We start from the raw sequence: 142845 nt of genomic DNA, 5'->3' as shown, positions 1-142845 counted from the left end.
AGAGCATGAAAGCTGTGATGCAGCAGTTTGAGAAAAATTGCTGCTGATATAAAATATTTTCTTTATGGTTTTACAAAATATATAAAAGAGCAGAAATAAAAGAAATAAGTGTAAAGAGTGCAGCAAAATGCATGTTTTAGTGTGAGTTGGTTCATCTGATCTGGTTGTGTAAAAGTCACTGCATGACACTGAGTTTTACTTTTGTGTTACTGACACTCATCTCTGACTCAGAGAAACGATTTCTCCCCTGTGATGTTCACACAGTGGTGAGTTACAAGTGTGTGGAATTTTTCACGTTTTATAGAATAAAATTTTCTCTTACTTTCTTTTTTCTGTTATTTACTAAAAAACCTTTCAAAGAAAAAATGAATTCTCCACACGTGTTTGAAGGCTGCATGCAAATATCATGTGATCTAAAAGTCAAATATCTGCTGATGGAGCAAAACAAGGCCAGATGTTGAGCAGCTGTATTGCTGCATGACATCAGCCCACAGCAGCAGAGACCGTGGAGCCAACATGTGAGAAACAAAGCAACACGCTGAACATCTGAACCACAGCAGGAAGTGTGACTCTTTGTAGACCTGTGGACAGGAAACACACAGCAGGTCCTGATCAGTAACAGGGTCCAAATACAAACATTTGTTTATCAGCATCTGTAAATATGAGCACACAGAGAGCTCAGCTGGACACACACTTCAGTTCTCCATCAAACACAACACACCTACACACTGTTTCCACCAGCTGCAGCACAGTCCAGTCTTTACAGTCAGGGAGGGCTTTTAATTTGAAAGGCACCACACAGGAAGTTTCAGAGGAACAGAAGAAGAACCAAAGGATGGTCTGTGATGTTAAGGTTAGGGTGATCAGCATCAGCTGGAAATATGAAACATATCAAACATGTGAGGAAGAAGCAGCAGCAGCTCACACGTTTACCACAACCACACACAGTCCTCTGAGAGCAGCGTGGCCTCCATCTTTGAAACACACAAACTCAAACGCAAAAACTTACTGATTGATTATTGATTGATTGATTTTCAGAGATAAGTAATCGAAGTTTATTTATTAAGCTCTTTTCACAGCGGTCACAAAGCGCTTCACACAAAAGGCTCAAATAAACATGAACATTAGGTGAAAAATAAAGATTCAATAAGACAGTAAAATAAACAGGTAGTTTTAAAATAAATAAATAATAATTCAATAAAATGTTTCTCATTAGAAAGCCTGTAAAACAGAAACATTTGAACAGCTTTTTTAAAGAATCCACAGAGTCGACTAAACGTAGTTGTGGAGGCAGACTGATCCACAGCCTTGGTGCCACAGACTGAAAGGCTCTGTCACACTTAGTCTTTAGTCGTGTACAGGGAACAACTAACACATCATGAGTCAGTGAACGGAGACAACGAGCAGCATATATTTTGTAAGAAGCTGAGATAAATAATCTAGGACGTGATCATTTACTGTTCTGTGTGTTAAAACAAGAATTTTGAAACAAATCCTGAAATTTATTGGGAGCCAATATAAAGAAGATTAAATAGCAGTAATGTGAGCTTGCTTGTTAAAACATGTTAGTAGTCTGGCTGCAGCATTTTGTATTGCTTGGAGGCGAGAACGACATGATTTGTCCAGGCTGGTAAACAGGACATTACAATAATCTAAACACGATGACACAAATGTATGAACAGTTTTTTCCAGTCAGCCGAGGAGACCATATGTCACAGTTTAGAAATGTTCCTTAAATGAAAGAAACAGGAACGAGACAGAGATTTTATATGTGAGTTGAAGCCCAGAGAAGAATCAAATATTCCACCAAGATTTTGAATGTTGGACTTAACAGTTGAACAAAAAGAAGCAAGAACCAATTTTATATTTGTAGTTCAGGAGGAGCTATGATCAAGGTCTCAGTCTTGTTGGTGTTTAAGACAAAGTATTTGCCACAGAGTCAATCAGTGCCCTGATTTAAGCAGTGCACTAGGGTGGATAGACTATTGAGCTGATGAGGCTTAAAAGACACATACAGCTGAACGTCATTGGCATAGAAATGATAAGAAATGTTATTAAAAGACTGAATAATGCCATCGAAAGGAAGCATGCAAAAAGAAAATAAAAATGGACCCAAACTAAACCTTCTTGAACCCTGCAGGTTAGGGAGGCAATGTTAGAGGTGAACTTGTTTCTATTAACAGAGTCCTATGAAATAAGTAAAAGCCTTTAAAACACAGAGCCAGCTACACCAGCCAAAACCTGAAGTCTGTTAAGTAGGATTTTATGGTCAATATTACAGGAAATGATTACAGAAAAAAATCCCTGCATTAGAAACCATTAAAAGATCATTACAGACCTTCAAGAGAGCAGTCTCAATGGATGCTGCTTTTAAAGCCAGAGTGAAAAGGGTCACAAATCTGTCATTTGCATAGTAAAGACCTGAACTCATTTTCTAACATTGTTTCTAATAATTTTCTAACAAATGGCAATTTTGAAACAGGCTGATAATCACCAGCAGAGCTGGCATCAAGATTCCAGTGTTTCAACAGAGGAGTGAACTCAGCATGTTTAAAATAGGATGGAGCACAACCTGCCTCAGTGAAATGTTAATGATAGACAGCAATAAAGGAGCAACGCTGGTGAGAATCCCAGACAGGACAGAAGGAGATAATATATCTAAGGAGCATTATGAGGGTTTCATTTTACCCATTACTGTAAATGGATACTTATAGAGCGCTTTTCTACTCTCCCAGAGAACTCAGAGCACTCAATACAACATGTCACATACACACAAGTTGGGGTTAAAATCTTACCCATGCAGACTAGAGGGAGCAAGGGATCAAACGAGCAACCTTCCAATCAGTTGTTTTGGGAAGGTTACTTTTAAAATGTATTCCACTACAGATTACAGAATACATGCCCCGAAATGTATTTTGTAACATATTCCATTACGTTACTCAATGAGAGTAACGTATTCTGAATACTTTGGATTACTTAATAAATTATCGTGTTTTTTACAACTACATGAATGTACTTTTGCTGTGTGATTTATTACTATTACTGAAGGTTACTCGCCATACCAATACCAACTAGATATTTAAATCGTAATATAAAATGAGTAACAGTAGGGTGGACATTAGGTAAGGCTGCACTTTTTGCAGCAATCTCGTATAGAAAACTATTCTGCGTGTATATAAAACAGGTCCGCGGCTCCGAACCATAGTAAAAGGACCTCTGGCTAATACGTCGGGTTCCGTATTCGACTCATAGCCGAAAACTAGCTTTATTTTGTTGTCTGGGTCAACTTTCCTAGCGAGAGACAGAGAGAGGCGTTGAAAAGCTGAACTTTTTGTTTCAGAGGAAAACACGAACACAATCGAGTCTTAATAGCTTACTTACAACTGGGCTTGTCAGGCACTCCTTTTGGCTGCAGTGGTTATTATTATATTTACATGCTTCCATCTCCTGTTTCTGCTCCGTGACAGCTCGTACTTTTCCAGTATAGTTTTTCTCCCTCCACGCGCTCACAGACACATAACGGGTATGGCAGTCCATTCTACCTGCAGCACGGACTACACTGCCCATGAGGCTACATTCTTTAGGGCGATGCCTGTAACACTCTGCCTGTTGCCTTCATATTAAATACGTTTTAAAAACTATTTGTTCACGTCATTATGAGACGCGAGATTGAGACACAGGTATTAGAGCCTCTTAATGCGTGTTTTGATTGGGTTTCAACCGGTGTGGAATTACCAAAAATAGAGCATAACCTAACATATGAAACAGGAAAAGACCTCCGTGTAATCCATTTATTTCAACAAAGTAACTGTATTCTAAATACCACCTTTTTAAACGGTAACTGTAACAGAATACAGTTACTCATATTTTGTATTTTAAATATGTAATGGCGGTACATGTATTCCGTTACTCCCCAACACTGCCAATTAGTAGATGATCTGCTCTACCTCTCTTGGGTCTGTGTTTCCACAAGCCCAGCTAGTTTAGAGACTTATTCATCATGAAGAAAACAAGACATAACAGAACATCTTCAACCGTTTTTTCACTCGTTAATGAGGGAAGTTAGAACAACATTAGAAATATCATCATTGTTCATTGAGAAAGATACAAGAGAGATACAAAATCTTGAACATGTTATACAAAATGGAAAGTTTATTTCATTTCAAGAAGTTGTATCCAGATATGGAATCATCAACAAACACATTCATTTCTTAAAAATCAGCAACTGATATGAGACATACTGGAAAATTTTAATCCCAATCAATTGAATCTCGAAATACCTACTATACCTAAAGATGTGTAAATATCTGTGCCCTCAAATGGCTATTAAAATGCATAAGCTTTCATTTAAAATTGATTCATCAATATTCGTCTCAACTGTAAAGTGGGAGCAAGATCTTTCCATTAATCCAGATTAAAACGTCTGTATGTGCTCAATACCTTCAAAATGAGTGAAAGCCCAAACTTACAGGACAAAGGCTGTCCCAAATGGGCATTACACACTCAAACATATGCACCCATTGCAAAGACAACTCTGCTGAGAACTATATGCAAGCTATATGGTCCTGCACGCCTTTCTAGATGTTCTGGCAGAGGATGTGTGAAGACCTGTCCACGTGGTTTAGTTGCAGTATCCCAACCTCACCCAAAGTGTGCATCTTAGGTGACATCAGTAACTACACAAGTAAATACATCACATATACTCCTTACTTTCTTATGCATCACTAAGAAAACTGTTAAATCAAAAAACAGTTTGTGTATCAATCAATACTGACATGTAGGAGCCGCTACAACGAGTCTTCAATGTTCAAGAGTGCCCGCCCTATGGAAGACATCCTGCATCGTCCCGGTCCCCAAAAGGAACCGGCCCAATGAGCTGAATAACTTCCGACCGGTGGCACTGACGTCACATCTTATGAAGACTCTAGAGCGGCTCTTCCTCAACCTCCTCCGACCACAGGTACAACATGCCCAGGACCCACTACAGTTCGCATACAAGGCGGATGTCGGAGTGGAGGATGCCATCCTGTATCTCCTACATAGAGCCCACTCACACCTGGATGGGGGAAAAGGCACGGTCAGGATCCTGTTTCTTGACTTTTCCAGTGCCTTTAATACCATCCGGCCCTGTATGCTTCAGGAAAAACTGAACAGGATGGAGGTGGACCCCCTGACTACCTCACCGACAGGCCACAGTACGTCAGGCTGAAGGACATCACGTCTGACACTGTGGTCAGCAGCACAGGAGCCCCACAGAGAACTGTGCTGTCCCCTCTTCTCTTCACCCTGTACACCTCTGACTTCTGCTACAACTCTGAATTATGCCACATTCAGAAGTTTGCAGACAACACGGCCATCATGGGGTGTATCTGGGATGATCAGGAAGAGGAGTACAGAAGTCTGGTGAGGAACTTTGTCGCATGGAGTCACACAAACCACCTGCAACTCAACACCTCAAAGACTAAGGAACTGGTTGTGGACTTCGGGAGGTCCAGAGAAGGTCCACTGCCGGTTCAGATAGAGGGGGAGGAGGTGGAGGTGGTCAACAAGTACAAGTACCTCGGGCTGTGGGTGGACAACAAACTGGACTGGTCATGCAACACAAAGCACCTGTATAAAAAAGCACAAAGCCGACTGTACTTCCTCAGGAGGCTGAGGTCTTTTAACATCTGCAGAAAGCTCCTGAGGATGTTTTACCAGTCAGTGGTTGCTGGAGTACTTTTCTATGCTGTAGTGTGCTGGGGGAGCAGCACAGCAAAGAAGGACTCATCCAGGCTGGAAAAACTGATCAGGAAGGCTGGCTCTGTGGTTGGCATGAAGCTGGACACTCTGGTGACAGTGGCAGAGAAAAGGACACTAAAAAAACTGCTGGACATTATGGACAATGCTGGGCATCCTCTGCACATGGCCATAAACAACCAGAAGAGTCTGTTCAGTGACAGGTTGCTTCTCCCAAAGACAAGAACCAACAGACTTAAAAACTCCTTTGTCCCACACGCCATCAAACTGTTTAAATTCTCTCTGGAGGGGAGAGGGAGGGGAAACAGGAGGACAAAGGAGGGGGGAACAACTAAGCTGTAGTGCCTCTTCACTTCACTGTGCAATTACCTTTTGTGCAATACTTTTTGTTAATAGTCAACGGTGCAATAGACTTCAATATTTGAAATGTGCAATTCACTTGTATTTTTTTTTTTTTTAATTCCTATTTATTCTATTTATCCCCTTTGTATATTTTATTTATATATGCCTCTGTATTTATATATGTGTATATATATATAATATTCTGTAACTCTGTAACTTCTGTCGGTGCTGTGCTTTTTGGAAACCGAATTTCCCAGAGGAACCCACCCGAGGGATTAATAAAGTTTTATCTTATCTTATCTTATCTTATCTTATCTTATCTTATCTTATCTTATCTTATTTCTAGATCACATCAGTCTGTAGATAGTGTTTTCCTCCTCAAAAGACGAACTGCATTTATTAGTTTCTCTCTGGTCCCCACTGATTCATCCCATTATTTAATTCAATTCAATTCAATTCAATTCAATTTTATTTATATAGCGCCAAATCACAACAAAAGTCGCCTCAAGGCGCTTAATAGATACAGAGAAAAACCCAACAATCATATGACCCCCTATGAGCAAGCACTTTGGCGACAGTGGGAAGGAAAAACTCCCTTTTAACAGGAAGAAACCTCCGGCAGAACCAGGCTCAGGGAGGGGCGGCCATCTGCTGCGACCGGTTGGGGTGAGAGAAGGAAGACAGGATAAAGACATGCTGTGGAAGAGAGACAGAGGTTAATAACAGATATGATTCAATGCAGAGAGGTCTATTAATACATAGTGAGTGAGAAAGGTGACTGGAAAGGAAAAACTCAATGCATCATGGGAATCCCCCGGCAGCCTACGTCTATTGCAGCATAACTAAGGGAGGATTCAGGGTCACCTGATCCAGCCCTAACTATATGCTTTAGCAAAAAGGAAAGTTTTAAGCCTAATCTTAAAAGTAGAGATAGTGTCTGTCTCCCGAATCCAAACTGGAAGCTGGTTCCACAGAAGAGGGGCCTGAAAACTGAAGGCTCTCCCTCCCATTCTACTTTTAAATACTCTAGGAACAACAAGTAGGGGTGGTCTCATTTGCCTGGGTTCCTTAATAGTGAATGAAGGCATTCTCTGAAACTTAGAGGTCTGGCGGCTTCCTGGGCCCTAAAGAGCTGTGGTTGTAGTTTTGGAGTGTCTGGGTTTCTACCTCAGTTCGTGGTGGTGGGGGACTGGGGTGGGTGCTGCCTAGCGATCTTGGTGTGTGGGGCCTGGAGTGCTTGTGGTCGTGGGTCCTTTTCTCCTTTTCTTTTCTCTAGTTGGGTGGCTGACCTCTTCTAGGTAGGTTTGGGTGTGGGGCATCGGGCCCTGGCGCCCTGGTCGCCTGTTCTCTAGCTTGGTATCTTTTTGTGCTCGGTTAGTCTGCACCCCTTTTGGCTGCCTCACTGTGTAGGGTGGTTGGGCCATGCTAGGATTTCAGGCCTGTACCTTGGGGACTTATGGGTGCCTGCAGGCCCATTGTGTGGGATGGGATGGGGTGTCCATGTGAGGGAGTAACCAGTGCTGAGTGCAGCTTGTCCCAGACCCAGACTAGTGTGTCTTGTTCCTTTCTGGTGTTGTGACACAGTCACAGCCCCAAGACGCGGGACTCATCTACACACTATAGTCTACTCTCTGTGGTGGGAGGAGTTATTTCCTGGCTCTCCATATTTAGCTGTTTTTTTGTAAAAAGAAACAGTTAACAAACAATGTTAGCCTTTTCTGCAGCTATAGGGCATATATGGTATCAATCTTTGATGGACGCAGTGCTTAAACAATGGAAAAAACACTAACTTTGTCCAAAAATGTCTCATGTTTAGCTGTTTTCCACTTTTTCTTTGGTCATTTTAGCCTTTTGGACCAGGGTGAAGGGAGTATCTGCCATCAAACAAGAAGACAGCCGCATGTAACTACGACGGTGTTTGCTAGTTCACCTTACATGCATTAATTTAATAACGTGGTTAGCCTACTCAACATAAATTACACACAAAGAACATTAAGCTACTCGCCCAGAGAAGAACGGCTGCTGCTGCATCATCATCCATCATCATTTCTGCTACACTGGCAGGGCTAGGGGCCAGGACTCTCCTCTTCGGGTTCTTGGGAGATGTTGCTAACTCTGGGTCCAATAACAGGCACCACACCCGCAGTAGATGTGCTCGGTGTGAGGTCTCGCAGCAAGCTATCAAATACCGTGCATTTCTCGGCTTTAAAAAAAAAAGCACTATACATCGCCAGGTTCGTCATCAGATTCAAGGTGTTACCTCCTTTGCACAGTATCACCTTAAAGCACTTGTTGCAGGCTGCTGAGTTTGCATCTTTTGCTGTGAAGTACAGCCAGACTTTTGACTGCTTCGCCTTGGGCATTTTTATTTGTTGGTTCCAGGGCCGGTGGTTGGACATTGTGGTGTGGTAGTTCACCAGCTCCCTTGGTGGCCAGGGGTGGCTTTGAGCTCTTCCATGTCAGGAGGTAACTGTCTTGTGTACTGGGCAGTTCTTTGGCACATGGAGCACTGGGACCCTGGTCTCGGCTCTCACCTATAGTGGGATCTGCTGCTCATCGACTGGCCCTCTGGGGCTGTCACCCTTTGGCCATAGGTGCCCATCTAGGGCCTCTTCCCTTTTTCCTTCTTGCCCTGCCATAGACAGGATCATACGCTATACAACATATATTGTAATAACCAAAATAGCATGCATAGACGATATACTGTTATCGCTACGTGTTGGATACACTGTGTATGTTAACGCAGGTCAACAGCAAGCCAAACTCAATTTTCATGAGCCAGGAAACTGAGCGTCTTGCTCCTTTATTACAGTCTTCTCGACGGCTTACAATCTTTTACAACAGTGGCTTGAATAGCTCGATGAAAGTGCTGAGTGAAACTAAAAAATAAACCAGAAAATAAAATATCCTTTAGCTCTTTAACATTGTGAAATAAATGCACAAAAGAAATAGTTAGTAATAGAAAACATGTATCAAAGTTAGTCTTAGCTGCTAAGTAATGATAAACAGTAGTTTTAACAATCCTCTGATATGCAAATTAGATTGCTAGCATCATTGCTATGGTAATAGACCATGCTCTAAGCAAAATCCGCTTCTGGGATAAGGCTAATTCCTGGTACAAACACATTCACACAACGATCTCTAAATCAGCTGTTATAAACATATAAAACAAACCAGAACATGTAATAAACTTACAGCCATTGCTTTCGATGATGTATATAAAGATTCAGGCCACAGGAGATGAAGTTTAAACACAGATAGGCAGGTTTTCTGTACAATGCTTTTTTCCCAACTGACTGCAGCTTCTGCTTTCCACAATGCATTGCGAACACAGATTACTCCTTCAAAATAAGATACATAAAAACTAATGCTGACTGCATAGAATATATTTTTAACTAAATGATTCTCTTTTTTAACATAAATTACCACAGTTGAAATGTGACATTTTTATCACTAAATTATTATGAACCATTTTTAATCTTTTACTTGGGACAGAGCAGACGAAATAAACAGTTAAACCTTAAACAAGGGGAGCCCATAGAGAATATACAGAGCTGATTTGGAAAAGCAAAATGTGTTTGGCACAACAGTGCATTCATATCATAATTCTGATTGCAAAGGCTGCCAGACAGAACTGGATTTTAAAAAGGAAAAAAAAGGAAAAACAGAAATATCATCATCCTCTACTCATCTGCTCCACTGACACTGACACCTTCAACGGCAACACTTTCACTTCATCATCAGTGCTAATGAATGGGAACATCCTGTGAGTGAAAGTGTGTGTGAAGGTGTATATGTGTGTGTTAGGTTGGTGCACCATCTTGCTGGAAAAACTCAGGGAACGTGCCAGCTTCAGTGCATAAAGAGGGAAACACATCATCATGTAGCAATTTCAAATATCCAGTGGCCTTGAGGTTTCCATTGATGAAGAATGGACCCACTATCGTTGTACCCCATATACCACACCAAACCATCACTTTTGTTGTTCCAACAGTCTTGGAGGGATCCATCCAATGTGGGTTAGTGTCAGACCAATAGCGGTGGCTTTGTTTGTTAACTTCACCATTCACATAAAAGTTTGCCTCATCACTGAACAAAATCTTCTGCGTGAACCGAGGGTCCTGTTCCAATTTTTGTTTTGCCCATTCTGCAAATTCTGTGCGCCAATCTGGGTCATCCTCGTTGAGATGCTGCAGTAGCTGGAGTTTGTAAGGGTGCCATTTGTGAGTAGCTAATATCCGCCGAAGGGATGTTCAACTAATGCCACTCTCCAGTGACATGCGGCGAGTGCTACGCTGTGGGCTCTTGCTGAATGAAGCTAGGACAGTCACTGATGTTTCTTCATTAGGGACAGTTTTCTTGCATCCACATTTTGGCAAATCCAACACTGAACCAGTTTCACGAAACTTAGCAAGCAGTTTGCTAACTGTAGCATGGGAGATGGATGGTCTCGTAGGGTGTCTTGCATTGAAATCTGCTGCAATGACCCGGTTACTGCGTTCACCAGATATCAACACAATTTCGATCCGCTCCTCACGTGTTAACCTCTTCAACGTGTCAATGGCTGTGAACAAAGACAAACTTGTAAATAACTCGTGAAAGAATAAAGTTACGTTGAAACCAAGCACACCATTGTTTTTCTTGTGACATTACCAATAAGTTTGATGTGTCACATGGCCCTCTTCCTATTGAAAAAACAAAAGTTGTATCCAAGATGGCCGACTTCTAAATGGCCACCACAGTCACCACCCATCTTGAGGAGTTTGCCTCCTCACATATACTAATGTGCCACAAACAGGACTTTAAAATCACCAACCATTTCCATTTTATTACGGTGTATCCATATAAATGGCCCACCCTGTACATTTGCAGAATAACTAAAACCTGCCCACAGACTAACAATAGACTGTAACCTCAGCTTTGTGAACATTAATATTCAAATTGTAACAGCCATCAATCAAAAAATATTGATCAGTGGTCTTTGATCAAGACTTTTGGGGTTTTACTTACCTGGGTGATTGAACATGCATTAAGAAAAGTTATGAAAATAATTTGTTAAATATGTTTTTTACAGTAACAAAAACCTTTTCTACTCAGATGTTAGTTGTTGTAATAGTTTTATTAAAACATTTTGCCACATTGCCTTTTTCATAACTTGGCCTACTCTTTTTAGTTTTGTCAATATTAGCAATAGTGAGAGGTGTTATTGTTGTGTTCGAATATATTTGATATAGGTCATCCAATTAATGCAAATTTCATGTTTTTAGCTGTTATAATCTGATGAGCAATATTTTATTTTATTTTTTTGTTGTTTCATTTTTCAATTTTTCCCCTAAGAGAGTTCCAGCTTTATGTGGTCAGTTGTGTGCCTCAGTGACCCTAAGAGCTAGACGAGCAGAAGCTTAGCCTTCAGGTGAAACACTCAAGTTGTTCAGGTCAGGGTTGAGGCCTGACAGTGCAATCCAATTACATGACAAAAACAGTTATCCAGAGAGTTATTTCAGAGATAAAACCTTTAAATCAATCAAATTTGACTGGAGCACAATGGGGGTGGGGTGTGGGGTGTGTGTGTGTGTGTGTGGGGGGGGGGGGGGGGGGGGGGGGGGGGGGGGACAAACATACGAACTCACTGCAGGGCACGCACACTGTGCTGTGAACTGTAGGGATGCTGGTTCTGCAGACCTGTTCAGAGATTCTGGCAGAGGACATGTGAGTCCAGTAACAGGGACAGATTCATCATATGTAGAACTAAATCATTCATTAATGTTACGACTTCTTTAAGCAGCCTTGGGCCTTAAAAGACACGTTGATGATTTGGAGGAAGTAATTATTGAAGTCAACTCAGAAAGATGAATCAGAGATAAAGAGTCTAAATAAATATCAGTAGTATTAAAAGTAGCTGTACATAACTGCTCCTGACCCTGAATCCTCCTTTAGTTATGCCTCAATAGGCGCAGGCTGGTGGGGGATTCCCATGATGCACTGAGCGCTATTCACCCACTATATGTTTATGAATCTCTATGCATTTAATCATTAGTTATTATTCATCTCTGGCTGTCTTCTACAGTGTGTGTTTATACTGATCGAGGATGGCCGCCTCACCCCGAGCCTGGTTCTGCTCGATGTTTCTTCCTGTTAAAAGGGAGTTTTTCCTTCCCACTGTTGCAAAAGCACTTCTTCATAACAGCTCATCTGATTATTAAGGTCTTTCTCTGTTTTATTTTAGGGTCTTTGCCTTACAATGTAAAGTGCCACGAGGTGACTGTTGTTGTGAGGTTTCAATAGTCTGAACGTTATGATTCTGTCAGAATGAGATTCCTGAACAAATGTAACAATATTAAATATATAATGTTGCAAGCCTGTAAATGAATGTCAACACTGCTCCCCCTGCTGAATACACAAGACAACCCTAGCTGTGTCCCAAAACATCGGCTGCATCCTTCGGAGGACCCGGCCTTTGCGGTCTACGTGGGCCGGGTCCTTCAAAGACCGAGAAGGCCGGAAGTGCGAGGCTGTGAAATGGGACGGTCTAGCCTTCAGATTTGCGTCACCGCTGTGTCGGTGGAGTTTAATAAACTCGGCCGTCTGCTCCTTGCTATCTAAAATATAACAGGACACTGGCGTAAATTCTCAACCGTCTCACACTTCTGTTTAATCAGTTTTCTGTTTAACGTTTATTCAGCTGTGTGAAAATCCCGGAGGAACCCACCTGATAGATTAATAAAGTTTTATTTAATCTAATAATCTAATAACTGTGATCTCAGCCAAACCGATTTACTCCGGAACAAATAAAACACCGAAAAAAGGAAAACAATTACATTTTTAAGTTATCCGAGTTACTTATATATCATGTTTAACCTGAGTAGCGAAAGAGCGGGGGTCTGAAAACGATGAAGCCGGGAGTCCGCTGCTCTCGCCGGCTGGAGTGACCATTGAATCCCCCGGCTTGCTAAAATAAAAAATATGTTAAAAGTTTATTTTGTGGCCCAGAAAAATTAATAAGAGTAATTTTAAAACTTAGCAGCAGCCGCCATTGTTGGAAACTGACATTTGGCTGGGCCGCGCTATGAATTCTGGGATATGGTGGGCCACGAAGGACACACCCGACCCATCCTTCAAATTCGGGGAAATGAAGGACGCATTTGTCGGCCACATTTGAAGGAGTCGACGAATTGGGACAGCCTTCGTCGCCTGGCTGTGACGTAATCGGCCTTCAAATGCGGCCTCCGGAGGATGCAGCCGACGTTTTGGGACACAGCTATTACCACTGGTTTTTCTTAGCGTCATCATTAGTCATTCTTGCATCTTCCATGTCATAGACGGGGACATCATTACGGTGGCCCATCAGCCGGTAATCGGTGAGGACTCCTTCACAGTGATTTTGCTGTATCTGTACAAGTTGATTAATTTATGTTTCTTGCTGAAATAAATCAACTAAGCACAAAAAGTACTTTGTCTCACTCCAAATAATGCTGAAACTTGGTTTTGTGGAATAACAGGTTGAAGTTGCTAGATCTAACTGCTGTATCAGGGTCCATGCTCACAGATTCTGCTAGTCAGGAGCCGATCAGGCACCTGATTGTCAGCACCTGGTCTTCTGGAAGGTAAAAATTATGACACAATAGCAGAATAAGCTGTTTGTCGTGAAAAACTGAAAAAAGACAGAACGCTCTCTTATGCTGCTTTTGTTTGTTACTGATTATTTCAAAAAAAATGCAATGAATGAAATAATTAAATTTCAAATTTAACCTGCATTAATAAACAACAGTACTGTCATCTCAAAGAACAATGATCAGAACAGATCAGAACAATGATCTCGAAGAAAAGGAGCACACTGAATTTTAACCATCATTAAATGTAACATCAGGGTTTCTCTGATACAGTTAGAAGAATAATGTAATGAACTGAATAAAGAATGCTGAGAGTTTTTAATACTCTGGACAGAAAATGCTAATTTGAATATTGGTCATCTTTTCACTCGGGTGTTGCAGTGATTTGACTCCTGGTCAGTGTGAGCTCTACCACCAACACACTGCTATGACTCTGTCCCACATTTTCTAAATATAACACTTTTAGGCAACATAAATTATCACGTGTCTCATTAACAAAATCTTTTCCCACAGATTCTGCAGCCTTCACATAACCGTGTCACCTGTGTGTATTCATGTGAACTTTCAAGCCTGATTTGTAAGGGAATCTTTTCCCACAAGTGCTGCAGCTATATGGCTTCTCACCTGTGTGACGCCTCATGTGACGATTCATGTGTATCCATTGACTAAATTGTTTCCCACAGGTGCTACAAGGATAAGGTTTCTCACTTGTGTGAACTCTGACATGTTTGTTCAGTTAAAGGTTTTACCACAGGTGCTACAGGAATATGACTTCTCACCTGTGTGAACTCTTGTGTGAGCGGTCAATTGTGAGTTGGAAGCGAACACTTTCCCACAGGTGCTACACAAATATGGCTTCTCACCTGTGTGAACTCTCACATGAGCATTCAGCAGGGATCTAAGGAGAAACGTTTTACCACAGGTGCTACAAGAATACGGTTTCTCACCTGTGTGACGTCTCACGTGTGCAATCAGGCGTGATTTAAACTGAAAACTTTTCCCACAGATGTCACCTTGTTCAGTCTTTTTTCTTGCCCCACTTTGACCCTGACTCTCTGACAGACCAGGATTTTCGACTTTATTACTGTCACTTTTCTTTTTGCGACGTCTCCTCTTCTTCACCTGTGCATTTTCAGGTGACCCTGAGTCCACATACTGACTTTCTTCCTGATCTCGGCTCTCTGCTTCAGCAGAGCTGTGAGAGATTTGCTCACTGTTTGGTTCTGCTTCACTGTGGTCACTTTCCTCATAAGCAGGAGTCACCATGAAGGTATCAGCCTCCTGCTTCACTCCCAGCTGCTCTCCCTTCTGACTGCTGCAGAGATCCTCCTGTTCCTCATTAATCTGTGGAGGGTCTGAGTCCTCCTGGTCTACACTGGAGCTCCTCACCTCGTTATAGTTTTCCTGGTTTGTGAGTGGCTCCTCCTTCTCCACCTCTTCCTCACAGACATTTAGTTGGAAATCATTAAAAATTATTTGATGTTTTAGTCTCTTTGATTATTCTTAATCTGATTCCACAAAAGCATAAAGAAAAAAAAAGACTGAAAGTCTAAACTCTCTGGAATAGCTGCTTCAAATTCTTCTTTTTATATGTGACAGGTGAGACCTGGCCTTTGTCGGTGGTTTTCCCCTTTTAGGCAACAGAACATGTCCCACTTGAGTTTCTGTAGTTTGGCAGAGGCTTAAAGTAATTTTTACTCTTGTAGAAGGAAAACACTGTTTTATTTCTGCGGAGAAATGTGTAGTGGACTCCGCCACCACTTGCCGATACTTATTAGGGTGTGACCCTAACTTGTGAACAGGGATATTCCTGCTGTGGTAAACTGTTCAGTGTAAGTGATGTCCTGTTTTCATTTACAGATTGCCAAGCTGCTGCTTTGCTTTGCCTGGATGGATTTTTGGCTGCAGGCCGAGGTCCCGAAACACCAGTGTTTGTTTTAATTTGTTTTAGACTGGTTTAACTCGACCGCGAAGAGCTGAAGATTATTGTGACAGCTGTGGCTGTCGATGTTGTTTTGTTTATTTGTTTGTTGTTTTTCTTCATTGTATCAGTAGGCACCAATGTGTGTACTGATTGTAGTTTAGAGTGGTTTACTTTTATTTTTTTTTAAATATCATTGCAGACAGCGAAGGCGCTGCACGGAAACTCATCTTTTTCTTGCCGCTTTTGCATGCACCGTGGTGGTGAGCTTGGGTGGAGACGGCAATGATGAATTTCCTTTTTATAGTGTTTTTCCCAGTTGGGGGAACTGACTATCCTCCCTCAGGTCACATATTTTACTTATGTTTAGCAACATATGAGGAAATCGAGGCTTTTATTTATTTTCAGGGTTTTACTCCTGCTAAACAATAATCTCACAGATGAAGCAGAACTCAAACTGCACTGATTGTTTCAGTACGACTGTGAAAGACAGCCAAACACACCTGACTGCAGTCTTTAGCTGATGCCCAGTGTCTGATATTTTATACAAATTAGACTCCGAAATAAAATTAATCACCAAGGCAACAGCTTTCTGCTCCCAGCTAACATCAGAGAAATCCCGGAGACGCTGACGAGCTTTCATGTTTTCATCAACAGAGAGGAACCTGAGCTCAGCACACATGTCCGTACCTGAGCCGTGTGAGTGTGTGTCGGGTCTCCGGCTGATATCCAGCAGTCTGCGCTGACGCTCGATCTCCTCCTCATACTGGACGATGGTTTTCTGAACCTCGCAGAAGATTTGTTGACAAACAGCAGCCAGCCTCTCCTCTATGAACTCTCTCAGAGACTCAGCTGAACACATGGCTGCTGCGGGTCGATACAAGCGACAGCGACGCTGTGTTATTGGTGTTTGATGGACAGGAACAGGAGCGATACTTTACTTTGTGTGTGAGTTCGGTCTGCTTCATAGGACGGCAGCCACATCTGTGCACGCGCAACTCTTCTCCCGCCGTCGCTGTCACTACCCGATCCGTACCGGAAACCCGATCAGTACCCCGCATGCGCAAATCTTACGTCACTTCCTCTCTTTGCCAACATTGCGACATTCAATATATTTGAACGATACGGTTAGCGCCCAGTTAGGTCCTAGCATTTCTCAACAGCTCTGCCTCCTTTTCGACTACCGGGACATTTAAACAATGGATAGTCCGTATACAAACAAATTCATGCTTTTCTCCTCGACAGAGAGCGTTCCCCGATTGAACAACAGCGCCGTAAAATAAGAAGAATGGCGCCTAATTACAGAGTTAATAATACAGACTTTGTAATATGTCACGTGAAGATTCATCAGCCAGATGAAGTGTTTACTGACAACTGACAGTGATAGCGGACATCATCATCACTGTCGCGCTGACCTAGTAGGTGTGGCTGTTACTCCTCTCTTCCTCCTCTTGCCCACTACCTGCTCTGTGCTGCTGCTTGCGCATGGCTGCTGATTAGACCTTGTGTGCAATCTATAACTAAGCGTGGCCTGGTGCGCGCCGCTCCGCCAGGTGAGCTGAATTAGAGCAATCAAGGGCTGGCATGCCTAGTAGACCTTAAAATGCATGCAGCAGTCATTTGACCTGGGTGCGACATATTGAGAGGACAGCAAACAAAGCACAATCCACGTTCCACTGTGAGGAAGACTTTGAGCTAGACGGGCTATCGGTAAGCTCTTGGACTCATATTTGCTGTTTATATGTTCAGGAACTGTGGAAGCTCAATTGTGGAAATGTATTTATGCTTTGGGAAATAGTTACTGCATTTAAGTTTAAAAAATTATATTGATATTAAAATGAATGTTTAAGTTTGAATAAATTGTTTATGTAGATAGTATTTCCCACATATTTATGTTAATTAATACTAAAAATAGTTACCCCAAATCCTTGGTAAATCTTAAAACTAGTGTAAATATGTTTGGTTTAATTTAAGGAAAATAATTCTTTGTAAAAGAAAATCCTTGGTTAAAGTCTCTAAATTACTTTAAAATGTATACTTTAAAAATGTAATTGTTTATAAAAAGTGAAAAATGCAAGGTAGACACACTTTGTGTATTCAAGAACCAGTTTATTTCATCTTCGTTGTTTGAAATTACTCAGCTCTGTGATTTAAAAACCAATGAATGTAAAACTGACTTAAACTGGGTTAAATGATAGTTTAGACAAAAGTATTTAGCTTTAGCTACGTTAAATGGCTTTACTGAAGTGTATATATTTTTGTTATTTAACTTCTATTCTGTATAATGCATTTAATTTATCTGAATGATTAATGAAATGTTCTCTATTTTTTTGTGTTGAAAGGTTTTTCACCTATCTATATCTATCCATCTACTTACCAGCTATCAAACTAGCTGGTCAAAATAAAGTGAGTGAAATTCAAAGTCTGGTCTTTTTCAAGTGTGGGCACCTCACAGACGGAGAACACTTGACAATCACTATTCCAATCAATCCTCTCCACACAGACAAGCATAAACGCACTCGACTATCACTAAATCAAATTTAACACGCATTTGAAATGACGCTAATTCAGTTTACAATAGGGTTCATTCGCTCGGTCAGCAGGTGGCAGTATCCTCGTACACTGGGGAGTACACTGCCATTAAACGAACAGAAGAAGAAAACCCCTGCACATGCGCGGTACGGATCGGGAAGTCCTGATCCGCAACTATCTTTTTATTTTTCGTTTTTGTCTACATTATATTAAATGTTTCATTATCGGAAACATTTTAAGAGATGCTTGTTATTCTTAACAGATACTCTGACCTGTAACTATCGTAAAACGCTTCGACCGGAAGTAGACACCTTTCGCGCATGCGGGGTACCGATCGGGTTTCCGGTACGGATCAGGTGGTGACAGTTGCTACTCTGCTGAGGTTTGCTGTAAGCGGTCACATGGGGCGCTCATATCCTACGGATCTCCGCATGGGACATTAAGGCAAAAGAAATGAAGGCGTGTTTTGTGGGATTCCGCAAACGTTTTAAATTATTTCCAGTTTTGTTATGTTATTTCACAGGGAACAGAACCGGTTCTTTTCTAAACTTAAAACCTGGTGTTAGGTTAATTGGTCACTCTAAATTGCCCATAGTTGTGAATGGTTGTTCATCTTTGTTTTAAACCACCGGTGTCGAACTCTACGCCTCGAGGGCCAGTGTCCTGCAGGTTTTACATGTGTCCTTGATACAACACAGCTGATTTAAAGGTAAATAACCGCCTCAAGATGTCTTGAAGTTCTCCAGAAGCCTGGTAATGAACTAATCATTTGATTCAGGTGTGTTGACACACTGTGTTATCTAAAACCTGCAGGACACTGGCCCCCAAGGCCTGGAGTTTGACACCCCGTGTTAAACCAATGACAGGATGGCGCCCTTTCCAGCGTGTACCATGCATCTCACCCCATGGTAGCTGGGATACACTCCAGCCACACCTTCTTTACCTAACACAAAGAGAAAGATCACATGTGTCCTCATTAGGAGAGGGATTTGTTGGTGTGTAGGGCTGTAGCCTCAGGTTTTTATTATGAGACAGCGTGTTTCAGATCATTTTACAGAGTAACATCAAAGTAACTTAACAAGTAGTATAAGTTGGCTAATTACACCCAGGTCTTTCTCCTGGGTGTAAATAAGTAAGTCATGTCTGAGCAGGGATACTGAGATTGGAACTTTTACTACCGTTTGTGAAAAGTGATCTATTAAACAAAACTCTACTATAAAGCATAAGCGCAACACTCATGAATATTCTCATAACTAACATAACTTAAGGCCCTTTACATTTGAATACCTGTGATTTTGACATGGACCTCAAACTTACACAGACGGATACAAAACTAAAGAAACACAAACTTCAGTGTCAAACTAGCTTTACTTTCATCGATCTGTAGCAATTTCACCTGATTTATCACTCAGTGTCAAAACACACAAATGACTCATTCATTTATTAACAGAAAAGTACAATCAAATTACCTACACCACAAATTAAGTTCAAATGAATAAAATTAAATTATTTTCATGGGTTCACTCTAGCTAAGCTAATGAAACAAACAAAGATCTCAATATTGGCAAAATATAAATTTGTTGAAGTCAAATTATATTATTAAATAAGAAATTAATCTCAAAAAGGCAATAAATAATGGTTCGACCATTCTGTTTACTTACTATTTTAATATATCTTTCTCATTTTGTATTACTTTTTCTATACCTGTCTACATGGATTTATCGTTTTCAACCCAAATAGCTGTGTATTATTTGTAACACACAAAAACATGAATGAAACCACAGAACACATTAAAACCCTTTCAAATATATCATGAAGAAAGCTGAAAGCTACAAAAACAAAATCCTGTTTTCCTTCTCACACCCCAACTGGTCGCAGCAGATGGCCCCTCCCCGAGCCTGGTTCTACCGGAGGTTTCTTCCTGTTAAAAGGGAGTTTTTCCTTCCCACTGTCGCCAAAGTGCTTCCTCATAGGGGGTCATATGATTGTTGGGTTTTTTTTCTCTGAATTTATTATTGTAGGGTCTACCTTACAATATAAAGCACGTTGAGGTGACTTGTTGTGTTTTGGTGCTATATAAGTAAAATTGAATTGAACTGAATTCATGGCTGTTACAGTTTTCAAACAGTATAAGTAGAAACAGGACATAAACAGTACAATGTTTTGTTGTCCCCCCTGACCTCCTCAAGCAGATCTCTGAGTCTCCTCACTTTCTTCTCCATCATTTGTGTAAGTCAGCAGAGGTTGCTGTCAGATGAAACAGAACTATGGATCCTAATAAACTGCACACAGACAAAGTCTGTGCAGTGACGTCCACAGAAGAACAGAGTCTAAAGTGTTGAAAGAGACGCTGCAAAACAAAACAAGACACTAGAGCCTATCAGGAAAACTAGTGAGTGGACCTCTGATTAAAGAATTTCTACCAAACTACAACTGCAGCTGAACAAATGAGCTGTTGGTGGAACTTTACACTCTGAAATATTGAAAGATTTAAAGGATGAGACAGCTCAGCACAGCATGTTATTAACTTCACACATGAAGTGGTTCAGTCCAGTCAGTTTTCAGTTTTGCAGCCACCGTCCACATCCTGCTTCTTTGATTGGTCGTCACGGTAACTCTGGACTTTCCTCCAACGAATCCTGAAGTCTGTCAGTCCTTCTGACAGCATGAGGCCTGACAGCTGGACAAAATGTGCAGATGATGAAAAACATGAAGCATAGTTTGAACTTGTGTGAAGTTTGTGTTGGTGACTGAACTGCTGACCTGCTGTGAAACCTGCTGCTGGATCTCTGTGCTGTGCATGTCTGCCTCTGACTGAAGCTTCATTTTCACCACTGTTTGCTTTGTCACTGCTAAAAATGAACCACATATAAAAACACAAACATTAGTGTTTTACATGATGACAGGATCTTACAGTGTTTGCATTCTGGACCTCACCTGTGAAACAGAAAAAAGAGAATCTGCTGCCACAGTTGCCATCATTCAATTTCCCTGACATTAAATGCAAATCTCCACAGTATTCAACTGAACCGTAGTTATTAGGCTCAGAAGACATCCAGTTAGTGAATGTGGAGGTGGTGTTGTCAGACCAGAAGGCCCAGGGATCCCTGTAGAGGCCAATCCACACATACTGAACCCCTGATCCATTCAAAGTGAGTGTGATGTTGGATTTCTCCTCTTTGCTTCTTATACTGGTCAGGTCTGTGTGGTATGTCCTGCAGTACGACTGAGCCGCTGACCAGGAGCGACTCTCCATCACTAAGATGTAACTTGTACTGCTGGCTGTAAAAGATTCAACAAAGGATTCATTTTGAGACACACATTATGAATCTCATAAAATTGTAGGACAACTAGGCCAACAAATCTTTTTTCCTACCATTGTAACACAGGAAAGGGTAAGAAGCTCCACAAGGTCTATCATTCATCTGTGTTTGTCCCTGAAGAGCCACACAGTATTCCTTTGCATTTACACAGTCTGGTTGGCCGTTAGCCCAGATCAAAAATTCATGTGTACTGCCAACATAAAAAAGTTTTCCCTCCATGGACCACTTCCAGCTGTTACGATCATCATAGAGTCCTATCCAAGCCCAAGCATTAATTCTTGGTGAAATTGAGAAAAGCAGTTGGTTGATGTCACTGTTGTAGATGGTGACCAAGTCAGTGAAGTGTTCTCTGCAGTAACTCTGAGCTTCAGTCCAGGTCTTCAGCTGGTTCACAAAGTGGTATTCTCTGGAGTGGGGAGGAAGAGTGGAAAGTCCTCCTGAAAATTTTTTTTATGTTTTATTGTGGAAAATGGAAAATGTTAGAAGAATCATTGGAAAAAGACTTAAAAATTTAACCCCTTTAAATAGTTATACTGCTTGCAACCTAACCAGAGGCAAGAAATAACAATGTATAAATGCTTTATTTAGTACTTCCGTAGATTTTTTTCAAGTATTTTACTTTTACTTATTACATTTTTAATAGATTTCTGTCCTTTCATTTGTATGATATTTGGTTTATTACATTTCTTGGTTCAAACCATTTGGGGAAGTTTGTATTTGACATCACTGCGTGGCTTCAAACACCAAAGTTCTTTGAGTCTAAATGGAGAAAACAATAACACATAAAAAAAGGTCCTGCTGGTGAATGAGCTACATTTTTTTTTTATTCTTTTTCTTTTCTTTGTAGTCAAATTGCAATAACTATGTGTAGCGCAACCATGTACGACTAATATAGTACAACTAATAATATTAATAATAATGTTACATCATTTTTATAACATAACCTAAATGGAATGAGTACAACAGAGTAACTTTTTCTGTTTAGCAAAACTCAATATTTTTTGTTTACTTTTGTAATCTTTTTTCAATTACACAAAAGCCAAAGATCTGGACATTACAAACTCAAAAAACATGTCAGACAAAATGTAAAAATTTTAACGCAACTGATTACCCAGTTGCACAGAGTGTTGCAAAATTTAAAAGCTTAAGTACAGTTCATCAGTGTCATCTGGGTCAGTGACCCAGTCTTTTTGGATTTGTTGTATTATTATTATTAATCTGTGACTTCATGGTTTTTGATTACTACTTTTTTGATTTCTGTTTTATCGCTCTAGTCCTTGTTTGTTCTGTTAATTCTAGTTCCTAGATTTTGTTCTGGTGCCCCCATGTTTAGTGTAGGTTTAGTTCTGTCCTCGTTTTTGTGTTGTTCCCCAGTCAGTAGTGTCTCATGTTGCTCCTGTACCTGTACTCAGTGTTTCCTCTGTTCAGTGTCTAGTGTGGGTCTCTGTCAGTCGTGTACTTCCTGTTTTATTTTGACATTTCTGCTCTATGCTCAGCCTCTGTTCCCCATCTCATCTCTAATTAATGCCAGCTGTGTTTCCCTTCTGTCTCCCATTTCCTGATTACTAAGTCATGTATTTTAGTCCTCTGTCATCCCCTGCTTGTTGTTGTGTCATCCCTCATGCTGTGTGCTTCCCTGTGTGCCTCTCCATGAGTTTAGTTCATATTATCTCAGTATCATTTTTGTATTGTTTTTCCTTTGAGGCAGCAATAAAGCTGCTTTTGAGTTTACGCTTTCGCCTCCGTGAAGTCTGCTTCTGGGTCCAATCTTTTCTTATTGTTCCAATACCTGCTTGGTTAACATTCACATCTAAAACAATAACAATGAGAAACTTGATGTAGTCCAGTTATTGCAACAAAAGTGAAACTAAACAGCAAAAAATTAAACAGGACACTGTGCTCCGATACACTAATCCAGACTCTTGAGTCTCTAACTTGGTGAACAGATACTACTGATGAGGAGGTGTGTGAAGTATTAGTTGTAACCAATGACAAGCCACTTGTTCACAGTCACTCATGGATCAATCCCATGACCCTCAATTGGCGAGCATATCTGAACCGAGCAGGACATAGTGTGCACCATTTCTAGAATTCTGTGACACAGAAATGGAAGTTCAGCATCGTGGAAGAGGGGTGAGGATGCAGGGGGGACAAAACAGGGAAAGAGGGAGAAGACGCCAAATACATTAGGCAGATTCCTAATAAAATTAGGGCAACATTTGTTGACCATGTTGTCAATCACATCCTCACAATGGATGAGGCTGGTCAGAGGGTGCAACCAAATGTTGGAAGAACCACTGTGAATTCAATCATTCAAACATTTCATAGGGAGAACAGGTATGTATAGTATGGGACAGTAATCCAACATCTCATAATATCTCATGTTTAGTGTGCATTACTGTAAGTTTACTGTAATCTGCACCACAAAGGATCGAACAGCAGCCTTGCAGAGGTGGAAGAGGGCCCCTTTTTACCCCGCAGCAAGAGGAAGCCATTTGTGCAATGGTGATTGCAAACAATGCAATAAAGTTGAAAGAAATCCAAAGAGGATAGAGGATAATGGTGTATTTGGCAATGCTGCATCTGTGTCAATTGCAACAATGGACAGAGTTCTCAAGAAAAAAGAAATGTGCATGAAACAATTGTACAAAGTGCCATTTGAACGGAAAAGTTAAAGAGTGAAGGAGATCGGTCACCAGTATGTACAGGTAAAACATGTCTTCTATGTATACTCTAATGTTCAGCACTGTAAACTTTTTTACTTTGTGTAGTTTTATGCCTAGCAATAGACTAGCAATTCTGTACATATATTCACAGAACATACAAAATGCATTATGTTACACAGGAAAAGTTGTTACATTTCTCTCTCTCTCTCTCTCTCTCTCTCTCTCTCTCTCTCTCTCTCTCTCTAAAATGTGTAAAAGTAGCTGGAAGCCAGGGAACCACTGCACACATTCATATATGTTGATGAGGTGGGTTTCAACCTGGCCAAAGGCAGAAGTCGTGGAAAAAATCACATTGGACGAAGAGCAACCACTGATGTCCCAGACCGGTGTGGTGGGAATGTTACAATGTATGCAGCCATCTCAGACAATGGCATCCTCACCAAAGTTCCCCTTTTTGGTCCATACAATACACAGCATCTCCTGACTTTTTTAGACACTCTTTACAGGGACATAGTCCCTGAGAATGAGAGGGGTGGAGGCCAACTCAACAAGTACGTTGTTGTGTGGGATAATGTCCACTTTCACCAGCCACATCTGGTCAGACATTGGTTTGCAGTGCATGACATAATGCTGGTTTAACATCTCCCTCCCTGCTCCCCGTTTCTTAATCCAATAGAGGAGTTTTTCTCTGCCTGGAGGTGGAAGGTTTATGACTGACATTCACATTCATAAATGGCCCTGCTAGCAGCCATGGATGCAGCATGAGACGACATCACAGAGTCATGCAGAGGGTGGATTCGCCACTCCAGGAGATACTTTCCTCGTTGTATTGCAAGGGATGATATCTGTTTTGATGTAGATGAAATTATGTGGCCAGACAAACAGGAACGTCTGGATGTGCCAGAATGATTTGCGTATATTCAGTTACAATATGTACTGTTATATTGTTCACATTTGTGCACAGCTCTACCAAAAGGGTGTTTCTTATGATTATTCTAAATAAGTGACTGTAGAGTATTTTTCTTTTGCACAATGTTGTAGAATTACAAACAGCCTACACAGTAAAAATGTGAAACATACGTATTCACTGTCTTAAACTCACTTACTCCACTAACTACAGGAATGTCTAACTGTACTGTGGATTTTACTGTAATTAGCTGTACAAAAAGTTTACATTTCTGTCTTGAGCATTTTCAGGTGATGACCTTTTTGCATTGGAAAACACTGAGAGAATACTGTGAACTGTCATAATGAAAACATGACAAAGCCATTTGACTATCTTTTTCATAAAGATGTCAAAACTTATCATTTTGATGACACTGGCAGTTTCGTTGACATGAATACTTGCTTTTGAGGAATGGATTAAAGATTTTGAGCAAGTGACCTGTTTTTACAGGTTATCCACTGGGTTTTGCAGTTTGCACCAATTGTTTTGAGAAATACACTAACTGCTGTGCAAATGTTAATAGTTATGTGAGAAAAGCACCAAACCAACTGAGAAAAACTGTAATCAAGACCAGAGATGGGCAGTACCGCGTTACGATTGCTTTTTTCGAGTAACGAGTAAAGTAAGGGATTACTATTGCAAAAACGTAATTAGATTACTGTTACTTTCCCGTAAGCACGCTGCGTTACTGCGTTACTAAAACCGTGATTTTCTTGTGAGAGTGTCTCATGACAATGACAACAGCTATGTGTAGATCAACAATGGATAATATATCGAGTGCGGGAGAGAGTATGAGCGTGCAGCGTTTAAAGCGTGGAAGTACTGACCTTACTTTGAGTTTGATTCCATAAAAAGCAGTGTTGGGTAAGTTACTTAAATTAGTAACTTAGTTACATTACTAGTTACTTCTATCAAAAGTAACTCAGTTACTTCAAGTTACTCATTACTTTCAAAGTAACTAGTTACTAGGGAAAGTAACTTTGTTTTTACTCAGAATTCTCTTGTTAATGTGTTGCTTCCATAACTTTACCAGTCTTCTAGCTTGCTTACTTGCCACAAGTGCACTGTGCCACCTACCAATAACAAGAAAAAAATAATGTGCATATTTCCACGAGAGAAATCCCACGCCTGGACCGTTGTTGACCACTGCCATGATTCTAGCCTACGTCACAGCGTCATGTGCACTTTTTACATCCAACACAAAAACTGCAGTCTTGGTGCTTTCGATTGTACTCAGAACTCGGAAATTCTGCCTTCCAAATAGGAAGATGTAGGTAACACCAGACTGCAGATGAGCTGCATACAGGGCTGGACTGGGACAGAAAATCGGCCCAGGCATTTTGACTACAGACCGGCCCATCATTAAAAGAAAAATCATCAAGCCTTTGAATGAAAACAAACACTGTTGGGACAGTGATGTACACTGTTCTGATGGTATATATGTATCAATCTATCAATCGTTTGTTATAAGATTCAGATAATTATTTTTTAAAAGCTAGACATTTTAAATGAGAATAAGAAAGAAAAGTATTTCCTTGTGCCCCCCTTTCCCTGTTAATGCCCTACACTGTAAAAAAAAAAACATCTTAAAAAAACGGTAATATTCAGGCAGCTGGGGCGCCAAAATACTACCGTAAAATAACAGAAAATAACTTCCTCATAAAAATACAGTTATTTCCAGTAATGACAATACAGTTTGTTGCGCTAATTTTACATGGGATCTTGCCTTTTCATGTGATTTTAAACATTAAATTAGGAACATGTTAATATGATTAAACAATGAAATTATCTATAAATAGGAAAAAAAACCCAAATCCTAAAAAAACGGTAATATTCAGGCAGCTGGGGCGCCAAAATACTACCGTAAAATAACAGAAAATAGCTTTCTCATGAAAATACGGTTATTTTCAGTAATGAAAATAGAGTTTGTTGTGCTAATTTCACATGGGATTCTGCCTTTTACAATTGCTTTTAGACATTAAATTAGGAACATTTTAACGTGATCAAACAATGAAATTACCTATAAAAAAAGGTCAATGAATATGGCAATATGAATCATAATACGTAAATGTACAGAAATATACAGTTAACAGTTGGTTTAAATAATAATGGATTGCATGCCCTGGGACAGACTGACAGAGGCAAGGCTGCCATATCGCACCATCGGCCCCTCTGGCCATCACCAGCAGGCGAAGAGTCTTGACCACGGACACAATACCGAGAGTGTCCGAGCGGGGGCTCGAACCGGCAACCTTCTGGTTGGTGTTATTTGTTATTTGTCTCTCAGAAACAGTTCATAACTTCCCTTCAACTCATTCATGTCACCTAAAAGGTAAACCTGTTTCTCCATCACCTGTTCAGCTCTGATGATTCAGTAAGGACATCTCCTGGTTTCATCTTCATGTTTCCCTCTCACCAGATAACCAAACCGATGTCATGACCAGCAGCTTTACAGCTGTGGCTCCAGCAAACATCAGCTGATACTAGAAATTAATATTAAATAAATTCTAACAACAGCTGATCAAGCTTATACGTGCTGCTGTTGTTTAACGTGACCTCCGCTGGTTTCCTCTTTCTGGCGCAAAGAGGGCGATAAACAAACAAGAGAGAAAAGCCGATCAGCTGATCATTGATCAGTTTACATGATTGAAGTAGAAACAGGAGAGGGAGGGGAGAGAATGAGAGAAGAAGAGGCAGCTGTGCAGCAAACACAGAAAAACTCCAGCTTTGTGTCTTTTTCATTGTAGCTGAAGTACTGGACAAACTGCGTTCCTTTTCACCTCAATACAAAACGCGTGATATTTTCTCTGACTACGAGACGATTCTGTTTTTTACGGGACGGTTGGCAACTCTAATAATTAACCTTATGAACAAAATAAAGTTCAACATCATTAACATCATAGCACCCACCCAGCTGTATAGAAACTCCATCATGCTAGCTAGTACGCAGTAGGAAAAAGTCAGAATAACGAAAATAAACTTCACCTAAACTTAGTTTATATCTGACCAAGATAGACTGCAGGTAATAACTTCTTCCCTGAAGTTCAGTTCACACTCGGACCGGCGGCTGCCTCGGCTCTCTCTTCCTTCTGCCTCCCCTTTCTCTCATCCCCCTGCTGGCCTCCACCACTTGCTAATGTTACTGAATCTGTGGAAGCTCCGCAATAGCACCACACGAAGTAACGAGTAACGACCCTATCTAAATCCCAGTAACGACTAACGCGTTCCTGATTTTGGCATAATAACTAGTTACCGTGCTCGTTACCACAATAATAACATAGTTACATAGTTACTTAATAACGTGTTAGTCCCAACACTTATAAAAAGTGACAAAAACATTAGCGTCCGCTGTTCACTGCGTGGGAAGAAAACTTCTTTTTACAGTGAAAAAAACCCCGTAACTTCCGAGCAAGCACTGAGCGCGCTACCACGTAATGTGAAATTCACAGAGAAACTCGCAGATTCTTCAACTGAACGCCTGCACCAGGGCACACCTCCGCCTACGCCACTCCTACTATACAAGTGAAAATAGAGCAAAAGGACCGCTAGTCTTTGATTTTATTTATTTTCTGCTATGTTTCACTTGCGTTTATTTGAAAGACTGAGTGTAAACACAAAAAATATTTTATTTTATGTGCTGGAATGTGCAGAAAATAGGTTTAAATGTTAAACAAAGTTCTTCCAGTCAGTGAATGTTGCATATAATTTAATTTTTGCTTGATGCATAAAGTTAAAAGATTAAAACTAATAAAACAAGTTTTAAAAAGAGACTTTTTCATTTGATTACATTTTGTATGATGGATTATGCAGAAAAAGTAGAATTGGGCTGAAGGATGTTTTGCTTTATCACCTATTCAGGGTGTAAATCATGTTTTTAAAAAGTAACTAAGTAATTAATTACTTTTGAAAATAAGTAATCGGTAAAGTAACGATGATTACTTTTTGGGGGAAGTAATCAGTAATTAGTTACTGATTACTTTTTTCAAGTAACTTGACCAACACTGATCATGTTTAGATGGAAGCTAGCGAGCCAACGCCCTGCTAACTTATAACTCTGTTAAATGTCATAAATTCTGTTTTCATGGATGCCTGGATGTTAAACTTAATTGTTACACCTGGTAGAGCAGCAACGCTGATAATTTTATTACAGATGAAAAAATTTAGACAGTTTTTCAACTTTCAGTGATGCTGCAGTGATCGTTTGACTTAGGAACCCGCAGCAGAGTTTGGGCCCAGATACGGCTAATGACGTCAGAACCCCCCATCCCCCATCCCCCCACAATTGGCATGAACTCAGCAGTCAGCAGCTAACACATGGGGAAGGGTCTGAGTCAAGGACATGTGAAAGAACCTGGTCAAGACTTTTTTTTTGTTCTTTTTTGTTTTTTTAAGGGGAATGAATCACTAAAGGGATTTCCAAGGGGTTGTATGTTGAATGTATCCTGCTCGGTTCAGTTCTGTTTTTTTGTTTTTTTTCTCCCATTTCAGGTAGTTTTTTGTCTTCAACAACTTTTGCCTCTGTTCAGTCTCCACTACTCTCCTCTTTTCCATCTGACAACCCTGGTTTTTCATTTTGGTCCTGTTCCTGTATTATATCAATAACTACTTTTATAAGTTCAATATGTCTGTGAAGGTTCTCAGTCATCCAGGTCATCGTAGTCTAAGTAGCTTGGAAAGAAAAGCGTCTGGAGTTCTTTAAGTAGCTTGAAGACGTCTCACCTCTCATCCGAGAAGCTTCTTCAGTTCTAGGGTCAAGTGGTGGAGAGTCCCAGATTTAAACCCCGTGGGAGTGTCCCCCCAAAGACGGACAAAAGGACCCCCTGACGATCATTAACCTAATCACATGAGCCAAGGCATGAAAACGGGTGTGGGAAGCGCATCTGTAACCGGAAGGTCGGCGGTTCGATCCCCGGGATCTGTGTTGGTCGTTGTGTCCTTTGGCAAGACACTTTACCCTACTGGTGTTGGCCAGAGGAGCCGATGGCGCGATATGGCAGCCTCGCTTCTGTCAGTCTGCCCCAGGGCAGCTGTGGCTACAACTTGCCTCCACCAGTGTGTGAATGTGAGAATGAATGAATAGTGGCATTGCAAAGTGCTTTGGGTGCCTTGAAAAGCGCTATATAAATCCAGTCCATTATTATTATTATGTGATTTCCTTAGGTCCACCATTTGACCCTAGAACTGAAGAAGCTTCTCGGATGAGAGGTGAAACATCTTCAAGCAACTTAAAGAAGTTCAAGTTCATTCCAAGCTCCTTAGACTACGATGACCTGGATGACTGAGAACCTTCATATTGAACTTATAAAAGTAGTTAGTTGAGTCTTTTTAACCCTTTAAAGCCGGTCGGAGTGGGCACGCTCCGTTTTACGGAACTATTTTTAAATCCCGGTAGCACTGCAACCACGTAAGCTAGCGCAATAATTTTTTTTGCATATGAAACCGGAGGAGTTGTACTTACATCTTATGCCATCAGCTTGTCCTAGGTCACGGTTTCCTTCCACATATAGCTTTGCAAAAACTGCATAAAAAGCACTTGAAGCAACAAAAACATAATATTCCAGAAGCACACTTTGCCGATCCGATCAGCTGTTTGTAACACTTCCTACATCCATCAGCGCGAACTATCGCATGTCCGCCATGTCCTGCCTGAAACCGGAAGTGACATCATTTTGCGGAAATGTAGTTTTTTACCATCAGAGCCTTATGAGCCTATACTGTTTTTTTTTAAGTTATGTTTGACTTCATGACTTTCTGTGTCGTTTCTGGGATGCTTAGAACTCAAATTGCACTGCTGGAAATAGTTTATTTTGATGCATATGCTGCTTTTTTGCAAATTTGCATTATAATATTTATTTTTGTTTTTCCTGCAGTATATAAAAATTGGTGTATTTCAAAAATAAAACTATGAAGACACTTAAAATAAATTTCCTGTGGTGGGAAACTATTTTGTGCAACTTTTTTGTATTTACAGTTTTGAGGGATAAGCCTCTTAAATTTCTCTAATTAGAAATATATGTTAACAAAACAAAAAGATTTTCAATTTTTTTGTAGTTTATTGCACTTTTTTGCAATTTATGTAATTACTATGCACTTAATGCATACATATTATTAAAATTTGGGCTATAATGGTTGCATTGATGTATATCAACTTGAAATGCTCCCAAAAATGGCACTACAGCATGTAAAAATATAATATAAGCTCTGGCGGACTTGGTTCTATGGTAGGTCTTAAAGGGTTAAAGATTGCAGTTGATGCATGCTTCATTTTAAGGCTCCAGTAAATTCATTATTTTTTTTCATAAATTGTTTTTAAAATCATTATGTAAGGTTTCAAAACAGAAGTAAAAACAACAACAACAAAAACTATTTGTTAAACTTTGTGCATAATGTTAATGCAAGAACCTGTGAGAAAATGATAAAAGGACATTTTACTCTTTTATTACTACTCTATTAAGTCTTTTATGTTTGTGGTCCAATTGACCCCAGGAATCAAAACCTTTCAAAGATGACAACCATACAATAGAAATAAATAAGTCAAACACATCATTAAGTTGATCAGAAACTAAGTCAAATAAAAGAAAATGTTAGATGAACTTAAACAATTTAATTTAGCAGCACTGTTTTTTTTAATTAAGTTTATATACCTAACTTATTTAGTACCAGTACCAATGTATGTACCTTCATTCTCTGAAGCATATCAGCCAGTTCTTTCCCTTTACAGTCATTGTCCCTATATTTAAAATCCTTACTCTTACACACCATACTGCCTTTACCTCTCTCTATTTACACATATTTCCCTGTCCTCCTCCTTTGTCTAAGCCCAGCAGTTTGTAATGGCGCTGTTATTAGCAAGTGTTAACTCAGGGCACATCCAGTATGGAAATTCAATACTTATCCACATTTGATTTGGCAGTGATTTGACGTCAGGTGTCAATAATGATGCAACTCTCACCATTTTATCTGGGCTTGGGACAAACTATAGGTTTACGCTGGCTTGTTGTTAATAACAGTAATAATAAGAATGAGGAGGAAAAGAAGTGAAGAGAAAAACTATTTATTCCCAAAGCTGTAGAATTGCCACGAATCAACAGCCAAAGCTTAAAAATCTATTTGGTTCAATAGATATCATTATAAACAACAACAAAAAGTCATTCAATGAATCAAAATCCAAGTATTAACAAAGGAAGATAATTTTACATTAATGCAGGTGTTGTGGTAGGAGGAGATAAAGATTTTCTGACTGTTCTTGTGGTTGATGTGTTAATAAAAAAAAACTGTACATGTAATCTGATTACCCAAATGACATCAGTCTGTCTCTGTGTGTTTATAGGCTACATTTCAAATGTTTAAGATATTAATATTACTGACCTGAGAGCAGCAGGATGAGCAGTAAACAGGTTTCTTCCATTCTTCTGTATAATAGATAGTCATCATGATTATTATTGTACTGTAATTATTATTGATAGTGTTTATTATTTTCTTGTCTCCAGTCTAATAATTTGCTAAGTATATAGTTTATATGCATATCCAAAATAATTCTATTCAATACTTTTTAAATATTCCAATACTATCATGTCTTAAGAATGGTTTCAATTATCATTTCTAAATTTTAGAATAATCTTTAGAATATAAACATATACAAGAATTTACATTTAGCATTAATGATTAATGATTCCTGACAGCTTATCTTCTCCTCTGTTGACTGAAGCTGACTTTTAAGAAGGTCTTTGTTTGTTCTTTTCATATATTTTACTGTCAAATGAGGAAACCAGAAGGGAGTGACCTCTCTGTAGAAACACACTTTTATCTAAACTATTATTGTATGTTCTGAGGTCTGACCAGTTTATTGATTATCCCCTTAGCTTCTCTAATTGGAGATCTTACGAAAAATTGTTAAACATGAAAATGTTTCAATTTAATGCTTCAAACTGAATACTGTACATGTAAATGTTTGATATCTTCAAGTGGGCCTATCTGAAATTTTTAGAAAGGTAACACGTGGACATGAAGGTATGTTCTATAAAACCTTTGAGGCAACAAGTTTTCTGAGTCTATACAGTCATCAAATGTTTTTGCAGTGGCACCAAAGTGTTAAACTTTTATTTAACATGTTTCAAGGCATTTTATAATGCTCATGTTTCAAAGACTTTTATTGACAATAAAACAACTACATGCAGCTGGAAGTGCTGTCACTCCCACAACTAAATATTGTGGTATTTTCGGCCATGTGACCATACCTGTGCTTTTTTAAAACCAGGAATTCTGTAAATGACGTGCCTCAGTGATTAAAGAAACACACGCAAGGTTACACTAAAATGATTCTGCTTCACCAACATGCAAACGATTAGGAAAATCAGCTGTTAAATATGAAAAAAAGCAAATAAGCTCAGACGTGGTTCTCGGAACAGACATAGTTGTTAGGAGGAACAAGTGAAGAAGGATTATGGAGTCTGTGTCTCCATGATTCAGTTTGTTAGTGAACCTAAGGGATGGGAATTCTTAGGCCTCTAAATCCTAACCAGTCGCTGGCTTTAGACAGGAAACAACATCTGTAAAACCTGAAAAACTGAAAGCAGCAACTCTGTGCTTTTCAGTAAGATTTGGGTTATTTCAGAAATCCAAGGCACAGTGTCACAGGAGAAGATGAAAGTCAGACAGAGAGTCAGTGAGTGTGATGCAGCTCTACAGAAAAGTGATATTTTACTGGACATTTGGGCTGTTTTAACCATATTTTTGTTGATTTGTATTTGCTGTGCTGTTTTCTGTGTTTGTCGCTGAGATTTGGATGTGGCGCCCTGCCTGGCATTACCGTAATGACCCTAATAGCAGTGAAGTCTCTCAAAATGAGAGCACGGTTACTTCCTAAGCAAAAACCTGTTTGCCTGTGAACACAGTTCCTAAATCCTAACAGACAAGACAGGATTGGAGAAATTTAAAAAAAAATTTCCAGCGCTAAGAATAAAATGACATCAGCCTGTCCTGTACAGATGTGTTCATGTGTTCTGATTTAACAGCACATTTCTCCACATGCAGGACAAAGAAATTCCTGCCTCAGTAACAAAAAAGTGAACCATATACTTATTTTGATTTTGAATTTTTCATCTTTAAACTATGAAAGGGGAAATGTACTGACATCATTGATAGTCACCTGCTAGTCTCGTTCTGTCCTATCATTAATTTTATGGAAACATGCAAGTGAGAAAAGTCGCAGAACATTTGAAGCTGTTGCTTTGTTTCCTGTTTTGGTGCATTAATGGCCTGATCATGTTGAGTACTCGGGTAAGAGCTACAGAGAATGGAGTTGATAATCCACAGGAGGACAGGAATGCAGGGAAGAATTTTTCAGTCATTTTTCCAGGAGATTCACCTGGAAACAGACGAGAAGGCCGAGCTACTAACAGAGCAGGATGCAAGGAAATGGAGTAAGAAACAGGGAGCTTGATCATGATCACGAAGGTGAAAAGAATCAGAGGCACGAGCTGGTGACTGGAATAAGAAATGGTTGTTAGGATTGAACCAGGAAAATTCGCCCCAAAGGGGGAGCATCAAGGGAAAGATGGTCCACCTTATTACTTATTAGTACTACATGGGTAAGATTAAAGCTTTAATAATCGAAGCAACTCAACATGACTGCTCTTGTAAACTGGCACCATATAAATGTATTTAATTCATTTACTGGTTTGATAGTTTCTAGAGCCTCAGTTATAGACATGTGGGGGCCATACCATTTCTTTACGCTGAAGATAGTTCTTAATGACTTTGGCTTTGGGTTTTGGGTTGTTGTCCTGCTGCTGAATAAATTTGGTGCCAATAAACAATCATTTATATATTTATATTCTTTCTTTACAACAATTTTTTTAAAACCTGCCTAAAATGTTTAATAATAATAATAATAATAATGGATTGGATTTATATAGCGCTTTTCAAGGCACCCAAAGCGCTTTACAATGCCACTATTCCAAAACTTCCATACCCAAAACTTCCCTCGTTAGCGAGTTGGTTGATCTGTTATGTCTTGTGTTCTTCATGAGGAATAAGTCTCTAAACTAGCGGGGTATGTGGAAACACCGACCCAACATTGCCCTTCGCACAGGGCTTTTGGGCAGCAGCTTAGAATGTGCTCCAAGGTTCCTTCTTTCTGGCAGAGAAGGCAACCTGGTGTCTCCACCTTCCCCCATGTGAAGAGGTTAGATGGACTTGGTAGCACGTTGTATACGACCTGGATCAAGAATTGTGTCTGACAGGGTTCAGCTTTCCACAGCTCACTTCATGTGACCTTGTGCCCTATAGCTTGCTCCTATCTTGACCAAGCACCCTTCTGCCGCAATTGCAACATTTGACTTGTTCGCTTCTCCTCAACTCCTGCTCACACCTCCTCAAGGATCAGCAACCGCTGCTCTTTCCTCTGTGCCTTGTCATAGTTAGGTGTTCTACTGCTACCTAAGCCTGCTCTTCCCTGAGCCACTGTGACCACCAGCAGCTTTTGCTCTAGCCTTTGACACTGCGATGTCTACAGTCTACAGATGTCTACAGCCTCAGCAACTCTCCTCTTCCGCCCAGTCCTGACCTCGATTCCAGCCAGAGCAACCCTGAGGGGTCACTGGACTCCCGATATTGTAGCAGCTCCCTGAATCGACTCACCATGAACTCCTCACTTAGGCTGCTGAAGGAGAGCTTCAGCTTGATGTTATGACCATACAGAGTGATGCTGGTCAGGCTTCGTGGCAGTCCCAACCACCTGCGCAGAATCCTGCTGATCCTCATCCCAAAGCATTCCACTGTTCAGATAGGGAGTTCATAGACTAAGAGGGGCCACAGAATCCAAGGGAGCTTGTTTTGCTACGGTGGGGGATTAGTTGGCAGCGGGACAGCGCCCTACCTCCCACGGCGAGACCATAGTGCTGGTGTGACACAGAAAAGCGGCGGACAGAGTTAGGAGCTCTGCCCATTCAGGGTAAACTTTAAAACCGTTTCTTTTAGTGATACAGTTTTATTACCGTTCTATTCCCTTGGCTGCTCCACTGCCCCGTCCGTTTTTTGGAGGATTTGCCTCCTGGTGAACCACCTTACATAACGCCAATTCAGTGCTTGTTCTACCAGCTTGTGGGGTATAGATCAATAGGGATTTTTCAGGTCGAGCCAAAGTACTGCCAGGTCCCCTTTGTTCTCCCTGGCTTCTCCATAATATGCTGTGTGAGTCTGTATGCTCCAGACACCCTGATACCGCCAAGATCCCTCCTTTCTGGACTGAATTATTGATATTGGAGTTCTTCAGAAGGTAGTCTGTCAGTGGCCTAGCGACGATGCTAAAGAAGATCTTCCCTTCAACACTCAACAGCAGGATGGTTCGGAACTGTTCGATGTCTTGGGATCCTTTGGGATCCTCACACCCTCTGCTTGTCTCCACTAGTTTGCTACCTTGCCCACAGAATTTTTCAGATTCTGGTAAGTAGCCTTGGACAGTTCTTATAAACTTTTTAATGTACTCCATATACTACACCACTGTTTTGATTTTGTTATTTTTCGATACCTGCTTGGTTAACATTTATATTCAAACCAATAACTATCATACTAACTATCTTGCAGTACAGTTATTACAACAAAAAAGGAAGTAAAATAAAAAACAAATTAAACAGGACACTATGCTCTGATACACTCATCCAGACCCTTCAGTCTCTAAGCTGGTGAACAGGATACATTTCACTGTACGCTAAATGAATACAGTAGTGATATGTCATGAGCAAAAGCCGATGCTTTATAGTGAATCAGAAGAGTCGACTCCCATCGAGTGAGAGCCGGTTCCTCACTTTTTTTTAACAAGGTTTGTTGTGTTGCCACAGTATTTACCTGTTTAATCAAATTGGATATTGATATTTTCATATGGGAATTGATACTGCTGGTAATGGCAGTATCAATATTTCAGGATCGCTCTGCACATCACTACCCCTCAGTCAATGAGTGAGACGTTAGACAGCGGTGAGGAAGAGTATCACAAAAACACATAAATATGACTGATACCCGTAAATGAAGCAGCATCTGGCTGCAGTTTAAAGAAGAAGCAGATACTCACTAAAAGGATAAACCGAATCGGCCCATCCAAGCGGAGGCATTTGATTTTCATCAATGTCAACCTCCCGATCTCGGCTTCTCTTGGCACTCCCCTTCATATTAGCTCCAGTTATCTCTAGCCTAAATTTTGTTTTCATTTTCAAAGTTGTCTTGTTTTTCTCGTAAAAGAGAAATAAACTCTGTATATAGTTCACTGTCATTCGTGTTAAGTCTGCTTCTCGGTCCTGTATCTGTGAGAACATCGTTTCATGACACTCAGTGTGTTTATAGGCTATGTTAAGATATTAATATTACTGACCTGAGAGCAGCAGGATGAGCAGTAAACAGGTTTCTTCCATTCTTTGCTTCTGTATAAGAAATATAGTGATCATGATTATTATTGTACCATCATTATTATCAAAGATGTTTATCATGTAAAGTTTCTAATCTCCAGTCTAATAAGTTGATTAGTATATAGTTTATATGCATATCCAAAATAATTATATCCAATACTTTCTGAATATTTCAAATCTATTGTGTCTTTAAATAATGGTTTAAATCATCATTTATAAGTTTTAGAATAATGTTTAGAATATAAACATGTACAAGAATATAAGTTTAGAGTTAATGATGCATAACTTACCTGACAGTTTATCTTTTCATCTGCTAACTGAAGCCGACTTTGTTTGTCTCTGTCTTTGCTTCTTTTCATATATTTTACTGTCAAATGAGGAAACCAGAAGGGAGTGACTTCTCTGTAGAAACACACCTTTATCTAAACTATTATTGTATGTTCTGAGCTTTGATCAAAGGCATAACCAGTTTACTGATTATCACCTTAGCTTCTCTAATTGGAGATCTTACAAAAAAAAACTGCTAAACATGAAAATGTTTCACTTTAATGCTCCAAACTGAATGCTGTATATGTAAATGTTTGATAACTTCAAGTTGGCCAATCTGTAATTTTCAAAAATGTAAAAAGTGAACTTGCATATATGTCTGTGAAGGTTCTCAGTCATCCAGGTCATCGTACTTGAAGACGTTTCACCTCTCATCCGAGAAGCTTCTTCAGTTTAGTTCACAGATTTAAACACCCTGGGAGTATCCCCCCAAGGGGACCTGAACTGGAAAAGGACAAAATCATTGACTGCCTTACATATCACCGCCTTTACCCAGGGGATGCCATACCCTGCATTTACGGACTTCCTAAGATCCACAAAGAAGGTGTCCCACTCAGACCAATTGTCAGTAGCATAAACTCAGCTACTTACAACATTTCAAAACACCTTCCTACCATCCTAGCACCACTCATGGGGAACACCCCACATCACATCAAGAACTCCACCGACTTCACCGACAAGGTCCAGAAACTTACCCTAGACCCAGATGAAACCATGGTGTCCTTTGATGTAGTCTCTCTCTTCACCTGCATACCCACCACGGAGGCAGTGGAGACTGTCAGAAAACGACTACAAGAAGACAGCTCCTTGGAAGACAGAACCAACTTTACCGCTGATCAGATTTGCACACCGTTAGACCTCTGCCTCACCACTACATATTGCAAACACAACGAGGGCTTCTACAGACAAAAACATGTCTGCGCCATGGGCTCCACCGTGTCACCTATTGTAGCCAACCTTTACATGGAGGAAGTGGAAAGAAAGGCTCTGGGATGCGGGGCCTCCCTGCTACTGCAGATAAGGAGGTGGTCCTCTTGCCTCCACCCCAGAGAGAAGGGTTACATCTCCTGGGTCTAGGTGCAGCTTGCGCCTCTGGGGGCGGGGGTACCTGGACCTGGGATATAGAGTATGTTTGGGGAGTGCGACTGTCTGTGCAGTGTCTATTTGTGTCTGTCTACACGTTGGGTGAGTGCCGAGTATTTGGTTGTGTATATGGGGGTGGGAATGCACGTTTGTGTCCGCGTGCGCCTGTTCGTCTGTGTCTATATGTCAGGTTGGGTCTTAGACTCAACCTCTCTGGGAACATCTCAGGCCCTCCAAAGTACGGAGGCCTATCTCCCCTCACCACACTCCCTGCCGGTGGCTGATGCCTTCAGACGTTGGTGTGTTGGTGGTCCTTGTCGTCTGGGGCTGGGCGCTCATGTATGTACCGGCTCACTCTTGGTGGCCGATTGGCGGGGCCTGGCGCCTGTGGCCCAGCTGGGCTCCTTCCGGGGGGTGGGGTGCCCTCAGGCCTCTGGGCCTGAAGCTCGGTCCTCTCTGGCACAGCTGGCTGCCGGCAGAGCCCGCGGGCACGCCACTGCAACCCCCTCTGGCCTCTGCTCCGTAGCTGCGGGGTGACCTCTCGTTTGGGGCTCTACTCAGCTCTTCCCAGGAGGGTGGCACGGTTCCCCCCCTTTTGGTGGTCCTCCTCGGGTCCTTGTACTCTGGGGCCTCTGGATATCTGGGGCCTGGATCTCCTCCATACCTGCTTCATACCCTGGTGGACGGGGCTATGGCTCCCCACACTCCCTAGCAGATCGTTACATGGAGAAACCTTTGGAATACAAGCATGCTGATCCACACAGGTATGCACACAGGTGTACACACGGGTGTTCACAGACGCGGACTACACCTTTCTTGGCTGCTGCCTCAAAGCACATTGTGCGCTGTCTATCTTGCGTGCTGCACAATATCGTTTAATATTTAGTATCTACTGTTATCTACTGCTAGCTAGTTTATTGTGATGGTGCTGTATTTATTATGTTGCTCTTTTTTTTGTTTGCTTTCTCTTCTGTTTTTTTTTCTCCATACAGGTGATCCAGGTGTTTTGTTTGTTTTTCTTTCTTTCTTCCCCCCCTTCTCACTGTCTCTTCTCCCCTCTGGTTTTCTTTCTCTCCCTCTCTTTCTTTCATTCTTTCTCCCTGTCCTATCCCCCAGTCATGTCTGTCCCATTTGTAGCAACCGAAAATAAAATAAATTCATAATTATAATGAAGGTCAATCAAATGGACCAATATGGCAAGGCCATGATGATCCACTTGGTAAAATAAATCCGCTTGGCATCTTTCTTGGCCTTAAGACAACAATTCTGATGGCTAAAGATCCAAACGGGACACAAAAAAAAAAAAAAAAGAAAAAAGAAAAGGAAAGAAAGGCTCTTGGCTCTTTCAAAGGAAGAGTACCCAGCCACTGGTACAGATATGTAGACGACACCTGGGTCAAAATCAAAACACAAGAAGTGAAATCCTTCACTGCTCACATTAACGCTGTGGATAAGAACATCAAGTTCACCAGGGAAGACACAAAGGACGATTGTTTGCCTTTCTCAACATCAAAGTTTACCGGTAGCCCACACACACAGACCAGTACCTCCTCTTTGACTCCCATCACCCTTTGGAACACAAACTTGGAGTAATCAGGACCCTACACCACCGGGCAGAACATGTTCCCTCTAAGCCTGAAAGGAAAAAGAAGGAACACACACATGTAAAGGAAGCACTTAAAACATGCGGTTATCCTAATTGGGCATTTATAAAGTCAGCAAAGATGCACAGAAAAGAAGATGAGACACCAACTAGGGAGGATAAGAAGGACAGACACAACAACATTGTCATCCCCTATGTAGCCGGTGTATCAGAAAAACTCAGGAGAGTTTTCTCCAAGCACGACATCCCAGTGCATTTCAGACCCAGCAACACACTCAGACAAAAACTGGTTCACCTGAAAGACAAAACTCCTAAACACAAACTTAACAATGTAGTGTATGCTGTACAGTGTAGCGAGGAATGCCCAGACCTCTACATTGGAGAGACCAAACAGCCATTTCACAAGCGCATGGCACAACATAGAAGAGCCACCTCCACAGGACAAGACTCAGCAGTCCATCTGCATCTAAAGGTCAAAGGTCACTCAGACGGTGGACAGATGGTTTGAAAAGAGGAGTGAAAGAAGCCATTTACGTCCACTGTGAGCGACCATCTTTGAACAGATTCAGTTGTTTACAACACCAACTGTCTGCCATCTATAATCCAGTTTGAGATCCCTTCCCAGACGCCTTAACGCCCACTCACATCCTGGGCCGTCTGACCTCAGGAAATCACATGATAGAATGGGGCCAGGTTTCACAATGAGCTCACCCGAAACCCTGGCTGATTGTGACCCACACCCCTTTTCACATCTCGGCTCATGTGATTAGGTAGAGGATCATCAAGGGGTCCTTTGTCCCTCTTTGGGAGGAAACTCCCACTGGGTTTAAATCTGGGACTCTCCGCCATTTGACCTTAGAACTGAAGAAGCTTCTCGGATGAGAGGTGAAACGTCTTCAAGCAACGTAAAGAAGTCCAGACGCTTTTTTCCCCAAGCTCCTTAGACAACTTACATATAAAATCTGTGAAGCAACAGGTTTTGTGAGTCTATACAGTCATCAAACCTTTTCGCAGTGGCACCAAAGTGTTAAACTTTTATTTGCGATGTTTTTATAATATATTGACCAACAAGACGTTTTATAATGCTCATGTTTCACAGATTTCATTGACAATAAAACAGTCATGGGACCATGGCTATGCTTCTTTAAAACCAGGTATTCTGTAAATGACGTGCATCGATGCTTAAAGAAACACACGCAAGGTTCCGCAAAGATGATTCTACATCACCAACATGCAAACGATTAGGAAAATCAAGCTGTTAAATGGGGAAAAAAAGCAAATAAGCTCAGACGTGGTTCTAGGAACAGACATAGTTGTTAGTAGAAACAAGTGGGGAGGGATTATGGAGTCTGTGTTTGTCATTTGTATCCATGATTCAGAGAACTGTAAAGTTTGTGATTGAATCTCAGGGATGGGAATGCTTAAGCCTCTAAACCTGTCGCTGGCTTTAGACAGGAGTCATCCAACTGTTTTTAAACATCTCTAAAGCCTGAGAAAAAATCCAATGGTTCCTGAAAGCAGCAACTCTATGCTCTAGAGAAAGCTGACATTTTACTTGACATTTGGGCTGTTTTAACCATGTTATTTGTTGTTTTGTTATTGCTGCTGTTTTCTGTGTTTTATCTTACAATTTGGATGTGGTGCCTTGCCTGAGATTACCGTAATGATCCTAATAATATACTTAAATAGAAAATGAAAGAGAGCATGGCTACTTTCACCGGTAAACACAGTTCCTAAATCCCAACGGACAAGCCAGGCTATGAGAAATTTAAAAGTTTTTTGTTTTTTCAAAGCTAAAGTAAAATTAATAAAACTACAGTGTTTAATGTTGAGCAAACCAATGTGGAAAATGACTTTAATAGATGTGTACACTGTTTCTATCACTGAAAACCCGCAAGAAAGAACAGAGTTGGACGTTGGTCAGATTTTCTGTGGATTATCATTAATAACTATCCTATAATACATGTAGAGTTACATGTGTGCCCAAAAAACCACTATCAATACATAAATGCATTTAACAAGAACTTAGCCCCATTCAGATGAAATATATGAGCAAAAGAATATGATATATATCTTGAAAAACTCAATCATTTGTTATATTAAACTCATCTTGTTTTCATAGAGCAGGTCATCAGGCTTTATCTCTCGAGACCAGCTGCTCTGGATCATCACCCTCTTGCATCCTCATCCAATTTCAGTCAGTGGAGTCTTGTTTTTTCTTGAAGTTTCATCTACCAGCAAAAAAGAAAAAACGGTTGTAACATAGCCAAAATAATTTCAGTATTCCAAAATGTTGATTCTGTTCATCTGGACGTAGTGTTTTCAGTGGGAGAAACGTTTCGTCACTCAATCAAGTGACTTCTTCAATCTCAGCTGACTGCAGGTTTCCCCAATCTTATAAACAGTACACTTGCACAATGACTGAAACAGTCACGGCTGCTGCGGCAAACCCTGTGGAGACGAGAGAAGAAAGTCAACTCAACTAAAACCCCCACACAAACTTGAACTGAAAACAAGAGACAAGAAATCAGGATATGGATTTGTATAGCGCTTTACTAGTCCCTAAGGACCCCAAAGCGCTTTACACATTCAGTCATCCACCCACACATTGGTGATGTGTGTGGCAAGCTACATTGTAGCCACAGCACAAACTACACAGCCACACTGGCACCACCGGGCCCTCTGACCACCACCAGTAGGCAACGGGTGAAGTGTCTCGCCCAAGGACACAACGACCGAGACTGTCCAAGCCGGGGCTCGAACCGGCAACCTTCCGATTACAAGGCGAACTCCCAACTCTTGAGCCACAATCGCCCCTAGGATACCTGGAAGTGTCAGGAGACAGAGAGCAGGGAAACATGGGGCATGAAGAACAGACGGACCAACAGCGTGCACAGGGGAACACACACTAGCTGCATCACAATTCAGGGTCTGCAGCCTTGAAGGCCGCAGCCTTCTCGGCCTACGTGGGCGGCTTCCTTGTGAAGTGGGACGGTCCAGCCTTCAAATTTGCATCACCAGCTGCACATGCCCTTACCACTTCTCCCGATCAGTGAAATGGATGCGGAAAACATACTCACCGCTCTCGTCTGTCTTCTACTTGAAGAGCTACAACGAATCCGTTGTCACAGACGACTAACACATAACCACGTTCAGGTACAGTGAAAACTACATGTATCCATTTTTCCCCCTTGATATGTGAAGTGTGTGTATTTCAAAAAAACTGTTTACTAGCTTAAAACTCAGATTTTTACCACTGTAGACCTGATTTTCATAAAGGAGCATTTGCCCCATCATCCTTTAAAGTGAACGAGTACATCTTAGTACATTTCCCTCAAGTACAATCATCAAAATAATGTTTTGACACGTTAAGTCATTTCTGAAAACAGCAACATCCATAAAAATGCCAAGAATAAAACAAATTCTGTTATTTTCCATATTTTCCTTCACCAGACCAGACCACTGCAGAATTAACCTGAGTGTCTCAGTCCTGGACAGGTTTTATAACAACGAGGACACTAGGCCTGATTTTTGCCTGAGCAGGGAGTGTCATAAAGTGCTGCTGAATCTACTTACATGGTTAGGGTTCCACAGTTGAGGTCCTTGTTTTCATTTTCTGGCTGGCAAGTGGAGCTGTCACGGTTCTGGGTCATTTTAACCCAGCTTTTTCAGTTTCTTATATTTTTATATATATCTGTATTATGATTAATGTTCTGGTTCTATTTTGATTATTATTCTAGATTTAGTTCAGTGTCAAGTCTGCATCTTTGTAAAATGTCTCTTGTTTCCTGTTTTACTTTGAAGGTTCATTTCTGATGTCAGTGTGTTCAGTTTTGCTTTCCCCCCGTCTCGTTAGCCCTAATCTCTCCCAGCTGTGTCTCCTTCCTGTTTCCCATTACCTGATTACTCCGCTGTGTATAAAAGCCCTGTGGTCTCTGTCACGTTGTTAATGTCTGTTAAGTCAAATTTGTGACTGACATGACATTGACCAGTCAGATGAAAGGAAGAAAAATAGGGTCAAAATTCGTACTTGTAACTTGAAACTTGAGTGCAGAGTTTCACACGTATGTTTTGGATAAGTCCACACACAAATCTTTTTTACGCACACACAAATTCTTTTTACACATACAAATCCTGATTTACAAGTACAAAATATTTATGACCACAATTTGAGCCCATAGTTTTCTGAACCTCGCAGAAGATTTGTTGACAAACAGCAGTCAGCCTCTCCTCTATCAACTCTCAGAGACTCAGCTGAACACATGGCTGCTTCAGCTGCGCGAAATCGATAAAAGCGACAGCGACGCTGTGTTATTGGTGTTTGATCGACAGGAACATGATCTATACTTTACTTTGTGTCTCTGAGCTCAGCCCGCTTAATAAGACGGCAGTAAGGTCTCGGCACACGCCGCTCCTCTCCCGCCCTCACTGCTCTGCTGTGGTTTGCAATGCGCGGTCACGTGACGCTATGCATTGGTTCATGTCTTACGGAGTCTGGCAATGGACATGTCCCTCACGGGCCTTGGTGATACTCAGAACAGCTTCGGATAAAAACACTCGGACATATAAACATAAATGTTTCATCAACCAGAGGTTAAACTTCCTCTTCACTTTTTTACAACTGGTTCATCTTTATATAAAGTAGCTCCAGTGTGTTAAGCAGGGATGTCATCACGTTCATTCACAGGGAACAGAACTGGTTCCTTTTTAAAGCTGAAATCTGGGGTTAGGTTATTTCGTCATTCTAAATTGCCAATAGGTGTGAATGTGAGTGTGAACTTGAGTGTGCATGGCTGTTTGTGTCTGTGTGTTAATCCTGTGACAGACTGGCAACCTGTCCAGGGTGTAACTCTCTCACCCCATGGTAGCTGGGATAGGCTCCAGCCCCCCCGCAACCCTGAAAACGATAAGCGGAAGATAATGGATGGATGAATCCAAACTCATTTCTTCAGCACGCTTTGCTGGCTTCATGTTCATCTTTGAAAAACTGAGCAGTGTCACCAGCAAGCTGACTCCATTTCAACTGTTTCACAAACACATGCATGTCTGCTCCGCTGAACTTCATCAGGTAACAAACTGATGAGCAGTCAGGCTGCAGCCTCTATTTCTACGAACAGGTAGAAAAATCACCATGGCAACCACTCTTTGTGCTTGTTTTCATCTTCGCTTTGTGTTCATACATAAATACTAACAGAAAGATCACGTGTGTCCTCATTAGTAGAGGGATGTATGTTGGTGTGTGGGGCTGTAACCTGTAGGTTTATATTGTTACCTGGTAGTTATGAGACAGTTTCAGATCATTTTACACAGTAACATGAAAGTAACTTAACAAGTAGTAGTATAAGGAAAGTATTTCTCCTGGGTTTAATCAAGTACACTGCATGCTCTGGGACAGCCCTCATGTCTGAGCAGGGACACAGGGATTGGACCTCTTACTACCACTGGTAAAAAGTTATATATAAACACAATTCTACTATAAAGCATAAGTGCAACATTTGTGAATATTCTCACGACTAACTTAAATACCTCTGATTTTAAGATAAACCTCAAACTTCCACAGAGAGGAAAAAAAGACAAGCAACTGTAACAAGCTTTACTTTTGTGGATCTGTGGCAATGTCACCTGATTTCTCACTCAGTGTAAAAACCCACAAAGGACTCATTCATTTATTAATAGAGAAATAAGCTCAAATTACTTACAACAAAGATTAAGTTCAAACTTCACTCCTTTTAAAGTGATGATTCAAATTTATATCAAATAAGATTTGGGACTGCTATGGCCTTATTAATGGCTGTTACAGTTATCAGACAGTATAAGTTAAAGCAGCAGATAAAGCCTCTGCAGTGACGTCCACAGAAGGACAGTGTCTAAAGTGTTGAAAAACACCCTGCAAAACAAAACAAGAGACTAGAGCCTATCAGGAAAACTAGTGAGTGGACCTCTGATTAAAGACTTTCTACCAAACTACAACTGCAGCTGAACAAATGAGCTGTTGGTGGAACTTTACACTCTGAAATATTGAAAGATTTAAAGGATGAGACAGTTCAGCACAGCATGTTATTAACTTCACACATGAAGTGGGTAAAAGATGGACGACGCGACAGCTCCCCAAAAATAAGCCAAAACGTCTCTATCGCCCCCTGGTGTCTGGCTGCAGTATAGGTCATAAACCCCGCCTCCTCCATGTTAGCGGATGGGACTGGGGTCACACTAAAATAAATTTATTCTCCTCAGATAATTTTTTTCCAAAGATTCTTTCTTTTGTTATCAATAGTTCTCATCACGCTGATTTATGTCCAAGGGGTCTCCTCTCCCATAAGTTTGATTCTAATTCCTACCGCGGTGATGTTAAATTGGAGTGTAACGTCATCATAACAGCTTTGACTGACAGCTGCAGTCACAGAGAAACTTGCGTATCTCTGTCCGGGAATAGCAGATATAGCGTAGGCTCTGAGAGGAGGGCCAGCGTTTACGCTACGAAAACACGACCGAGTGTTTTAACCTGACAGCCTGAGGTGTTCTTCAGTAAACTGGACTAAACGACAGAAGGACCCGAGGCCCTGCTGCACTGTTTCGGTAGGTTAAATGTGTTTGTAAGCTACTCCGTAACTACCGTCCTTAGCTAGGTCTCAGGAACAAGCTAGCTAAGATGAGCACTTGGCTGTCAGGGTTCGTTTAGCTAACCCATGCAGGTGAATGAATTTACCCTGACTAAAGAAATCAAGAGAAACGCCCCGGGCTACTCAGTCACTAATTACCGTTACTGTACTTTTATTACAAGTATTATACTGTAAAACAGGCTGCATCCTGCTTCAGCTCCTGTGCAGAGCTGAATATTAAATATGTGCAAACAACATGTTTTCAGTCTCTTGCCACATCTGTAAAGACAATAACATTTTTTTAAAAGCTTGTACTTCAGTAACTCCTCATTAATCAGGAACTATGGATTAAAGTACTGTAGTGTACTGTAATACTGAAAAAAAAATGTAAGAGAAGAACTTCAGATCCTGAGTGTGTGAGGACAGAAGAATCAGCTTTATTTCAATTTTGAGGGATAAAATTTATATTTGAGTTTGATGGTTCTGTTGTCTTTGTGATTACAGGAGCTGCCCTCAGATTCAGACCTCAGCACCACCCAGTGACAGCAGACAGATCACCCAACATGTTCACATGTTAACTGCAAAATGAACTGATGAAAACAGTGCAAAGGTTAAAGTACCACATGTGCTGCTGATCTCAGACCTGCACAGCTTCCGTTTTAAACACTTGATGTACTCAGCTGCATGAAAAGCATATGAGATTTTCTCTAACACAATTAAATAAAACCTGATGAAGGTCAAAGGTCGTCACTTGTATGTTTAACTACAAACTTGTGATCTGGAGTTCTTTCACAGTTTTTTGCAGATAGTGTTATTTACCATAAAGTGATTCAGAGTTATTCATACCAGAGTAACCAGAGAGGATCACATATTTTTAAATATATAACTTTCTACAGGACTAAATATAATATCTTTATGTAAAAGTCCGGAGCCTCTGGGGAGTATCCGAGTATTTATAACATTACATGAACCAAAGGTCTCCATCACAGTGTTCATGAAATGCTGGGTTTATCCATCTCCTGGGGCGGGCCTACGGAGGAGCTCTGAAGATTTCCCTGTGAGGGAGCTGCTGGTGAAGATCATGAGTCCTGCTTGATCAATGCGATGAGCTTCAGTTTTCCTGGTGTTTCTTAAATGATGCCTCTTACAGTGGGTCAACAGATCATCTGGCACAGGACAGCTGTGATGAAAGAAAGGGAAGAAGTTTCTCCAAACCTCTGGACCCAGAAACCCAGCTTGGTCCTGATGGTCTCCCTCACTAGTTTCTCTCCAGGGTGAATGTAGCTGTTGATATAATATGGACTCTATTATTAAATGAAAAGAACACATTAGACTACACTACTGAAACCTTCTGCTGATGTTTTTAAAGTTTCCATGTTACCAGGCTGTAGAGATTTAAACAGTTTTAGATCCATTACACTCACAGTCTTAAATGTTAAAATCTCAAAGGACAGCATTATATTTTTGATATTAACAGTAACTCTGGGCCTCTGTAGAGTGTGTAGCTGATCTCATCGCTGTCAAAAAATGTATAAAAAAAACACAAGTGCTGAATTCTTCAATAACAGACTATTAGAGTAACAGGTGTGTAGCATTGCTAACTAGCTAGCAACAAGCCTCCAACACAGAGCGTATGCTAGCGGCTAATCTAGCGAACGAATTAACAACAGAGTGATTTTAGATGTTTTAGAACTATAAGATGATAAGCTGTGTGTGTTTTTTATAACAGTGACATGGTTGTATTTACCTTAATTAAACGAGTCGTCAGCTGCGGTAAACCAGCAAAAAAGTCGAGCCGCTGGGCTACGTAAAAAGTGTAGAGGGGCGTGTTTGCGGTCACGTCCAGTGGGTGTGTGGGCGGGAGCGTTACACAGTTGCTCCACCTCAAGTCACTACTGTGCAGACTCTGGCTCCAAATTTGCAAGATGGCAGCCTCCACAAGCGGGGTATTTTGGCTTCATTTTTGCACAATGGGAGGAGGCGGTGTCGCGTCGTCCATCTTTTATACAGTCATTGGTCAGGCCAGTCATACTTCAGTTTTGCAGCCACCATCTTCTTTTGAAGACCACAAATTAATTTCACATTTTTATGCACACATCAACATCATTCCACAATTTAACCCCCAAAACAGTAATACGCCACCCACCTTTTTTTTTTAGCCATGTGCGTTGCTCCTTGGTATTACGACTGTGCCATCATTGGCATGAATGTTTATTTGATTTTAAAGTGTTATATTACAATATATTTGTTATAGCAAAACAGTTATCAGAGAGACCATAGCTTGTTGAGGTCAGAGGAGAATGGACAGACTGGCTCAAGCTGATATGACAGCAACAGTAATTCAAATAACTACTTGTTACAACCAGGTCTGCACAATAGCATCTCTGAGTGCTCAACACACCGAACCTTGAAGCAGATGGACTACAGCAGCAGAAGACCACACCAGCTGCTGCTTCTCTCTGGTCTAAAAGTCTGACAGAAAAACTATTCTGGAGAGTTAAATCACAAAAGAACAAAACAAAATCTAAAAGTTAGACAAACAACTTAAACGATAAAGAACTAAACTGTACAAATACTTCACAAAGTACACCTTAATATGATGAGAAGGAATTTTAAAAAAAGTAAAAAAAAAAAAAAAAAAAAGTAAAATTATTATTCAGACTCAAGAGCGTAGATTTGGCATGGACGGAAGGGACGTGTCCCCACCAGTATCCAGCGATTATTGAATTGTCCCCACCAATAATTTGATCTCTTCGAGTAAAGAAAATCAAACCCAATAGAAAGAAAAAAAACGATCTGTCAGCGTCTCATTCACCCAGCGGTGCAGAAAGAGTTAAATTACGTTCTCTACTGGAGTCCTACGTCATGTGACAAATATGGCCAATGTGATTGGCTGTGCCTTTCAGGGAGCTCTGTTTAGTTTTAGCAGCGGCAAACCTGCGCTGCGAGGACCTGCAAGGAGGAGAGGAGGATGGCAAATTGTTTTAAAAATGCATTCACCCTACAAACATTACTGATGTGTGACTCATCAGCAATGTTTGTATAGTGTTTGTATAGTGTGCCTAAAATGTTGCATAATTTTGCTGAGAGATCTTTTACTTTGTGGTAATCTTAGATGAGTAGTTTTATGGACAAAAACCACCAGGTCATTCAGTGTTCCCTTAGTGCTAAAATATAACAGATGTTGGTGTACTGTAACTGAAGTAATGTTGTTAAGTCCATAAAGTCATATTCTTTTATTGTCATGACTGTATTTGAAGTTATTTTTATTTTTGTATGACACCTGATTTATATGGAATATGGCTGAAGTAAACTAAAGCCTGAAATACTTAGTCAGTCATTTGTTTAATAGTAATTTAACATTATATAATTCACATATAAAACTATGAATTGTAATTTTAAATGGTTTAAAAGCGTGTAGAATAGCATATGCAGGCAAGTATATTTCTCCTTTTTTTTTTTATCAAGAAGCAAAGACAAAAAGGGGAAAAAAAAGAAACGTCAGGGTTCGGTGGCTGAATCATCCGTCCCCACCAAGGCCAAAACCAAATCTACGCCCTTGTTCAGACTCATCAACAGAGCTCAGAGAGATCATGTACCCCAGAATAGATTTGTAGTCCCTCACATCGATGTAGTGGCAGCCATCCTGTTCAGTCTACGTGTACAGTGAAACCTGTAAAATGCTGCCATTCATATCAAAGTGCTCTATTTATAATGTCCACTGGATTTTTTTTTAAGTGTGGTACTTGTTAGGAATAAAATGATTAAATAAAGCTGTCTTTTATGATTTCTATATACATATTGCTATGTGCTCATTGGCACTCCATGTTTTGAGGGTTGACAGCTTCATTCAGCCCTGTGACTGAATTGAATTATTGTGATTAACATGTACAAGTGCAGAGGGTTTTGCCTCATGCTTACACATCATGCCATTAGGATCATGTTTTCTGGCCCAAAGGAGTCCAAACAAAATGCCCCGAACTTAGACAATAAGTAGAGTCAGCAGGCTTAGGATTGCTAGATAATTTTAGTAATCAAGGCTAGGCGAGGGAGATGTTTTTCGTTTTTTTTCCTTGTTTGTTTTATTACAGGAAAAGCAGCAGATACGAGGTGAGGTCAGACATGAACGAAGAATCAGAATCAGAATACTTTATTAATCCCGAAGGAAGAGAGGAGAAGATCAGGCAGGGAGACAGTAGCACCGCCACGTCACTTCAGCAAGAAGAAGTCATAAAACTGTTGGCCCACTCCAGGGACACCCTTTGTGTGATATAGACGGCTGATTTCACATCAAGGTCAAGTGTTGTAAACTTGTAATTTCAACTACTGAGGCAACTAAAATCTTTTAAACCATAGACATTCTCCTGTACTTCCATAAGAAAATGACCATGTCATACTGGAAAACATGCAACGCCTCAGTGAAATACATAAAAAAACTACTTTGTGGAAAATAACTTTTGTTTTTCAAATAACTTTACTGTTTGCTCCCTCGTTCTTCTACAATCTGTCCTCTCTCTCTCTCTCTCCATCCCCCTCACTCAATAATAATTATCAGTGCAGGTTGGAGATCCACAATCAACAACAGTAGTTATGTTAAATCAGTGAATGAGGGTAAAACTGAAAATACAGATTAATAATCTTCTGTGAATTTGACCACGTGTCCTCTCTCACCTGTTTTTCTTTACCCAATACTCTCTTTGCTGTCTTCATCCTGCTTTCTCTCCCTCTCTTTTTCATTTTCACATGCGTGACTGCCTGTTGCATGTGTGGAAAAGAGTGTGAGGTTTCGTAAAGGTTCAAACTTTGCTTTTTACTTCACTTTTTTGCTCTGTTAACAAAACTTTCTTTCATTGTTGTAGTTATAGATGATTGTTTCCCTGATAGAAAGTTGTTTGTTCAGTCAGCTAAATGGTTAATGAGACAAAGGACTCCTGATGGCTTAAGGGATACCATTGTATGGACTGCAAACACTGATGCAGAAAATGAGAGCTCGAATTTAATGTTGTACCTGAAGGATAGAAAAAAACGAATATACGGCATCTTATAAGCTGTTTTTTATCTTTTTTTTGAGTAGCTATGAGTAACTTTAAAATCTCATCTTTGAATCTTAGTGGTGCAAGGGATATAAAACAAGGGTGATGTATTTTGAACTTCTAAAATCTAAATGCATTGACATAGTGTTTGCGCAAGAAACTCAAAGCAGTGTTGATATTGAAGTTGACTGGAAACAAGAATGGGATGGGAGTTGGGTTCTGAGTCATAAAACCCCACTGAGTTCAGGAGTAGTGATTCCTTTCTCGAGAAACTTTCCGTCAGTTTCTATTGAAGTAGATGATATTGTACCTAGGAGGCTGTTAAACGATATTGTTAGGCATGAAAATAGAAGGTTGACATTATTAAATGTGTATGCTCCAGTGTCTCCAAATGATCTATGTGGGGTTTTTTTTTTAGAAAGGTTAGAGAGGATGCTGTTAAGTTGTCCGTCAACAGATTACTTGATTTTAGGAGGTGACTTTAATTATACAGTTAATGATTTAGAAAGCAATCACTTGGAGCCGCATATGCATTTAAGGAACATTATTCTTGACCTGAGATTTGGTTGATGTGTGGTGTTCTAAACATTGAAAAACAGCATTTTTCATGGGCTCATTGTATCGAGAATTACATTTCTTTAGCATGATTTTCTCTTATGGTAATCATTTTTATGCAATTTGTGTCTGGTGGGGTTTTCTGATCATATTATCATTGTAGCAAATGTGTTTATAAATAGACTAAAACCTAAGAGTGCCTACTAGCATTTTAATACAGTTTTATTAAATTATAATTGTTTTTTTCTTTTTTTAAAAGGATTTTCATTTTTTGGTCATCAGTGGAGAAATATGAAATGTCAGTTTACTTCTTTGCAGAGATGGCAGGATATTGATAAAATAAAAACTCAGCAGTTCTGTAATCAATACACACATAATGTCACAAGTGACATGACAATCAGACTATAATCCCATAAAATGGCCAAACTGAAAGGCTCAACCAGGAACTGGAATCAGGCCTCTGTTGCATCTCCTGCAGCCCAGTTGCTGATGCACCTTAGGAGCAAACTTTCTGCTGACGTTTCCATTTAAAGCAGTCGAGAATATTGGTTCAGCTCAGAAAATGTTCTGAGTTCTGCTGAAAATAGAACTCAGAAACTTTTCTTTAAACGCCTCTACACTAGTTTATCTCATGACTTTGAATCCCCCAGAAGATACTGACAGTGAAGCACGTACATAATACTCCAGCCTTTCAACTCTGATCTTATTTAGTTCTATTAATACACTGAAATCTCATTTGTGTCATGAAGAAAGTCTTTAATCAAACAGAATTCAAATATCAGAAACATTTCATATATGGAGTTAAACATGAATCATTGTTTCAACAGTGAGAACTAAAAGAGAAACAAAGAGCTTTGGAACAACGAGGCAGCAGGAGGACAGCTGCAGTTTAACAGCTTCAATTCACTGAAAGGAAACAACATTAGAAATATCATCATCCTCAACTCATCTGCTCAACTGACACTGACACCTTCAACGGCAACACCTTCACTTTATCATCAGTGTTAATGTATGGAAACATCCTGTGAGTGAAAGTGTGTGTGAAGGTGTGTATGTGTGTGTTAGTATCAGGATCAGAGAACGACAGCTTTCCTCTGTTCCAGTCCAGATTCACTCTGATCCTCTGGAGCTTCTTCTCTACTGAGAGATCAGTGAGAGCAGCTGATGGCGAGTGTGTGTAGTACATACCTAAACTGCACCCTATTACCCATAACCCAGACTGTATGTCTCCCTTCCTCTGCACAGACTCTGCTAACACACCCAGTCCCCACCATGTACTCTCTCCAACATCAACATCCCAGCTGTGAGTCCCTGAGTTAAAGCCCTCAGAGCCCAGAACTGAGAAGATTAATCCATTTAACCTCTCTGGATTATCAGGAAGCTGCTGCTTCTCTCCTTCTCTCACACTGGTCAGATCTTCAGACAGGATGAGGTTTGGATCAGCAGTGTTTGGGTCCAGAATGAGAGGAGTGTAGGAGACCATGTCCTTCATGTTGTTCCAGATGTTGAAGGTCAGGTTGCCCAGGTGTTTGGCCTGGTCTATCAGAGCTCCTGAGGGCAGCTGTGGATCATCCAGCAGGGGGCAGCGCTGGACTCTTTCCACTGCAGCCTTGTAGTTGTGCAGGAATGAGACGTCTTCAGCTCTCAGCTCCTCCTCTGTGGCTCTGACTGCGTCTGAAAGAGCTGCTATCTCTCTGCTCAGAGCCTCCATCTTCTCCTTCATCATCCCACTCTTCTGCTCCTCTTCCTCCCTCAGTGCAGCCAGCCTGGCCTCCTCTTCCTCTGCTAGAAACTGGTGAAGCTTCTTAAACTGCTCCTTAATCTGCCTCTCTGTGTGTCGGGCCTGGACCTTAATGTGTTCTGCTGTTTGATCAAACTTCACTTGAACTTCTTCACAAACCTTTAACTTCTTCTTTAAGGGCTCCAGAGTTTCCTGAAGTTCCTTCTTGTGTTGTCGTGCAGCTTCATCGATGGGTCTGAATCTGTGTTTGGTGTGTTTTTCTGAGTCTCTGCAGACGACACACGCTGGCTGCTGATGGTCCAGACAGAAGAGTTTGAGTTTCTCAGAGTGCAGACTGCAGAGAGCCTCTGAAGCTCTCTGATCTCTCTCCTGTAAGAACGACTCACACAGGTTCCTTAAAGCCAGATTAAAAGGTGGATCATACACTGATATTTTATTACAAACTGGACACTCGTGTGTTGGTCTCTCTCTCCACCATCTCTTCAGACAGACTTTACAGAAGCTGTGGCTACATGACAGAAGAACAGGATCTCTGAAGACCTCCTGACAGACCGGACAGCAGAGATCCTCCTCTGATCTGGAAGCCATTGAGTCTGTGAGTGAAGCTGAAAACAGCAGACAGGAAGTACAGTCAGTCCTGGCTCCCCTCCCTCCTCTACCACCTTCACTGAAACTTACTTTGAGTCGTGTTTTTGCTCAAACTCACATTCAGTGTGTGGAGCGTCAGCAGCTTGAAGCAGCAGTGTTGGAGTTTTCCACTTTTCTCTCCTGTAGCTGGACTCACTCAGAGGAAGCTGCTAGTTTGGTCTGAGCTCAGTCTGATCGTCTGTGCGACTCTCTGCACTGATGAAGAAGAACATCCTGTTTCCTGGTTTGTTGCATGTAAGTGACGTGAGGGATCGAGCTTCTTTCCACTTCCTGTTATAAATGTGTGAGTATGACAGCAGAGTGCAGATGTTCACTGCAAGTCAAGAAACAAAACCTTTTTTGAATCATATACAATAAAGTGTGACTTAGCTGTTTGGCAGTTTTTATTTTAGACTGTTCTGGTTATTTGTCAGGTTCCCCTTTAGTTGGAGTGTAGTGCTGTCACACAAATACAGGTGATGTTAAGGTGGATTTAATTTGTTGCAGACAAAAACAGATGCAGATCTGTTTTTGGCTCCTCTCACTGAAGTGATAGCAGTTATTGTAACAGCAACTACGTTTCCATCATACCAGCACCAACATCAAATTCTGTCTGACACAAACAACGGCTCAAGATGGAGTTTAACCTTTGAGTTTAAGTCCTCCTCTTTATTCCCTGAATTTGACTTTCACTAATTCATAGACGATTTTAGTCAGAAATGTTGTTTATTACCATTAAATAATATTACAAATTCCCGCTGTGAATTGCTACCATATCGTGGTGGAGAGGTTTGTGTGTCCCAGGGATCCAAGGGGCTATTTTGTCCATGGGCTGGAGTTGCCCCTGGTGAGAGGCGGCGAGTTGGGGTGGGTATTCTAGTATCCCCCAGCTTGCTGCCTGTATATTTGGGTTTCTCCCAGTGGAGGGGAGGATTTGTTGCCTGCTCCTTCTGGTCGGGCGGGTCCTGACTGTCGTCTGCGCTTATGCGCCGAGTAGTGCTTCAGAGTACCCAGCGTTCATGGAGTCCCTAGGTGGAGTGCTGAAGGGCGCTCTGCCTGGGGGCTCTTTTGTCCTACTGGGAGACTTCATGTGGGCAACGACAGTAAGATCTGGAGAGGCATTATTGGGAGGAATTGCCTCCCATATCTGAATTCGAGCGGTGTTTTGTTGTTGGACTACTGTACAAACCACAGATTGGCCATAACAAACATAAGAGTGTCCATAAGGACACTCTATTTTCTGGACACTCGGGTAAAGAGTGGCTTCCCTTCATTGGCTTCCTGTTAAATCCAGAATTGAATTCAAAATCCTGCTCTTCACATACAAGGTCTTAAATAATCAGGCCCCATCTTAATGACCTTGTAGTACCATATCACCCTGTTAGAGCACTTTGGTCTCGCTCTGCAGGCCTACTTGTTGTTCCTAGAGTATTTAAAAGTAGAATGGGAGGCAGAGCCTTCAGTTTTCAGACCCCTCTTCTGTGGAACCAGCTTCCAGTTTGGATTCGGGAGACAGACACTATCTCTACTTTTAAGATTAGGCTTAAAACTTTCCTTTTTGCTAAAGCATATAGTTAGGGCTGGACCAGGTGACCCTGAATCCTCCCTTAGTTATGCTGCAATAGATGTAAGCTGCCGGGGATTCCCATGATGCACTGGGTTTTTCTTCTTCACTCACTATGTGTTAATAGACCTCTCTGCATTGAATCATATCTGCTATTAATCTCTGTCTCTCTTCCACAACATGTCTTTATCCTGTCTTCCTTCTCTCACCCCAACCGGTTGCAGCAGATGGCTCCGCCCCTCCCTGAGCCTGGTTCTGCCGGAGGTTTCTTCCTGTTAAAAGGATTTTTTCCTTCCTACTGTCACCAAAGTGCTTGCTCATAGGGGGTCATATGATTGTTGGGCTTTTCTCTGTATCTACTGTACAATATAAAGCGCCTTGAGGCGACTTTTGTTGTGATTTTGCGCTATATAAATAAAATTGAATTGAATTGAATTGAATTGAATTGAATTGAATTGAATTGAATTGAATTGAATAAAGAGAGGGCCTGAGCTGTCAACCGATCATCACCTGGTGGGGAGTTGGATCAGGTGATGGAGGAGGACGCTGGACAGACCTGGCGCACCTAAACCTATAGTAAGGATTTGCTGGGAGTTCCTAGCAGAGGCCCCAGTCCGCGAGATCTTCAACACACACCTCCGCATACCTTCAGCAGCATTTCGAGGGAGACTGGGGACACTGAGTCTGAATGGTCCATGTTCAGCACCTCCACTGTCGAAGCCGCTGCACTGAGCTACATCCACAGGTTGGTGCCTGTCGTGGTGGTCACCCCGAACCAAATGGTGGACACCAGAAGTGAAGGGAACCACCAAGCTAAACAAGGAGTTCTATTGGGCTTGGTTAGCCCGTGGGACTTCAGAGGCAGCTGATGGGTACTGACAGGCCACGCAGAACACAGCTCGGGCAGTGGTTGAAGCAAAAAGTCGAGTGTGGGAGGAGTTCGGAGAGGCCATGGAAATGGAAATAGTTAATTTCTGTATTATATGATTTATATATTACATTTTATGTGGAGTGAATAAATAAAAGTATATTTACCATGGCCCCTAGAGACAAAACACGTACAAACCCCGAGACCACTCTCCGGTGGTCCTCCTCGGGCTCTCGCACTCTGGGGCCTCTGGATGTCTGGGGCCTGGATTTCCTCCATGCATGCTTCATGCCCTGGGGGACGGGGCTATGGCTCCCCACACACTCCTCTAACAAAACGCTACAACTGCCCCTCCCCCTTTTGTGAGTGTGGACGCTTCATCTCTTTGCTCTTTAAATACTTTGCTTCTTTTATTGATTTTTATTGATTTTTATGCTGATTTTTTCCCTTTTTTCTGTATGAGCTTACCTGCGAGAGCTTCTGGACACTTATAGATCATTAGGACTAAAGTGTTCTTAACAGAAACAGCAACATTTTTATAGTTACCTTATCCTCAGCGCTCCGTGTGTCTGTGGCCTAGACACAGCTGAAGCCTGATTACAGCGGCTGGGCACCGAACAGCCTCAATAGCCTGGAAAGGTGCTAACCGCTAGGCTAACTAGCAACAAGATGCCTTCCCTCTCCACAGATGACTACCACAGCCTCCTGCAGAAGATTGCAGTACTGGAGACAAAAATTCATCGCTTAGAAGTAAACGTGGAGGTAAATGGACTGTGTGGAAATGAAACAACCTTGCCTTTGATTCAAAACAATGGCGATGAGCAAGCTAGTACACAGCTAAGGAGGACAGACAACATGACCAAGAAAGTAGACTCTGTGCATTATTATAAATCCTCAAGCGATAATCCCCCCTTGGACTGTCTTGGTGCAAAACCAAGACATAAATCATGTCTCCTGGAAGGGGGAGGACGTATCACAGGCAGAGCACAGCGAGCTGAAATCTCTGAAACCGACTGGCCTTCACTTCCTACGAGACATAGAAGCTCTTCTACCCCTGTATGCGGGAGGAAACAGGACTGGACAACCGTGAATAGGAAGGTTAACAACAAACCTCCAAAACAACTGAATGTGAAACTGCAGAACAGATTTGCTCCACCATCAAAGGACCCTGGATCTATATCGGACAACCATCCATCTAAAAGTAGCGAAGTAAGGTCTGAAAATCTGTTGAAAAGTAAAAGGCCACAGGGAAAGCTAAAGGCTAGGCCTGAAACTCTGATTGTGGGTGACTCTGCCATAAAGGACGTACAAAGGATGTGCAGTAAGAACACTAAAGTCCTCTGCTTTCCTAAGGATATGGTCAACAACCTGAAGGAGAGAATTCTTCAAATTGCAAATGAATATCCAACTGTGACAAACATTGTTCTGCATACAGGGTCAAACGATGTGTCCAAACAACAGTCGGAGGTTCTGAAGCGGGACTTTACTGGATTATTTAATACTGTAAACTCTCTGAATGCAGCTGTATTCATCAGTGGACCTGTACCGCCCGTCAGAGGAGGAGACAAGAGATTCAGCAGGTTGTTTGCACTGAATAAATGGCTCATATCAGCATGTACTGACCACTCAGTGCATTTTATCAACAACTTTAATATTTTTTGGGAATGCAGGCATCTAATTAAAGCAAATGGATTTAATTTTAACAAGTCAGGGGTGAAACTGTTCACCTCCAACTTGTTTTATTCCATACGTCATCCATCTGTGCTTGGTGCCAAGGCTGAGATAAACGAGGAGTTATTTCATGAAGAGGAACAAACAGTACTCCAAGAACAGACAAAGCCCAGCAGAAACCTTGAGGAGGAGCCTCATCTGCCCCCACCCGGGAAGAGCCTCAGAAAGGAGAGACATCTGAGGCAAGAAGAGGGGTCCCTATTTGCCTCCAACTCTCTCAACAACACCAATGACCAGGACCAGGGACCACGACCTTCCCCAGTCCCCAAAACCCCTGACAGGCCATCACCTTCCTCCCCCTCCCTTTCTCCCTCCTCCCCACACCTGAAATTCACTGAGGAGATGATGGAGCGTGTCAATGCTGGGCTCAGATCTACCCCCCGGCCCAATCCCTTTTTGTCCCCCATAAACCCCCCACCAGAGCAGCCAAAGGTTCGCCATCAAGCCCCACCCTCAACAGAGCAATCGAAGTTACATTGCCCAGCCTCGCCCCCCTTAGTTCCTCCTTACCACCTTCATGCCCTGTCTCCGCAGTCTGATGTGTGATGTGTGAAGGGTCCGGGCTGCGAGGATTATGGCAGTGGTGACTTTTCCCAGGAGAAGCTGGGACCCTGTTTACTAGAAGGTTTTAAAATTTCTGTACTTTTAGGTGACAGAAGGAGACATGTGGCCTGGTCAAAACACAGAGAGCTGCACTCTAAAAGATCTTTAAATATAGTAAACATACCTTGTGTGCCACAGACTGCTCCCAAACACGAGGGGACAAGTAATACCTCTAAAACACTTAAGTTGGCTTTATTAAATGTTAGATCTTTACCTGGGAAAACATTTTTAATTAATGATTTAATCACTGAGCACAGCCTTGATTTTATGTTTTTAACTGAAACTTGGTTGGACCAAAGTAACAGTGGAGCTGTTCTCATCGAGACGACCCCTCCTAACTACAGTTTTATCAGTGAGGCCAGGGTGAGCAGGAGAGGAGGAGGGGTTGCTGTCTTATTTAATGAATCATTTCAATGTAAGCAGCTATCTCCTGGAAGTTTTCAGTCTTTTGAATATGTGGCTTTACAGCTGAAGGCCCCATCCAAAGTTGTGTTTCTTAATGTTTACAGGCCTCCCAAATACTGCACAGACTTTTTTAATGACCTCAGTGAACTGCTGTCTGTGATCTGTGTTGATTTCGACTGTGTAATTATTGTTGGGGATTTTAACATCCATGTGGACAACCCTCAGGACCACATGGATGTCCCCAAAGGGACTAAAGACCTGAGTAACACTCTGGGCAACTTTGGGCTGACTCAGCATGTAACAGAGGCCACACATAATAGAGGACACACTCTTGACCTACTGATCTCCAAGGGCCTGAGCATTTCGAAGGTTACTGTGTCTGATGTGGGCCTGTCTGATCATTACTGTGTTTTCTTTGAAAGTAAAATCTCAGCCCACACAAATATATCAACAGCAGTGATCACAAAACAGTGTATAACTGAAAACAGTAGTGAGATCTTTAACCAGGTCTTCCCATTAACACCTGGCCTCTCCAGAGGTTCAGTCAATGAGCTTGTCAATAGATTCAATGCTAAAATGTTAAATGTAATGGACACTATTGCTCCCATTAAGGTGAAGGTTATCTCTGGAAGGAAAAAGTCTCCATGGAGAAACTCCACACTGGTGAAAAATGAAAAAAGAGAGTGTAGGAAAGCTGAGTGCAGATGGAGAAAAACAAACCTCCAGGTTCATTATGACATCTATAAAGAGAAACTTCGCAATTATAATTTACAACTGAGGAGTGCAAGGAGGTCCTACTTCTCTGACATCATCACCAAAAACAGTCATAATGCTGGGTCTTATTTTCTACAGTTGACAGGCTAACAAACCCTCCTGTGTCAGTGGCAGCTGAACTTCATTCAACCATGGCCTGCAATGACTTTGCCAAATTCTTCACAGAAAAAATCCAAAAGATTAGACAAGCAATTGGTACATCAACAGCAGATCCATAATATGTACTGTGTCCACCGAAAAACTGTTTAAACACCATGAAACAGTTTCACCCTATTAACAGCAAAGACCTGGAGGACATCTTAGGTCAACTGAACTCCTCCTCTTGCTGTTTAGATGTCCTGCCAACAAGTTTTTTCAAAAAGGTCTCAAAGACTTTGGAGTCAGACCTGTTACAGATCGTCAACTTTTCTTTAATGTCAGGTGTGTTTCCAGAACCACTAAAAACTGCTGTAATAAAACCTATACTGAAAAAGGACAATCTTGACAAGACACAAATGAACAACTAGAGGCCGATCTCAAATCTCCCATTTTTAAGTAAGATCATTGAAAAAGTAGTTTCTCAACAGCTCAATTACTTCTTAAAACAGAATTAAAACTGGTTCAAAACATACTTAGAAAACAGGAAATACTTTGTATCAATAGGTAACTTCACATCTGAGCAGACAAGTATCACATGTGGAGTTCCCCAAGGTTCCATCTTGGGACCCCTTCTGTTTAACATTTACATGCTCCCACTGGCACAGATTATAAAGAACAACAAAATAAACTATCACAGCTATGCAGATGACACACAAATATATATCACAATGTCACCAGGAGACCAAGGCCCTGTACAGGCTCTTGGTAAATGCATTGAGGAAATTAATGACTGGTTGTGCCACAATTTTCTCCAGCTAAACAAAAACAAAACTGAGGTAATAGTCTTTGGTGCCAAAGAAAAACGATTACAGGTCACCAGAGAACTTGAATCTATACACCTAAAAACCACAAACCAGGCGAGAAATTTGGGTGTAGTGATGGATGCAGACCTAAACTTAGAAAAACACATTAAGACAATAACAAAATCAGCTTACTATCACCTCAAGAATATTTCAAGGATAAAAGATCTGATGTCTCAACAGGACCTGGAAAAACTAGTCCATGCATTCATCTTTAGTAGGCTTGACTACTGTAACAGCATCTTTACAGGTCTACCTAAAAAATCAGTCAGACAACTACAGCTCATTCAGAACTCTGCTGCTCGAGTCCTCACTAAGACCAAAAAAGTGGACCACATCAGTCCAGCTCTGAGGTCTTTACACTGGCTGCCTGTCCGTCAGAGAATAGACTTGAAAGTTCTGATGCTGGTCTATAAAGCTCTGAATGGTTTAGATCAGTGACCTCCTGACCCAGTATGAACCTTCCAGATCCCTCAGGTCATCTGGATCCGGTCTTTTATCAGTTCCCAGAGTCAGAACCAGACACGGAGAAGCTGCTCGTTTGGCTCTCGGCGAAGGCGGTCGTACTTTTTCTCCTCTCCTCCTTCCCCTTATCTTCCCTGCTTAGCCTCTTGTGTCCTTGTCCTGTCTCGTGTATATTACTTTCCCTGGAATAGTCTCTCACTGTCGTTCTCTAAAACCTAAAAGAGAATTATGGATTTGATCAACTGGTCTCTGAATGCTATTGACACCCTTTTCTCAACGAGAAGTCTGGGCTCGGGAGAGCCCGAGTGCCCTGGAGGGACTTTCCCTGCCGGATACACGATGGACGGGTGGCAGACATGGAGGATCGTGTGCCTGGCGGGACTGTCGATCGAGGACGCTGAAGATATCTACCTATTCGGAACCATGATAACAGGGTTCTTGCTGATCGGAGCTGGCTTGGCCCTGGCTTATCGGAGAATTAAGAGAGCGGAACCGGCTGTTCAAACCCCCCCAAGGCTGCCCGCTGGGATTGAAACGATGGGACGAGGCGCGACTTCTCACAACGAAAGCAGCATGGTTAACACCTTGGAGATGCTTACAACTGCCGTGAAGACTCAAAATAACACCATTGAGCGTATATTGGGATACATCAAGGAGAGGCCTGCTCAAAATGACACCCTTGAGCGAAAGTTGGATCACATCGCAGAACGGCTCACTGCAGTTGTGGGGTCTCAGAATCAAAAGAATGACAACACCACGGAACGGAAGTTTGATACCATCATGGGGAGGCTCGCGGTTCTCCAACGGGAGATTGAGAGACCAGTGTCAGAGTGTTAAAGAACAGCTTTGAAATTCTCCTGAGCTGCTCGCATAAAAGAAAAATCAACAACATCAACATGCGGATACCTAGGCGCCAGCTGCGGGCCCAAGGCTGGAGGCGACCAAAAACTCCAAGATAACGACTGTGTGATGACTATTCTTCCCATTCCATGCAAGGCCACCTGGGTTGGCTGGCAGACTGTTTACTTAGCCTGGCAGGGCGGAGGACACTGTCTCAGCTGAACTCTGGACACGCACACACATACACTTACACTGATAAACACACACTCATCCCCCTCCCTTTCCAAACGCCTTCGATGCTTGTTTCCTGCGGGGGAACACGGAGGGTCTGTGTGCCGCGCTGGAATGGTAGCGCTGTGCAGGCCGGCTGCTGTGTTCGCTTCAGATTACTCCTCACCCCCCACCCAATCCTGTGGCTTGTCATGTCTTTCACAAAGTTGTGCTGTGGACATTTATGTGTTTTTTGTGCAGAGGAGTTTTTTTGTTTCCTGTTCTCATGCTGTCCTACCATGGAAGCACAGCATGAGTAGAGGTCTCTTTTTTCCTCTTGTACTTTCCCATTGTTGTGTATATTTCAGTGTTTTTTCTGTAACGCTACCGATCTTCGACTTGTAACCCCATGTAATGTCTGTGTTGTGTCTGTAAGGTCGGGGGGGGGGTCCCATTTCACTGCAGGGCAACCTGCATGTGGCGAATAAAGCTTTGATTGATTGATTGAACACTCAGTTTATTTAAATCCAGGTTGAAGACTCACTTATTCTCAGCTGCATTCAAATAAAGCACCAAATCCACACTTAAGGTTAAATTTCAAAACTTACATTTTAACTACTGATTTTATCTACTGTTCTGATTTTATCTGTTTTGATTTTTGATTTTATATACTGTTTTGTTTGTTTGTTTGTTTGTTTGCTTGTTTGCTTGTTTTAATCAATTTGAAATCATGCTTTTTATTTGTTTCTGTTTCTAATGTCTCTGTAAAGCACTTTGAATCACCTTGTTGTTGAATTGTGCTATACAAATAAACTTGCCTTGCCTTGCCTTACATAGAGAAGCCTTTTGAATACAAGCGCGCTGATCCACACAGGTGTGCACAGTTCATAGACACAAACTACACCTTTCTTGACTGCTACCTCAAAGCACAGTGTGCGCTGTCAGTCCTGTGTGCTGAACAGCAACATTCAATATTTAATATTTACTGTTATTTACACTTAACTAGATTAATGCGATGGTGTTGTGTTTATTATGGTGCTCTCTTTTTTTGCTTGTTTTCTTTGTTTTTTTCTTTTTTTCTCTCAACAGGCGATCCGGGAGATTTTTTCTTTTTAAGTGCCCTTTCTTACTGTCCCTCTTCCCCTCTGTTTTTCTTTTCTTTCATCTTTCTCTCTCCCTTTTCTTATCCTCCAGCCATGTCTGTCCCATCTGTAACAACTGAAAATAAAATCAAATGCTGGAAAGGATACTCCATCTGTTAGTCGAACCTCGGATACAGGAGGAACAATGCAGTTTGGCATGGAGGAGATTGGGTCTTTGCAGTTGCATCACTTGGACACTGGAATAACTTACCAATTGATAGGAGGTAAACGGATTCCGCACAAAGACGTAAACACAAAGCACGGATTTGACGCATCAAAATCGGAGATATCAGTATTCTGTAAACTTTCAGCCCCGACGGCGTCTGTGTACATGCTGTCGGAGCTGAAAGTTGACAGCTCACAGATCCTGAGCTGCAGGTTTTTTCACTCTCTAACCAAAATTTACTGAACCGGCAGCAAAAGAAGATCAAAGCTACGCTTCACATTTGATAAACATCGTCATTAATTCCTTCTTGCCTTTGCTGTCCAGAAGGGGAGAGGCGAGTAAGGATTACTGGGTATAAAAGTTTTATGTAGAAGAAATCAGCTGTTATTCTATTTGTCTTCTGAGAGTTGAACAGTTCAGAAGATTGGCTTAAAGAAGTTCACAGTTGGGAATTCCAGCAGAGATGGGATCAACACAGAGAGTGATAAACTGCTGCCTAAACCGTGGACTTTGTGGACTGTGTGGACTGTGGACAAATTGATTACTTATTTTTTTGCTTTTTCCTCTGCTCATTTTTGTCTTATTTTATTATAAAGTTAAAGAGCATTTGGATCACTATTGTTGTCCTGCTCGAGTACAACTCTCAAGAATTTTCAATGTTTTGTGGGTTATAACTTTGAGAAGATTTCCACTGTAATCCACTGGGGACTTAATTTCCAAGGGATGCTGCTTTTCTATTGGAGCTTTTTTTATTATACGAAACAACCTGGATGTGCTCATTCTCTTCTCCAGTCTCTCTCCTCTCAAGGATCATAACAAAATTAGCGTTAGTTTAGAGTAGTTTAATTAGATAGCGTAATAAAAGAAAAAACTAGATGAACTACTATTTCATAACCATTTTTTCAAAACTCTAAAGGAAATCTCCAGCCCACGTTATTAGTTAATAAACTACAATGAAATGTACAAATGTACTGATGGTACATTTTACTGCACTTGTACACCTAGGAATTCCCATTCACCACAAAATGCGGTAAAGTTGTTGTTTTTTTCTTGTTTTTTTTTTTTTTAATCTTTGTACATGTTCATGAAATGATGATAATCTACAGATAAGTGTGTAAAGCTTAGTCATTTGAGCTCACTGATTCAAAAATGTTTTAAATTCATGATAACTTCATAAGAGCAGTCCTACTGTCAAATCAAGTGTATGAAGGCTTTCTTAAACATCATCAACCTTTTATGGAGACTTTTTGTACATCTTCATTTATGCTGTTTTTGTTCACCGTGTTCTGATCTTAAACCGGTTTATCCAGCGGATAAAAATAGTGTCATGTTCTGGGTGAGTCACAGTAATTTTCCACAGTCCCTGCTCTCATCCTCTAGGCAGAGTCTTCATCAATCCTAAGACTAATGAAGCCGGTTGTATTTAAGACCAGCGTTCACAACCAGCCTTCGCCAGAATGTCTGCTAACCTACTGGTTCTTAATTGACTCTGTCTAAGACTTCATAGTTCATGTTCATTCATCCAAGGCTCATTCCTAGCTTTTGCACCTGTAAATATTACTATCACAACATGATTGTAAATAAAACTCTTGTTCACGTCATTCTTAGCTGAGACCTGAAAATTAAAAGAAAGCTGTTTTCTTGTTACACAATGGGTTTATTAAATAATTGTTATACCTGAATATGATTACATTTTTCTTTCACAAGTACCTGACTCTTTACTTCCACACTGGAATGATCATTTTTTACTGGAATTAAATAAAGTAAACAAAAGAACAGAATTCAAAGATCAGAAACATTTCATATATGGAGTTAAACATGAATCATTGTTTCAACAATATATTTATGGTTGTCATAAACAGACAAGAAGACAACAACAAACTGCTCCTCCCATTCAACACATGTCAGTCCATATCCCAGCAAACTAAATCATCTCCATTTACACATCAAATAGAAACATGAATCAAATAGAAACATGAATCACTTGTGATGATTAGAAACTTGATAGAATTTCAAATCTAGTTTGGGGAGTCATTCAGTGAGAAACAGTGAAATGATTTTCCATGTGAAAAGGTGGACAGCAGAAACAGAAAGAAACAGTGAGAACTAAAAGAGAAACAAAGAGCTTTGGAACAACGAGGCAGCAGGAGGACAGCTGCAGTTTAACAGCTTCAACTCACTGACAGGAAACAACATTAGAAATATCATCATCCTCAACTCATCTGCTGCACTGACACTGACACCTTCAACGGACACACCTTCACTTTACCATCAGTGTTAATGTATGGAAACATCCTGTGAGTGAAAGTGTGTGTGAAGGTGCGTATGTGTGTGTTAGTATCAGGATCAGAGAACGACAGCTTTCCTCTGTTCCAGTCCAGATTCACTCTGATCCTCTGGAGCTTCTTCTCTACTGAGAGATCAGTGAGAGCAGCTGATGGAGAGTGTGCTGAGTATTTATCTTGATAGAACAATATTCCCCACAATCCAGACAGTATGCTTCCCTTTCTCTCCATAGACTCTGCTAACACACCCAGTACCCACCGTGTACTGTCTCCAACATCAGCATCCCAGCTGTGAGTCCCTGAGTTAAAGCCCTCAGAGCCCAGGACAGAGCAGGAATGATCAAACCTCTCTGGATTATCAGGAAGCTGCTGCCTCTCTCCTCCTCGTCTCACACTGGTCAGATCTTCAGACAGGATGAGTTTTGGATCAGCAGTGTTTGGGTCCAGAATGAGAGGAGTGTAGGAGACCATGTCCTTCATGTTGTTCCAGATGTTGAAGGTCAGGTTGCCCAGGTGTTTGGCCTGGTCTATCAGAGCTCCTGAGGGCAGCTGTGGATCATCCAGCAGGGGGCAGCGCTGGACTCTTTCCACTGCAGCCTTGTAGTTGTGCAGGAATGAGACGTCTTCAGCTCTCAGCTCCTCCTCTGTGGCTCTGACTGTGTCTGAAAGAGCTGCTATCTCTCTGCTCAGAGCCTCCATCTTCTCCTTCATCATCCCACTCTTCTGCTCCTCTTCCTCCCTCAGTGCAGCCAGCCTGGCCTCCTCTTCCTCTGCTAGAAACTGGTGAAGCTTCTTAAACTGCTCCTTAATCTGCCTCTCTGTGTGTCGGGCCTGGACCTTAATGTGTTCTGCTGTTTGATCAAACTTCACTTGAACTTCTTCAAAAACCTTTAACTTCTTCTTTAAGGGCTCCAGAGTTTCCTGAAGTTCCTTCTTGTGTTGTTGTGCAGCTTCATCGATGGGTCTGAATCTGTGATTGGTGTGTTTTTCTGAGTCTCTGCAGACGACACACACTGGCTGCTGATGGTCCAGACAGAAGAGTTTGAGTTTCTCAGAGTGCAGACTGCAGAGAGCCTCTGAAGCTCTCTGATCTCTCTCCTGTAAGAACGACTCACACAGGTCCTTTAAAGCCAGATTAAAAGCTGGATCATACACTGATATTTTATTACAAACTGGACACTCGTGTGTTGCTCTCTCTCTCCACCATCTCTTCAGACAGACTTTACAGAAGCTGTGGCTACATGACAGAAGAACAGGATCTCTGAAGACCTCCTGACAGACCGGACAGCAGAGATCCTCCTCTGATCTGGAAGCCATTGAGTCTGTGAGTGAAGCTGAAAACAGCAGACAGGAAGTACAGTCAGTCCTGGCTCCCCTCTCTCCTCTACGACCTTCACTGAAACTTACTTTGAGTCGTGTTTTTGCTCAAACTCACATTCAGTGTGTGGAGCGTCAGCAGCTTGAAGCAGCAGTGTTGGAGTTTTCCACTTTTCTCTCCTGTAGCTGGACTCACTCAGAGGAAGCTGCTAGTTTGGTCTGAGCTCAGTCTGATCGTCTGTGCGACTCTCTGCACTGATGAAGAAGAACATCCTGTTTCCTGGTTTGTTGCATGTAAGTGACGTGAGGGATCGAGCTTCTTTCCACTTCCTGTTATAAATGTGTGAGTATGACAGCAGAGTGCAGATGTTCACTGCAAGTCAGGAAACAAAACCTTTTTTGAATCATATACAATAAAGTGTGACTTAGCTGTTTGGCAGTTTTTATTTTAGACTGTTCTGGTTATTTGTCAGGTTCCCCTTTAGTTGGAGTGTAGTGCTGTCACACAAATACAGGTGATGTTAAGGTGGATTTAATTTGTTGCAGACAAAAACAGATGCAGATCTGTTTTTGGCTCCTCTCACTGAAGTGATAGCAGTTATTGTAACAGCAACTACGTTTCCATCATACCAGCACCAACATCAAATTCTGTCTGACACAAACAACGGCTCAAGATGGAGTTTAACCTTTGAGTTTAAGTCCTCCTCTTTATTCCCTGAATTTGACTTTCACTAATTCATAGACGATTTTAGTCAGAAATGTTGTTTATTACCATTAAATAATATTACAAATTCCCGCTGTGAATTGCTACCATATCGTGGTGGAGAGGTTTGTGTGTCCCAGGGATCCAAGGGGCTATTTTGTCCATGGGCTGGAGTTGCCCCTGGTGAGAGGCGGCGAGTTGGGGTGGGTATTCTAGTATCCCCCAGCTTGCTGCCTGTATATTTGGGTTTCTCCCAGTGGAGGGGAGGATTTGTTGCCTGCTCCTTCTGGTCGGGCGGGTCCTGACTGTCGTCTGCGCTTATGCGCCGAGTAGTGCTTCAGAGTACCCAGCGTTCATGGAGTCCCTAGGTGGAGTGCTGAAGGGCGCTCTGCCTGGGGGCTCTTTTGTCCTACTGGGAGACTTCATGTGGGCAACGACAGTAAGATCTGGAGAGGCATTATTGGGAGGAATTGCCTCCCATATCTGAATTCGAGCGGTGTTTTGTTGTTGGACTACTGTACAAACCACAGATTGGCCATAACAAACATAAGAGTGCCCATAAGGACACTCTATTTTCTGGACACTCGGGTAAAGAGTGGCTTCCCTTCATTGGCTTCCTGTTAAATCCAGAATTGAATTCAAAATCCTGCTCTTCACATACAAGGTCTTAAATAATCAGGCCCCATCTTATCTTAATGACCTTGTAGTACCATATCACCCTATTAGAGCACTTTGGTCTCGCTCTGCAGGCCTACTTGTTGTTCCTACAGTATTTAAAAGTAGAATGGGAGGCAGAGCCTTCAGTTTTCAGGCCCCTCTTCTGTGGAACCAGCTTCCAGTTTGGATTCGGGAGACAGACACTATCTCTACTTTTAAGATTAGGCTTAAAACTTTCCTTTTTGCTAAAGCATATAGTTAGGGCTGGACCAGGTGACCCTGAATCCTCCCTTAGTTATGCTGCAATAGATGTAAGCTGCCGGGGATTCCCATGATGCACTGGGTGTTTCTTCTTCACTCACTATGTGTTAATAGACCTCTCTGCATTGAATCATATCTGCTATTAATCTCTGTCTCTCTTCCACAACATGTCTTTATCCTGTCTTCCTTCTCTCACCCCAACCGGTTGCAGCAGATGGCTCCGCCCCTCCCTGAGCCTGGTTCTGCCGGAGGTTTCTTCCTGTTAAAAGGATTTTTTCCTTCCTACTGTCACCAAAGTGCTTGCTCATAGGGGGTCATATGATTGTTGGGCTTTTCTCTGTATCTACTGTACAATATAAAGCGCCTTGAGGCGACTTTTGTTGTGATTTTGCGCTATATAAATAAAATTGAATTGAATTGAATTGAATTGAATTGAATTGAATTGAATTGAATTGAATAAAGAGAGGGCCTGAGCTGTCAACCGATCATCACCTGGTGGGGAGTTGGATCAGGTGATGGAGGAGGACGCTGGACAGACCTGGCGCACCTAAACCTATAGTAAGGATTTGCTGGGAGTTCCTAGCAGAGGCCCCAGTCCGCGAGATCTTCAACACACACCTCCGCATACCTTCAGCAGCATTTCGAGGGAGACTGGGGACACTGAGTCTGAATGGTCCATGTTCAGCACCTCCACTGTCAAAGCCGCTGCACTGAGCTACATCCACAGGTTGGTGCCTGTCGTGGTGGTCACCCCGAACCAAATGGTGGACACCAGAAGTGAAGGGAACCACCAAGCTAAACAAGGAGTTCTATTGGGCTTGGTTAGCCCGTGGGACTTCAGAGGCAGCTGATGGGTACTGACAGGCCACGCAGAACACAGCTCGGGCAGTGGTTGAAGCAAAAAGTCGAGTGTGGGAGGAGTTCGGAGAGGCCATGGAAATGGAAATAGTTAATTTCTGTATTATATGATTTATATATTACATTTTATGTGGAGTGAATAAATAAAAGTATATTTACCATGGCCCCTAGAGACAAAACACGTACAAACCCCGAGACCACTCTCCGGTGGTCCTCCTCGGGCTCTCGCACTCTGGGGCCTCTGGATGTCTGGGGCCTGGATTTCCTCCATGCATGCTTCATGCCCTGGGGGACGGGGCTATGGCTCCCCACACACTCCTCTAACAAAACGCTACAACTGCCCCTCCCCCTTTTGTGAGTGTGGACGCTTCATCTCTTTGCTCTTTAAATACTTTGCTTCTTTTATTGATTTTTATTGATTTTTATGCTGATTTTTTCCCTTTTTTCTGTATGAGCTTACCTGCGAGAGCTTCTGGACACTTATAGATCATTAGGACTAAAGTGTTCTTAACAGAAACAGCAACATTTTTATAGTTACCTTATCCTCAGCGCTCCGTGTGTCTGTGGCCTAGACACAGCTGAAGCCTGATTACAGCGGCTGGGCACCGAACAGCCTCAATAGCCTGGAAAGGTGCTAACCGCTAGGCTAACTAGCAACAAGATGCCTTCCCTCTCCACAGATGACTACCACAGCCTCCTGCAGAAGATTGCAGTACTGGAGACAAAAATTCATCGCTTAGAAGTAAACGTGGAGGTAAATGGACTGTGTGGAAATGAAACAACCTTGCCTTTGATTCAAAACAATGGCGATGAGCAAGCTAGTACACAGCTAAGGAGGACAGACAACATGACCAAGAAAGTAGACTCTGTGCATTATTATAAATCCTCAAGCGATAATCCCCCCTTGGACTGTCTTGGTGCAAAACCAAGACATAAATCATGTCTCCTGGAAGGGGGAGGACGTATCACAGGCAGAGCACAGCGAGCTGAAATCTCTGAAACCGACTGGCCTTCACTTCCTACGAGACATAGAAGCTCTTCTACCCCTGTATGCGGGAGGAAACAGGACTGGACAACCGTGAATAGGAAGGTTAACAACAAACCTCCAAAACAACTGAATGTGAAACTGCAGAACAGATTTGCTCCACCATCAAAGGACCCTGGATCTATATCGGACAACCATCCATCTAAAAGTAGCGAAGTAAGGTCTGAAAATCTGTTGAAAAGTAAAAGGCCACAGGGAAAGCTAAAGGCTAGGCCTGAAACTCTGATTGTGGGTGACTCTGCCATAAAGGACGTACAAAGGATGTGCAGTAAGAACACTAAAGTCCTCTGCTTTCCTAAGGATATGGTCAACAACCTGAAGGAGAGAATTCTTCAAATTGCAAATGAATATCCAACTGTGACAAACATTGTTCTGCATACAGGGTCAAACGATGTGTCCAAACAACAGTCGGAGGTTCTGAAGCGGGACTTTACTGGATTATTTAATACTGTAAACTCTCTGAATGCAGCTGTATTCATCAGTGGACCTGTACCGCCCGTCAGAGGAGGAGACAAGAGATTCAGCAGGTTGTTTGCACTGAATAAATGGCTCATATCAGCATGTACTGACCACTCAGTGCATTTTATCAACAACTTTAATATTTTTTGGGAATGCAGGCATCTAATTAAAGCAAATGGATTTAATTTTAACAAGTCAGGGGTGAAACTGTTCACCTCCAACTTGTTTTATTCCATACGTCATCCATCTGTGCTTGGTGCCAAGGCTGAGATAAACGAGGAGTTATTTCATGAAGAGGAACAAACAGTACTCCAAGAACAGACAAAGCCCAGCAGAAACCTTGAGGAGGAGCCTCATCTGCCCCCACCCGGGAAGAGCCTCAGAAAGGAGAGACATCTGAGGCAAGAAGAGGGGTCCCTATTTGCCTCCAACTCTCTCAACAACACCAATGACCAGGACCAGGGACCACGACCTTCCCCAGTCCCCAAAACCCCTGACAGGCCATCACCTTCCTCCCCCTCCCTTTCTCCCTCCTCCCCACACCTGAAATTCACTGAGGAGATGATGGAGCGTGTCAATGCTGGGCTCAGATCTACCCCCCGGCCCAATCCCTTTTTGTCCCCCATAAACCCCCCACCAGAGCAGCCAAAGGTTCGCCATCAAGCCCCACCCTCAACAGAGCAATCGAAGTTACATTGCCCAGCCTCGCCCCCCTTAGTTCCTCCTTACCACCTTCATGCCCTGTCTCCGCAGTCTGATGTGTGATGTGTGAAGGGTCCGGGCTGCGAGGATTATGGCAGTGGTGACTTTTCCCAGGAGAAGCTGGGACCCTGTTTACTAGAAGGTTTTAAAATTTCTGTACTTTTAGGTGACAGAAGGAGACATGTGGCCTGGTCAAAACACAGAGAGCTGCACTCTAAAAGATCTTTAAATATAGTAAACATACCTTGTGTGCCACAGACTGCTCCCAAACACGAGGGGACAAGTAATACCTCTAAAACACTTAAGTTGGCTTTATTAAATGTTAGATCTTTACCTGGGAAAACATTTTTAATTAATGATTTAATCACTGAGCACAGCCTTGATTTTATGTTTTTAACTGAAACTTGGTTGGACCAAAGTAACAGTGGAGCTGTTCTCATCGAGACGACCCCTCCTAACTACAGTTTTATCAGTGAGGCCAGGGTGAGCAGGAGAGGAGGAGGGGTTGCTGTCTTATTTAATGAATCATTTCAATGTAAGCAGCTATCTCCTGGAAGTTTTCAGTCTTTTGAATATGTGGCTTTACAGCTGAAGGCCCCATCCAAAGTTGTGTTTCTTAATGTTTACAGGCCTCCCAAATACTGCACAGACTTTTTTAATGACCTCAGTGAACTGCTGTCTGTGATCTGTGTTGATTTCGACTGTGTAATTATTGTTGGGGATTTTAACATCCATGTGGACAACCCTCAGGACCACATGGATGTCCCCAAAGGGACTAAAGACCTGAGTAACACTCTGGGCAACTTTGGGCTGACTCAGCATGTAACAGAGGCCACACATAATAGAGGACACACTCTTGACCTACTGATCTCCAAGGGCCTGAGCATTTCGAAGGTTACTGTGTCTGATGTGGGCCTGTCTGATCATTACTGTGTTTTCTTTGAAAGTAAAATCTCAGCCCACACAAATATATCAACAGCAGTGATCACAAAACAGTGTATAACTGAAAACAGTAGTGAGATCTTTAACCAGGTCTTCCCATTAACACCTGGCCTCTCCAGAGGTTCAGTCAATGAGCTTGTCAATAGATTCAATGCTAAAATGTTAAATGTAATGGACACTATTGCTCCCATTAAGGTGAAGGTTATCTCTGGAAGGAAAAAGTCTCCATGGAGAAACTCCACACTGGTGAAAAATGAAAAAAGAGAGTGTAGGAAAGCTGAGTGCAGATGGAGAAAAACAAACCTCCAGGTTCATTATGACATCTATAAAGAGAAACTTCGCAATTATAATTTACAACTGAGGAGTGCAAGGAGGTCCTACTTCTCTGACGTCATCACCAAAAACAGTCATAATGCTGGGTCTTATTTTCTACAGTTGACAGGCTAACAAACCCTCCTGTGTCAGTGGCAGCTGAACTTCATTCAACCATGGCCTGCAATGACTTTGCCAAATTCTTCACAGAAAAAATCCAAAAGATTAGACAAGCAATTGGTACATCAACAGCAGATCCATAATATGTACTGTGTCCACCGAAAAACTGTTTAAACACCATGAAACAGTTTCACCCTATTAACAGCAAAGACCTGGAGGACATCTTAGGTCAACTGAACTCCTCCTCTTGCTGTTTAGATGTCCTGCCAACAAGTTTTTTCAAAAAGGTCTCAAAGACTTTGGAGTCAGACCTGTTACAGATCGTCAACTTTTCTTTAATGTCAGGTGTGTTTCCAGAATCACTAAAAACTGCTGTAATAAAACCTATACTGAAAAAGGACAATCTTGACAAGACACAAATGAACAACTAGAGGCCGATCTCAAATCTCCCATTTTTAAGTAAGATCATTGAAAAAGTAGTTTCTCAACAGCTCAATTACTTCTTAAAACAGAATTAAAACTGGTTCAAAACATACTTAGAAAACAGGAAATACTTTGTATCAATAGGTAACTTCACATCTGAGCAGACAAGTATCACATGTGGAGTTCCCCAAGGTTCCATCTTGGGACCCCTTCTGTTTAACATTTACATGCTCCCACTGGCACAGATTATAAAGAACAACAAAATAAACTATCACAGCTATGCAGATGACACACAAATATATATCACAATGTCACCAGGAGACCAAGGCCCTGTACAGGCTCTTGGTAAATGCATTGAGGAAATTAATGACTGGTTGTGCCACAATTTTCTCCAGCTAAACAAAAACAAAACTGAGGTAATAGTCTTTGGTGCCAAAGAAAAACGATTACAGGTCACCAGAGAACTTGAATCTATACACCTAAAAACCACAAACCAGGCGAGAAATTTGGGTGTAGTGATGGATGCAGACCTAAACTTAGAAAAACACATTAAGACAATAACAAAATCAGCTTACTATCACCTCAAGAATATTTCAAGGATAAAAGATCTGATGTCTCAACAGGACCTGGAAAAACTAGTCCATGCATTCATCTTTAGTAGGCTTGACTACTGTAACAGCATCTTTACAGGTCTACCTAAAAAATCAGTCAGACAACTACAGCTCATTCAGAACTCTGCTGCTCGAGTCCTCACTAAGACCAAAAAAGTGGACCACATCCGTCCAGCTCTGAGGTCTTTACACTGGCTGCCTGTCCGTCAGAGAATAGACTTGAAAGTTCTGATGCTGGTCTATAAAGCTCTGAATGGTTTAGATCAGTGACCTCCTGACCCAGTATGAACCTTCCAGATCCCTCAGGTCATCTGGATCCGGTCTTTTATCAGTTCCCAGAGTCAGAACCAGACACGGAGAAGCTGCTCGTTTGGCTCTCGGCGAAGGCGGTCGCACTTTTTCTCCTCTCCTCCTTCCCCTTATCTTCCCTGCTTAGCCTCTTGTGTCCTTGTCCTGTCTCGTGTATATTACTTTCCCTGGAATAGTCTCTCACTGTCGTTCTCTAAAACCTAAAAGAGAATTATGGATTTGATCAACTGGTCTCTGAATGCTATTGACACCCTTTTCTCAACGAGAAGTCTGGGCTCGGGAGAGCCCGAGTGCCCTGGAGGGACTTTCCCTGCCGGATACACGATGGACGGGTGGCAGACATGGAGGATCGTGTGCCTGGCGGGACTGTCGATCGAGGACGCTGAAGATATCTACCTATTCGGAACCATGATAACAGGGTTCTTGCTGATCGGAGCTGGCTTGGCCCTGGCTTATCGGAGAATTAAGAGAGCGGAACCGGCTGTTCAAAACCCCCCAAGGCTGCCCGCTGGGATTGAAACGATGGGACGAGGCGCGACTTCTCACAACGAAAGCAGCATGGTTAACACCTTGGAGATGCTTACAACTGCCGTGAAGACTCAAAATAACACCATTGAGCGTATATTGGGATACATCAAGGAGAGGCCTGCTCAAAATGACACCCTTGAGCGAAAGTTGGATCACATCGCAGAACGGCTCACTGCAGTTGTGGGGTCTCAGAATCAAAAGAATGACAACACCACGGAACGGAAGTTTGATACCATCATGGGGAGGCTCGCGGTTCTCCAACGGGAGATTGAGAGACCAGTGTCGGAGTGTTAAAGAACAGCTTTGAAATTCTCCTGAGCTGCTCGCATAAAAGAAAAATCAACAACATCAACATGCGGATACCTAGGCGCCAGCTGCGGGCCCAAGGCTAGAGGCGACCAAAAACTCCAAGATAACGACTGTGTGATGACTATTCTTCCCATTCCATGCAAGGCCACCTGGGTTGGCTGGCAGACTGTTTACTTAGCCTGGCAGGGCGGAGGACACTGTCTCAGCCTAACTCTGGACACGCACACACATACACTTACACTGATAAACACACACTCATCCCCCTCCCTTTCCAAACGCCTTCGATGCTTGTTTCCTGCGGGGGAACACGGCGGGTCTGTGTGCCGCGCTGGAATGGTAGCGCTGTGCAGGCCAGCTGCTGTGTTCGCTTCGGATTACTCCTCACCCCCCACCCAATCCTGTGGCTTGTCATGTCTTTCACAAAGTTGTGCTGTGGACATTTATGTGTTTTTTGTGCAGAGGAGTTTTTTTGTTTCCTGTTCTCATGCTGTCCTACCATGGAAGCACAGCATGAGTAGAGGTCTCTTTTTTCCTCTTGTACTTTCCCATTGTTGTGTATATTTCAGTGTTTTTTCTGTAACGCTACCGATCTTCGACTTGTAACCCCATGTAATGTCTGTGTTGTGTCTGTAAGGTCGGGGGGGGGGGGTCCCATTTCACTGCAGGGCAACCTGCATGTGGCGAATAAAGCTTTGATTGATTGATTGAACACTCAGTTTTTTTAAATCCAGGTTGAAGACTCACTTATTCTCAGCTGCATTTAAATAAAGCACCAAATCCACACTTAAGGTTAAATTTCAAAACTTACATTTTAACTACTGATTTTATCTACTGTTCTGATTTTATCTGTTTTGATTTTTGATTTTATATACTGTTTTGTTTGTTTGTTTGTTTGTTTGCTTGTTTGCTTGTTTTAATCAATTTGAAATCATGCTTTTTATTTGTTTCTGTTTCTAATGTCTCTGTAAAGCACTTTGAATCACCTTGTTGTTGAATTGTGCTATACAAATAAACTTGCCTTGCCTTGCCTTGCCTTACATAGAGAAGCCTTTTGAATACAAGCGCGCTGATCCACACAGGTGTGCACAGTTCATAGACACAAACTACACCTTTCTTGACTGCTACCTCAAAGCACAGTGTGCGCTGTCAGTCCTGTGTGCTGAACAGCAACATTCAATATTTAATATTTACTGTTATTTACACTTAACTAGATTAATGCGATGGTGTTGTGTTTATTATGGTGCTCTCTTTTTTTGCTTGTTTTCTTTGTTTTTTTCTTTTTTTCTCTCAACAGGCGATCCGGGAGATTTTTTCTTTTTAAGTGCCCTTTCTTACTGTCCCTCTTCCCCTCTGTTTTTCTTTTCTTTCATCTTTCTCTCTCCCTTTTCTTATCCTCCAGCCATGTCTGTCCCATCTGTAACAACTGAAAATAAAATAAAATGCTGGAAAGGATACTCCATCTGTTAGTCGAACCTCGGATACAGGAGGAACAATGCAGTTTGGCATGGAGGAGATTGGGTCTTTGCAGTTGCATCACTTGGACACTGGAATAACTTACCAATTGATAGGAGGTAAATGGATTCCGCACAAAGACGTAAACACAAAGCACGGATTTGACGCATCAAAATCACAGATATCAGCATTCTGTAAACTTTCAGCCCCGACGGCGTCTGTGTACATGCTGTCGGAGCTGAAAGTTGACAGCTCACAGATCCTGAGCTGCAGGTTTTTTCACTCTCTAACCAAAATTTACTGAACCGGCAGCAAAAGAAGATCAAAGCTACGCTTCACATTTGATAAACATCGTCATTAATTCCTTCTTGCCTTTGCTATCCAGAAGGGGAGAGGCGAGTAAGGATTACTGGGTATAAAAGTTTTATGTAGAAGAAACCAGCTGTTATTCTATTTGTCTTCTGAGAGTTGAACAGTTCAGAAGATTGGCTTAAAGAAGTTCACAGTTGGGAATTCCAGCAGAGATGGGATCAACACAGAGAGTGATAAACTGCTGCCTAAACCGTGGACTTTGTGGACTGTGTGGACTGTGGACAAATTGATTACTTATTTTTTTGCTTTTTCCTCTGCTCATTTTTGTCTTATTTTATTATAAAGTTAAAGAGCATTTGGATCACTATTGTTGTCCTGCTCGAGTACAACTCTCAAGAATTTTCAATGTTTTGTGGGTTATAACTTTGAGAAGATTTCCACTGTAATCCACTGGGGACTTAATTTCCAAGGGATGCTGCTTTTCTATTGGAGCTTTTTTTATTATACGAAACAACCTGGATGTGCTCATTCTCTTCTCCAGTCTCTCTCCTCTCAAGGATCATAACAAAATTAGCGTTAGTTTAGAGTAGTTTAATTAGATAGCGTAATAAAAGAAAAAACTAGATGAACTACTATTTCAAAACCATTTTTTCAAAACTCTAAAGGAAATCTCCAGCCCACGTTATTAGTTAATAAACTACAACGACTCATCCAGCCTGAAAAGGTTTATTTTATTTTGTTTTCCTCTAACACACGAGCAAATTTTACAGCAAGTGCAGCAGTAAATGTACTGATGGTACATTTACTGCTGCACTTGTACACCTAGGAATTCCCATTCACCACAAAATGCGGTAAGGTTGTTGTTTTTTTCTTGTTTTTTTTTTTTTAATCTTTGTACATGTTCATGAAATGATGATAATCTACAGATAAGTGTGTAAAGCTTAGTCATTTGAGCTCACTGATTCAAAAATGTTTGTCCTAGAGTCCTACTGTCAAATCATCAAGTGTATGAAGGCTTTCCTAAACATCATCAACCTTTTATGGAGACTTTTTGTACATCTTCATTTATGCTGTTTTTGTTCACCGTGTTCTGATCTTAAACCGGTTTATCCAGCAGATAAAAATAGTGTCATGTTCTGGGTGAGTCACAGTAATTTTCCACAGTCCCTGCTCTCATCCTCTAGGCAGAGTCTTCATCAATCCTAAGACTAATGAAGCCGGTTGTATTTAAGACCAGCGTTCACAACCAGCCTTCGCCAGAATGTCTGCTAACCTACTGGTTCTTAATTGACTCTGTCTAAGACTTCATAGTTCATGTTCATTCATCCAAGGCTCATTCCTAGCTTTTGCACCTGTAAATATTACTATCACAACATGATTGTAAATAAAACTCTTGTTCACGTCATTCTTAGCTGAGACCTGAAAATTAAAAGAAAGCTGTTTTCTTGTTACACAATGGGTTTATTAAATAATTGTTATACCTGAATATGATTACATTTTTCTTTCACAAGTACCTGACTCTTTACTTCCACACTGGAATGATCATTTTTTATTGGAATTAAATAAAGTAAACAAAAGAACAGAATTCAAAGATCAGAAACATTTCATATATGGAGTTAAACATGAATCATTGTTTCAACAATATATTTATTGTTGTCATAAACAGACAAGAAGACAACAACAAACTGCTCCTCCCATTCAACACATGTCAGTCCATATCCCAGCAAACTAAATCATCTCCATTTACACATCAAATAGAAACATGAATCACTTGTAATGATTAGAAACTTGATAGAATTTCAAATCTAGTTTGGGGAGTCATTCAGTGAGAAACAGTGAAATGATTTTCCATGTGAAAAGGTGGACAGCAGAAACAGAAAGAAACAGTGAGAACTAAAAGAGAAACAAAGAGCTTTGGAACAACGAGGCAGGTAATATATATACTCTGCAGCAACACAGTGCCATCTAGTGGCTGATACAAACATAGGTCAACAAGTTACATCTCCCTTCTTAAAAAAAAAAAGAACAAAACAACAAAGCAACTTAGACTTGTAAAATTTGTCAGGCAACTGAAATTACGGGAATAAACATCCTGAGCAACATCCATTAATATCATAGCATTCGGCTCAATACTGGCTACATCATTACCATAATAAACAGATGCATTTAGTGACATCACTGGAACAACAAACATGTGAACAGCCTTTTTTTTTTTTTTTTTTTAGGGCAGCGATCCGCCTGCACCCTTTACAATATTACAGGTCCAAGACCTGTCTTGGTTTAGTAACACGCCCATATCGAGTTGTGTATCCGGGTGTTGTCTTTATCAGGGGATCCACAGGCGGGGGCTGAGAAACCACAGCGCTGTCATTGCTGTTTACTGTCGGTTGAATGAACTCCTCACCTCCTACGCTGTTTCTGCCTTTCTGCCTTGTCCTGTATCTGTGGTTATGTTGTAGCTTCTGGACGTGTCTGCACAACTCGTGACCACAGCTGGTTTCCAGGAACCATCTTGTTGACGGAACCGGACCGGTGTGCCAGGATATAGTTGAGGCAGATTTCGGGCTGCTCTGTTGAAATAAGTCTGCAGGCGCTGCTGGCAGACTTCTCTCCTCACACGCACTGTTTGCTGGCAAACCACTTGTGGTTCCAGCTGTTTTGGTGTGGCAGAGAGGATGGAGCGGAGTCTCCGGCTCATGAGTAGTTGTGCAGGCGACTTTAAGTTGTCCACGGGGGTGTTCCGGTATTCTAATAGGCTCAAGTAGGGGTCCTTATGTTCAGCTTTGGCCTTGTCCAGTAGTTTTTTTGCTGTCTGGACAGTCTTTTTGGCTAGGCCGTTGCTCTGTGGGTAATGGGGGCTAGTAGTGGTGTGGGTGAAACTCCATGACTTTGCGAACTGTTTGAACTTACTTGAAGCATAGCACGGGCCGTTGTCACTAATCACTGACTCTGGAATACCATGCCTGGCCATGGCTGACTTTAGTTTGCGGATCACTGCTTCTACAGTGCAGCTGTACAGTCTTTCCAACTCGAAGAACCTACTATAGTAATCTACAATGATGATGTAGTCTTCCGAGTTCCAAGTAAACAGATTAGTTGCTATAACCTGCCACGGTCTTTCTGGTATTGCATGTGACAGCAGGGGTTCCTTGGGGTTAGCAGTTTGTCTTTCCTGGCATGTGCTGCAGGCTCCAACTGCTTCCTCAATCTGCTTTCCCATGCCTGGCCAAAACAGAAGGTCTCTGGCTCTGTTTTTACTCTTTTCTATGCCCATATGGCTGGAGTGAATCCGATCTATCATGTCCTTTCTGAACCTTTTTGGGATGATCATTTTCTCTCCTTTAAACTTGATCCCATATATCAGTGAGATCTCATCCCTGTGGTTCCAAAACTCCTGGATGTCAGGCGGACATTGAGACCTTTTATCCAGCCATCCACCCAATGTGGTCCTTCTCAGAGTGTTGAGCTGAGGGTCCTGGCCTGTTTTGTTTCTTATCTGATCAGTGACAGGCATGTTGCTGAGGACTGTGTGGATCTGCACATCCATTCCGTCACATAGTGATTTATCGTAGAACTCTATGGATTTCCGGGAGAGCGAGTCGGCTACCGGAATGTCTTTCCCTGGCTTGAGGATGATGCTGATGTTATACTTTTGCAGCTGTAGTATCATCCTCTGTAGCCGTGGTGGTGCTGATACTAGTGGCTTTTTGAGTATGGACTCTAGTGGCTTGTGGTCCGATTCAATGGTCACATGTCGACCGTACATGTACTCGTGGAACCGCTTGCAGCCAAAGAGAACAGCATACAGTTCCTTTTTTATTTGGGCATAGTTCTGCTCAGTGCTGTTAAGTGACTTGGATGCGTAGGCGACTGGCTTGCCGTCCTGCAGCATCACAGCACCGAGGCCACTTTTGGGTGCATCGACCTGGAGTCGTAGCGCTTTCTTGGGGTTGAAGAAGGAGAGAACTGGGCCTGGTTCTGTAGTGATCAGCTCCTTCATTTGTTGAAAGGATCTGTCATGGTTCTTGTCCCATACAAACTCACTGTCCTGCTTTAACAGCTGGCGGAGTGGTGCGTTTATCTCTGACAGATGTGGGGCAAATCTTGCTAAATAATTAACCATCCCCAGCACTGTTTCCAGTTCTCCCCTGTTCTGTGGGGTCGCCATGTCTTGGACTGCTTTTACTTTTTGTGGATCTGGTTTTAGTCCTTCGTGTGACAATGTGTGACCGAAGTAACTGACCTCTTTGACGCAGATGGTGCACTTGTCAGGGTTCAGTTTTACACTTCTCTCCCTGCTGCGTTGCAGCATGGTCCTCAGGTTGTCATCATGCTCCTGTTTGGTTCCTCCGAAGACCAACACGTCGTCCACAATGGCTGCCACGCCCCTCAGGCCTTCGTAGGGCTCATCCACGTGTCGCTGGAACTCATCCTGGGCTGAGATTATCCCGAATGGCAGCCTGAGGAAGCGGTACCTGCCAAACACAGTATTAAATGTGGTTAACAGAGATGATTCGTGGCTTAGCTTAATGGCCCAGTAGCCTGATCTGGCATCCAAAACACTAAAATACTTGGCCCCAGCAAGTTTTGTGGTGACATCCTCCAAGGTAGGTAGAGGGTAATGGGGTCTTTGTATGGCCTTGTTGAGGGGTCTGGGGTCCAGCCACTAGATGGCAACACCATCTACTGGCTGATACAAACATAGATCAACATGTTATATTTCCTGGTTTGTTGTATTTGAGTGAAGATGGCCATGTTTCTGGAAGGCATGGATAGCCTGGAAGCCTAGGTGCAGCTGTCCTTGAAACTCCATCTTGGCAAAGTCTGTCATCAGGAACTCGGGCTCGGCCATCGATGAGGAGAGAGATTTAAAACTGATCTTCTTGGGCATTTTAACCTGGGAAACTATTCCTCCTCTTATGCAATGTGTGGCGATCCCTGACCATTTCATCTGTATTTGGGTACCCACAGTCTTTAGCAAGCAGTTTCAGTTCTGTAATGTTCTGTTCAAATGCCTCATTTTCACCCTGCATCTTTTCATGGAACCTATATCTGGCGTAGATTGGGTTAGCTTTCAGTGTGATGTATCGTAGTACGTTTGAAGCTTTCGGGAGTCGTCTGCGGTGAGCATCCACGTGTTGTAGACATCCCGTCCCTTCTCACTGACCCATAGAAGAAGGTAGCTGCATTTGTCTGGCTCCTCCTTCCCCCGAAGAGGACCAGCGAACATCAGCTCGGCGTGCTGCTTGAAGCGCCGCCATGCCTCGGGCAGGTTGCTAGAGTCCCAATCCATGCTTGGTGTGGGAACGCCGTAAGCCTCAATGTCTGCGCTGTCCAACGGCGAGGGATTGCGTAGAAAACCGCTGCTCTGACACTACTCTGCAGCAACACAGTGCCATCTAGTGACTGATGCAAAGATAGATCAACATGTTATGTTTCCTGGTTTGTTGCATTTAAGTGACATAAAGGCCAGAAATTCATTCAACTTCCTCCTATAAATTTGCAAGCTGTACAGCTATGGAAGCCCGTTTCCACCACACACAAAAAAAGTATCCATATCTTGAAATTTCGAGATATTTTTCTCAAAATTTTGAATCGTAACTCAAAATTTTGAGAAAATAACTCGACAGTTCGAGTTATGGATACTTTTTTTTATGTGGCGGAAACGGGCTTCCATAGCCAGCACAGTGCATATGTTTGTTGCAGGTCAGAAATGAAACCTTTTCTGATGCTGAGAAAATAAAGCGTGACTCAGTGGTTCAGATATTTGGCAGTTTTTATTTTAGACTTTGTTCTGGTTATTGTTCAGTTTCCCCTGCAGTGTAAGTGTAATTCAGGCAGACAAACACTGGTGGATAAGGTGGATTCACTTGTGCAAAAGACAAACTGAAATGGATTGTAACCAGAGCATTCTGACCAGTCTACCTGGTGATAGGTTTACCGCAACTGATGACTTGTTCAATTAAGGTAAATACAACCACGTCACTTATGAAGAAGACACACAGTTTATCATGTTATAGTTTTAAAACATCTAAAATCACGGTTGTTAATTCATTTGCTAGATTAGCTGCTAGCATACCCACTTTGTTTGAGGCCTTTTGCTAGCTAGTTAGCGACACTACACACCTGTTACTCTAATAGTCTGTATTTTTTAATGACTCAGCACTCCTTAGTTTTTGTTATCCATATTTAGAAAGAGATGGCATTAGCTGTACACTCCAGAGGCCCAGAGTTACTGTTAATATCAGAAATGTAATGCTGTTCTTTATGATTTTAAGTTTAGGCTGAGGATGATCTAAAACTGAAGATTTAAACACTTTTAGATCCATTACAGTTATAGAGCACTTTGCAGCCTGCTAACATGGAAACTACATAAAAACAGCAGAAGGATCCATAAAAGTGTAATTTGTTCTTTTCATTTAATTTAATAATGGAGTCTACATTATTAACAGCTAAACTCACCCTGGCAGAAAATTGGTGAGGAAGACCATCAGGACCAAGCTGGGTTTCCTGGGTCCAGAGATTTGGAGAAACTTTCTCCCTTACTTTCATAACAGCTGTCCTGTGCCAGATGTTATGTTGAGCCACAGAGGTATCAACATCAGTATCGACTACAATAAAATTTAACCGACGTATTGATGTAATTAATAACAGGAGTGCAAGTAGGAAGTGATGGAAATGACAACACAAAGCAAGGTCAAAAAGTCTTTATTCAACCACGAGTCTCTGCTCAGCCATGGTTGTTACCATGGTTACCCATCAATCCCATCATGATGCTGCGTGCTGTCAGGGAGACAGTGGGGCAGGGTTTCTACAAATAAGACTTAATTACTCAAAACATCTGTGAATGATGTCTGAACTACATTTAATTTACATTTTTCTCTTTACAGAAAGAATTCAAACACTGTGTGTGCGTGGGCTAAACGTCGAGGACGTAGGTCTTGTAGAGGCGGTTCATCTGCTCCAGGAAGATGAAGGTGAGGACGGTGTGCGGGCCGAGGCGGGCATAGTACGGAGTGAAACCTTTCCACAGAGAGAAGAAGCCCTCCTTCCCCACCACTCGAACCAGCACCTCCTGATCATGACACAGATAATTCAGTCGGTGCCTTATTACCGGAACAAGTTATATTAAAACAGGCTGAACATTGGTTCAGCCTGTGAGAGTATATCAGTCCTCTCACTGGTCACTTCATTAGGAACACCTGTTAAACTTCTTTGACCTATGTTTTATCAGCCAATCACATGGCAGTGACTCAGTGCATTTAGACATGATGCCCGTGCCCATCCCGTCATGACCACATTTCCTGATATCTGCAGGATAACACATGTCTAAAAGCTCCATTCATCTCTAACATAAGAAAATAAGTTCACTGTACTCAAATGGCCTGACTCCAATGGAGCATCTTCCTCATCAAGGAGCAACTGACAAACCTGCAGCAGCTGTGTGATGATATGATGTTAATATGGAGCAAAATCCTTGTTAAATTTATTAAGATTTAAAGAGTTCTGAAGATAAAACTTGTTACTAGTGATGTGTACCTAATAAAGAGGCCCGTCAATGTGTATTGCAGATTGTCAGAAAATGATTATGTACAAGAAAATCACAAGAAAATGATTCTCTAAAATCTCTAAATGTTACACAAAGAACATCAAAGATACAGAAGTAACCTGTACAAATACCTCAAAATCAGTGTTTCCAGAAACAATATTACATTATTTATTCATCAGCTCATCTACTTTCAGAGCATTATTTAACTTTCATGCTTAAAAAAAAAAAAAAAAAGGAAAAAAAGATTTTAATGACCAAAATGTGATAACAAAAACAAGTAAAAACAAATAAAATTGGCGACTCACCAAACCATTTTTATACTCTGGCTTCCCGTCAATCATCTTCATGTTCTGGATCCTGCCAAGAAAAAGGAGAAGGTGGTCAGACTCGGCTTGACCACAGAAGAAGAGTTCATCAAACGCCTTCAGTCTCACCTGGTCTTTACGATGTCGACGGGCATCGAGGCTGCCGTGGTAACCAGACCACTGATCATACTGGCACAGAAGTGACACAGAATATCGTCTCTAAAATAACCTGAAAACACACAAACATATTCATGAAGAGTGTGCGTCACTGCAAGACTCTGTGTGTGCGTGCGTGCGTTGGGCACCTGAATCGAGCAGCGCCTGTTTGGACTGAGAGTACGAGGCCAGCTGAGCAGCGTTCACGACCACCGCTCGAGCCATGGTGGGAATGCAACCCTGCAACAACAGAGTCGTCATCAGCTCAGTTATTAAAAACACCCAAAGAGACACGTGAACGCTCCACAGATGACGTCTGGAGTCTTTTCTGTGGGAAATGAACCAGCGAGGGTAGAGGTGGAGGGATGTCAGCGACCCTCAGAGCATGCTGTAGCTCTGAGGGTTTTTCAGCTTTTTAATCGTCTTTGATTCAGCAGAATAGCTGAGATTAGTCGACTAGTCACGATTACGTCGACTATCAAAGTCGTCGACGACTGATTTAATAGTCGACGCGTCGTTTGAAGCTTTGTAAGATCACAAAAGACGCAGGAATAAGTAGAATTTAAGAGTGTAATAACGGACTGAAACAGAAGATGGCAGCACTGCATGTACAAGGATGCCAGCTGCCGTTAAACTCCGAAGAAGAAGAAGTAGCGCTGTCCCAGAATTCATAGCGCGGCCCAGCTCAGTTTCCAACAATGGCAGCAGCTAGTTAGTTTTAATATTATTCTTATTATTCTTTCTGGGTCACAAAATAAACGTTTAACATATTTTCAAGCGAGAATGTAGCTGTGTAAACCTCAAATATCTGCTCAGTTTATCAAGACACCACATATTTTCAAAAGCGCTCTGACGTTTTCGGAGACGTCTGTTACCCACTAGCTCGATAGCGAGCCGGGGGCAATGCTCACTACAGCCCGCGAGAACACCGGACTCCCGGCAAATCGTTTTCAAACCCACCGCCGTCTTTCGCTACTCAGGTTAAATATATATGAGTCACTTAGATAACTTAAAAATGTTATTGTTTGGCTTTTTTTTGTATTTTATTTGTTCCTGAGTAAATCGGTTTGGCTGAGATTAAAGTTATAGTTTTTACACAGCTAAATAAACGTCAAGCAGACAGCTGATTATCAGAAGTGTGAGATGCTCGAGAATTTACTCCGGTGTCCTGTTATATTTTAGATAGCAAGGAGTTTATTAAACTTCACCGAAACAATCTGCAAATTTCATTAAAATTTAATAAACTATCATCTTGTCTTTATTTGTAGTTAGCACATACCTTAAACACTTAAAGCTGTAAGCTAATGATAGTTATATAAGAGCAGATGCTGCTGGTGCAATAAGCTGTACATCCAATGGATGCATGATCTGATAGTCGACTAATCGCAAAAATAATCGGTGACTAGTCGACTATCAAAATAATCGTTTGTGGCAGCCCTAGCTGAGATCAGTCCTAGTTTAGGTTTCAGCACTTAAATCCTCATTACTAACGCTCATCAGGAAATTTGATTTAAAAATCAATTAACTTTTGTTATTGATATTACAGCAGTCGCACACAAATTACTCCAGAGAATGAAAGGACAAATGTCAAATTTTGTTAATCATATAGTGAGATTTTCATGGATGAAGCTTTTAGATTCCTGCAAGCAGAATCTTTTTATTTTTTTAAGTGAAAAGTTTAAAATGTTACTACCAAGTGTTTATAACTGAACAAAAACTGAGGCACTGTAATGACTCAGTATTCAGTTTATCTGACCTATGTTTGCACCATCTTTGGTGGGAAAACTGTTGCAAAACAAAAATAAATACTAATCAGAAAAAAAGAAAAAGGATGCAGAGATCAGAAAAGAAGAAGATCCTTGTCCTTCCCGTCTTGGAGCAACTGTGACCACGTAATTTCCTCTGGGAATAATAAAGTATTCGGATTCTGATACATTTAAAAAAAACTGAGACACTGCCCTCTGCTGCCCCATGGAAGTACTGCAGATGGTCAGAGTAAAGTGCTTTGCAAATAAAAAATGTTTCAGTTAAAATTTTTAATAAAGATAAAAAATAATTACATTTTTTTAATTCAGTTTGAAATTACTTAAAATATTTATAGACACATTTTTTTAACAAGGGCTGTAAAAACTAATAAAACACTCTAAATCCATGACCGTTTTTTCCAATCGATTTATTTTACCTGCAGAGTTAAAATTAATCTAAAAAGCAGCAAATACTGCACCACAATCTCACGCAATGATTAGAGATTTGTGTTTGATAAGAGACCCATATTTAAAACGTGACATTTTTCAGTTTGGAAATGGTTTAGAAGAAAAACTGAGAATTTTGGGAAAAGAAATATTTTGGAAACATGAGGATAAGCTGTGAAAAAGCCAAATTCAAAAATATCAGAATCAAAACTGAGGTCATTTTTTTTGTTTTTGCTCAGGATTCGCACCAGTGAACTACAAGAGTTTTTTTTCCCTTCAATAAAAGCTGCAGCCGTAGCTCATTAACTGCTTTCACACATCTTAATAACAGTACAACGGCTTGAAAAACTAAATAGTTAAACAAATAAGAAAAATAAAAAAAAGAACTAATGTAATGTTTGTGTGATGTTAAATCGGGCAGCATCTACTCAGGGTGAAGGACCACTTCAGGACACAAACCTTTTTATCAATTAAAATTTCTACATTAAATTACTGCATCTGGACTAATGGCTACTCATTCAGGCCCAAGTGAAGGAAATGATGGTGATGATGATGATGGTAGCCTCACCCTCCACAGCGTAGTGACGCCTTCCTCTTTGGTTATTCGAAAGAGGGCATTAAAGACATTCTTGTATCCTCTCCGCTGGTCTGCAGGTAACCTGGAGACACAAACGGTGAGGAAAACGCCTGCGAGTCATTTTGTGTCCATGCCGAACAGAGAAAGCTGCTCGAAGGTAAACAGAGTCTCACCGTCCATCGGCCGTCATCCTGATCAGCGCCACCTCTGCTGGCGTCCCCACAAATGCTCCAATGGCTCCAGCTGTCATACCAATCAGAGCCTGTAGGGGGAGCACACTGTTACTCAGCAGCATGGAGGGTACTATGGCATCTACACCTTTACCACTGATTAAAAGCTTTCTACAGGCTTCTGGTTAGATGATTTCAGAGCTCATAAGCCTTTCACTCTTTCAGCCCACCTTGAGGAAGAAGTTCGGCGGCCGGCCGTCACTGCTGGTCATTTTCTCGAACAGGATGGTGTAGATTCCCAGACGGGTCGTCGTGTAGGTCGCCTGACGCAAAAGACCTGCTGAGAGACTGACAAACACACAAAGAAACTCACAATGAAGCAGGGAGATGAAACGCGAGTTAAAATTATAAAAATCAGGATGGGGCGAAGCGCTGGTACCCGGTGTAGATGCCTCCCACGCCCTCGTTTCTCAGGATGGAGAACAAGGCGTGGAAGCTGGTTTTATACTCTCGAGCCTTCGTCCCCTGACCGCTCAGCTGCATCCTGTTCTTCACCAGGTCCAACGGCTGCACGAAGACGGTCGCGCCCATCCTGCAGAAAGAGCACAGGTACGTTTATTAAAGCTGAAGCATTACCAAGAAAACATGAAAGCAAATACTTTTTGGCACATTCAAAGACACAACAAAACCTGGGAGCGCAGACTTGTTATCATATATCTGACACTTTATTTCAGATGTCTGAACAGATTTAAATCGTAACTTATAAAATGAGACCTTTGGACTGACTGTTCCAACGACTTCCACTGAAATCCAAACAATGTGATCAAAATAAATCAAAGTTCACTTGAAAAGCTTTTTTTTTTTTTTTTTTTTTTTTTTTTTTTTTATTTGAAAAGAACGTCAGGGAGGAGTTTTACAGTTAAGGGAAAAACTAAAAAATAAAACATGGCAGGTTGTTTAAGCGCAGTTCGAGAACAGAGGTGTTTTGCTCTAATGAATTTACACTTCTGTTAGCAGTGAAGCTGCAGCGATGTGGTAACTCTGCGGTGATAAGTTATCAGGGACTGGAAGAGCTGGTACTGTGAGTTTATCAGGAGGTGATTGTTTAGCCTCCCTTAGAAAACACCGACGGCAGCAGGTGAGAGAGCACAGATTAACTCATGATGATGAAAACCTGCCTTGGGCAGCGATTCTTGTCTTTTAAATCAGAACACGTCCATTTATTTATCTCAAATGAAGCTTCACAGAAGAGCGTGCTGGGATCGTGACAAATGACAAATTACAAACTGTAAAATTGGAGATGGTGCAGAAATACTGATTCACACCAAATATGGATTAAAATATAAATGAAGTAAGGCCCAATCTGCAAACCTACAGCTCTAATATTTAGTCATGTCATTATTTTTAACTTTTATAGTTTCTGAGATATATATATATGAAAAGGTGTGCAGGTTTGAAATAAAGTCAACTGTTGACACCACCTCACGGAGTTTGGAAGAAGCAGCCATGCTGTCAACATTTGGTGACCTTCAACTGTTTATCATGAAGCTGTTTAACCTGCTACACCTGCTAAGGTAACCACACACACACACGCACACACACACACACACACACACACACACACACACACACACACGAAAGCAAACATTCAGTTTAAGAAGATAGAGTTACTGAACAGCCTGGTTCTCCATATTTCCTCTCATATGTTAACCTTCATGTCAGCATACGTTCACTAATCCCTGTGAGCCAAAAGGTCAAATTGTTCAGTTTATCATTTTTTTCTATTTTTGGATCAGAATGATGTCAGAGACAGTCACACACCCTGTTGAGTGAGGGGCATCCAATCGCTGAGGCGCAGTATGAGATAATTATTGAGATTATAATTTTAATTCATTCATCAAATTATTAATTGGCTTAATGAACCCTAACTTTTATGATACATGATGAAATTTGTAAATGTTTTGTGATAAACGTGGATCAGAGCTTAACTGAACTTGATTTCAGAGTTTAGAGGACTCTAAACCAGGTTACATCATCATCATCATCATCATGGTCATAAAGCTGTCATCCATCCCGGCTAACAGTTAGCATGCTAACGGGAACTCGGCCATGGCCGAGCTCAGACCGGGGAGCCGACGTGAGGTCCCCCTGACTGGTGCCACCTCCCCTTATCTGCTGTCAAGAGTTTACTTTAGGGAAGCTTCGCTGCTAATCCAGCGTTAGCCTGCTAGCACTCATCGTTGTAAAGCCCAGGCGGGAGGTTTTAACAAATAATTTCCCGGGGATACAAGCGGAACATTTTCAGGACTTTTACGAGTTTGCATGTTTAAATGTGTTGTGGTGAGAAAAAATGGGCAGGAAGCTCTACTCGAACATGGCTAGCTAACACATGCAGAGAGGTGCCCAGATTTCGTCATGACACCGGTGTGCTGATGAAAAACGTCCCCGCGGAGTTATCGGGGTGCAGCCCGTCCTGTGACAGCCAGCATCAACTGCTAACAGCTAACCATCAGCATCAGCGTGTCGCTCCGCCGCAGTAACGGCCTCCGTGCTGTCCTTTAAACCGCACAGAGGTTTGACACAGAGCGGGTTTAAACTGACGAGAGCTCTCCTCTGACCCCTGACATTAGCGCGATAGCATGGCAGCTAGCCGCATCACTTACCCAGCCAGCCCCCCGAACAGGAACTTGATGGCCTTCGGGGAGGTCTTGGGCTTCGCATCCGCCATGTTTCCCCCCGATCGGTCAGTGGCCGCAGAGTCTGCGTTCAGATTTCTGCCGCTCGCCTGCCTGTGTGCCTTTGGGCCGAGCTTTCCGCCTGCTTTCTCCCCGTCGCAGCGGCGGCAGCAAGAGCAGCAAGGTGACTCTATAAAGCGGACGCGTCCCGAGACACGAAGAGCAACGGACCAATCAGGAGGCGAGGAACGATCAACGTGCTACGTTCATGGTCTCCTTTTAAACTCCTCCAGCCGAACTCTATCAACTAATACAACGAAGTTAATGACGTACAGCGTATATCAGATATTTAGAAGGCTGTAGTCTTTAACTTACTGATGTTATATTAAAAAGAAAAATGTTATTTTAAACATTTTGGCATTTGGCATGCAATAAATTACACACGTGAAGTTGATTATGAATTCATTATCATTTGACCAAAAACATGTTTATACAGACTGATACTTGAAACGATGACGAGCCTTTTGATAAAGAGGCCCTACTCAACTAAAAATTTAAATTAAGTATATCTATAAATATGTAGAAAATATAAATTTAAAAGTGTATAACTGGTAGGACGTTATATAAATGTTTAGTTTTTAAATAAGGAAACTAAAAGCCACAATTATTTGTTAAATAATTTATTGCTTATAATGTTGTACCATTGTGATGAGATGAGATGATAGCCTTTATTTGTCTGTTGCAGTTGCCCACAACCGAGATGACAGACCTTGCCGACCGTACAGGCAAAGGAAAAAAACAGTGAAATGTGTAACACAAAAGGATAATCCAGAAAAATAAGGGAAGGAGACGGTGAAAGATGCGTCCGCCTCCTCCGAGAGCCAAAGAAAGAAAGCATTTTCTTGTAGCATGGTTGAAACATTGTAGCAACCATTGTTGTACCATTTTCTTGAATATTATGGCTTTTATACATCCAAAATGATTTATTGTTTAGTTTCAGAATTAAAAATGAATTACAACTGTTGCCACCATCATTTCAGCTTGAACACAGCGTCAAACTAAGGAGTCTGATGTGACACACAAAACAACAGAAGGCTGGTATTCTTTCCGAACGCTCATTGGTTTAGAGCTAGAGAGGGGGAGGGATTTATCATAAGCAACAGCTTGCTGAGGAAATAGATCCGGGGCAGCGGTGAGTAGAAACACTGAGCAGTTTTATTTGTTGTTGTTTTTTTTTTTTTTGGTTTTTTTACCGGATTAAACTCCCATAAAACGCCTCGGTGTGACCGTCCGGCAGCCGGAGATCATATCGCGGAGCTGGCGACAGTTTCTGCTGCGTCACGTTACCGGTGTTTTGGCGAGTGATTGGGCAGCTAGCGTTAGCAAACAGCAGGAAGCTCACTAACAGAAAGTCTGTTAGTGAAGTTTTTTACACAGAGATCCAGAAATAAACAATTTATACTACAGGCTGGCAGCGGAGGGATACACAGGAGCTGAGGTACTTATTTATGAGGCGTTACCTGTGTTTGTTCTCCACTGTTTACATGCTGGGTCCTGTTTGTTTAGGGAAGGAAACGAGGAGCTAGAGAAGTAAACACGGAAACAGAGAAGGAAGGGAAGAAGCACAGAAGGATAAGAGGAGGTAGAAAAGTAAACAAAGAAACAGAAGGAAGGAAAGACGTACAGAAGGCAGCAAGGTATCAGGTAAGAATCATGGTGGCAAAGAAAAGGCAGGAAGGAGGGATATGAGGAAGTGTTGTATGTTCACCAGTATGACAATGATGAAGCAGTAAACTCAGTTAACGTGGTTTTATTAACCAGCACAGCAGCAGAGAACTTACATGCTTGGATTCAATAACGGAATGGCGCCTATACCACTCAAAACATACACACACCTACACGGAGGTACGGCAAGCGGATTAGGACAAAATACCAAACTAACAGCAGGTTATCTACATCCCCCTTCTTTAGTACATCCCCAAGCGGATATAAAGTTTAATGCATACTGAATAATAATAATCACAGCATAAAGGTGACATACGCTGATCCTTAGGAACATTTAAATTTGCAACCAGATGGAAGAAATAAACATGACAAAAATATCATTTTGCTGTATAAAGTTAAATATGATTACTACTGAAAATCACCTCAAACAGAATTTAACTTGAAGCATGGACATCAGTTACTGTTGGATCAAACATCAAACCTGAAAATGTTCTGAGTTTTAACCAGTACCCAATTAATCCCTATATCTTGGATTTGGTTTGCACACACGACCAAAGCGTGTCCTGTAAACACCATCACTCTTGGAAGGTCTTGGAGAATGCAAAACATCAGAAGAGCTTCAACATGAGTGCTGTCTTTAAACTGTTCTACATCATTGTTTTCACCCACACCCTGCAGTCCATCATAATGATGATGATCAGTGTCTTTCTGAACAGTAACAGGCTCAGACACAGGCAATATGTGTCTGCGATTTCTCCTGTAAGTGTTTCCATCTGACTGTACCAGGTAGGATCTAGGTTCTTTACAAAGTTCCTTCACCACACCTGTGCGGTCATAACCCTGTGGGGTCTGTAACCTCACTACTTGTCCTTCGTTGAGAGGTGGAAGTGGTCAGCTGGATCTGTCATAACAGACCTTCTGAGTCAGTCTCTTGTTGAGAAGTTGGGCTTTCACTCTCTCAGATTCACGGTGTTGTGGTTCAAGCAGTTTGGTTGTGATTGGGAGCGTAGTTCGAGTCTGTCTGGATAGAAGTCGTTCTGCAGAGGAACCCAGGTTCACATCACGTGGAACATTCCTGAGATTCAGCAGGTTGAGAAATACATCAGTGCCATCTCTGTGTGACTTCTCCATCAGCTGTTTAGCACTGCACACTGCTCTCTCAGCAAGCCCATTGGATTGAGGATACTCTGGACTGCTGGTGACATGTTGAAAGTCCCACTGTGAAGCGAAGTCTTTGAAACGCTGGCTTGTAAACTGCCTTCCATTGTCTGAGATCAGAGTGTGTGGAGCACCATGAACTGAGAAGTGTCTTTTCAGCTTCTTGATGACTGTCGCTGATGTCAAATCCTTTAGCAGGTCAATCTCAAACCAGCCTGAGTATGAGTCGACTACTACTAAATAGTGCTGACAGTGCCACTCAAAGATATCTGTAGCCACTGTTGACCAAGGAAGATCTGGAACTTCATGCAGATGAAGGGGCTCTTTTTGTTGATGAGATTTAGTGCTGTTACACACCGAGCAGGAAGTAACTGTTTGTTCAATATCTCTTGACATGAACGGCCAGAAGACGATCCCCCGTGCTCTCCGCTTGGTAGCTTCTACGCCGGGATGTCCTCTGTGCATGATGGTGATGTAGTCTCCTTGCAGGGATTTTGGGATCACGGCTTTGGAACCTTTAAGAATGATGCCATCATCCACAGTCAGCTCATCCCTGAAAGGAAAATATGGATGAACCGCCGTGGGAAGGTTGTGGAGTCGTTGTGGCCAACCATGTTTGATGAACGAGCTGAGCGCTTGCAGTGTTTCATCCTCAGCTGTGTGTCCTTTAAGTTCCTCCAGGCGTGAAGAAGAGATGCAGCTCACCGTCATGACATCAAAGTTGTCCTCTTCTTCAGACTGCTGGAAAGTGGAGCTGTTGGGAGCACGAGACAGTGTGTCAGCCAGATACATGTGTTTTCCACATTTATATGTGAGGGTGATGTTGTATTTTTGGAGCCTTAACAACATCCTCTGTAATCTGGCTGGTGCAGCGTGAATGGGTTTCTTTAGTATGGTGACCAGTGGCTGATGGTCTGTTTCTACGACCACAGGCTTGCCATAAATGTAGTCATGAAACTTTGTACATGCGAAAACAACAGCCAGCAGCTCCTTTTCTATCTGAGCATATCTGGTTTCAGTGTCTGTCAGAGTACGTGAAGCATATGCCACAGGTCGCCCTTCCTGTAAGCAAGCTGCACCAAGACCATACTGTGATGCATCGCATGTTAGTGTCACAGGTTTGCTGACATCATAATATGACAGAACAGGTGGATTAGACATGTGCTCTTTAAGTGCTTCAAACGCAGTCTGATGCTGTGTGTCCCACATCCACTCGCTGTCCTTGTGTGTGAGCTGTCGCAGAGGAGCTGTCAGATGGCTGAAGTTTGGAATGAATTTTCCAAGATAATTGACCATCCCCAGGAACCTCTGCAGGGCTTGGACATCTGTTGGAACTGGCATCTCTTTGATTGCGGCTGTTTTGGAAGGGTCTGCTTTAAGCCCCTCGCTTGTGAAAATGTGTCCGACATAACTGACCTGAATTTGCACTTTAATGGGTTTAGTCGCAGGTTTACTTCTCTGGCACGATCAAGGACTTTTCTCAGGTTGTCGTCATGTTCTTTCATGGTTCTTCCGCCGATGAGTACATCATCAACAATGATGGCACATGGATACCCAGCGAATATCTGCTCCATGGCTCGCTGAAACAACTTGCTGGCAGCATTAAGACCAAAAGGCATTCTGAGGAACCTGTAACGACCAAAACAAGTGCTGAAGGTGGTTAGCATGGATGATTTCTGATCCAATGACACCTGCCAAAAAGAGTTCTTAGCATCCAAAACAGAGAACACAGTAGCATTTGACATTATTGCAGCCACTTCTTCTACTGTGCGCATGGGATGGTGTGGTCTTTTCAGAGCAGTGTTTAAATCTCGAGGATTTATGCATATCCTGATTTCATCTTTGCCCTTCTTGTTGGTGGCTACCATAGAAGACACCCAGTCTGTCGGCTCTGAGACAGGAGTAATGACGCCTAATTTCTCCATCCTGACCAGCTCTGCCTTGACTCTGTCTTTCATGGCCAAAGGGATGCGATGTGCTGGGCGAACAACTGGTTTCACATCTGGGTTCAGTGTCATGCGATAGGTGACTGGCAACCTTCCAAGCTCATCAGAAAATAAATCACTGTATTCTGTGATAAGCTGTTGTGACAGGTCATCTGCAGACGTGCTCAATTGGTGGATGTCATTGCTGAATGATACAAGTCCCATTTCTCTGCATGCACATAGTCCAAATATTGGCTGAACATCTTCATTAATAACAAAGAATGATAGCACACGTGACTGTCCATGCAGAAAACACTGCAGCCTAATTACACTTGAGGTTTGAATCTTGCTGCCTCCAAATGCTACTAGGTTAACGGACTTGGGGTGCGCTTTCATTTGTTTATCTGCTCTTATAATGTTAGCCGTTTTCTTGGGAAGCACATTACATTTAGCATCTGTGTCCACTTTCATCTCAACAGGAATCCCATTAATCTGCACAGTGACAAAAACCTCCTCTTTGTGTTCCACATGCACATCAGTTGCATGGATCGCATATTGCAGGTTTACTCCATCAACGTAGAATGTGTCATCTCCGCTGTCATCAGCTTGGTCTGGTTCCACATGATGAACTGACTTTCTGTGTCTTGCTACGTTTTGGGTAGGCTGAACGGCTCTGCACCGTTTCTTAAAATGATTCCACTTTTTGCATGCATGACACTGCTGCCCAAAAGCTGGACATTTACTCTTTTTTGCAGCATGAGCGCCCCCACAGTTAGTACAGTTAGTGACATGCTGAGTTTCAGACCTGTCTCCTTGTATTTTCATTTTATCTCCTCTGTGCTTTCTTGTAAATTTGGGCTGGAGCACATCAACATTTGTCGCAGATTGTTGAGGAAAAGCAAGTGTTTTATTATACTCTTCAGTCATTTCATGAATCTGGCAGACAGATATGGCTTTTGCTAGCGTTAAATCACTATCACGCAGTAGCACTTTCCTTAAATTGTCATTGTTGATGCCACAAACTAGTCTGTCTCTTATTAGTTCTTCACTCAGATCACCAAATCTGCAGCTTTTTGCTTTAATCCGTAAATCACTTACATAGGATTCAAGAGTCTCGCCAGTCCTCTGATTCCGCGTGTTGAACTTGTGTCTTTCCATCGTGACGTTGGTTTGTGGGCTGCACATTTCTCTGAATTTCCTTTTGAGGCACTCAGGATCCTCCTTCGATTCTGCAGGAATGAGGACTCGTCCTCCATCGCCGGGCTCTCTTGCTTCTGGTGCGTAAACAAAAGACCGCTCCCGTTCTATAGCTTCGGGACCTGCTAAGTTGAGCAATATGTAGGCTTGTGTGCGCGCTGGCTTGTCAGAGTGTGCCGCCGCTATAAAAATGTCATACTCTTGCTCAAAAATGCGCCAATTTTCAGCAACATTACCATCGAAAACAAGCGGGTCGGGCCTCCTGAATCCTTCCGCCATGTCGGCTGTAGTCCGGATACAAAAAATGCACCCACAAAATAGACTTGAGACGGGAAAAAAAAATACCATCAACTACGAAGTACGTGTTCCGTCGCTTCTGACACCATGTTGTATGTTCACCAGTATGACAATGATGAAGCAGTAAACTCAGTTAACGTGGTTTTATTAACCAGCACAGCAGCAGAGAACTTACATGCTTGGATTCAATAACGGAATGGCGCCTGTACCACTCAAAACATACACACACCTACACGGAGGTACGGCAAGCGGATTAGGACAAAATACCAAACTAACAGCAGGTTATCTACAGGAAGGAAAAATGAGTTGGTAAATAAAGGGGGCAGGGTGGAAATGAGGACACAGAAAGGACGAGGAGGAGGGGAAAAAAAGTAGGGAGAGGTAAAATACTTTACAACTCCACAATTTTATTAGTGCAAAAAAACCCCATCAATGTATTTTCACTTAAACAAGCAGCTGTTTTCATGTGCATTAAAGTTATATAAAAATGTAACAGTGCAAATGCAAATTCCTTGCTGACAGTTTAACCAAAAGGCATTTCCAGTGGAAATTGGCCGACATATCCTCAGCATAACCATGTATAATATGCACAAAACTTAAAAAGAGGTTATACACACACAATACAGTAATATTATGTTGAAGCACAGTACGTATCACTCCGCGAGGCGCCTGCCTAATATAGCCGTAATGCTCCAACAATCCATCAAGCGGTGCGGGTTCGTAGCTTAGCAAAGTCGTACTAAAACATTTGACAGATTTTTGAGCGCCGTGTACATAAAATCGTTTCGAGGTCAGTAAACACAACCAGAATTCATACATAAGGCGCACGGGATTATAAGGGGCTCTGTCGACTTTCAGAAAAATCAAAGGATTGATTTTAAGTGTGCCGCATTTTCCAAACAACACGGTGATAACGACGGCCCGCTAGCATGCTCTACCAAAAATAGTGCTTTGTTGTGTATCTGACGGACGAAAGCCAAACCAGTTCCCCACCACTGAAGTTGCAGCATTTTTACAAACCAGTTCTGGTTCATCTGTTTCATTTAACGATCCGCTTTCGCTCTTCTCATTCTGCGTCACCGCCATGTGCGTATGTAAACAAAGGCACTGCGCATGCGCGTTTTACCCATATTCTATCGCGATATTTCATTTTCCTATCGTTGCCCAAAATTACACCGGTATTACCGTGAACGGTATGATATAGCCCAGCCCTAGTAACAAGGAGGCATTGTACAAAATAAGGAGACAGAGGAGGAACCAAGGAGCCACAGCCTAGGAAAGAGAAACTTTTTTTCTCCTCGTTAAATTTTTTTTTTCTCTCGCTGTGGTGATAGGCGGTGTTACCTCTAGGTATCCAATGACAGCTTTCCAATCATGTCCGCGGGCGGGGCTCCACACAGAGCGGACTAATGAGGAGGAGGCAGAGCCATGACGGGCGAGGAGACGAGGGGGAGTCGGCGGTGGCAGGAGAGCAGAGCGTGGCGGTGGGGGGCGTGCCGCGTCTTGCCGTCTTCCTGTTCCCCTCGGAGATGGTGTTCTACGCAGAGCAGAGGAGCTCCCATAGGAGGGTGCTGACCCTCTACAACCCCTACAGCTTCAGCCTCAGCTTCAAGAGTGAGTGCAGCCATGTTTAGGCCCTGGTCACGCCACCACTGGCTCTAACATCCTCTAACAGCCTCTCTCTCTGTCCTCACAGTGTGGTGCACGGCGCCCTCGTTCTACAGGGTGGTGGAGGCAGAGGGCAGCATCCGGGCCAAGTCCTGCGTCGACCTGTGAGTGTTTCAAACTTTATTTAAAACTTAATCCATAACGACGCTCACATGCAATCAAGTATTTCGTTTTCCTGTCAGGGTCGTGCGTCACCTGGACGTCTCCCCCAGAAACTGGGGCCGCAGGGACCGGTTCCGCATGGAGGTGAGGGGCGGAGGCCAGGTGGGACGACGGGAGATTTGGGCGGAGCTTAGAGGAGGACAAGAGGAAGAGGAGCAAAGAGGAGGTCAACAAAGGGCACCGCCCCGTCCTACTTCTCAGCTCCTGCCCACACAGGCACACCTGCCTGCCTGCACAGGTAAGGCACCATGGAGTGCTCTGATTGGTTCCTGCAGCAGTGCATTCGCGGGTGCAAAGTTGATCTTACTGATGATGTTTCTGTGTGTGTGTCTGCAGCTGTGCGCAGCGCGTCTCAGTGGGCGGTGTGTGTGGCTGTGGCGGTGCTGTGTGTCACAGTGTTGATGCTCCCCCTGCACACTGACAGCAACTCGCTGGTTCCACGCTGGCTGCACGTCTCCACCAATCAGAAGCTGGTCTGCGCCTACACACTAGGTAACACCACGCACACACACATACACACACACACGTCTGTATGACCTGAGAGAGAGGGGAGGCAGGGAGCAAATGAGACAGTGGAAAAGTAAGCAAAAAGAAAGTAAAGAATTGAAGGAGATAGAGAAGGAAACAAGGAAGTAGAGAAGAACAGTTATAGGTGAAGAAAGGAGGAATCTAGGGACAGTTAAGGAAATGAGAAGTCAGAGCAGAAAGGAAGGAGTCTCAGAAGGAAATGTGGAGATAAAGAAGCAAACAAGAAAATAGAAAAGAAAATAAGGAAGCGGAAAAGAAACCAGATATAGAGAAGGAATTAGGAGAGAAGTGCAGGAATGAAAAGGAAACAGGAATGTAGTTGGAGGGAAAGCGAAGGAGATAAGGAGGTAGAAAAGGAAATGAGATGGTGGATAAGGGAACGAGAAGTTGAAGATTGAGAAGTACATAAAAACATACAAAGACAGAGGCAGAAAAGGAAATGAGGAGGTAGAGAATGAAGCAGTGATACTGTGGTTGTCTCGCAGGTCTTGTTACCATGGTGTTTCTACGGTGACATCATGCTGCAGCGACCTGTGGCCTCACCGTCGTCCACACAGGAGGAGCCCTCAAACGATTGTCATGGGACAGCGAGTAGCGTGTTCAAAAAAGCTTTATTTAAACGTGTCGACGGAGCGGAGAGAGTCATCGACCACTGACGAACAGTTGGATACGAGCGCCGTGAGAAGAAATGGACATTAAACCGACGAACATGTGACAAAGCTGTGATGCTGCGTAAATAAAATGATTGTAAATAAAAACAGAAAGTGATGATTTTAAGAGGATTCAAGTCTTTATTTAACTGTAAACAGAACAACACATCATCTTTGACCAGAGTGTACTCACACGTTTAAATAAAGTTTTTACAGAAGCTCAGTGCAGCTCAACATATCCAGGATAAATAAATAAATAAAATAAAACAAACAAAGCAGGTAAACTCTGTGTAATCAGATGTGTGTGTCTGACCTTCAGCTTCTCTGAAGTTTTACTGCTGATGGTAAAATGTTCACAGAGGATCATCTTTTCTGCGTGATGCGTCGTTATCCATCAGAACTACAGAGCTGGCCTTCCAGTCTCTGATAAAAACCTCATCTAATCAAGTAATGCATGAACTAGTAATTGATGGAAAAGTTCCAGTTTCTTCTTCACTGCCATGAATAAAAACCTGTTCTTTAAAAGAATTCCCTGCATCTTTCTGCATGATCATCAGTGCTGATCGTTCTCGATGTTCCTCTGGGATCGCTGATCAGTTTCAGACCTGAAGCAAAGTGAGCAGCAGATTTCCCATCCATGAACCTGAACCCTGAATGCAGTGATAAACACACAATGGCTCTGAAGGACAAGTTTCCCCTGAAGTCTGACATTTCATATTATTGTTAAACTTTGTTATTATTCACACAAACAAGGAGCCGTTCTGACAGGTTAAAAACATTTAAAAGAATAAACGTAGAAAAGAAAAACAATAAATTAATAAAAAAAGATTATAATCTGTGTCACAGATGAGGCTCACTCCAGATTAATGTAAAGAAACAAACTCAGATTTATTTTCACCTCATTTAGAAGGTGATTTACACCTGCTGAGTGAAGCACACGAGGAGGAAGAAGGAAATAAGGAAGGAAGGAAATGAGTCCAGAATGAGATTCCAACACTTTACCATCGGAGATGTTTGTCAATAAAGAAATACACAAGGGGCCTGTCTCAATATGCGTACTTGTGCGTACTTGCATTCTCGTGTACTCGTGATACGTCATCAGTCCAGAACCCAAACGCGGCAATGGCGGAGGAGCGCAGCTAAAACTTTTAAATATTACTCTTTCTGGGTCGCAGAATAGGAGGAGCTTCTTCCCCCAGGCTATTCGGGCCCTGAACCAGGTGTAGGACTGGACTCTCCCACACATCACATCACCACACGCACTCTGGTTTTTCTTTATGCACACTTCCTATAATTTATAATCTTTATAATCTCTTTCTGCTATTTGCACATTTTTTACTGTAAATTTCTAAGTTAATTTGTAAATTTTTGTAGTAACCTGTAAATTGTAAATACTATAAAGCCACTGTCATTTAATGGTCGGGCATTGCACAGCTACAAGCATTTCACCCCCATGTCATACTGTGTATGGTTGTGTGTGTGTGACAAATAAAATTTGAATTTGAATTTGAAAATAAAATTTTAAGTTATTTTGAAGTGAGAATGTAGCTGTGTAAGCTTCAAATATCTGCTCGATTTATTAAGATATCACATATTTCCAAACGTGCTCCGACGTTTTCCGAGACATCGGTTACCCACCAGCTCCATATACATTTTGGGGCATGTATTCTGTAATCTGTAATGGAATACATTTTAAAAGTAACCTTCCCAACACTGCCCACCAATTCCATAGCAGACCGAGAGGTCGGCACATCGTTTTCAACCCTCCCATGGTCTTTCACTACTCAGGTTAAACATGATATATAAGTCTCTTAGGTAACTTCGAAATGTCAATGTTTGGTTTATTTGTTCCTGAGTAAATCGTTTTGGCTGAGATATATTTCAATTCAGGAGGAAACATTTTCACCGGGAACAAAAACAGCATGTTAATACGTGGAAATTCTGAAGGCTGCTTCAAAATGATCAGATTATATTTTAAATATTTGTTCAGTTCTCTTCCAAACCCCAGCAGCTGTCTGTTGTAATTTTTGAGTGTCCACTAAAATAAAAATAAAGCGTCCTAACATCTCACCTGTTTGTTTTTATTAAGGCATACATGTACATTATTTTTATTAATAGAGATTTCGCTGCTGAGGTTAAACATGATATATAAGTCACTTAGATCACTTCTAAATGTTAATGTTTGGTTTATTTCAGTGTTTTCTTTGTTCCTGAGTAAATCGGTTTGGCTGAGATTAAAGTTAAGCTTCATAACATATTAATCACAGTTAAATTAAGAGGGGACGGCATTAAAAACTCCGGACCTGTGACATCATCAAGTACGCTGTACAAATCCCGAGTCTGTGCGTGCCGGACTCATGGGACTCGCGTACTTGAAGAAGGGCCATGGAGTGTTTTTGTTCTTCTCGCGTTATTTTTTAGTCACCGCGAGAGTTGGAGAGAGTACTGAGACGAGCTGCTGAGTTTTGGCGGAACAGGGGCAGAGCAGGAATAATGGAGGAGGAAAGCCGGGACACGGAGAACAGCAACGGAGAGGAGTCCTCCTCAGCTCGTGCTGAGCTACAGGTGAGAGGTTATCACAGCTGAAAGAGGACGTGAAGGGGCACGAGGGACTTCCTGTTCAGGCTTTAACTTTGACAGAAGAAAGGAGACAAAACAACCATCGGGACACAGCCGCGCAGTTTAAGAAAACAATGTGCGCGTCTGCATCAGAACTTACGGTCCAAGCTGTAGGCTCCGTCAGGAATGCATGGGGCGTTTAGGTGCACCTCGTAAACTCAGCAATCGTCCCCCCAGAAGCCGTGGTGGTTATTTAAACGGCTTTAAAAGTGGTATTATTATTATCAGGTAACAATTTGAGTTTTTTAATGTTTTAATGCGGAATTGAATGGATAATATTGGAATTCTAGATTCAAACGTGTTCATGGCCATAAAACATAATAAAAACAGGGGAAAGGCTGATGAAGAAACTGCATCTCCTCTATAACTACAGGTTAGTGCATCTGTACGGAGAAAGAGTCAGATTGTTCTTATAGCTCTCTTGCACTACATCTATTTCACACTTAAATTTTGTCTTCATTTATTTATTTATACTATTTGTATTTTGTCGGTTCTATTTATAAATATTAACCAGGCATCTGTGTGTGTGGATAGCAAAGAAAGAATTTCAATACACAGAGAAATACTTTTCTTTGTACATATTACAATAAACGCTTGAATCCTGAATCACTTAAGACAGTTTTTAATGGCACCAACAGCTATGCGCTTAATATGCAAGATGATCGTCTCTGCAGTTGTTATCACGCTCTGCAGGTGTTTGCAGTCCATAGCAGTAGTGCTGCTGTACCATGCAGTGATGCAGCTGGTCAGTGTGCTCTCCACAATGCAGTCTCTAAGAGCATCCACAGAGTTTTGTTGTGTCAAAAAACTGGCAGCGAGGACTGAGTTTATGATCTCTGAGCTAAACTCGCAAAACTCTTAATAATGTAGCGAGAACACATGGTTCAATACAAAAATGCTGGAGATGCAGCTTAAAAAATGCACAAAATAGTGTGGAATGAAGTAATGGAAATGACAAAGCTAATGATAATTATTCTTTTTAAATTGAATAAAGTAATTCTGTTGATTTCATGCTGTATTAATTGTGTTTCAGATTGCTTTAGTTTCAGGCGTGCTTCTGTGTAGTCAAAGAATGTGAGCAGCTTGCATAGAAAGGGGAGTAGACCAAGGTGAGCGAGATAAGATGCGGAGACAGTGGTGTCACCATAGAGATGGAGAGAGAGAGAAAAGTACTAGGAGGTGTGTCACAGAGAGCAGCTTCCACGACCCTAAATAGAAGAGTGCATCCCTTTGTTTAGCCAGACCTCGCCCATAGAGAGCTCTTAGCTGCTTGGTCTCCAGATATGTCTTCACTGAATGCTTGGAAAATAAAGAGTGTCAAATGAAGTTCTTGTCTCTGTTTGATCTCTACCATCAAAACAATCTGTGAAGTCGGCGAACTTCAACAACAGTTTATTAGAAAACAGCTTAGAGAAAGTGGAGAATCTCAGACAAAACTAAACAAATAAATAATAAATATAATAATAGAGAGCTGCGGGGGGTGATGTCCACACATAATGTACTCGCACTAGTTTCTCCCTGCAGAGGAAACACAAGATGGTCAGAGTTTGGACTCGAGACAAAGTCAGAAACAAAAACATTGTTTCAGCCTGGGAGCCAAACCGGAGTGAGCTGCTTTTGTGTTCAGTTTTATGTAGAGCTGGGCGATATAAGATTTTTTCATATCACGATATGTTTTTTTCATTTCAGGCGATAACGATATATATCACGATATAAGCCAAATGACTATATTTGTAAGATTTAAATGTGCCGTTGCTCACAAGTAAAATGTGAAATAATCAGCAGCTTGTTTTGATTTAAATATTTATTTCCCATAATAAGTTCAACAGGGTAGATGTACTTAAGGAACATGAGACTTTTTCAGATAAATAAAGGCAAATATTGCAAACTACACAAAAGGCAGCGTTTAAGTTTCAAAATAGAACAAACAAAACGGACTACTAAATTGTCAATTCCACTTAGAAACAAAATATTCATTCTAAAAATAAATCTTAGTTTGTGTTACAGAAGAACAGACAAAATTGACTAACTTTTGTCAATATCAAATAAACTGAGAACTAAAAGGAAATTCTCAATCTCTCCTTGTTGTATAGCTTAGCTTTTCAAACAGTTTTAACAGTTTAGTCTGACAAAAGCCGAATGACGAATTAGCGCTTCCAGTCAGAGACTGAGCATGCACCAGTTTATTGTATTTCCAGACTTGCTTTCGGCACAATTTACAGTGTGCGCTACTCTGTTTTTTGTCAGACTTGAAATAGCCGAAATAGCCGAAATACCTTCACACTACGGAACTTCTGTGGCTCTTCCGTTCGACAATCTCTCCGGCATTGGAACAATCATCTGTTTTCTCTTCTGTAACCTTCGGTCACGCTCTCGGTTGATTTTTCTCTAGTCGGCACACTCATTTCCTCCATTACCCGGGCGGCACGGCGGCTGGCTGCTTCCCAAACAAATACACATGTGCGGCTTGGCACTTGTGCTGTACGTAACAAGTCACGTGACGTTATTTCGCAATACATATTGTTATCGTGGTATCGCCCAGCTCTAGTTTTATTAAATAATTTCATGCGCAGAGCTCACAATGAGCTGCAGTCTGCTGAAGCATGAATCTGAGGATAGCACGAGGCACTCAGAGGTCAGTGTGATAACGCTGGTTATCCTCCCTCAGCTAAACATGTTCTACAATGAAGGAGAGAGGAAGAAATTAGGCAGGGAGGGAACAGGGAAGGAAAGGAGGAGGTGAGATTGGAGAGAAGTAAACATGGAGAGAGAGAGAAAGAAAGGAGGAGGTAGAGATGGAAAGCAGTTTGAAAGAAGAGTGGATAGAAAGATAGAGAACCAAACAAAGAGGAAGAGAAGGAAATAACTAAGAGAGAAATAAACAAGGAGGGTGAGAAGAAATTAAGGAGAGGTTGAAGCCAATGAGGAAGAAGAGAAGAAGAAAGGAAGTAGAAGATAATGAAATGACGTGTTAATAAGGAAAGAAAGAAAACATTTCCTCCTTGTTTCAGTATCTGCGTTTTCTTCTTCTCCTTTTCTTCCCTACGTACTTGTCTCTCTGTCCACCTCTTCTACAGGTGAAACTCGAAAAATTTGAATATCATGTTCAATTATTTCATTAATTCAACTTAAAAGGTGAAACTAATGTACTATATAGACTCATTACATTCAATGCTAGATATTTCCAGCCTTTATTTGTTAGTATTTTGATGATTATGGCTTATAGTTTATGAAAACCCCAAATTCAAAAGCTCAAAAAATTAGAATTGTCACACTCTAATCAGCTTATTAAACCGAAACACCTGCAAAGGGTTCCTGAGCCTTTAAATGGTCTCTTAGTCTGGTTTAGTAGGAATCACAATCATGGGGGAGACTGCTGACCTGACAGTTGTGCAGAAAACCATTAACACATTCCATAAGAAGGGAAAGCCTCAAAAAGTAATTGCATAAGAAGTTGGGTGTTTCTGAAGTGCTATTTCAAAGCACATTAATAGAAAGTTATGTGGAAGGGAAAAGTGTGGAAGATAAAGGTGCACTGTGCTTTATTAAGTCCAGAGTAAATGCAGCCATCTACCAGGACATTTTGGAGCACTTTATGCTTTCTTCTGCCGACAAGCTTTATGGAGATGCTGACTTCATTTTGCAGCAGGAATTGGCACCTGCCCACACTGCCAAAAGATCCAAAACCTGGTCCAATGACCATGGGAATGCTGTGCTTGATTGGTCAGCAAACTCACCTGACCTGAAACCCATAGAGAATCTATGGGGCATTACAAAGAGAAAGATGAGAGACATGAGACTGAACAATGCATCCTGGTCTTCACAGCACCTCAGCAGTGCCACAGGCTGATAGCATCCATGCCACGCCGCATTGAATCAGTAATTCATGCAAAAGGGGCCCAAACCAAGTACTGAGTACATAAGCATGATTATACTTTTCAGAGGTCTGACGTTTCTGTATTTAAAATCCTTGTTTTATTGATTTCATGTAATATTCTAATTTTCTGAGATTTTGGGGTTCTCATAAGCTGTAACCCATAATCATTAAAATTATAACAAATAAAGGGTTGAAATATCTTGCTTTGCAATGTCTATCCTATATTAGGTTCAGCCTTTAAACTAAATGATTGAAAAAAATGAAATTTTGAATGATATTCTAATTTTTCAAGTTTCACACGTATTTCTCCTCCCCTTTTCCATCCGCCCTCCTCCACCAGGTTTCAAAGCTCAGTTTCAGCATTTTTGAACCTGTGTGTTGTCTCTGTAATTACATTCACTTTGTTGTACCAAATTGTCCTTCTTTTTCCTCTTTTGCCATAGAAACGTGGTGGCCACAAGAGACCCAGACATCATGGCTCCCAGCACCATGACAACGCCTCAAACAAGAATCGGAAGATTCACATGGATGACAAACAGTACAGCTGTGATCAATGCCCATCCACTTTCGCTCGACTGCAGACTTTCTTAACGCACCAGCGTGTTCACACAGGAGAGAGACGGTACAGCTGTGACACATGTGGCTCAGCTTTCACTCAGTTGTCTCATCTGAGGAGGCACGAGCGAAGTCACACCGGGGAGAAACCATACAGGTGTGATCAGTGCCCTTCCACTTTTACTCAACTAAGTGGTTTCTTGAGCCACCAGCGTGTTCACACAGGAGAGAGACCGTACAGCTGTGACACATGTGGCTCAGCTTTCACTCAGTCGTCCCATCTGAGGAAGCACAAACGAAGTCACACCGGTGAGAGGCCATACAGCTGTGATCAGTGTGGTCAGACTTTTACTCTAAAATGTAGTCTGAACACTCACTGCATACGTTTGCACACAGCAGAGAAACCATACAGCTGCGACCAGTGTGGTAAAAGTTTTGCTTTGAAATTTTCCCTGAAAGTCCACCAGCAAATCCACACCGGAGAGAGTCCGCCCTGGTGTGAGGAGTGTGGAAAACCTTTTTCTCACATGTGCTCCCTTAAAAATCATCAAAGAGTTATCATTGGAGAAAGGCCGTACAGCTGCGACAAGTGTGGGAAAAGTTTCAAGCAGAAGTGTATTTTACAAAAACACAGCAAAACTCACACTGGAGAGAAGCCATACAGCTGTGAGGAGTGCGGGCAGAGTTTCACCCGCCCGTGCTCTCTGAGGAAACATCAGCGTATCCATACCGGAGAAAGACCGTACAGCTGTGATGATTGTGGGAAAGCTTTCAGTCGGCAGTTCAGCCTGACATGTCACATGCGAATCCATACAGGAGAAAAACCATACTGGTGTGAGGACTGCGGGCAAACATTCCGTCACAAGGGCACCTTCAAACAACACCAAGAACAACATCAGAACAGGACAGAGAACTTGGAGCCGGGATCAGCAGAAGTCTCTTTATAAAGAACCATTTCATGTTTCATGTAGAAGATTTTCAGATCTTCTTCCTTTTTAATGTCTGCAGTGGAATTCCATCTGTTTGTTCTATTGTTCAGAACATCATAAACACATTTGTGTGGTCTGCTTGTTGCAGTGTGCTGCTGTGAGGGGAAAAAACGCTGAGCAACAGAAATGAATAACTTTCTGTTGCACTCTTAAATTAATACTGTGAATAATACCTATGGGAGATTTAAAAACAAACAAACAAACACCCAATTAAAGACGACAAACATTTATTTAATGTAGGGACAGAAAATGAGACTGACCAGAACCAACCTCCAGAAACTTGCTATAAAACCAGAGGAGAAGATGTCCTCAGAGATCCACAGACCACCAGGAGCTGCTCACAGTTCTGCATATCGGGCATTTCAGAGCCCCCAATCAAAACCCTTTGCTCCTGTTAGGACGATAAATGGCACACTTCTTCTTTAAGGACCACAAACTTGTGCTTCCTGTAGAAGCTGCCCTGATCCTGCCTTTTTCCGAAGCTATGTTGTTACAGTGCTGAACCACTATCTGGGGGAAAAAAAAAAACTAAAACGAAGTAAAACTGCATTTGTTTTACTTTTTTTTTCTGCTGCAAAGTAAAGTTTGTTTCCTTTTCAGGGCCTGTAAAATGAAATCATTAACCTCATTAATGTTTATTATAATGTTTGTTGACAAAAAAATAAAGGGATGCGAACCAGTCTGGGCCTTTCTGTAAGTTTCAAAGAAAATAACCTAAATATCTAAACATGTCACAGCTTTCTTTGTCATCTGAGTTTTATTGTGTAAAAAATCAGAAAAAAATATCTAAAACTAATAAAAACTGACCTGAAATCAGCAAAATGACTAAAAATAAACCAAAAAGATTCAGGTGAATGAGTCTAAATCACAGTGCAGCCAAACATGCAGCTGCTTGAGACTCCACAATTTTATTAACAATTTCAATAATTACAGTGGATCAAGCATGGTGATATTTAAATGGAAAAGCAACAGAACTGGAGTTCATGAAAAATTTAAACTTTTTATTACCAAACAGAGACAAGGCACAGATGTGAAGTTTAGTTTAATAAATGTTCAGGCTCAAACAGAAAAAAACAAAACATGGGAACACGTTTATTTACAGTCAAACTCAGCTCATTGTTTCAGGTTAAATTGCTGGGATCCAAACAGAGGCTGATATCTCGGCGTCATTTCACTGTGTGATGATCTGCTTTCATGCTCAGTGCTCATTAAAACTTCAGAGCTTGATTGATCGGGACAGTTAAACATTTAACATGTGGAGCTACATGTTCTGTGACGCTTCAGTAGTTAATAATAATCATTCACTGGTTAATAAGTGATCATAACAATGGGGGGATGGCCTCTACAGTCCCAGCTCAAGCCCCGCCTCATCTCCATGGAAGCCTTGGTCAGGCACGTCAAAGGTCAGCCCGGCCTCTCGCTCAATGCTGTCATCCCACAGTCGCAGGAACTCAGAGTTTTCCTCTCTGGCACCGCCCACGTCGCCAACTTCAGACACGCCTCCCTCTGCAGCCACTTCTGAGATCAGACCGGGTTCTCTGTGCCGAGGTCGTGTCAGGAGGTGGTGGAAGGTCATCAGCAAAGGCTGGTAGGGGGCGGGGTCAAAAAAGAAAGGGGGGAGTCACACTAGAGTTGATTTATTTTGTAGAACCTAAAGGAGCCAAGAAGACGACGAGCTGACTTGAGGGGGAGGCTGAGTTATTTTCATAGACCCAACCAGGAGACGTGGGACAAGCCCACCTAATGCGTTATCATTACACTTTCATCAATCAGGAATCAGTTTGAACCAGCTGTGCTTTCAGTCTCGTCTCAACTCGTTTTTTTTTTAGTTTTATTGCTGTAAGTCATGTGACCTGCACAGGACTACAGACCGAAATAACCTAAAACCTGACAGGTGTATATCCTATATTTTTATATTAGCATCCATCAACATCAATGTAACATAATATAATAGATATAATATGTAATAGAATATAATATAATTTAAGCTGTCTGCGCCCCAGAGTCTCACTCATCTGATCTTCCAGAAGATCAGATCAAACATTCTTGTTTAAAGTATTGCCCAGGTGTGTGTGATGTCACTGTGATGTCACCCTGTGTTGGCTCTCCACGCTGTCCTCTCCATCTCTGGTGTCTCTCTCTCCGTCGCCTTCTTGCTCGCCCGCTCTCTCTCCCAGTAAAACTAGCTCATTGATCCACAGGTTGGTGCTGGTGGTGCTGTTGGTGTCACTGGGAGGCTGGAGGAGCTCCTCACTCTGACCCACACACACACATTTAACATTTAATCTCATTAAAATAAGCTTTATTTACATCAAAGTGACGGCTCACCTCCTGAGAGGAGTCCACCTGCTCCACAGCCTGCAGGATATGACATCACACACACGTCATGACATCACACATTGTAGCACAGTAAGAGTGACGATATTTGTTCAGGGAGCTGTGTGAGTGTGTGTGTGTTACCGTGTTCTCCAGGTTCTGCCGTTCTTGCATCATTTGTGGACCCTGTAAACATCAACCAAACGGACTGATTCAGTCACTCTGTCCTTAATAACCACAGCTGATTGGTCACATGCCACAGTGACGCTCATTTTAAAGCTGCAGTTTCTCTTTCTTTTAATCCACAAGTTAAAAAACTACAAATAAGAAAAAACTCAGCACGTGTCAGGACGTAATGACTGCAGATGGAGGACATATTATAAAATTATTTCTGATGGATGCTGCTGAGGTTTTTGAATAATGTACCATTTTATGTTGTGATCATTTAACAAGACATAGCAGATATTTGCATTAGCTGGACTGCAGGACCAGACTCCGTTCAGTTTTTACCAAATTAAAGATTTTACCAGACTCTAACCTCAAAGCTGCAAATAGACTCAGAGTATACAGTGAGATTGTGTTGTAACTCAGGTCACCTCTGACCTCTGAACTCTGGCTTGACTCCGAGGAAACTGATGAAGAAGAGGAGGAGGAGGAGGAAGTGATCTTCTGAGCGGGGTCAGGAGGGGCCGAAGGCTGCAGACACACAGTGATGTTAGAAACTGAAGAACTTCAGATGAAGATGCTTTAATGTAAGGAAGGCAGTAGGGTTTTATCTGGATACACATGTTACAGTGTGTGTGGGAAACACAAGGCTCAGGCTGAAGCTGCATCAATATCTGCCTGAAGAAAACACCTCAAAATACAAGTTTACTACAACTCTGATTGACTCTACTGCTCTAGCTGTAGCCACATAGAACTGAGAGTACTCTGTGTACTTGTACTGCACTGACTCACTGCTGTTTGGTCCACTTGGCTCTGCAGGAGGAGCTGAAGGCTGTGGAGGTCTCCTGGATGCTGCAGACAAAAACAAACACGTCTCAGAGTCACAGATGAGCCTCATGTCTGACTCATGAACTGACCAGTATGATCCAGCCTTACTGGCGCAGCCTGGTTCTGATCCAGCAGGCTGACGATCATCAGAAGCAGCCACATCGTAACAAGCGCTCGGGGCGGTCCTGGAGGTCCGGGGTAATCCTGGTCCTGTGGGGGGTCCTGCAGGTTCTGACCGAGTCTTGCTCTGCTCCGTCTGTTTTATTGCGTGTTTGGCAGGAAGTGTCATGTCATCATGTCGCCCTCAGTCCCTGCCCCCCTCCCACGGATGTTACGCCCATCAAGAGAAACATCAACAACAGGCTGATTTATACTGGCAGGGAGTGTCTCTGTGTGTGAGAGCAAGTGTTCACTGCAGTAAGGGTGTGATGTGAAAGCAGTCATGCAGATGTTTTATTGTTTCTTCTGATGGAAGCAGCTGTTTAACATGGCGAAGCTCAAAGTGCTTCCATCCTGCTTTAATGGGGAGAAATCAAACCTCAGGACATATTTGGATGTTTGTGGTTCCTCAGGTGTGTCCAGGCCCTTCATTAGTCCAGAGCTCCGCCCTCTGATCCAGGACTTTGGGTTTATTTTGTATAGTTTAACTTTTGTTTAAACTGATGATGTCAGAGGAAGCGAAATAAGATAAAGAAAAAGTATCTGGAATAAAAGTACTTCCAGATGAGGTGTGTGTGTCAGATTCATGGAGCTGCGGTGAACCAACACAACAACACATTCAGCTGGCAGTAAACACATTTCACAACCAGCAGGACTTCCTGCCACACAACCACACGACACCAGAGAGAGAGGAAGCCAAGTGTTACAGAAGAGGCTCAACAATAAACCAGATTAGACACAACCATCAGTTTCATAATAAATTCTACTTTAATATTCATCGTCCTATCACAGTTCACCTTTTTTTAATCATCTCCCTCCTGAACATCTCAGGTCTGACTTCTGAATGATGGGAATTTTCAGATCCTGCAGTTCAAATAATTTATTTAAATGAATGAAGGTGCGGCTGTTTTTAATGTTTCATTTTTTAGAATTGTTTTAAAATCCCATTGAAAGTAGAAAACTTTGTGAGTCCAGTCCTTCCCGTTTCAGGGTGAGTATCCGGTCATGTGACTTGTGAGTTCAGCCTGCTGGAATAAACTTTATCCACCAACATGAAAAGCATGAGTTTACACACCAAAGAACCCAAACCTTTCTAATAGCAACTGGCTTGCTTTTATACTCTACCTGATTCAGGTGAGCCTCTTGTATAACCCATATCTGGGAAACCAAGCAAACCAAATGACACACTGATCATCCACGTAAGCAAACATCAAAGCACAACACAACACATGGAAGACTTATTTATATACGCACAAAGTCCTACAAATACACCTTAACCAAACTCCCCTAAGCTGGCACACTGGTTTATTCTAAGAGCTCATAAGCAGCTGATTGAGCTGCTCTTACTCGTTTGCTCCTGTAAAAGAAGTGACCAGGAAAAGGTGAGTACAGCAAACACACTTCTCTTAAATACATGTTTGAGGAATTTAGGTTTACAAGACAAATGATGAACTGCAATCAGCTGCCACTCAGGTTCTTCTTCCTGACACAGGATGGATGTCCAGTCCCTCCAGATGTGTCTTCACCTTCCATAAAAATGTCAAATTCGATAAACCTAATACAGAATCACCAAACCATAAACGTTTCTTTTTCATGTAACGTTTTAAATACCAATCCCTCAAACATATAAAAATACATTCATTTATTTATTATTTATTTACAATTAAAATGCAGGCAAGCGTAGTGGAACACCTGGGTCTCCATTACATGGCTCTATGAAAATGGACTTTCAGGATGGATGCTGGATGGAAAGGATGGAAGTTTTTGGGTGTCAGATTTGGAGGATTGGAGAAAACAAAGTACATGGTGTACTCTCATTCCTGCTGGGATTTGAGACATCTGTGTGGTTTTTGGCATCACTGCTTCTGAACCACCCTCAGAATAAAAGCAGGAACTGGAGCGTGGTGGCGGCCAGCGTCCCATCACTGCCCTGTTACAGATTTGGCAGCGCAGAGGCGAAGGCTCAAACACCCGGACATTGAAAATTCCCTCTGCGGTCAGATTTCACCATCAGCTTTCTGAAAACATCTGTGTGTGTGTGTGTGTGTGTGTTTCTGATCTATTTCTAAGTCAGTGCGTTGGATGCAAAGCAGTGTTTATCTGCCTGCCACAAACCACATACACATAAACTCACACACTGAAGTGTCTGTCAGCGGCTCGCATCACACAGCATCACAGCAGACATTTCATCATCCTGTTCTTCTTCTTCTGTGAAGGAAACCGAATTCATTTTGATGAGTTGGCCTCCTCACCTTCCCTATAAACCTTGAGTGGACAAACAATAGAAATTAAACTCTTTAACTAATAAATACATTTTTTAAAGACGGAGACTCTACAGTACGCAGCGGTAGCATCTCTTCCACAATGTAGCCTGCAATCATTTTTTCAGCTCACCTTCAGACGCTTTCTGTGCTGCTGAAGTAAAATCAGGTTTTGCCTGCTTAGCAGGAGTTACCGCGGTGTTATCCATGGATGATGAACAAGGATCACTCAGAAGTGTTCGTCTATGCTCTCTGTCAGGTGCTTCAGTAGATTACTCGTGATATTAACAGCAGCTGATAGTTTTTTTTCCCCAGGACATAGCTTACATATTGCTGTAATGTTCTTGTCTGCTTGTTTCAGAAAAGTGAAGAGACGGGAATATGTCCATTTCATAAAACAGCCACACGCTTCATCCGAGTCCGACATCTTCCGCTTTAGAATACGACTGTGCAGCAAACTGGCGCGAAATGACGCGCAGCTGCACTACAGCGATGTTAAAGCGGCAGAGTTTACTTCTTATTTTACAATGTAACGCAAGTACATTGTAAGTAACTGTAATTAAAATACCTAAAAATGAACAGTAATGAGTTACTCTACTTTTTCAGTGGAAAAGTAATTTAATTAGAGTAACACGTTACTTAGTAACGCATTACACCCAACACTGCCTGCAACTATCACAATGACACCATAGAGTTTTGGAAAATACCACATTGAGTTTAACTTTAGCAGCACTTTAACTCGTTATACTTTTTAATACAGCATTACTGACTTCACAGTGACACAAAAAGATTCATTTATAAACACTAGACTGATGCAATACAGACTGCAGCTCAGACAGCTGCTGGAGACAGATGTGTGTGTGTGTGTGTGTGTGAGTATTTCTTTATTTCACACAGACAGCTTCAGCATTTGTTCTGCTTTCTCTGCTTTTATTTGAATGTAACAGAAAAACACGACTAGAATTTACACAAACGTGTTTACACGCTGACTCTAATGTGTTTCTGCACATGCTTGTCCTCTGGTCATGTGATCATGTGGTTTGTAGGAACGCTCCTCTTCCTCAGAGGATCCACCTGTGCTTCCTCTCCTCTCTCCTCCACCTGTTACAGTGAGGGAACGTCCTCCATGATGGAGGAGCTGCTGGAAAGTGCTGAGAGCTTCCTCCAGAGTGAGACCTCTGTCACAGTTCAGAGGATCTACGGCAGCAGAGACCTTCATGGACACTAAAAGTCTCAAACACACAACAACAACATCACACTGACTCCACTCTGACATCACTGATCAATAATCAAAGAACACACAGATCAAACTGATTGATCAGCCATCAGAGGAGTCGGATCAATGGAGCTGCTTCTGTTCCTGATGTCCCCTGTTTGATCCTGGACCTGAACTCTGCCTGCAGAGGAGACACAAGACAGTCAGACACACACACACACACACACACACAAGTGACGGGTTTTCAAGGTGATAATTGCTCCACTAACAGTGAGACATGGATTCTTTTTTATTCATTGTTGTTGGATTTTTATTGTGCTGGCTTGTTTCTCCTGATGCGTGTGAGGCTGTGAGTCAGCTGAAGATTGTTTACTCCCGTGAGGAGCTGCTATAACTTAACGTCTCGTATGGTGGTAAAGACCTTACTTCATGTATACAGAGAGATTTTAACAGAACAAGTGACAAAAGGAAAAGAAAAAGAGGGAGACTCAGAGGGGTCAAATTGCATCTGAGGAGACAACAGGTTGGACTCCCCTGGCCTCAGTAGCTTCTTTCCTCTAGACGAAGGTTTCTAGTTCCAAAGAAAACAGTTTTGTCTCTGCTGCCGTCACTAAACACAATAAGAACTGTTTTATTTGATTCATCTTGATCTTATTTATATTGTTTTTTATTGCTTGTGTAATAATCAAATGTGTTTGTCAGGGTTTAATGGGTGGGTGTGTGTTTTGTGAGGGGATGCCAAATGTTATAAATAAAGTAAACTTGAACCCTTAGGTAAAATTTAGACTAACTGTAACCCTGACAATAAAACCACATTTGACTTAAAACTTGTTGGGCCAGACATTTTGTCCCCACAAGTATAGTGCCAATGTTCTGTCCTCACAAAGATGTGTAAACATGTACACACAAACCTTTGACTTTGAGCTGCACTCTCTTCCTTCTAACCACAGCTTGATTCCTCACCACGTAGCATGCATATTCTCCACTGTCTCTCTCTGTGGGGTATTCCAGGGTCAGACTGAGGTCTCCAGTTTTCAGCAGGTCTTCATTCATCTTCGTTCGGTCTCTGTAAACCTGGTGCTGTTCTTCAGGCTGGTCAGAGCCGTTCTCATACACGTGGACCAACATTACTGGTTCAGGCTCTTTGCATTCCCAAACCACTCTAACATCTTCAGGCAGGTTTTGTGTGGTTTTGAAGGGCAGCTGGACAGACTCCGCCCCCTCCTCCACCTCCACCTGACAGACTGAGAGGACAACAAACACAACATGAGCTGTACAAAGTGTGATTGGTGTTCACAGAGCAGCATCATGTGACTCTTGTTCTGCACTAAATGAAGCGATGGAGTGGCGCCTCCTTCAGGCAGAGAAACAGCTCATGGAGAGAAATAATTATTAGAGCAAAAACAAGAGTGGAGCTGCAAATAAGGCCGAGAGGAACGCTGCAGAAAACTGTTCATGTGTGAATTCATAACTTCATAGATTTCTTTGAGCACTAAAATCAGAGCTGCTTCTATTTCTAATATGACAGCTGTACATTAGAGCTGGAACACTTTAAATGTGAGCCATAAAAACATGATACTCTACAAGTGCATTCAGCTCTGACACTGTCACATCATGAAGGAGACGTGGAAATCACTTTGTTACACAAATCAAAGTCAAATCAATATATATACATACATACATACATATACACACACACATATATATATATATATATTTATTTTTTTTTTTTTATTTATTTATTTTTTTTTCTCCTTTAAGTCTGCATGTGTCCACAAATACAAGTGGGCTGAATCCTTCTCAACAGCAACTGAAATCACCTCGGTGATTAGGAACAGAGGATATTTAGATATTTATGGACACAGACATGAGCATGAAAATCCCGGACATAGTTTCCTGTCAGAGCTTTTCATGCTCATGTCTACAATCATGTGAGCTGAGGATGAAACATGAGAAGAAGGAATGACGTGTGAGTCAGAGTCCAGAAAGTCTGTCCTCAGTGGCAGCCAGGAAAACAAGACAAACAAAGGACCAAACCTCTCACTTTGAGCAGCAGTGATTTTGTTCTAAGGATGTTTCCACTCCTCCAAACTTCACATATGAAATCTTCGCTGTCCCAGTCTGTGGGGTGTTTCAGGGTCAGACTGAGGTCTCCAGTTCTCAGCAGGTCTTTGTTCATCTTCGTTCGGTCTCTGTAAACCTGGTGCTGTTCTTCAGGCTGGTCAGAGCCGTTCTTATACACATGGACCGTTCTGGATCTCCCATCCTTCCACTCCACTTTAGCGTCTTCAGGCAGGTTTTCTGTGGATTTGAAGGGCAGCTGGACACACTCCACCCCTGAATCCACCTCCACCTGACAGACTGACAGGACAACAAACACAACATTAGAAATTCTGATTAGATGAGAGATGATCCACTGTTATTCACTTTTATGAATACAGATGTGGAATAAAGCAGTTATTAACACAGAGCTGAGCTGCTCAAGAACATTCGTTCAGACAAAGAGAGAGGAGACATCTTACAGACATCACATGTACAAGGATCTACAGGAAGCTCCTTTCTTTCTTTGGACGCTAAACAGAATAAACTTCATACTGACTCTGCAGATGATGAAATGAAGCTCATGTGTAAGTTCAACAAGGAACATCTGTATTCACTCATCTGTCTGCTTTCCAGGTGTTTGGCTGCTCGTTATTTAACTTCCACTTTCCCATACTATCAAACTCAAAACTGGCATCATTATTCTAGTCCAATCATCTCACTGCCCACACTCTTCAGGCCAATCAGCCTCCTCTGTGTGACATAAATCTCACAGCTCATCTTTCGTTCTCCTTTGCAGACTCCTTTATGCAACCCACCTCCTCCCCATCCCAACCTCGGCTCAGTGCATCCATCCATGCCTTATCTTCACCACCATCAGTGTCTAGACTGCAGAGGTCCTGTTTCTATTCTATTATATTCTGTTATTCTATACTGATGTAACAGGCAATTGGTGTCTAACCACTGAATAGCATAACCAAATTTTATATATCAATACATCTGGAAATTGTCTGGACCACAGACCTCTGGATGAAAACTTTTCTTCTTTTTTACATTTACTCTTGTCTCAGGCTGATGTGCTGACTTATTATTATTACTTATTCTGACTATGAAGAAATGCACATGTACTGTAAGGAAGTTAGTTAAACTCTGAAATATGACACAGATGCTGACAGATTTACATTTTCTCAAATTAACTTCTCTCAGTAACTGTTGTGTAAAGTGGGAAAAATGTATGGAATAAATCAGTGATTAGAAACAGGCATTTACTGATTAATGGACATGACTGAACAGCCATCAAGCAGTAGCTGTTTAAGAGAGGCAGGTGGGTCATTACTCCACCTAAACCTGAACCTCTGTCTCCATGATCATATTCGCACTTTGGAAATTTGCCCTTAAAGTGTTCATTGCTTTACAACATCACCGCCTGCATTAAGTAACATGCAAGAAAACAGTCCACCTTAAAAGCTGCTGCTAGCTGCTGCTTTCACATGTTAATGAGTGAAAATAACAGGCAGCAGGTCAAAGGTCATCACAATGAGGAAGGCCTTTACTTCATTTCCATGAACTGTGTGTTTTCTCTCCTTTAACCTTTGACCTCCCCTGCTGAAGAGAACTTTTCTTCTTCTTCTATTTGATAGAAGAATCAAACAGTGATGTCACAATAATCCATCAGTCTGTTTTGGCCCTTCTCTTTTAAACTTACTGCACTACACTCTTTATGGAAACACATCATTTCCTGTGTGCATTTCAAAATAAAAGCACTCTAACATGTCAGTGGACACAAACACTTGATTTCTAAGGGTCCGCGTGGTCACAGTGACATAAATATCATCAGACGGGGAGTGTGAGGGGCTGTGCGGACATCCACTTTTCCCTTTTTTGTTACCGGGCAGATTTCAAGCGGATTTCAAAGAGGTCTAACACAGGGGTGGGCAATTCCAGGCCCCGAGGGCCGGTGTCCTGCAGGTTTTAGATCTCACCTTGGGTCAACACACCTGAATCACATGATTAGTTTGTTACCAGGCCTCTGGAGAACTTCGGGAGCTAATTTAGCCATTTAAATCAGCTGTGTTGGTTCAAGGACACATCTAAAACCTGCAGGGACACCGGCCCTCGAGAGTTGCCCACCCCTGGTCTAACAGGAAGGACTCCTCAGCCGTGGGTCTCTAGCTGTCTGTGTCCACAGCAGAGTAGAATCAATGCTTTAAAGAGGCTTTTATTGTGAAACACTGAACTTGTTTCAATGAGATTTACATTTCAGGGAGTTTTCCTAGAAAAAGACCGATTGATTCTGTTTATCTGGATGTAGCATTTTTTGGTGGGAGAAACGTTTCGTCACTCATCCTGTAGGTTTCCCCAACCTTATAAACAGGACATTTGCATAATGACTGAAACCAGCCCACTGAAGGAACAATGGGCTGGGAGGTCAGTTCCTTGATCATTAATATTCAAATTCTCATGACCATTGATCAAAGACCACTGATCAATGGCCATGAGTACCATTTGCAGAAAGTTGGTGAATGGCTGCAATCACAGCATTGTAAGATGGCAAAAAATGTACCCTCAGTCCTCAATTCAGAGATGGTCTTTCACTGAGATAGTCAGCCTGTTAGTTTCCTGCTGCCTCCATCACTCACACTGATTCACTCTCAATCACACTACGTGACCTTTGACCTGTATCTACAGCACTAACCTCTGACTTTCAGCTGCACTTGTCTCTTCAGCAGGATGATGTTTCCCTCCCTGCTGTAGACGGTGCAGGTGTAGGTCCTGTTGTCTCCATCTGTGGGGTATTTCAGGGTCAGACTGAGGTCTCCAGTTTTAAGCAGGTCTTCATTCATCTTCGTTCGGTTTTTGTAAGCCTGGTGCTGTTCTTCAGGTCGTTCAGAGCCATTCTGATGAACATAGATCATCCTGCTGCCTTTGTCCTTCCACTCCACTTTAGCGTCTTCAGGCAGGTGAAGTGTGGTGTTGAAGGGCAGCTGGACAGACTCCACCCCTGATTCCACCTCCACCTGGGGGACTGAGAGGACAACAAAGCACAACATGAGCTTGGATGGAGACATTTGTGTTGACTCTAACAGGCTGAATGCAGAGCAACAAACTATTTGAACTGATCAAACTTTATTAACACAGACAAAGATTTGTGCATCAGCTGCTGTTTGCTGCTATAGATATAATCCAGCTGATGTGGGAGAACTACATGTGACACTTTGATGCAGCCATGAATCTGATTTCTTTCCTTTTTCAAAGGTTGATGCATCAGTTAAAGTCCTTAAAAAGCTCAGAAATAAAGAGAAAGGTTGGTTAAAGCACAGAGAGGCACTGGCAGCACTTAAGACACAATTTGAATAATTTTTTTATACAGCGCCAAACCGCAACAACAGTCGCCTCAAAACGCTTTATATTGTAAGGTAGACCCTACAATAATACATACAGTGTGAACTCCAACAATCATATGACCCCCTATGAGCAAGCACTTTGGCGACAGTGGGAAGGAAAAACTCGCTTTTAACAGCAAGAAACCTCCAGCAGAACCAGGCTCAGGGAGGGGCGGCCGTCTGCTTCGACCGGTTGGGGTGAGAGATGGGAGACAGTATTAAAAGACATGCTGTGGAAGAGAGATGATTCAATGCAGAGAGGTCTATTAACAAATAGTGAGTTGCCCCTCTGTTGGTCTTCCTTGGTCTCTTGTGTTCTGGGGGCCTCTGGATGTCTGGAGTCTTGATCTCCTCCATACCTGCTTCATGCCCTGGAGGACGGGGCAGTGGCCCCCCACACCCTCTAGCAGATCATTACATGAAGGAACCTTTTAAAAACAAGTGCGCTCATGCTCACAGGTGTACACACGGGTGCTCACACACACAAACTACACCCTTTTTGGCTCCTACCTCAAAGCACACTGTGCGCTGTCGATCTTACGTGCTGCACAATAATATTTAATATTTAGTATTTACTGTTATATTCACATAGATCATCATGATGATGTTGTTTATTATATTGCTCTCTTTTTTTGCTTGTTTTCTCTTTTTTCTTTCTCAACGGGTGATCCAGGTGATTGATATATGTATTTTTTGTCTGTTTGTTTTGTTGGTTTTTGTTTTGCCCTTCATCACCGTTCATGTCTGTCCCGTGTGTAGCAAGTGAAAATAAAATAAAATAAAATAAACAATAAAAACAAAGGTCAATCAAATGGACCAATACGGCAAGGCTGGGATGGTCCATTTGGTAAAGTAAATCCGTTGGGCATCTTTCTTTGCCTTTAGACAATAATTCTGATGTCAAAAGAACCAAATGGGACAGGCTGAAGAAAAACAAAACAAAATAAAAAAACAAAAAAAGCAAATAGTGAGTGCGAAAGGTGACTGAAGAAGAAAAACTCAATGCATCATGGGAATCCCCCAGCAGCCTCCACCTATCGCAGCATAACTAAGGGAGGATTCAGGGTCACCTGGTCCAGCCCTAACTATATGCTTTAGCAAAAGGGAAAGTTTTAAGCCTAATCTTAAAAGTAGAGATAGTGTCTGTCTCCTGAATCCAAACTGGAAGCTGGTTCCACAGAAGAGGGGCCTGAAAACTGAAGGCTCTGCCTCCCATTCTACTTTTAAATACTCTAGGAACAACAAGTAGGCCTGCAGTGCGAGAGCGAAGATAAAGATAAGATAAAGAAGAACTTTATTGTCAAGGAAGGCACTTAGCACAGTAAATAACAAAGAAAATATAATAGTATTTACAATATGATAGTTGGAGCGCAAACAGTATAAGATAATATAACAGTATTTACAGTGTGGTAATTTAGTGCCAACATTAATGCCCAGTAAATGACTTTGTACATTAGCAGCAGACATGATATGGGGTAAAGGAGAGAGAGGGAGAGTTAGCTAATGGGGTGATATGGTACTATAAGGTCATTAACCCTTTCACGCATAGTGGTCACTTCAGTGGACAGCTATTCACAGGCTGTTTTCTTGTATTTGTGTCAATGTTGATGGTATATTTGCACATAAACAACTACATTGGACACTGATGTGTCACTCCATATTCAATTCATAAGTCAAAACATATGTTGTCCACCAAAGTGGACATGTAAATAACTCTTTGAGAAGTACATGGTTAAAAAAATGAAGTTCAAATCTTTTTTTGTGCCTAAAGAAGAATAAAAATACTTAAGAAAAAAAAATCTGATTGAGGTTGTCACAATTCATACATGAAGGGTTAAATACCTTTGTTCCTCTTTTGTTAAAACATAGAAAAATGCACCACAAAAAATACTGCAAAAGGAAAAGTTTGCCTTATATGCATATAGTGTATTATTGTTGAAGACAATAATACACTGCCTATTATACACAATAATACACAGTAAGACAGGCATGGAGAACAGCACTGACTGGGCTGTGAACAGATGACATACTTCAGTTCAACATATAAGACTTTAAGAATGCACAAGCATCTATCTAAAATCTATTTATTTAATTGATCATCTATGATATTATTATGCGCAATTATAATGTAATGTTCATCTCCCTTAAAAAAACAGGCAGCCTTAAAGTATGAAATATTCACATACAAACATATTTATCTATTGTGTCAGTGGCTGATAGTGCCTCATAGAACTCAGTGTGAGCTTGAAGCCATTTATAATGTTTAAGTTGTTTAACGTGTAGGTGCTCACAATAAACAGATTTGGAATGAAAGCCGGGAACTTCAGTAGCACAAAATTCTATTCTTTGTGCACATATGCATCAGGCATTTACCATTATTTCCCCCTAAGGTGTTGCCAAAGGTTCCAAGTTAATAGTTGAAAAAGCCGCAGCAATACACAAAAATATAAACCATATTCTACTTGGTGACAACTTCACTTTGAGCCTTTAATCAGAATGCCTTAAGTTCGCTAGTTAAGTACCTGGCTAACATTGCTGTTATGCCATAACTAACTGCTATAATAGCGCTGCGGTATTGCATCACACTCAGTGCATTTCAATAATTTATCCCGCGAGTTTGCTAGCTAGCAAAATAATAATTTTAAAATTAGAATATGTAAAGTACATATACTCTAAAATTATTTACTAGGGCTTACTCAAAGTCCCCCACTGTGAAAAGGTGAAAATTCTTTTTGCAGACTTTTCAGGTGGATTTGGTCGTTGTCTTATCCATAAGTCTGATCTCTGACTTTTGACCTGTATCTACAGCACTGACCTCTGACAATGAGCAGCACTTCTTTTTTCATCAGAATCTCCCCCCTGTTGTTGTAGACGGTGCAGGTGTAGGTGTCTGTGTCTGTGGGGGGTTTCAGGGTCAGACTGAGGTCTCCAGGTTCCAGTAAGTTTCTCTTCATCTTTGTTCGCCCTCTGTAAAAATTATGCTGTTCTTCAAGCTGGTCAGAGCCGTTCTGATACACGTGGACCTTCCTGTTGTTTTTGTTCTTCCACTCCACTTTAGCGTCTTTAGGCAGGTTAATTGTGGTTTTGCAGGGCAGCTGGACAGACTCCACCCCTGAATCCACCTCCACCTTATAATCTGAGAGGGCAACAAAGCAGAACATGAGCTGTAGTGAACGTTACTAATCATCATCTTCTGACACAGAAATGATTTCTGTCCTCAACCTCAATACGGCATTTTAAAAAAATGATCACAGTATTTTCTAACTAGAACACACTTTGGGTATTATGGTAATTCCACTGCTGTGGGTTTAATCATGTGTGTTTGATAGCCTCTAATTTTTTAACGTAAATGAACAGTCTTCTGCAACTTAATCACACAGTTACACAGGGTTCTATGCTGGGACCAATACTTTTTACTATATAGATACTTTCCTGAGGAAACATTATTTGAAAACACTGCACCTCCACCTTATAATCTGAGAGGGTTAGTGGACATGGACTGTGCTAATATAATATTAGCGGGTGACTTTAACTGTGTTTTATGCCCAAAAATGGATAAACTTTATACATTTCATAACAGAGCAAACAACATTATTTTTAGAAATAAATGTTAAAGAGGAGATAGACCCGAGAACTTTATGGGATAGTTATAAGGCTTACATTAGAGGGATGATTATTTCATACACAAGTCATAAAAGAAAACAACGATTAACAAGGCAGTTAGAGATCGAGAATAATATAAAAAAAGCTGGAGAAACAATATTATGTAACAAAATCAGCTGAAACATTAAGTGAGCTTAATATTGCCAGGACATCTTTGCGTAATTTGATAATGTGAAAGGCTGAAAGAGATGTTTGTGCCAGACAACGGCTTTTTGAATCAGCTAATAAGCCTAAACGCTTTCTGGCTTCTGGAATACTCCATCAAGTTCTTTTATCACAGCTATTGTGGATGTGCATGGTGAAAGACAAGTAGCAAACCGTCAGATTAATGAGTGCTTTAGAGAACTCTATACAAATTTATACCAGTCTGAGATGGACCTAACAAGGCTTAACTCAGGCTTTTTCTTAAACGACTTAGTATTCCCTCAGCTCTCTGAAGATCAGGTTAGTCTGCTGGAGTCACCCATAACATTGATGGAGGTGGATAAAGCTATATCTGCACTCCAGTCAGGGAAATGTCCTGGGGCAGATGGCTTCCCAGTAGATTTTTTTAATGTAATGAAAGTGAAGTTAAATAGTTTATTATTAAGGGTTTTTAATAAAGCATTCGAAGAATCGAAACTCCCAGAATCTATGTACCAGGCTAATATAACATTGATAGCTAAAAAAGATAAAAACCCGGAGTTATGCTCATCTTACAGGCCTATTAGCCTTCTTGGTGTTGATAATAAGATACTTTCACAGATACTGGCTCTTAGGCTAGAAAAAGTAATGTGCTCTATTGTGCATGCTGACCAGACAGGCTTTATTAAGGGGAAGAAGATTTGGGTTTGGGAAAAAGTTTTTGGGGTGGATCAAAATTATATACAAATCACCAATAGCATCTGTGTTAACTAACGGCTTGTTATCCTCCCCAATTACATTGAGCAGAGGTACAGCACAAGGTAGCCCATTGTCACCACTATTATTTGCTTTGGCCATTGAGCCTTTGGCCATGGTCATTAGACAAAATCCAAGTGTTCATGGAGTTAAAATTGGGGATAGACAACATAAAACTCTGCTCTATGCAGACGATATTCTTCTGACACTGACTGACCCTGCTAACTCTCTACCTGTTCTTACTAGGTGTACCAAGGACTTTGGTCTTATATCTGGATACAAGGTAAATGTTGATAAATCTGTTATAATGACTCTGTGTAGTGGAGGGGACATTGAACCTTTATATGTTAAACCTTTTCACTGGGCACCATCAGGTTTTGTATATTTGGAAGTTAAAGTTACACCAAATGTTGGTCACTTATACAGAGAAAATATTAATGGAATGGTTCAAGATCTTCGAGAGATGCTGAGAAGATGGAAGTCACTTCCGATATCATTTTTGGGAAGAATAAATCTCATTAAGATGGTAATCTTACCGAAAATATTATATCCCACAGGCATGTTGTTTGCAATTTTGAAATCAGAAGATATTAAAGCAATTAACAAGGCTATGGTGGATTTCATTTGGGCAGGAAGAAAACCCAAAATTAAATTGGACACACAATTAGCTTGCCATCACCAATGTGAATGTGTGTGTGAATGGGTGGATGACTGTAGTGTAAAGCGCTTTGGGGTCCATAGGGACTAAGTAAAGCGCTATACAAATGCAGGCCATTTACCATTTTACAGTTACCGAAAGATCTGGGCGGATGGGGAGTGCCAAATATAGAAAATTATGTTCTCTCAATACAAGCGAGGATTCTTTCTTCCTGGATACATGAACGTTCTGATCTGCCAAGGCTAAATATTGAGGAAGTATTACGTAAACCATCCTCACCTGTTAACTTTGTAGGGAAACATCTAAATGACTTGCCTCAGGTAATAAAGCATAACCCACTGATATATAATGCTATGTGGACGTGGGGAAAACTGAAAAAAAACTTTTTAACAGCAGCCTTCGGTTTAATATTTTGTCAACGCTTATAAATAATCCAGACCTTCTGCTGCAAAACATAGGGTCGAGCTTTGTGGGATGGCATAAAGTAGGTGTAAAGAGATTTTATGACCTCTTTAAACATGGTGAGTTTAAATCATTTGAATCCTTGAAGTCCCACTATTCTATGTCAAAGACTGAGTTTTATAAGTATTTGCAATTGAGAAATTATGTGTTAAAAAATGCTAAATCATTACAAATCTCAACTGCCTCTTTTCGGTTGGAGAAATTCTTTCTAGATAATAGGGAGCATAAACATTTTGTATCAAAGTTTTATTCAGAGATTTATGCCCTAATTGTGGACAAATTGGCATGGTCGAGAAAATCTTGGGGGACGTTGCTTAAATGTGAAATAGATATACAGGCATGGGACAAAATCCTGCTCCTTCCATCTAAAATCTCTGTTTGTAACCGATTTAAAGAACTGCAGTACAACATTTTGCACAATGTGTATACTTCTCTGTATATTTATAGTACTAATATTGGCGCAGACCTCTTTCCAAAATGACTGAATAATAGCACATTCCCACAAGCAATCTAGTGCCCACTCTGGCCTTACACTTGAGACAATTTGGAGATGTTCCCATATTATCCTTACAGCCATTGGTCATCAGATGAGAGAAAACCCATTAATGTGTTTATTGGGATATATTCCTGTCTCACTGGTACAACATGAGCATGTAATTCAGTCGCTGTTAATGTTGGCCAGGAAAAGCATTATGCTGAGATTGGTGGGGGCTGAGCCTCCCTCCATTTCTCTATGGAAGTCGCTCATCATTGATGTTATGACTCTGATCAGGTTGGGACATTATATTGATGGGAGCTCCCGAATTTTTGTGGACAAATGGAAGAAACCACTGGAAGCACTGGGAATAACCTGTAAACTGGATTCCAATGGACAGCATTTATGGACATAAATTATCACAAGTTCTCTGTGGACTCTGGAGAATGTGTAATATTCTAGCGCTGTGCAGTGTTACTGTTTTGGATGTGAACCAGTCTTGTATTTGTTGGGGGAAAAAAGTTAAATAAAAGTCTTAAAAAAAAGAAAACACTGCATACTTTTTCATTGCTATGCAGACGATACAAAGATTTTTTTTCATGTATAATGAAAGATGACAATTAAACTGTAGCCACGCCTTAATGACATAGGCCTAAATGAACTTTAATTTCCTTGAATTAAAATTTATATAAAACGAAGGTTAATGTGCCCTAAAAATCTAAAAAACAAAACAAAACATGGTGTCTCAATAGATAGTAACGTTGAATGCATTACCTTGGCCTCCAGTAACACTGTGAAGAACCTTGGAGTCGTCTTTTTAACCAGGATATGACCTTTCTGACACATTTTTGCTGCTCATAAAAGATCATCTGATTGTTGGGGTTTCCTCCAAATTATTGTACGGTTTTAAGTACAATAAAGCATTCTGAGGTCGGCCAGAGGCTGACTTTATCCCTTATGACGTACCTACTTTTCAAAATAAACATTTACTCAGTTGTAGAGTGTCACAGAGAAATGGCACATTCTTGAAAAATACTTTGACTTGGATAGTTCGCTATAGAATATTTTTCTCAGTATTACTGTTGACTCTTTGCCTTATAATACAAAAAAACAAAAACAATATTAATGCCACTGTTTTGATCTGGGACTACATAAAAGTGAATTGAAGTTCATATTTTTGAACTTTCAATGTAAACCTTGTCACCAAATAAAACATAACAAAAGTTGTGTGTATGAGGTGATGTTAACAAAAGTTAAGTTTTGAAAATGTAAAATAAATGGATAAAACTTTACAGGCAGTTTGACAATTCAGACATTTCTGAATTGTTTTCTGAGTTGTTACTTGCTAAGACCCCGGTTTGAATTATGAGCATGGCCTTCATTTTTTTGTTAGATTCAATTTAATATTTGAAATTATTCTTTAGATTTATTTAAATTCTTACACATTTTAAAAGTCTTCAGCAACTTGTAATTTCTCTATATTGTTTATTTCAGAGGCCAGACTTATCTAGTTTCTCTTCTTTTAAGTGCTCTGCTGTCTTTATGAAGGTGTTTCAAAGTTGTTCTTTGGAGAATGTTTTTCAAGCTAAATTAAAGCATTAGACCAGTGTTAACTTACCTCTGCCAGTCCTTGATATTTATTATTGAGTGATTTGTATATATTGTGCTTTTTCTTAAATCTGTAAATCTGTAACATATTGTTTGGTTAAAAGTCTAGTTAATAGTCTGTTACTGTTACTGGATTGGGGCAACTGTAACCCACATAATTTCCTTAGGGATTAATAAAGTATGCTGATTCTGATTGAGCTTGATAGATGTGCGTGGGTGTGTAACTCTTATCAGCTTTTTTGAGCTATGTTTCATGGGGGCTGGCCTGGGTCTTTGGAAAATGGAACAACAAACAACTTGTTTTTAATTGTGTCATTCTGGGTTTTTTTTTTTTATTTTGGTTTTTTTGTCTTTCATGTAGTACATGTTTTATATATGAAAGTTTTTTTTGTTAAAAGGTGTGTCAGCACGTTCTGTCAGGTCATTTCACCAAGTAGAAATTTCTACTTGGTATATTTTGTATATATTTTTAAGTTACACTTAAGTTAGAGATGTACAGAGCATGGAAGGAAAGCTAAACAAAAATACAGGGGTTCACAGTCGTCAGTTTACTGCATTTTAAAACAATGCAATCCATGCATTATTAGTAAAATTACTGTTAAGACATTTATTTAATACATTTTAGCAAATTGTGTTATTAAGGTTTTTATTTATTTATTCATCTTCAGGATTCAGACGATTCTTCCCCCCATGCTGCAGAACTGGATGTGCTGTCTACACTGGCTTACTCTCGCCCACCCCTGTTGTTTGTCATGTGCTTCTATGGTGTAAAAAGATTCATGTGCTTTTGTGCTGAGGTGTTTTTTTCTGTTCTCAAACTGTTCTCCCATCAGGAGCTCAGTGTGGGTGGAGCTTATTTCTCCCCCTCTTACCTCATGTTGTTTATTTTCGCTGTTTTCCTTTTCAGCCTACCTCTCTGACCTGTCTCCCCAATGTGATGTTGTGTAAGTATGTTTGGTCGGACGGTTCCTTTGTGAGTGCGCATGCGCCAACCAGCATGCTGCCTGCTGTAACCCATAATTTCCTTCGGGATCAATAAAGTATTTCTGATTCTGATCATAACTAAATACATACATACTGGAGGTTGGGCTCTTATTTGGGGGACATGTACCAGTTGTTGGATTTGGAGTGGGTTTTTGAAACAGAGTATAAAAATAAATCACAATAGTATTATACTGTACTAAGATTACATGGCAGACAACTTGAGTAAGCAGGCAGAACTGTGATTTTTACTCCTATGACTTTTACTTTATTGGGGAAAAAATTGCCATACCATGCTTTCATGTTCATGAAACATTATTTATCAATAACCGTAGAATGCAAACATCATATTTTGCTTTCTGCTTGTCCAGTGTGCATAACCCCTGTTGTTATATTTATAGAACTCATGAATGAACTTTAATTAGCACTGCTCTCCCTAGTGGATGCACACGAGAATACCACTGGTTTTCATAAATGCTGTTAACATTCATGTTAACATTGTTCACATAACAAGTGGAGGATGTCATTAGAGTCAGGTCAGCCAGAAATCAGTCAGGAATCCACCAGTTATCTGTGATGGTCCTGTCAAGAATGAGGCAGCCATTGAAAGCTGCTGTATCTGTATCTGCAGCATTACTATGATGACAACCACACACTCTGGGTAGTACTGGATTGCAATGTAAAACCAGTCGATCCGATTAATGGAGAAGTAACTAATGGAAAAGAGGCTAGTCTCAGTCAGATTGTGTCTCAGTTTGTTCCTGATGTGTTCCTGACTCGTTCTTTGGTAACTAGTCTGCAGCGTCCTGTAAAGTGCTGCAGACATGTTGGATGAAGAGCAGAAGAACAGACAGACTGAGCCTCCACAGTCGGCCATGTCTCACACACATCAGCACAGAAACCATGAAGATCTCATGTGTCTGCTCTGAACATCTGAAGCTCTCCACCACATGACTGAGCACAACTCAAGGAGGAACATTTACTGAAGCTGCTGCAACATTTACTGTCAGCACGTTTCCATGTCAGCTGCTGTTTACCACCACAGAAGAAGAACAGCTTGTCCACATGCAGCCTCTGTGTCAGATCAATGCAGTGAAGCACACACTGTTTAGTAAAGTCATGTTGTGGAGCTGTTTCACTGATCAATGACTGAGTCTGAAGGAGGTTTTCTGACTTCTGGAACAAACCTGGAAGTTTCTCTTCAGCTCTCTGTATCAGCTGTTTGTAACTCTCAACTCTTTCAGCTTCTGGAACAAGTTTGTGTGAGCCACAGTCAAGGAGCCACCAGAGGACACCTGCTAACCATCGGCATTATGGGTAGTGTAGTAGGAGACACTCACCTGGCATGAAATAGTGCCGGAAATAAAAAAGAAGACCTCCAGAAACCACAAGAAGAACCAGGAGAACCAGGAGAGCTGTGGCCCAGGATGGAAACTGTTCTGTATAGAAACATAAAGAAAATAGCAACATGACCTTTGACCTACAGCTACATTCCTGATCTCTAACGCTATCCTCTAATCATATAAAAATATTCTCTGGCTCCTTTTGTTTTGAATGGCAGCTAAACTGTACTCTATGAACCATTGCTATGGTTACCAATAATTGAGAGATCATAATAAATGTTTTGGGGGTCAAATCATTAAAATCTCTGGTTAGAATAAGAAACGCTGATTATGACACATTTCTTAAAACAAAACAAAACACACACAAAAAAAAAAAACAAACCCTTAACAGTTTCATGTAACTGCTGACCAATGGAAAAAGTAAATAAGAAATTAGAAATATATTCACAGACATGTGTGTGAATACTAAGGTGTTCTAACTTTCTTATAAAGCAGCAAACTATTTCTCCAGGCTAAATGATGATCTTCTAATTTTGTGATATGCCATTTCCTCTTCAGCTTATGAGTTATCTGCTTTAAGCTATGTGTTTGAGAATTATACAATAACAAAGCTTCAACTCAGTTCTTATGAGGGTAACACCAGGATCCTGTTTTCGCTTCTCAACAAACGTCTTCAACGCCCTGAGGTTTACCCAGCACACTTCTATTCATCTGAAACCTTAACTCATTGATGCTGTTCTTCACCACGTACAGTAATAACATTCTCCAGCAACTCAGTTCGAATGTTGTGTCTACCCCCTCTTCAGAACCTTTTCTCCATTTTGAACCTTTTCCCACCTTTCATGTTCTTAATATATCTGACATTTCTCAGTTCATATATAAATCAAAGCCGGCCACATCTCATCTTGATCCTCTGCCTACAGCACTTGTGAAATATTGGCTCTCTTCCTTACTTCCACTCATCTCTGCCATCATTCACTCTTCACTTGCCAGAAGAGGAGAACAACAATCATCTCAAGGCGCTTAATATTAAAAAGTAAAGACCCTCCAGCAGAATCAGGCTCTCAGAGTGGTGTAAAAATAGGTGAGCGAAGAATAAACACCAAAGAAAAACCAACTCAATCTCTCCACCTACCCAATCATTTTTGTCTTTGCTTTTTTTTGCCTTACATTTGATAAACTATCCCCTTCAGTTTGACCCCTGACCTTTGTCCATAGCGCTGACATTTGACCTGTAAGTACAGCAAGTATTTGGGTTTGTGTCTGACCTTTGACCTGCAGCTGTATATCTATCAGTCTCCTTTCTTCTCTTCCATCACTGATGGAGCAGGTGTAGTTGCCGCTGTCAGTCAGTTGTGGTTTTCTCAGAGTGAGGCTGAAGTTTCCAGTGTTCAGAGCATCAGGCCTCATCGATGTGCGCCCGCTGTAACGCTGGTTTTGCTCTCCAAGATCATCTCCTTCTTTTCGTCGTAGGTGGACAGATTTGTTATAAAGATCTTCGTGAGTCCACATCACGGTGGAGTCATTCTCAGGTATTAAACCTGAGAACTCACAGGGCAGCAGGACAGACTCTGCCCCCTTACTCACCTCCACCACCACAGCCAGGGCATGCTGGGAAACTGAGGACAGGAACAGAAACACAAATGAACTGCATGCTGTGCAGGAAGCAGAGAGACCAGCATGAGCAAGACCTCACAAGGCTTGAAGAAGTCTGTAGGATGTATTCCACCAAAGCAAAACATGGTCTGTTATTCATTTCAGGGGTCTGGAGAGTAAAATCATTTGGTGTATTTAATTATAAATGATTTTTGCTAAGTCCACAGTTAATGTTGGAATATACACCTCTTCCTGGTCTTTATTTTACAGTCCTGATCCAAAGTTTAAGACCACTTCAAAAATGGCAAAAAATCGTATTTTGCATGTTTGGATCTTAACAAGGTTCCAAGTAGAGCTTCAACATGCAACAAGAAGAAATGGGAATGAGACAAAACATTTTTGGAGCATTTAATTTATTGAAAACAACGCTTAAAGTGAAACAGGCTGTTTAACAGCTGATCAATAGTTTAGGCCCACATGCCTTTAAGAGGCCAAATCTGTGCAAAAATGTGGATTCGCTGTCATTCTCTGTCCGGTAATCACACTGTCATGATGCTCTGATGGCAAAGGCAAAAAAACGTTTCCCTTTTTCAAATGTGGTCAGTTTGTTGAACTGCATAAGAAGTGAGAAAATAATTTAGGGCAAGAAATCATCCCAGGCTACTCATGATTGGCAAAGGCAGGTCATGTGGAGAGGAGAGAAGTACACCCAAGCGCAGATAAACAGATCAAAAAAACTGCACAAAAAAGCTACTAAAACAACAAGGAAGGGGAGCTGAGAAAAACTAACTAAAACCTAAACAGGGGAAAGCTAAACACGAGAAAACCACAATAGAGGAAACTGGAGCAACCTGGGGACTGAAACCATGAGGAATCAAATAATGGCCGATGAGCAGACAACCCAACGAGGAACAAAGGAAACATCCATAATATATACACAGAGGGTTACGAGGTGTGGTGGAAGATTTCTTTTCTGATGTATTAATCACATATTTTAATCATATCACTTTAGTAAAGCAAGATCACTCCTGTCACCACTTGTATGTATGCATGTATAATGTTATCACAAGTGGGTCCCATGTTTATTGCACTTTCACAGAGGGCCCATTGTAAAGTTCAAGACATCCATCCATAGAGTGGGAGGGGGGCAAGGATGAGCTGGACTGAAGGCACATGGATATATGATGTGCTGTGGAATGTTCTTTCTTTGAGAGTGTTTGGGAAGGTATAAAAGAGTTTCAGGCGGTGTCAATATTCAGACAACCATTTTGGTGTTTGACCTGAATGTTTACTCCACTGCTGTGTTTTTCTTTTTTAGTAAACCTCACTTCAAAAGAGATGCTCATCTGGTGGCTGCAGTTTTATTTAAGATTTTCCACAACAGAGGGAATACACAACAGGAGGGAGACATAGCTGAACATAATCTGACATGATGAACCAAAGGAAGCAAAACTCAAAACACTGAACATGGGATGCAAGACTGTCTAAATAAAACAGGAACAAGAGGCATTTACAAAGACACAGACTTCGCACTGTGACGTGGAGACATGACTGACTAGGGAAACAGATGCAACATGAGAATAACTAAACGTGGGACAGAAAACTAGGAACTATAAATATAACACAAGCAGAAATCAATAAAGAGAACCAAACCTATACTAGAGACATGAAACACTTAACAGCACAGGAACAAAACCTAAGAAGGAGGAATTACCAAAATATATCCAGAAACGAATGAAACGAAGCATATTAGTAATCAAAAAACACAAACATGGAGTCACCAGACTCCGGACCTTGGCAAAAACACTAATTATGTAGATTAGGACTGTCACAATATCAGATTACCTCATGACCAAATTATCATGATCTCAAGAATTCCTGACAATCTTCTTATCTCAATGTCTGTGCAGATTTCAGAAACAGAAAGAAAATATTAGTCAAATTAAATGTTAAATTTCTTTTCAGCCTCTCGCTCTTTCTCAAGTGGATAAACCTGTTTCTGTTTTCTACTGTACTCATGATCTTTCCCCAACACACACACACGCACACGCACGCACGCACGCACGCACGCACGCACGCGCGCGCACACACACACACACACACACACACACACACGTCCCCCTCTTCCCCTCTACTTGACTGACTGTGATGCATCTGCACAAAAAAAACTTTGTAGAATTGCTTAAAACGAAATAATTTAACCAATAAACAGTTAACAGACTAATCCAGTAACTGACTCTTACTCAGGTATCCATGAAACATATTTCCATGGCTGCTGTAAACCTTTCCTGCCTGAAATAGGCAGTTTACTCACTTCAAGACTTTTAAATATATTCAGAGTTTCTTACCGAGGAGCAGGAACGGCAGCAAGTTTTTCATCATCCTTCAAAGAAGAACGGCCAGCACAGAGTCATGATCACTCCGCTCATAACTGAGTGAATCCACATCTCAAAACTCTGCCATTCCTGCCTCACTGCTAACGAACAGAGAGGATTTCCTGCTGGGCTGTGATCCAGTAAACTGGTTCAACATGCTCAGAGCTTGAAGTTGATAAACCCTCCAGGGCGTGGGCTGCGTGATTCACCGTGGTAAGAGCAGAGCCTCCATTTGGTTTGAGTTTATTGAAAGAACCACATAAGTTTGAAATAATGCCACATATTTGAACTGGATCAATAACAGATAAGAAAGGTTATCAGAACACCATCAGCATCTGAATCCCAACATTAAGGTGGATGTGAAAGAAACCCTGCTTGTCTCCAGGTGCAGCTGAGTTTGAGAGAAGTGCTCAGGGACCGTCTACAAAGTGCAACACCACAAAAACATGTTGCTGCTTCACTGATATACAGTGGTGTTTCTCCCAGATCACTTTATACTGCAGGGCCATCTGGTCCTATCAATCATTCTGCCATAATAAATAAAAATGTGAATTTTTAAACTGTCTTGATGCATGCTCAAACAAACAAGCTTGATTATTTGTCATATACAGTATCATACAGAGAACGATGTGTAGTGAAATGTTCTTGTGTGTGTGCTGCAGACAAAGCCACGCCATTCCAGGGTTTTTTGGTTAGCATGAGGGGTGAAGCCAGGATCCTTACTGGATACTGGGTGGGAATCAAACTTGCAACTCCTGCTCCAAAGATGTGTAGTCTTACCACTGCACTACCCAGCTACTCAGTCATTGAGGTAAGGTTCATCTGGAGATAGACTGAAACCAATCAAAAGGAAACATTTGAAAGAATCCAAACTAAAGTGAAAGAAGAAAATCCTCTGAGGAAACTCACTGAAACTGAAGTGAATCCAAAGAAAAAGTCCAAATGAAATCCAAATAAAAGTCAGTAGAAAATACAAAGTAGAATAGTGTGCTTTGGATGGCTGCTTTGGGACTTTGTTTAAAGAGGTTCAGTGTGGACTTGAACTCACTGATCCTCCAAACATCAAATGAGTGAACATCAGGAACACATCTGCACTCTGGCTCCATTTATGTGAGAAACAGTCTGAAGGTGTTTGTGCTCCTTCACAGCTCCATCTCAGGAGCTTCATCCACCTCAAACAGCAGGAACAACACTTGGTGAGGACACCAGCCACAGACTGAACGACTTGAACGACTATAGACCATTTGCACTCACTCCAATCATTGAGAAGTTCTTTGAGAGAGTGGTGCTGACCTACATCCAGAGCAACATCACAGACACTCTGGACCCCCTGCAGTATGCCTACAAGCCCAATAGGTCCACGTCAGACACCATCGCTGCTGCCCTTCACTATTCACGCTCCCACTCGGAAAACAAAGACAAAGAAAACAATACTGTCATCCCACACAAACTCACTCACAAGCTGGCAACACTCGGCCTGCACCCCACCCTATGTGACTGGCTACAGGACTTTTTGACTGGCAGGCCTCAGTCTGTCAGGATCGGCAACAGGACTTCAGTCAGCATTATTACAAACACTGGTGTCCAACAAGGTTGCATCCTCAGCCCCATCCTCTACACCCTGTGCACCCACAACTGTTTCACCTCCAACAAGGACAACATCATTTTGAAGTCCGCAGACGACACTGCAGTGATTGGTCGCATCACTGGAGGAGACGAAGCGGCTTATAGAAGAGAGGTGGCCGGTCTGGTGTGATGGTGTGAGGACAACAACCTCACCCTCAACACTGACAAGACAAAGGAGATGATAGTGGGCATGAGGAAGAAGAGGAGGCCTCACCCACCGCTGTCTATCCAGGGCCTTGAAGTGGAGAGGGTGAGCAGCTTTAGATACCTGGGCGTCTACATCACTAAGGACCTCACCCTCGAGACGAAGGTTTAGAAGCGTGAAATCCAGAACATCCAGACTCACTAACTCCTTCTTCCCCACTACCATCAGACTCTTGAACAGCTGACCCATTTTGAACAGTAATAATAATTTTTTTTGCACCTCAGGTCATCTTACATATTAAGCTATAGGTCTTTTGCACACATCCGTTTCAAATCTCCATATTTTGTCTCCTTTTCTGTCTTCAGCTATTTATTTGTACTATTTGTATTTATATGTTCTATTTCTATTGTATATATTAATCGGCATCTGTGGGCGGACAGCAAAGAAAGAATTTCATTGCACAAAGAAGTGCCTTTTCTCTTGTGACACATGACAATAAACACTTTGAATCTTGAATCTTGAAGCACGGAGACATCTTTGTGCTCGATATCACAAACACTTTAAAAATGATATTGCCTTTAAATAATAATGATTAAAATTTGAACATAAAATAGAGTTTTTATTCTTAAAAAATAACACAGAAACATAAAAGGTTGTTTGACCAACTTCACCTTTAAGTGAGTAACCTTAGCCAACATTATTTTGTACATTAGGCTAAAACAGTGTGACCATTGAACATTTTAGTGCAAAAAATAACAAACCCATCGGACTCACAATACTTCTTCTGAGATTATTGTAGCTCCTATGTGTGTATCAGCGTAATTGGTATACCAGGACATCTAGCATTGTCAAAAGTTCCCCTTTGCTTGGAATGCAAAGTGTCATTAAATGCGTTTTCTTTTACGTGTTATATTTTTCAAATGAATTAATCATAATTACCACCTTAAATTCCCACTCCTAATTATATTATATTATAATATATTATATTAGAAGCTGAATCACAGAGACAGAAATAGAGGACAGAGATGTAAATGGCCTGTATTTGTATAGCGCTTTTCTAGTCCCTAAGGACCCCAAAGTTGTAAGAAGTGAAAAGATGTTTGTGGAACTTGATTCCAGCTGTCGGTCGGAGTTCTCCTTGTCGTGTTGGCTGTTCGGAGAGAATATTCCATTAGTGGCACGACTGACGAGGAGGACCTTTGCTTCATGTTTGCCGTGAACTCATCAGAACAGCAAGCTGATAACATCCATTAAACAATAATCAGAGGAAGGAGGAAAAAATACATTTTTCAAACAGTTATTACCTTTCATGTGTTGTGAAAATTAATAACTGTTATTTGTCCACTGCCATTGTAGCTGCAGCTTCACTCACTGTGATCACCAGCTCCTCTATAAAGCTTGTTCAGGTCCAGGATATGAGTGGCCGTATCGATCCATGGATCAATAGTACTGACAGCAGTGTTGGTATTGGTTGAATATCAGCATGATATGAGTGTCTCTTATACACTGATTTGTTCTACATTAGTTGATCAGAAGGTTTTTATTTTCATTCGCCATATTTTTACATAATCTTCAGCTTTACAGCAGGAATAGGTTCCTAATAAAGTGAACACTGAGCATAGACCGTGTAATCCTCAAAATGTTGAAGCCAAAACTGCACCCTGAATTAACTTTGAGGGACACCAGGTGAGGAACCTGCAGCTTTACTGACACCCAGTGGACGCAGCAGGAAACTGCAGCAGCTCAGACAGTAATTCAAGTGTTTATGCAGTAATTCATTAAAAACTCTGAAATTCAAATAAATGAAAGTCTTTTTCATGTCACTCGCTCAGCGTCTCTCCTCTTATCACCGCTGATCAGACACATTTATTCATTTGAAGATGCAGTTAGCGGCTGACACGCTGATGATGCTCAGTAGACCTGATCTTTGTATCTGGATTTATTTGACAGGGACAGTGTTCATGTTCATGGACATCAGGATAATGAGCTAAACTGCTCATTTCCATGTGTAGTCCCTGGGCAGGTCACATGACTCAGTCCAACATACAAAGACACACAGACACACAAGAAAAGCCAGAGAAACAAAGACAAATCCAAACAATCCATCATACTGAGTCAAAGTGATCACAGGTCTGCTTTGTTGGAGATGAGCTGTTAGAGCCAATCTATAGAGAAATATTTTTGATGCTGTTTCAGTTATTATGTTACATGTTTGATTTTGTATAATATGTTGTTAGAGAATAAATGTTGCGCGTTTAATTTGTGTCGGGTAAGAAAACATTACAGCGCATGTGTGGTAGCAGGTTAGAGTGAGCCAGGACGGCAATGGAAATGTGCGCTGTAGCAGCAAATAGTTTTTGACCATGACATCTTTTGTTTGTATGTACGAATCAGACATAAATCTGAACAGCTCACATTAAGAAGTGGAAGAATTATTTTTCAAAGCTTGGGACAGAAATTCGCAACTACATAAAAGTCAAAAACTTGCGAGTAACGGAGGAATGTTTTCCGCGGTGGAGCCACCGACTGAGTCATAGAAAAGCAGAAGGACGCCTACACACAACAACACGGCGAACAGCTAAGTAAAAAGTGTTTTGTCAGATGCATCTTACCTGTGGAAGTAGCATAAAGGAGTTTGTGCAGTACACCACCCGACAGCTGTGCCGAAGAAAATCATTACGGCTTAGTGGTGTTATATAATTACAATGGCGGATGACATTAATGACAGTGTGGGTGTAGTTACGTGTGATGACAGCCAGAGGGCGATGACACCCAAAGGTCTGGAGTTCAAACTGCATCAGCTCACAAAGGTGAGAAGAGGCAAATTAGGACAAGTGACACAGGAAGATGAAACTGAGCGACTTTTGATCCGTGAAATTCTGCCGGCTGTAAATGATGTGAGAGAGGCACTGAAAGCTTACAAGAAGTTGTATGAAGAGTTTCAAGAATGCAATTATGCAGTGTTGCTGTGTATTAAAGATGAGGAGGAAAAGGAGGCTCACCAACAACTTTGGTTTCAGCCAATGTCAGAACGATGTTTGCAGTTCATTAACCCTTTAAGACCTACCATAGAACCAAGTCTGCCAGAGCTTATATTATATTTTTACATGCTGTAGTGCCATTTTTGGGAGCATTTCAAGTTGATATACATCAATACAACCATTATAGCCCAAATTTTAATAATATGTATGCATTAAGTGCATAGTAATTACATAAATTGCAAAAAAGTTCAATAAACTACAAAATAATTGAAAATCGTATTTGTTTTTTTAACATATATTTCTAGTTAGAGACATTTAAGAGGTTTATCCGTCAAAACTGTAAATACAAAAAAGTTGCACAAAATAGTTTCCCACCACAGGAAATTTATTTTAAGTGTCTTCATAGTTTTATTTTTGAAATACACCAATTTCTATACACTGCAGGAAAAACGAAAATAAATATTATAGTGCAAATTTGCAAAAAAGCAGCATATGCATCAAAATAAACTATTTCCAGCAGTGCAATATGAGTCCTAAGCATCCCAGAAACGACACAGAAAGTCATAAAGTCAAACATAACTTTTAAAAACACCAGTATAAGCTCATGAGGCCTTGGTGGTAAAAACCTACATTTCCGCGAAAATGACGTCACTTCCGGTTTCGGGCAGGTCATGGCGGACATGCGATAGTTCGTGCTGATGGACGTAGGAAGTGTTATGAACAGCTGATCGGATCGGCAAAGTGTGTTTCTGGAATATTATGTTTTTGTTGCTGCAAGCGCTTTTTATGCAGTTTTTGCAAAGCTATATGTGGAAGAAAACTGTGACCGAGGACAAGCTGATGGCATAAGATGTAAGTACAACTCCTCCGGTTTCATATGCAAAAAAAATTAATGCGCTAGCTTACGTGGTTGCAGTGCTACTGGGATTTAAAAATAGTTACGCAAAACGGAGCGTGCCCGCTCTGACCGGTTTTAAAGGGTTAAAGTATTATTTCATTGCTGTGGAAAGTTAGTGACTGTGTCAGCTAACATGTGCGAGTTAAAAAGATGTTTTTGTCTAATGCTACAGTTCATGTTATCTAAAGTATTCTCATCAGCTAATGCAGCGAACAATAGTGACTTAGTTTGGATACAGTTGTCCTGAGACTGAGTGCATCCATAAGAATATTGTTTTGGTTGTATTGCTTCTGAAACTCAATACAGACGAGTGAGAGTGAGAGCTGCGTGTCTATGCCGTTCTTTCACCTCTCCTCACTATTTCCCCTGTTTAAGGGCACAACATTTGGAGGCACCGCTGGGATGATTGATTTGAGGACCATTCCTGACCTGTAAGAGAAATCCTCTCGTTGATCATCCCCCCCAGACGACCCAGGTATCAGAAAGGAGCATAGCGAAGCAGCAGAGACATTGCTAGACCTACGTTGGTGTCTGTATCCTGAAGTGAAAAAGTGGCCACTAGGGGGCAGTAAAAGCCAACTAAGTCTGATCATTTCTCAACTGACTGCTTGTGCTAATTCCTCTGACAACATGGAGTCTGAATTAGAAAAGATACAGCTGGAGATTAAAGGAACACTGTATCAACTGACTTTAGAGCAGCTGACTAAATTATGTGATGTACTTCAAATCTCAGGACCAGGAAAAGAGTTTGTGATTAATAGAACGCTTAGTCAGCTAGTCTCGCATTTAGTTAAGCACCTTGAACGCACAGAGCTGGCTACCCGAGAGGACGAAGGTATGTCAGAACTTCTCAATGTCCAGGACATTATAAGTGACATACAAATGGATAAAAAAACAAAGTGTGAATGAAACAGTGGATCCAGCTGTTCAGGACCAGGAAAGTAGCCAGGAGGAGATAGAGACATTAAGACTGCTCTTACAACAAAAAGAGGGTGAAATGCATGACTTGATGAGGAATAGCATGAATCCTGCCTTAAGTCCTTGCACCCCAGTGAGAAACATTGTTCCAACAGCACCAAACAGTTCCATGTGGCGCAAAGACTTTAAGATATCAGGCCAAATAGGAGAGCTGGGGCAAAAAGACAGGCTGACATTCCCCAGTCTGGCCAGACAAATTGAAAGCGGGATCAATAGAGGCTACCCAGAATCAGAAATCACTAATGCTGTAATTCGTGCTATCACGCCAGGCTTGCAGCTAAGGAGTTATCTTGAAGGAAAAGAAAACCTCACATTACCTGCTCTTAGGAGAATCCTCAGGTCTCATTACCAGGAGAAAGGTGCCACAGAGTTATACAAACAACTTACCTCTGAGGTTCAGAGTAGTAAAGAGACACCCCAAAATTTCTTGATCAGGACAATGGACTTGAGACAGAAAATCCTGTTTGCTTCTCAGG

General features: G+C 41.6%; 10 protein-coding genes and 1 pseudogene across 17 annotated transcripts; 4 read left to right on the top strand and 7 right to left on the bottom strand.

Annotated features, from left to right (window-relative positions):
- Window positions 1–14026: 14026 nt before the first annotated feature.
- On the bottom strand, window positions 14027–16474 carry LOC146389587 (uncharacterized; annotated as a pseudogene).
- Window positions 16475–20034: 3560 nt separating this feature from the next.
- LOC146389586 (putative C-type lectin domain family 20 member A) lies at window positions 20035–32487 on the bottom strand. The gene is made up of 5 exons (XM_084909230.1): window positions 32448–32487; window positions 21521–21904; window positions 21082–21426; window positions 20908–20996; window positions 20035–20824 (listed from the first exon to the last, which is right to left on the bottom strand). Exons 1-5 carry the CDS (start codon window positions 32485–32487, stop codon window positions 20699–20701), a joined length of 984 nt encoding a protein of 327 aa, XP_084765356.1. The 3' UTR covers window positions 20035–20698.
- Window positions 32488–53440: 20953 nt separating this feature from the next.
- On the bottom strand, window positions 53441–55283 carry LOC146389585 (nuclear factor 7, ovary-like). Its single transcript, XM_084922935.1, has one exon. It carries the CDS (start codon window positions 55007–55009, stop codon window positions 53621–53623), a length of 1389 nt encoding a protein of 462 aa, XP_084779061.1. The 5' UTR covers window positions 55010–55283; the 3' UTR covers window positions 53441–53620.
- A 3487-nt stretch (window positions 55284–58770) lies between these two features.
- On the top strand, window positions 58771–59770 carry LOC146389584 (uncharacterized). Its single transcript, XM_084917721.1, has one exon. It carries the CDS (start codon window positions 58795–58797, stop codon window positions 59755–59757), a length of 963 nt encoding a protein of 320 aa, XP_084773847.1. The 5' UTR covers window positions 58771–58794; the 3' UTR covers window positions 59758–59770.
- Window positions 59771–66390: 6620 nt separating this feature from the next.
- Window positions 66391–68630, bottom strand: LOC146389583 (nuclear factor 7, ovary-like). Its single transcript, XM_084922934.1, has one exon. It carries the CDS (start codon window positions 68354–68356, stop codon window positions 66968–66970), a length of 1389 nt encoding a protein of 462 aa, XP_084779060.1. The 5' UTR covers window positions 68357–68630; the 3' UTR covers window positions 66391–66967.
- Window positions 68631–72117: 3487 nt separating this feature from the next.
- LOC146389582 (uncharacterized) lies at window positions 72118–73117 on the top strand. Its single transcript, XM_084917712.1, has one exon. The coding sequence runs from the start codon at window positions 72142–72144 to the stop codon at window positions 73102–73104; it is 963 nt and encodes a 320-aa protein (XP_084773838.1). The 5' UTR covers window positions 72118–72141; the 3' UTR covers window positions 73105–73117.
- An 11934-nt stretch (window positions 73118–85051) lies between these two features.
- slc25a11 (solute carrier family 25 member 11) lies at window positions 85052–92220 on the bottom strand. The gene is made up of 9 exons (XM_084922962.1): window positions 91972–92220; window positions 89748–89900; window positions 89539–89656; window positions 89312–89400; window positions 89130–89220; window positions 86519–86609; window positions 86343–86442; window positions 86214–86265; window positions 85052–85434 (listed from the first exon to the last, which is right to left on the bottom strand). Exons 1-9 carry the CDS (start codon window positions 92034–92036, stop codon window positions 85279–85281), a joined length of 915 nt encoding a protein of 304 aa, XP_084779088.1. The 5' UTR covers window positions 92037–92220; the 3' UTR covers window positions 85052–85278.
- An 876-nt stretch (window positions 92221–93096) lies between these two features.
- On the top strand, window positions 93097–101420 carry LOC146389580 (motile sperm domain-containing protein 1-like). 7 transcript variants are annotated; one of them, XM_084922957.1, is made up of 7 exons: window positions 93142–93175; window positions 93550–93687; window positions 99620–99899; window positions 99982–100057; window positions 100136–100353; window positions 100452–100607; window positions 101129–101420. In XM_084922957.1, the coding sequence occupies exons 3-7, from the start codon at window positions 99695–99697 to the stop codon at window positions 101155–101157; spliced, it is 684 nt and encodes a 227-aa protein (XP_084779083.1). In that variant the 5' UTR covers window positions 93142–93175; window positions 93550–93687; window positions 99620–99694; the 3' UTR covers window positions 101158–101420. The 7 variants fall into 7 exon arrangements, with proteins under 7 accessions (XP_084779082.1, XP_084779083.1, XP_084779084.1 ...); XM_084922958.1 differs by lacking the exon at window positions 93142–93175 and adding an exon at window positions 93182–93481; XM_084922956.1 differs by lacking the exon at window positions 93550–93687 and having other exon boundaries at window positions 93097–93175.
- Window positions 101421–103709: 2289 nt separating this feature from the next.
- LOC146389579 (uncharacterized) lies at window positions 103710–110013 on the top strand. Its single transcript, XM_084922932.1, has 2 exons — window positions 103710–103858; window positions 108233–110013. Exons 1-2 carry the CDS (start codon window positions 103787–103789, stop codon window positions 109289–109291), a joined length of 1131 nt encoding a protein of 376 aa, XP_084779058.1. The 5' UTR covers window positions 103710–103786; the 3' UTR covers window positions 109292–110013.
- A 300-nt stretch (window positions 110014–110313) lies between these two features.
- Window positions 110314–113219, bottom strand: LOC146389578 (uncharacterized). Its single transcript, XM_084922933.1, has 7 exons — window positions 112751–113219; window positions 112607–112666; window positions 112253–112345; window positions 111794–111835; window positions 111662–111691; window positions 111427–111588; window positions 110314–110918 (listed from the first exon to the last, which is right to left on the bottom strand). The coding sequence occupies exons 1-7, from the start codon at window positions 112802–112804 to the stop codon at window positions 110676–110678; spliced, it is 684 nt and encodes a 227-aa protein (XP_084779059.1). The 5' UTR covers window positions 112805–113219; the 3' UTR covers window positions 110314–110675.
- A 2478-nt stretch (window positions 113220–115697) lies between these two features.
- Window positions 115698–140213, bottom strand: LOC146389577 (uncharacterized). Of its 2 annotated transcripts, none has more exons than XM_084910768.1 (8): window positions 135715–138079; window positions 133039–133389; window positions 131768–131866; window positions 124517–124837; window positions 121014–121343; window positions 118316–118639; window positions 117190–117522; window positions 115698–116459 (listed from the first exon to the last, which is right to left on the bottom strand). In XM_084910768.1, exons 1-8 carry the CDS (start codon window positions 135746–135748, stop codon window positions 116368–116370), a joined length of 1884 nt encoding a protein of 627 aa, XP_084766894.1. In that variant the 5' UTR covers window positions 135749–138079; the 3' UTR covers window positions 115698–116367. The 2 variants fall into 2 exon arrangements, with proteins under 2 accessions (XP_084766894.1, XP_084766903.1); XM_084910777.1 differs by lacking the exon at window positions 135715–138079 and adding an exon at window positions 140125–140213 and having other exon boundaries at window positions 115701–116459.
- Between the last annotated feature and the right edge of the window lie 2632 nt (window positions 140214–142845).

Source organism: Perissodus microlepis, chromosome 3 (genome assembly GCF_051167445.1).
Source record: "Perissodus microlepis isolate ML-2025 ecotype Zambia chromosome 3, ASM5116744v1, whole genome shotgun sequence".
In the NCBI taxonomy this organism is placed as follows: Eukaryota; Metazoa; Chordata; class Actinopteri; order Cichliformes; family Cichlidae; genus Perissodus; species Perissodus microlepis.
This window is presented reverse-complemented; position numbering and strand designations above follow the sequence as displayed.

Coding starts and splice junctions, on each gene's coding strand:
- slc25a11 (XM_084922962.1), bottom strand. CDS start 92,036: ATGGCGGATGCGAAGCCCAAGACCTCCCCGAAGGCCATCAAGTTCCTG. Junction 89,657..89,747: donor GTGGGAGGCATCTACACCGG/GTACCAGCGCTT, acceptor TGTGTTTGTCAG/TCTCTCAGCAGGTCTTTTGC. Junction 86,443..86,518: donor ACAGGCGCTGCTCGATTCAG/GTGCCCAACGCA, acceptor GTGTGTTTTCAG/GTTATTTTAGAGACGATATT.
- LOC146389584 (XM_084917721.1), top strand. CDS start 58,795: ATGTGCAGTAAGAACACTAAAGTCCTCTGCTTTCCTAAGGATATGGTC.
- LOC146389585 (XM_084922935.1), bottom strand. CDS start 55,009: ATGGCTTCCAGATCAGAGGAGGATCTCTGCTGTCCGGTCTGTCAGGAG.
- LOC146389582 (XM_084917712.1), top strand. CDS start 72,142: ATGTGCAGTAAGAACACTAAAGTCCTCTGCTTTCCTAAGGATATGGTC.
- LOC146389578 (XM_084922933.1), bottom strand. CDS start 112,804: ATGTGGCTGCTTCTGATGATCGTCAGCCTGCTGGATCAGAACCAGGCT. Junction 112,667..112,750: donor ATCAGAACCAGGCTGCGCCA/GTAAGGCTGGAT, acceptor TTTTGTCTGCAG/CATCCAGGAGACCTCCACAG. Junction 111,589..111,661: donor AGGTGGACTCCTCTCAGGAG/GTGAGCCGTCAC, acceptor TGTGTGGGTCAG/AGTGAGGAGCTCCTCCAGCC.
- LOC146389580 (XM_084922956.1), top strand. CDS start 99,695: ATGAGGAGGAGGCAGAGCCATGACGGGCGAGGAGACGAGGGGGAGTCG. Junction 100,058..100,135: donor GCCAAGTCCTGCGTCGACCT/GTGAGTGTTTCA, acceptor TTTTCCTGTCAG/GGTCGTGCGTCACCTGGACG. Junction 100,354..100,451: donor ACACCTGCCTGCCTGCACAG/GTAAGGCACCAT, acceptor GTGTGTCTGCAG/CTGTGCGCAGCGCGTCTCAG.
- LOC146389586 (XM_084909230.1), bottom strand. CDS start 32,487: ATGGAAGAAACCTGTTTACTGCTCATCCTGCTGCTCTCAG. Junction 20,997..21,081: donor CTCTTTTTTCTGTTTCACAG/GTGAGGTCCAGA, acceptor GTTCATTTTTAG/CAGTGACAAAGCAAACAGTG. Junction 20,825..20,907: donor AGCAGCAGGTTTCACAGCAG/GTCAGCAGTTCA, acceptor CATTTTGTCCAG/CTGTCAGGCCTCATGCTGTC.
- LOC146389579 (XM_084922932.1), top strand. CDS start 103,787: ATGGAGGAGGAAAGCCGGGACACGGAGAACAGCAACGGAGAGGAGTCC. Junction 103,859..108,232: donor CAGCTCGTGCTGAGCTACAG/GTGAGAGGTTAT, acceptor CTTTTGCCATAG/AAACGTGGTGGCCACAAGAG.
- LOC146389577 (XM_084910768.1), bottom strand. CDS start 135,748: ATGATGAAAAACTTGCTGCCGTTCCTGCTCCTCG. Junction 133,390..135,714: donor GCTGCCGTTCCTGCTCCTCG/GTAAGAAACTCT, acceptor TCCTGTCCTCAG/TTTCCCAGCATGCCCTGGCT. Junction 124,838..131,767: donor CCGGCACTATTTCATGCCAG/GTGAGTGTCTCC, acceptor TTGCCCTCTCAG/ATTATAAGGTGGAGGTGGAT.
- LOC146389583 (XM_084922934.1), bottom strand. CDS start 68,356: ATGGCTTCCAGATCAGAGGAGGATCTCTGCTGTCCGGTCTGTCAGGAG.